Source organism: Hippopotamus amphibius, chromosome 13 (genome assembly GCF_030028045.1).
Source record: "Hippopotamus amphibius kiboko isolate mHipAmp2 chromosome 13, mHipAmp2.hap2, whole genome shotgun sequence".
Taxonomy (NCBI): Eukaryota; Metazoa; Chordata; class Mammalia; order Artiodactyla; family Hippopotamidae; genus Hippopotamus; species Hippopotamus amphibius.
Window position 1 is genome coordinate 19622194 of NC_080198.1, and position 144179 is coordinate 19766372.

Here is a 144179-nt window from a genome sequence, read left to right on the forward strand (position 1 = left end):
CTTCATCAGTCAGAGTTCAATCAGAGAAGCAGAACCACTAGGAGGATTATATAGTAAGGGATTTGTCCTTACACAATTTTGACCTTACACAATTTGCAAAGTCAGTCTCTATAAAGCTGTTGTTGTGCTTCTGATGCTAGTTTCAAGCTGGAAGAGCAGGTTATCAGGCAGACAAGAAGGTATATAAAGTAGAGGATAAAAAGGATAAACTGACACCCATGAGCTTGGGCAGGAACCCATGAGTTTGGATTGGAAACTGTGTTGATTCTTACTACCTCCACCCCTGATGAAGTGGATATCCTGCAGGAGAAGCTGGTGCCCTTCATCATGGAGTCAGACACACAATCAGCCCAGGAGACAGTGAAGCTGGAGGAAGATGCAGGGGAAGATGGAAGGTTGTAGACTGACTGCTGCCCACATCAAGGAAGTGAGCCAGCAGATAAGGAACAATACACAGAACTATAAAAGTGGCTACTCCAACCTTCCTAGGGTAAAAACAATACAGCTGCTTCTATACGGATGTCTTTCAAAGTCTCCCACAAAAATATCTTTTGTAGCCCACCCTAGTTGGAAATATACTAGGAAAGGAATTGTGCGAAACACAGTTCAGCCTAGATAAGTTGACATATCATGCACCCTGAAGTTCTGCCTGCACAGCCATAGTGCCAGCCTGAGGGCATTAACCAAGCAACCTCAGTAACATTCCTACGGTGATAAGGGCTGCAAAGAGGAAGTACGTGGTGATGTAGGCAACTACCCTAGTCACACCATGCAGTCACATCAGAGCAATTGACAACTGAGAGAGATGAGCTGGCAATGTTGAAAATTTCCCTTTCTATGGTTTTTTTTTTTAAGACCCATAAAGCCTGTGTGGAAATCCCAATTCTGCCACTTATTAGTATGAAATGAATAGATTCATAATGATTTTGCTTCTTTCCACCATTTACAATAACAAAAAATCTTGGAGTTTTTCTTAAAACATTTTTCTTAACTTCAACCAAGATTTATGAGAGAAAAGACAGCTTTTCTTTTTTTTTTTTTTCCTTGGGTCCTATGCATCTTAGAAATTTACAATTCAAAAAAAAAAAAAAAAGACCTGCTACTTTTTCCTTATTAAAAAAAACAAAGAAAATGATATTTTCCATCTAATTTGTGGACGGAGAATTTCCCCTTTTATCATCTATACCCTGTTCCTTTCCCATATTCAACCATTACTTTTTTTAGTCTCTGTCCACTAAAATTTTCTCATCTCTTCTCCAAGAAAACTCATTTTTCCCCTTAGAATTTGTACAACACTAACAATTGTGTATTCTTAGATCAGTGTGGCTTACCTATGTAGGTCCTGTGTGGTTTTAACTTTATTAAGTTCATAATTTAGGGATATACTGATATTCTTTTCCAATTAGTCTCTACAGCTCTTCAAAGAATTATTTTATCTCAGATAACATCAAATAAAACAGCTTACAATTTTTTATTTGCTTTATAGTTCTTTAAAGGATACAAAGACATCATTTGTGAATAGCTGATCAAATGTTAGAGTTTCTCTTTGAATCCAAAAGTCCTATTAAACTGAAATTCTATTTGAAGTTCAATTTATTTAAATGTCCTGCTTTAAGACTGACCCATAAGAGGTGGTCTGGAGAAAAGACTGATCAAGATAACATATTTTTATCTTTCTCTCCAGGGATAAGAAAAACCGTATTTCTCACTGATGTAGGTAGAAAACCAAATACCGTATGAAAGAAATCATGGTTGTCCATCCTACTTAGCAAAGGAGTTCTTGTAACTAAAAGAGTCAAGACATAGCCAAGAAGATAACAAAGAACTTGACAATGGGGAGACTCAGGAGGAAAATAACTACATGCAGTCAAGAAATGCCTCTCCCTGAAAGAGAGACATTTCCAGCTGTTAACATTTTAGAATACATTTTAATGACATACTGTACTGATTAAAGAGGACTTTGTTTTAAGCATTATCTTACCTCCACCAATAATACCTATTAGTTTACATAATTATTTAAAATAATTATTATGAATTTAGCAAAAGGTACCATAATGTAAGAATCCAATAAATCAATCCCTTCTCATTAATAAATAATTTTAAAGTAATTTCTAATACAAACTCAGTAAGCAACACTCTGTATGGCTGTAATCACTATCATCCAAATATTTCAAAATGTCTAGGTTTCCAGTGAGAAAGAAAGTTAGTATTTCTGTAATTTATTTTTAAAATAAACTGTACTAAATATTCTAACTATACAAAAAGTTCAATTATCTTTTAAAAAATAATGGTCCACATTTCTGGGAAAACAATATGTCTCTTTATTTCTATAATATAATTTTGAGAGGTTAAGAGGCAGTATCTGGTCTTATCGTTTGGAATTTTATAAGCCACCTTTTTCTTCTTTAGAGTGTTTTTCAGCAGATATTAGTTAAGTAAAGACCTTATAGTAGTCAAATATAAAGATGAGGCAGTTGTAAACTCCATTTGGATGTCAACTAGTCCCTTAAAGGTAAAGTTGTATATTCTAGGGTGAAATTAATTTGCAAGCTAATGAACACTACTTTTAAAACTGTATTTTCTAAGCACAGTTTATTTTTGGGTACTTCTCAATTTCTCCTTAAAATATTTTAATTTGATCAATACTAAAACCAAACAAAAAGTAAAATCACAGATTTGTATTGATACATAAGTGTTTACAACAGATTTATGTGTAATAGCTGTAAGGGGAAACCACTCAATCACCCATCAAGAGATGAACAGATAAACTGTGGTATGCCCACACAATGGAATACAATAAAAGTGCACTATTGACACAACAATGTAGATGAATCTCAAGATTATAGTGCTGAATTTAAAAATTTAGCAAAACAACCCCCCGCCCAAAAAAGACCATACTGTATGATTCCATTTAAATTTAATTCTATAAAATGCAAACTAATCTACAGAGAATAACAAAAAGAGGATTCCTGTTTGTCTGAGAGTGGGGGAGGAGAGAAGGTTGGATTACCAAGGGATGAGGAGACTTTTGGAATGATAGGGATGTTTGCTATCTTGATGACAGTTATTGTTTAATGAGTTTATACACGTCAAAACTGATCAAACCACATGCTTCAAATATGAGTTGTTTTTTGTGTTTCAACTATACCCCAATGAAGTTGAAAAATGAATCACATAAAAAACACAATTTCTAAGTCATTACTGAGAGTTTACTGTACGTTCAGGCTCTTTTCCAAGCTCTTTACATTCATTAATATTTAAACAACCCCCCCTGCCCCGCGCCCCAACAACTCCAAAGTAGATACCATAGTTATTATCTCTACTTTAAAGATAAAGTGAAACAAATAAGTTACCCACTTTGCTCTCCCCTAATTGCTCACTTTTTCTACTTTCTCACAACACAAACAGGCCACCCTGTGACAACCCTAGCTGATTTAAGTTGCTAAACCCTAATGATTGGATCCCAATTCCAAATTTTGGAAGAAAGGATATTGGATCCGCCAGCTTGAATCACCTACTTCTGATACCACCTGTTATGGCAAAGGAATAGGGTGCTGGATTCACCTCTGTGAATGATGGTGCTCATTATCTAAGACGGAAGCAATTCTAAATACACTCTGAAATAGCACTTCTAAATGTTGCCTACATTGGTGAACTCATCTTTAGAGAACTCAGGAGAGAAAAGAGGATGGAAGGATAGAGCAAGGCTATGTCTTCAGATCAACAAAACATATGGTGTTTTATTTCTCTATAACTGATATTAACTTAGCATTTGTGCCAACATTTCTGCTGATGGTTGAAAACAAACAAAATTTCAAGCTAATTCAATCTCTTCCAGTTTCAAAGAAAGTGTTTCAGGCTATATAAAATCCCCCCTTAACTTGCCACTGGATAGCAAAGCTAATACATGACAATCCTCTGTCATTGTGGGTCTTCGTTAAGAGAGAACACTTCCTGACAGCCTTTGGCGATCATCTCTTTCCCCACTATTTCTTCTCCCAAAGTCAACAACCCTTCCATTGTCACTAGCTTGGATTGTCTACTATGCAGCACTCACTAATGGCATCTCTTACTGGGATCAGCAGCCTTGTTTCTGTTTACTGGCCCTCAGCATGTCTCTCAAACTTGGAGGAAGGCTGGAATTCTCCCCAGGTGTTCTGAGAATACCCTGTATTATGGAAATGCTCTAATCGTGTTACCTAGTTTTTCCATAAGCTATTGATAGTTAGATGTCATGTTGGGTGCAAAGATTTTTCTCTAAGTCTTGAAAACTACTAAGGTAAAACTTCTAGGAAACTGGGCAAAGATCCATTCTGTCCTAGTAATCCCCAGATTACCCAGGGATCCTACTGTTCCAATGTTTCAAGAATTATCTAAAACAATAATGCACCACGTTCCTATTTAATGAACATCCAGCATCTAAACCATAGTCATACATTCCCTTCAAATTCCCTTCCTACTCACCTGTCAAAATTTAATTTGGTCGGGTAATTAGCTACTTTGAAGCAATTTTGTAGTCTTACCTAACATATGATTTATGGTTTAAATGTGATCTCAGTTCTTTGGTACTTATCATAAAAAGGACTTGCTTTCAAAACTAATGATTCTTCTATGAACTTAAAATGAAATTTGAATCTCAAAAAGGACCCATCCTTTGTTCTAGGCTCATCTGCCCCACACCAGGGGATGTTGAAATCTATCTCTGATGTCTGATTGATTGGAAGGATAGGGGTAAAGGGATCTGTAAAATTTCTTTAACTTTTCGTCTCAATGGAATAAGTGATACTGGACTTGCATGTCTTCATTTATAGCCATAAAACCTGAGAAAATAAATGCAGAAGCTATTTTTAAGCATCAGACAACAAGCAGAACAGTAGTGTACTTGTTGCAAGTAGGTAAAAACAAAAGACGAGCTACATATTTGCTCCAGCTCTTGACTTGGCAACCTTTTCCCTACCATAGTGCAAGTATTGATAGACGAGGCCAAAGTAGAGTAGCAGACTTGCAGAACAGAAGAGTTTGGGCTGCTGAAATGACCAGAATGTTCAGTGCAGGGTTCTGGAGAAGAGGGAACTGCACAAAGAAGGTAAGGTAAAGTTCAACCTAGCATTTCTGGCTAGGGGCTTGGTTGTGCATACACAGGATGAGATTTGAAGTATCTTGCAAAAGGTAGCTTCTGTGGGAGTGAGCAATGAATGCGTGTAGGAGTGTTAGAGCACACTCTGGTCCAACTTGACTAGAGATATCTCACCGAGCACCTTGGACATTTAGTTGAGCCCTGAAAAAAGACAGGCCTTGACCATAACAACCAGATCTTTTATCATGAGCTAAATGGTAAGACTAAGAAAAACCTGAAATTGACTAAACCCTAACAAAACATAAAACCAAGCCTGACAGGATCCAAAGGATACACCAGTAGTTTAATTGTTTGCTAGAACAAAATTCATTACCCTTTTAAAGAATGCAGGATTGTCCAGAATCTCCATAATGTATCATCCAAAATATTTAGTATACAATAAAAACTTATTAGACATTTGAATAAGCAATAAAGCAAGCAATAAAGTCCAAATGTTGGGGTTACCAAATGATGACTTTAAACTAGCTTAAACAATATGATCAAGAATTAAAGGAAAAGATGGTGATAATAAATGTGTTGAGTATTATTAGCAAAAAAGTACCAACTATTAGAAAGAACCAAACATAATGTAAATTCTAGAACTGAAAGTATGTTTAAAATGAAAAATATACAAGATTATACAAGATTGCTTTAGTAGTAGTAGATTAGGGGCTATAGAAGAAAGGGCTGGGTGACATCGAAAGCAGATCTACAAAGATTATTCAATCTGAAGAAGAGAGACAAGAAGCTGGGGAAAAATAAGTAGAGCTTTGGTGACCTTTGTGAAAATATTGTGGTCTAACACGTGTAACTGAAAATGCTCGAGGAAGAGAAGACAGAGAAGGGGACAGAAAAAATATTTGAAGAAATAATGGCCCCAAACATCCTAAACTTAGAGAAAAACATCAACTTGCAGAATCTAGAATCTCAGCAAAATTTAAGCAGAAAAAAATTAAAAAAAAAAAAAACACAACCCCAAAACTACATCTAAACACATCACAGACAACAAGCTGCTGAAAACCAAAGATTAAAAAAAACAAAAAAAAAGTGATCAGAGTGGCATGTTAGATATAGGGGAACAATAATAGGAAGGATGTCAAAATTAAAAGGAAGGAAAGAAGGGAGGGAAGGAGGGAGGAAGGGAGGAGGGAAGGAAACTAGCAAACAAAAATTCTATACGCAGGGTAAATATCCTTTACAAAGGAGAATGAACTCAAGACATTTTTAGATAAACAAAAGCTGAAAGAGTTTGTCACCAACACACCTGAACTTCAAGAAATGGTAAAGAAAGTTCTTTAGGCTGAAGAGGAATGAAATCAAATGAAAATTCAGGTCTACTGGAAAGAATTGAAGAAAACCAGAAACGTGGGTAAACACTCTAAAAAATATTTTTTTTCTTCTCCTAATTTATTTAAAAGACAGTTGACTATTTAAATACATACACTCACACGCACACACGCACACACACAGAACACTGCCTGGCAGATTATAACATTTGTAGATGTACAGTATACGAAAATAATAGTACAAAGGTGAGAGTGTGTTCACGTAGTTATATAGTTACTACATTTAACATGAAGTGGAACAATATGTCCATTAACTGGACAGTAGTAAGTCAAAGGAAAAATACTGTAATCCTGAGGAAACAAAAATCTTCATAACCCACTAGCAAGTGTCATTCATACGGTTATTCTTATCTTTTCTCAGTGCCGACCAAGGTCTCTGTCAGTAAAAGAAACTCTATAAGGCATAAAAATAATTTGGTCAAGGTAAACAGCTTTTTTAATGGTTTGGCATGAAACATGGATAAACCTTAATGCATTTTATATCCCTTAGTGTTATTTCTTAAACCTAAACTTTTGATGAGCTCTAGCATCTAATAAATCCTTGAATTGGTATGCCTTGTGGTGCTAGCTATCACTTTCCACTAGGAACGCCTGTGTCACAAATACAGACTTTTCTTCTTGTTTTATTTGCCTTTGCCTTTGATGCTCTGGACCAATGTTTATTTACTCCATGTGTATTTTTGTATCAAGGCCACATAATCTCAAAGAGAATTTTAAAATGTAACACATGGTGGCATGTATTGGTCATTAGAATGGCTACTGCAAACATTTTAATTAACTGTACTAAATAATATAGAGATTCCATTCTGCAGCAGAAAACATACTTTACAGGAAGAAGTATACGTCCTATACCATTTCCATTTGGACCCAATCCACTAACCTTTCAGAAAGATGTATTCTACAATACATCTCAAACCCAATAATTTAAGTTGGTGACTTCTCCACACATTGATTAATATCATATTGTGCATTACACATATAACGTCATTGTTATACAAACAATGGCAAGGGACAATATGATTGTGAAGACAATCACAAAAGACTAATATGATAGCACATAATTATTTGTTAAAGAAGGCTCTAGCTTCAGAAATGCAATTTTATTTTAACAGAAACAAGAACATGAAACATGTGATGATCTTGCAAGGATTTTTTTGGGCAAAGACAGACTTATGCTGGATAGTTTGCCCTTAAAGATTCTATCTCTGGATCAGATTTTGATTAGGAAATAGAAATACCGCTGCATGAGTCAAAATAAAAGGAATAGAATTATAAAACATGAGTATATTCAAACTATCTCCTTTTAGAAAAGAAAATCAAAAAAGAATTTAACAAGACAACCTGAGCCTGGAGACCACATTCGTGGGTCTGAGTTGTTTAGCTCATTATTTGAAATGAGCACAACAAACATAAACTGGACAGAGAATTCTTTCAAAAAGGTGTTTATTCTCCTTGGAGCTTAGTCATGACCAGTCTGACTTCTGAGGCCAGCCAGTCACTTCTGAGCTTCATTTTTTTAAAATTCATTTTTATTGGAGTAGAGTTGCTTTACAGTGTTCTGTTAATTTCTAATGTACAGCAAAGTGAATCAGCTACACATATACATATATCCCCTTTTTTTTTGGATTTCCTTCCCATTTAGGTCACCACAGGGCATTGAGTAGAGTTCCCTGAGATACACAGTAGGTTCTCATTAGTTATCTATTTTGTACATAGTATCAATAGCGTATATATGTCAATCCCAATTTCCCAATTCATCCCACTTCCTAGCCCTTTCCCTCCTTGGTGTCCCTATGTTTATTATCTATGTCTGTGTCTCTATTTCTGCTTTACAAACAAGATCATCTACACCATTTTTCTACATTCCACATTTATGGGTTAATATACGATATTTGTTTTTCTCTTTCTGATTTACTTCACTCTGTATGACCATCTCTAGGTCCGAGAAAACCATAATTCAAAAAGACACATGTGCCCCAATGTTCACTGCAGCACTATTTACAACAGCCAGGATATGGAAGCAACCTAAATGTCCATCAACAGAGGAGCAGATAAAGAAGATGTAGTACATATATACAGTGGAATATTATTCAGCCATAAAAAAAAAAAAAGCAACAAAAGTGGGTCATTTGTAGAGACACAGATGGACCTAGAGATTGAGCTTCATTTTGGACCATCTATTTCCAAGTCTGCTCTGCCTGGGACCCACTAGACTTAACTCTTTTTTACTTTCTGTCATCAATTGTGGTTTATTTTATTTATCCCAAGGCCCAGTCTACCTCAAGAGACTAAAACCCAGTCCAAATCAGACTCCATCACCCAGATAGAGAATTTTGTGACCCAAGTACATCTCTAGGTGGGTGAATGAATGATTTAAAGGTTGGCATCAGTAATGGAATACCCTTAACACCATATTCAACCCACAGGGACACTAATGATATACAACTGAATCAGGATTAAGTACTTAATGTTTATTTTTATCATCTTTGCTAATGAAGTAGATGAAAAAAATCAAATACCATGCATATTAATGTCTATAATTCTCATTTTAAATGAATGCTAATACAAAGACAGGAAAAGAATTTAAAATGAATTGTCTGATTTCAAAAAATGGTGCTCTTCAAAATGAAAAAAAAAAAAAAAAAAAAACTCCATATAGAAAATTCAAATAATGTGACCCACTCTTCAAGACAAAAGCCAATTCAAAGAGCAAAAGTGAAATGAAAAGGCAGTGAAAGTCTAAGCAGAGAAAAATGATGAAATAGAACAACAGAAAAAATTTTAACTATTAGGACATGTTTAGATATCAGTCAAGATTGGATAATATTTCCAAATTAGAAATGGATTTTACATTCATAAAAATTCCCTCTGGAAAAACTGAAAGAATTCCCTCTAAGAACAGGAACAAGACAAGGGTGTCCACTCTCACCATTATTATTCAACATAGTTTTGGAAGTTTGAGCCACAGCAATCAGAGAAGAAAAAGAAATCAAAGGAATACAAATTGGAAAAGAAGAAGTAAAATTGTCACTCTTTGCAGATGACTTGATATTATATATAGAAAACCCTAAAGACTCTATCAGAAAACTGCTAGCACTAATTGATGAGTTTAGTAAAGTAGCAGGATACAAAATTAATGCACAGAAATCTCTTGCATTCCTATACACTAACAACAGAAGAGGAGAAAGAGAAATTAAGGAAACTCTCCCATTCACCACTGCAACAAAAAGAATAAAATACCTAGGAATAAACCTGCCTAAGGAGGCAAAAGATCTGTATGCAGAAAACTTTAAGACATTGATGAAAGAAATCAAAGATGACACAAACAGATGGAGGGACATACCATGTTCCTGGATTGGAAGAATCAACATCGTGAAAATGACTGTACTACCCAAAGCAATTTACAGATTCAATGCAATCCCTATCAAATTACCAATGGCATTTTTCACAGAACTAGAGCAAGAAATCTTACGATTTGTATGGAAACGCAAAAGATCCCCAATAGCCAAAGCAATCTTGAGAAGGAAAAATGGAGTTGGTGGAATCAGGCTTCCTGACTTCAAACTATACTACAAGGCCATAGTGATCAAGACAGTATGGTACTGGCACAAAAATAGAAAGGAAGATCAATGGAATAGAATAGAGAACTCAGAAGTAAGCCCAAACACATATGAGCACCTTATCTTTGACAAAGGAGGCACGAGTATACAATGGAAAAAAGACATCCTCTTCAATAAGTGGTGCTGGGAAAATTGGACAGCAACATGTAAAAGAATGAAATTAGAACGCTTCCTAACACCATACACAAAAATAAACTCCAAATGGATTAAAGACCTATGTGTAAGGCCAGACACTATAAAACTCCTAGAGGAAAATATAGGCAGAACACTCTATGACATCCATCAAAGCAAGATCCTTTTGGACCCACCTCCTAGAATCATGGAAATAAAATCAAGAATAAACAAACGGGACCTCATGAAACTTAAAAGCTTTTGCACAGCAAAAGAAACCATAAACAAGACTAAAAGGCAACTCTCAGAATGGGAAAAAATAGTTGCCTATGAAACAACGGACAAAGGATTAACCTCCAAAATATACAAACAGCTCATGCAGCTTAATACCAAAAAAGCAAATAACCCAATCCACAAATGGGCGGAAGACCTAAATAGACATTTCTCCAAAGAAGACATACAGATGGCCAACAAACACATGAAAAGATGCTCAACATCACTCATCATCAGAGAAATGCAAGTCAAAGCCACAATGAGGTATCACCTCACACCAGTCAGAATGGCCATCATCACAAAATCTGGAAACAACAAATGTTGGAGAGGGTGTGGAGAAAAGGGAACTCTCCTGCACTGTTGGTGGGATTGTAAGTTGGTACAGCCACTATGGAAAACAATTTGGAGGTTCCTTAAAAAGCTACAAATAGAACTACCATATGATCCAGTAATCCCACTCCTGGGCATATACCCAAAGAAAAGCATAATCCCAAAAGAAACATGTACCATAATGTTTATTGCAGCACTCTTTACAATAGCCAGGACATGGAAGCAACCTAAATGCCCATCAACAAATGAATGGATACAGAAGATGTGGCATATATATACAATGGAATATTACTCAGCTATAAAAAGGGGTGAGATGGAGCTATATGTGATGAGGTGGATAGACCTAGAGTCTGTCATACAGAGTGAAGTAAGTCAGAAAGAGAAAGACAAATATTGTATGCTAACTCACATATATGGAATCTAAAAATGGTACTGATGAACTCAGTGACAAGAACAAGGACGCAGATGCAGAGAATGGACTGGAGAACTCGAGGTTTGGGAGGAGGCGGGGGGTGAAGGGGAAGCTGAGACGAAGCGAGAGAGTAGCACAGACATATATATACTACCAACTATAAAACAGATAGCCAGTGGGAAGTTGTTGTATAACAAAGGGAGTCCAACTTGAGGATGGACGATGCCTTAGAGGACTAGGACGGGGAGGGTGGGGGGGACTCGAGGGAGGGTGGGGGGGAAGTCGAAGGAGGGAGGGAATACGGGGATATGTGTATAAAAACAATGATTGAACTTGGTGTACCCCCAAAAAAATAATTAATAAATAAATAAAATTTAAAAAAAAATTCCCTCCTCAGAACTATTCTTCCAAAGGATTTTAAAGTTTGCAATTTACTTAACAAATACAAATAACTGTATGACAGTAATTGCAAAAATAAAACAAGTGGAAAATATGTACAAATCAAGAATAATCAAAGAATAAACCACAACCAAGAGTAAATCACAGCCTCCAAAGTAAGAAATGTGGACAAGGATTTGAGTTATGGGTTGCTCTGGGGACAGATAATTGGAAACTAGTTTAGTTGAACATAAATAAAATATGAAAACATAATCACAGAATCCAAGGAAAGGCTTCATCATCACACACTTAAGGTAGGGATGGATTCTCTGCCTTAGAAACTAAATGGAAGGAGAAGTTATTCAATTTGTAAACTTACAGAGGTATGAAACCACTTTGAATCTTAAAAAAATAGTTTCTGTTGAGGAATAACATGAATAATCATATGGTCTAAGACTGAAATACAACTGAAAATAAACTAGGAGGAATAACATGACCAGCAGTGCTTCGGGCTCACTCATTCTCAACACTTCATTATTTCTTCTCATCTGGACAGCATTTGCACCTTAGGCTTCTTTAGCTGCGATGATGGCTTTGTTCATTGTTTTATGATCACTGTGAATGTTTTTTACCAAACATCTTTCTGACCTCACTAATACATAAAATTTAGACATTTTGCTTTTCCAAAGGACAATGCCCAAACTATTAAGGTCACTGGATTCTAAATTTATGATGAAGGGACATAAAATGCTATAACTCGAGCAAAGAGACAACCTAAAGAAACATTGTAATTAGGTGTTTTCTATAACTTTGGGACAAGGAAAACACCATTGGTTTTTGATATGCTGGTTTTGTTTCTCCAACTATTGCTAATTTATAGATGATCATGTCACACACTAAGCAAGATACATACAACGCAGAGACAGAGGTTGAGCCCTCAGGGGTGGGAGTTGGGGGTTCTAATGTTGTCAGGAAGATAAGACATGTTTACATCAGTCTGCAATAGAGATGATTATGCCAGGAATCCCAAGTGGAATCAGAGAAGGGAATGATCATTTCTCGGTGAGCGAGATTAAGAAGCTTTGAGGTGGGGGTGGAGATGGGATTTTGAGGCAACATTCTGAAATGTTAATAACAGAAGCAGGTAAGTTCAAGGAACTTACAGCATGATATTTAGCTGTAAGTGAAAGGATAGGCACCTGCAAGGAATCTTAAAACTTTAAGCCACAGTTTGAAAATGATGTTATAGATTCTAAGCAGTCAAGGTCTTCCTTGGCTGTTTAAGGAACCTGAAATGGATCTTTTGCTCCCAGTTTTATTGTTTTTAAAAACTAAACAAACAACCCAATCAAAAAATGGGCAGAAGACCTAAATAGGCATTTCTCCAAAGAAGACACACGGATGGCCAAGAGGCACATGAAAAGCTGCTCCACATCACTAATTATTAGAGAAATGCAAATCAAAACGACAATGAGGTATCACCTCACACCGGTTAGAATGGGCACCATCAGAAAATCTACAAACAATAAATGCTGGAGAGGGTGTGGAGAACAGCCACTATGGAGAACAGCATGGAGGTTCCTTCAAAAACTGAAAATGGAATTACCATATGACCCAGCAATCCCACTCCTGGGCATATACCCAGAGAACACCATAATTCAAAAAGACGCATGCACTCCAATGTTCATTGCAGCACTATTTACAATAGCCAGGTCATGGAATATCCTAAATGTCCATCAACAAATGAATGGATAAAGAAGATGTGGTACATAGATACAATGGAATATTACTCAGCCATAAAAGGGAACAAAATTAGAACATTTGTAGAGATATGGATGGACCCAGAGACTGTCATACAGAGAGAAGTCAGAAAGAGAAAAACAAATATCGTATAGTAATGCATATATGCAGAATTTAGAAAAAGGGTACAGAGTAACCGGTTTGCAAGGCAGAAATAGAGACACAGATGTAGAGAACAAACATATGGACACCAAGAGGGGAAAGCAGGGGGTGGGGGATGCGTGTTGGGGTGGGATGAATTGGGAGATTGGGGTTGCCACATATATATTACTAATAAGGAAAAAAAATCAACGCTTTAAATATATGCAGTTTATTGTATCTCAATTATATCTCAATAAAAGTTCTTAAAAAAAACCCTACATTGATCAGTCAATTTTCATATGAAACTGGGAGCAAAGTATAGGAAGAAATGAAGTTGGGGGAAAAGGTAAAATAGATACAAGGCAATCAGGTAACAGGCAGGTTCCAGGTAAAGACACTGGAGGAGGCAAACCACTTTGGGTCAAAAAATAAAGTTGATTTTTTATGACGAAAGAAACAACATTTAGGAATGTTGGACTAGTTATTCTCATACATACCTAAGGGTTATGCTGTTAACCTGTTGAAAACAGTATTATTTTTGCCGAAGAATCTAATGACAAGTCCTCTTCGGAATGTGATTCCAAATTCTTTTTGGAATATCTGCAGACTCTCAAAAAAGAACGTGAAATGTTTTCTTGTTGCCTATAAAACATTAGAAAAACTTGCCTTTCAAAGCAGCAGCTGCAGGGTGAACTTCTAGAAAATAAACCCTGAGAGGTTCCCCTTCCTTTTCTTTTAACCCAAATAGTCTACGTATATTTTTCAATCTCTACTTTCTACATCCTTTAATATTAACCGTAAGTGATGAATGGCGGGTGTGGAAGGAAGGAGACTGGAGAAACTCCGTCCATTTGAAAAGAGTCCATTTTTTTTACCCTATTTTGCAGAGTGTCATTTTAAATAAGTGCTAGCCTGGAGAAGGTTTTTATTGTTTTGAACCACAGGCTTTATATTACCTTAAAAAAAAAAAAAAAAAAACCTCTCAGCTGCATGTTGGATGCTTCTGGCAGCAATACAAATCTAGCACCACCCAGGGAGGGAGTGTATTTGCTTCTTCGCTCACTTCTGGCAGGGCAGAGGAATGCTGGACATTGAGAGACGACAAGGGAGGCTGCCCACAGCATCGCCACGCTGCTCCCCCGTCCCACGCCTTGGGCCTCCTCCCTTGGGAACACACAGGTAAGTCCATCGAGGTGCTGATGGAAGTGGAGCATCCTAGCTCGCTGCGACCAAGCCACAGAGGAAGTCAAGTGCAATGCACTGAGGATGCTTAATGGGTCTCAACAGCTTCAGGAAGCTCAGCATGGCCTGGCTGAGGTCATAAGGTTCTCATTCCACCCAGCACATTGCTGAAAAGGTCCTTTTGTGTTTATTCGTCTTTCGAGTTTTGTCCATCACTTTGCAGCATGCTTTTCTATAGACTATTAAGAAAAAAACATTAAAACAGCCACTCTATGTTTGGGTTTCGACAATTCCGGGGCTAGCTGTTCGTCTGTTTTTCTTTCATACTCAGAAATCAGAGCTTACAGCAATCTTGACTGCTGAAAAGCGAAATATCATCGAAAGTTTGGTTTTCAATGTTGTAAAATACTGCACATGGATAAAATGTAAGACTTAACATTAGACAGGGAGCTGAAAAACTACAGAGACAAAATGTTCCTGTAATATGGCAGTCGTCTCTAAATATAAGGCTCCATGTTATAAATTTGGGTTCTTAATGAATTTTTTATATCACCAATTCTGTTTCCACTTAGATGTCAGAAACTGAGCTGGAAAAGATAAAAGTCAGAACAGCTGAGCATCTTGAAAATGACAAAAATAACATTTCTTGGTTGAAGGAAGGTAAGTCCTCTTGCTGTTGATTTTTTATCAATGTGAAAATTATGCTTTTGTTTAGAAGCAAAAAATAGTATGGGAGAAGAAAGAAAAATCCCCCAGCAGTTCAAGTGATATTAATACTTCTGATTTTCTTTCTTTCTTTTTTTTTTTTTTTTTGGCCTAAGTGGTAGTTTGAGGGTGTTTAGTATTGAAATGCTTTTTGTATTCCTTCGAATGCAGGGCACTCAGATGATTTTATAGGGAAAAGAATATACACTTTCAATTCAGATACACGTTACCTGTGAGGTTCTTGTTATGCTGGAGAACTTTCTCCTTTGTAGCCAGGAAGATGAAACAATGTGAGGACAAGAATATTTTAAATAATAATCACAGAAAGGAGTGCAGGCTGTAGGAAGTCATGTCTACAAATAGAATTGCCATTCACTGCAATTACAGAAGCCACCTTCCCAGGGGAGAGAGCTGTTGGCCACAAGCACGACGTGCGTAAGATGCCTGCTTGAAATACACACACAGATCGATTATGCCCTCCTAGGAGGAGTACAAATTTATGCACTTTCGAACATATGTATAAACTCACGATTATTTACTAGAAGGTTTGGTTTCATAATCTTTTCTTTTTATGAACATCTTTAATGTCCCTAAAAGGAAACTGACTTGGTATTTTATCTAAATAGATAAGTTGTATCTTTTACACCAGTTCCTGAATCTATTCAATTGTAAAAAGACAGGCTCTTAAGTAATTGCTATGCCTCAAAAGTGTTTTCCAAGGTCACGGGAGACTTTAATATATATGTCAAGTAAGTTCAACAACACCAATAATAATAATCATGACATCAAACACAATGACAATATGCATTAGTGATTATGCTGAATCATTACAGCAACCCTGTGAAGCACTAATCACTCCTAATATTCAGGTGAGAAAACAGAATCTCAGAGAGTTTAAGTGCCTAAAATTACAAAATTAGGAAGTGACAGAACTGGGATTTGATCCCAGACTGTGTGATTCCACAGCATATAAATTTAACTACCACCTTACACCGTGTTTCAAAGACAAGGTGTTTAAGTTACTTGTCAGGACATGATCTGTGCTCAAAAAGTTTTCCTAAAGTGCTTAAATCAACACCTCCACCTTCACACATACCCTTCCATCCACTCTTATTCTTAATCCTGCTTTACCCTCACTCTCATTTTGTAACTGTTCACTTTTTTTTTAAAAGAAGATTATCCTTCTGCCTTAGGGCCTCATAATCAAATTTAATGGCTGGAACTCATCTCTACTGAAGACTTTATTTCAGGATAAAAGGTGGTACAGACATGAAGTATTCTCAGTCATTTCCTTCCAAAAGCCACAGAGCTAAGAAATTCTCTAACTTCTTTTTCTTAAACAATCTTTTAAATCAAATCTTTTAAAAAAAAGCAATGTGGAAGTAAGAAAAAACTGAACTCAGCCCAAAGATCCCTCAGCGATTTCTCTGCGAAGACCAAACCCATGAAGACAGGAGTTCTTCACTGTTACTTATAGCGAAGTTTATCTTATTTCTTTTTGCTTCAATTGCGCCATGCTATACATGTCTCATAGAAAAATAATGACAAAATTGATAGACCAGTCAATTGTTTCCTGAAAAATTTCCTTTTTGAAAAACTGTCTCCATAAAGTACAATTTATGATTAAATTCCTATAATCCATAAAATCTAATTTCCCAGGTGACCTGTTTTATCCCACTTGGACACTTCATTTAAGCTACACTCACATTATGTTTACTGTATTTCATAAAGGGGAATTGAGCCAAATGCTGGATGACAACATCTTAATTAGGAATTATCAGGATGAGTTAGTTTTTGAACATAAATGTCTTTTTTTAATGTTAAGAAAAAGTATATATGTTGGTGGGTTTTTTTTGTTGTTGTTTGTTTGTTTTTTAAGCAAGCTGGTGCAATGTAAAGAGCAGAGGATTTAAGTCAGGCAGGTGAAGTTTTAAAATTTCAGCTCAGCTGTTCCTTAGCTGTGTGACTGTGCCATGTTGCTTAACCTCTCTGAGCTTCAGATTCCTTAGCCAAGGACTATAAATACCTACTTTGTGAAATTATGGGGAAGAGATCTCATTATTTTTGTGTCTTTTTTTCCTCTTTAAAGCATGATTTAAAATAATATAATGTTTTTTGAGGTCCTGGTTCATACTTTGAACAATCTGCACTAGTATCAGCGCTGTGTATTTTAATAGCATTGTCAACAAAAAGGACCTCTATACAGAAGCAACAAGGCAGTTTATTTGGGATCTTAGAATTGTGATTTGGGGAATCAGAGATTCTGGAGGAAACCAGAATAGTGTCTCAGCAGAGGAAAATATGTGGGGGGGGGGGTATGGAAAAAAAGAAGGAAGTTCATGCAGGCCTAGACAAGTTGTTTAGCAAAGATTTAGATTGGAGGGTAAATTTGTTCCATATATACAACTGGGTTATCAAGGACATCTCATCCCTTACTAGGGAAAGGTAGGGTTTCCTTCGTCCAGAAAAAGTCCAATTCTCAGCATTATTCTTTCCTTTTGGCAACTCAGCAACTATTCAGCAGCTTTATTTTTGAGTGTTCAGCCAAAGTTCAACATGAGCAGCAAACACGGAGGTCCTTCTTGACGCCTCAGTCATTCCTGCCATTGTTCCTCTCATAGCATTTTATATAAATTCCTTCCTTTGGGCCCTACAACCATTTGATGTGGAGTAATATTGTCCCATTTTACAGATTAAAAGACTGAGGCTCAGAGACACTAGAGCTTGCTCAAACTTGCAGAGCTGGTAAGTGGCAAACTGAATCTTGAACCCAAATCTTCCAAATTCCGTTCTTTGCCTTAAACCAATTTGTCACAATGCCTTCTCCAACAGTTATCAGTACTTGAAATTAATCAAACACCCTCCCCCTTCAAAAAGAAAAAGAAATACTGTCTCCCTCAGTATCCGCAGGGGGATTAGTTCCAGGACTTTCTGCTGATACCAAAATCCAAGGATGCTCAAGTCTCTTATTCAGAATGGCATGATATAGTCAGCCCTTTGTATCCAGTTTCAGAACTCGCAGATAGGGACGACTGACTGTAGAGACTTGAAAGTTGTTCAAGTTTTTTTCATGAATAACAAAAGTAATTGCTTCTCCCATCACAGTGTCTCTTGCCTCCCTCTGCAACTCCAGCTGAATACTGCCCACGGTTAAAATGCAGGGAATCACAGCACTGCCCGATTAGGGTTGGAGCCAGCACTCACTGGGGTAATCTACATAAACCACTGAGCACAGCACCTGACCTCAGAGTGAGCATGGGGCCAACAGGAGTTAGCACCATCACTGCCAACCTGAGTACTGATACTCTTTCTAACTTCTCATCTTCAAACATTCATCCAATTTATCCAACTTATCAACAGTAGCATCACTGAAGACAAGGCATGAGCATAACAGAGAACAATTTTTAAAAAAGAAAGAAGGAAAGAAACACAGTCCTGCACTCAAGAATTTTATCAATTTTCCCTGCTTTTCCCTGAAAGGTAAAGAAGTCCTTGTTTGCCTTCTACTTTCTCTCCTATGGACCATGGGCCTAATGGCCTCAGCAGTGCTGCCAAAGAGCTGGTTAAAGCAACATCCAGAGCTTTTATTAACAAATAGGGTAAATAGTGTTTAAGAAACACACCAATAAACCTGAAAATACACTCAGAGTAAAATAAACTGAATCCTATTTTATCTTCTATCAAACTACCAGGCAATCTTGTACCATTATTAGTCATCTTGCCTTTAAATTCTTTTTTTTAATTAAATTTATTTATTAATTTTATTTTTTATTTATTGGCTGCATTAGGTCTTCGTTGCTATGTAGAGGCTTTCAGTAGTTGTGGAGAGCAGGTGCTACTCTTTGTTGAGATGCGTGGGCTTCTCATTGCAGTGGCTTCTCTTGTGGAGCACAAGCTCTAGGTGCACAGGCTTCAGTAGCTGTGGCACATGAGCTCAATAGTTGTGGCTCACGGGCTCTAGAGCGCAGGCTCAGTAATTGCGGCGCATATGCTTAGTTGCTCCATGGCATGTGGGATCTTCCCAGACCAGGGCTCGAACCCATGTCCCCTGCATTGGCAGGCGGATTCTTAACCACTGCGCCACCAGGGAAGCCCCCTTGCCTTTAAATTCTTGACTTCTCAAATTTTAGATAGATCAAATTCCTGGGTCCCAGCTTAAGTAATTCAGGAGGATTAGGTGGAGCCCAGACATAAGTGCTTAAGAGCAATAACATGAAGTAACATGTTCAGGGACCATACTTGGAGAAACCCTGTTTCAAGACAATCAGAGAAACAAAATATGATTGTGAAATACGCACCAGGCAAGATGAACTGTATTGTGTAACTCTGGACCAAGGTGGTCTAGAAAGGCCAGTCTTGAAGGTGGTCATGATCTATTCGCACAGGTGAAGAGGGGTAATGCTGGGAGCAAATCACAGGCTGCGTGATGCCCGTTCTGGCGCTGGGGAAATGGGCATTTTGGCTAGTTACCTGTGTATGGATTCACCAGAAACAAGGGGGACAAACAAACTGAGTTCCAGCTATAGGTTAAAGAGTTGGATATGAGTTCTAAGTTGTCACGCAGGTCTGAGGTCGGGGACTAACATACGGAAGCATTATTTAAATCTGTAACTGGAGTGCAAAGTGGGATGGGGCAGGCAGAGCAAAGTTTAAGAGGGATGATGATGGCCAAGACAGCACTGCATTCAGTAGCCTTGAAGTGAGGACTACACGACCAGCATAAAAGTCATAACAAGGAGAAGAAAATAGGCCCAAACGTGAAAAACGTTATGAAGGAAAAATTGATGTAACATAGAAATTGGGGGGGAAATTACAGGTGGAATAAGATGGCATGTAATACCCCATTAAGCCAGGGAGCATTCTGGGTAAGCATTTCAGTGCTTGCTCCTCACACCATTTGATACGGTAGAGAAACATCAAAATGAAGGGATGGAAGCCTTTAAATTGTTGCCATTTGCAGTTTAAAATCACAGCATCACCAGTGTTTGAACTGCACACAATTTCTTAGAGTGTCTCCTGATTTTTCAGGAGAAACTGGATTACCATATGACATCTCAGGATCTCTAAAGGTTAAATAATAACAATTAACAACAACGATGACAAGAAAGCAACATGCAGGACAAATGAAACCAGGTTCTATGAGTCTAGTTCAGCCCAGTCTGTAACTTCTGTTCTAAGAGCTTGTTTCTCATAACACAATCAGTACAGTGTCCTAAAAACTGGTTTTCCATAAATATATCTGTACACACAAAGTCAAAACAATGGTTTGACCTAAATGATGTGAAATGAACAACATGGAAATAAAACTGTGTGTCCTTCAGAAGATTAGCTCTCTGTAATTGTTTTAGCGAAGCAGTCTCTTTATGGGTGTAATAAATTGAGGGAAGAATAAAATTATCTCAAGTTACAAGTGTGCCCTCAATATACAAAGCGCAGTCTTATAACCTTCTAATCTATATTGACTAGGTCCCATGGCTGCTAGGTTGGGTGGGGCCCCAGGGGGAAAATTCAAAAAAGAAATCAAATAGAAAGTATTTGACTTCTTTTAAATGGTGGGGGCGGGGGTGGGAGAGGGCAATGAATAAGCTTTCTCTCACTTTCCAAAAATGCCAGGAAAAAAAGAGCATGGGAGATGAGAATTCTGTAGTTACTCTGAACAAACTAGAGATCCTTTTCTATAAGCAGTCACATGGTGACTATAGTCTGTGGTGATGTGAAAATTATTATTTAGAGACATTTTAAAGGAAACTCCCCTAAACTTATTTAGTATTGATGTAGAGGAGACAGATCACCAATGAGCTGGCATCTTGAATACAGTAATTATTATTTAATCAGAATTCACAGAGACTAATAATCCAAGATAGCAGAAAACATCAAAGAGGTCCAAAAAGTCATGTTCCACAAATTTCCTTCTCAATATAATGCAAAACCTCAAATCTATAATGCAAGAATCCCATCTCATTTTTGATTAAGAGTTGTTTGCAAGTGAGACAGAGAAAGTATAAATCTTACATTTATTGACATTCATAAATTCACTGAACTTCCCTTAATTCTAAGTGAAGACAGTTCACCTCATTTGCTCAAAAAATAATTTCAGAGCATAAGCATTAAGACAATTCCAAAATACGTATCTTACACAATTCTTCAAGCATTTGATGAGGCTCCTCTTGAACTCACAGATAACATATTAGGCCAAGAAACAAAGATGTCAAAAAATGAAAATGCCACAGGTTTTGCCCTCAAGGAACTCATGTACTTAAGTACTTTATTATAATGGCTAAATATTAATCCATGCTAATTCTCTCACTCAGATAATTCTCATTTTTAAAAGGGCTACTTTTTTTTGTCTAGCTTAAAAATTAAGCCACACTAATGCCTATTTTAAATTGGTAATTTCCACCAATACTGTATTCTTGATTTCCTTTACTATGTAAACACAGGAAACAGAATCTTATTCCAGTGGTCTCCATGAACTTGTGAAAATGTACCTAATAACCAAAATACAGGTAAGGAGAAGGTAACAGTCAAAGAGAATGTTGTGCTGATTAGATGTGAAAAATACACCCTTGCAAGCCATATAAGGAAGTAAAACAAGCACAAGATAATTTTACAGGGTAATTGTTTTGAAGCTTTAAAACAAGATGATGTGATAGAGATTGGTGTGAGGAATGGTCCTTGAGAATCAGTGGTCAGAGAAGTTTGGAAGGAGAGCTATCTGAGTTGAGACTTAAGTGACTGTGCAAAAATCTGGGAAGAGCATTCCAACAGGGAAAAGAGGCTGTTTAAAGATAGCATGTGGCTCAGGATGGCTGGATGAGAAGGAAGGAAGGAGGAAGGGAAGGAAGAAAAAACGAAATTAGAGAGGAAGGGAGTAAGGAAGGGACAGGGAAGAAAAGTGCTCAAGTTGCAAATAATATAGAACTTTGCTGGCCGCAATCAGAAACTTAGATGTTTTTCCTTAATTTGAATTAGAAGCTACTGCAGATTCTAAGCAGGGGAATAAAAGGAATCATTTATAGTGGATGTGGTAAAGAGTGTATGCAGAAATAAAATGGAAGACACTGCAGTTGGCCAAGCAAAAGATGGTGAGTGGGATATGATAAAACTGTGAAGGTGAAAGAGGTAGAATAGGATGCAGGACCTATTTTGGAGGCAGAGTCAACTGTACTGGCTGGTGCCCTGGAGTGGGGCAATAGAAAGAAAGGAGTCAAGGCTGACTCCTGGCTTGAGACACTGCATAATGGTAATGCTGCATGAAGAATAAGAGAAAAACTGGCTGGAGATGGGAGAATCAGAAGATCTGGGTGGGTCAGGTTAAGTGTGACATGCCAACATCTCCATGAAGATTTATCAATTGGGCAACAGGATATATGAGATCAGTTGTCCACTTTACATAATGCTGATAGGGAAAGTTGGCTAGACATTTGGCTTTAGACCTGAAGATTGAGAAAGCATCTGCTGATGGGATAGTACAGGAAAAGAATACAATTTCAAATAGAAATATAATTTCTTTCAAGGCGGGAAAAAACATGTCATGTTCCAAGAAATGAATGAAAACAAGAAGGGCTGGAGCACCTTGACCCCAAGGAAGGCTGGCATTTGATGAGTGTGGGGAGTCTGCCCAGGAACAGAGCCTTGAACCTTTCAGAGACCTTGGTCAGTGAGCATCTTGGATTCCAATAAACTCTCTACACTGGAAATGCCTACCAGAGATATATTTTGTCTTGTAGTAAAATATATTCCACTGCATTTTATTCTCAAAAAAAAATTATGTAAAGGACTATGAAAGGATATCATACTACTTTCAAGATCTAACAATGATAAAAAGAAGCTTTAATAGTTTGTATTAGTTCTCCAGAGAATCAGAACCAATAGGAGAGACAGATAGATAGACAGGCAAAAAGTAGATGAATGGACAGATAGACAGATAGAAGATGGATGGATGGATGGAAAGAAAGAAAGAAAGAAAGAAAGAAAGAAAGAAAGAAAGAAAGAAAGAAAGAAAGAAAGAAAGAAAGAAAGAGGAAGGAAGGAAGGGAGGGAGAGAGAGAAAGAAAGAAAGAAAGAAAGAAAGAAAGAAAGAAAGAAAGAAAGAAAGAAAGAAAGAAAGAAAGAGAAAGAAAGAAAGAAAGAAAGAAAGAAAGAAAGAAAGAAAGAAAGAAAGAAAGAAAGAGAAAAAGAAAAAGAAAGAAAAAGAAAAGAAAAGAAAAGAAAGGGTTTATTATGGGGGACTGGCTTACACAATTATGGAGGCTGAATAGTCCCATGGTCTGCTGTCTGGAAGCTGGAGGCTCAGGAAAGTCAGTGGTGCAGTTGCAGGCCAAGCCTCAAGTTCTGAGTGCCAATGGTGTAAATCCTGGTCCAAGTAAGAGGTTCTGAGAACCAGGAATGCTGATGTCCAAGGGCAGGAGATGGATGTCCTTGCTCTAGTGGAGAGAGCAAATATGCCCTTCCTCTTTCTTTTTGTTCTATTTATCCCTTAACCCATTCTAGAAAGAGATTTTCTCTAATCAGACTATCAATTCAAGTGCCAATCTAGTCCTTGAAATAACTTCATGTACACTCCCAGAAATAATGTTTTACCAGCTCCCTGGGTATCCCTTAGCCCAGCCAAGCTGACACATAAAATTAATCGTCACATAGTTTTTAAGGGGAAAGCAACAGATACTTACTTCTTCTAGCTAAATTAATGAAAACAGCAATTTACTGGAAGGCTGGGAGTTGGTTCACAGTCTACAAGGAAATTCAGGTCTAGGATGGGCAGGAAGTAAACTAGCTCTGGTGATCCAGAGAGCAAGATTTAACAATACATTCAGGTCACCACTCCTCAAACATTAGCTCCACATACTTTTTCTGTCCTCTCATCCTCTTATACTTAAGACCTCAAACCTCAAGGAAGAAAGCTCAATAGATTTGGCCATGAATCCCCATCCTCACTAGGCAGGGCAGGGAACCTTGACTGACAGCACCACAAGGCTATACATAATGGGGGAGAGATGCTTCTTCAGAGGAAATTCAGTGGTCTAGCACCAGAATGGAAGGAGAACAGATGCTGTGTGGCTTCCAAGTAATGTCTACTCTAAGAGCCGGTACCCACGATCCAATTTTCAGTGCTTTGCTCCACAAGGGATAATATTTTCTTAAGAACCTGACATGTACTGTTGATGGAACGCTGAACATTTCAGGAAGGAGAGTACTTACTTTAAATGTATTGGCCTTCTACTGAAGTTCAAATGTCAGAATCATTTTGATTCTCTGATAACCCTATTCTATGTTGAGAAAGTTCAGTAAAAGATGAGATCTTCTGTGTTCTCATAGGTCAACAAATTAAATTCCCGTGGCACATCCTACAGCTGACGGTTGAAATTTCTTTCCAACTAAGCCTATAAAGTAGTAAGTTCATTTCTTATAAAATGATGATGTTGATCCCAATGGAACGGAAGGCTAGAAGATGCCATGTCAGCCTTGAGACTATGACCAGATGAATTAATCAGTGCAAAGTCCCTATGAGTTGTTAAATAGCAGATTTAAAGACTCTCTTTCAATGATGATAGGGCAGTACATCAAATCCAGAATGATCTTAGCTCACCATTATTAATTGCAATTTTATGAACTAGGAGTGAAGCCATCTGTAGAGACTGGGAACCAATCTTTCCTGTCTCAACAGGAAAAAGAAAATTGTAGCTAATTCGAAACTTCAAGAGATTTACTCCTTTCAACTGAGATTCTTCAGGAGACATTCATTTTCCTCTATGTCACAACAGCTGTTGGTATGATTCACTTAAGCAACATTAGTACAAAGAGCAATCTTACAGGGAGAGAAAAAAAGACGCTTATGTTCTATGCCTCAGGAATAAGGACATTCCATTTCTTGTAAATTCTACAAAGAGATACTTTATTTTTATATGATTATGGCCCATTTCTTTCAGCTTAGGAACAGCATTTAGAGGGAATATACTCTCTAATAAAACGCACCTGCACTAGGTGTGCACCAGACCATTAGTAAAAAAAAAAAAGGGGGGGGGAATGTGAGGAGAGCAAATGAAGACATCAGTCTAAAGGCATAAATCACTTCAAACATTTTAGCCATTATTTAAACCTGTCGAAAAGTAAATGTGCAGCAAAGACGAAAAGCAAGGGCAATGACAGTAGTTTTGCCACTGTATAACTTCAAGAAAAAAGAGAAAGGACAACTCCTAGAGGCGTAATATTAAATAAGACATCAGGCAATTTCTCCTCCTGAGCTGAATTTCCATGCCAGCATGGATTTGAAAAGAAACCACAACCTTGAAGAAGGTAAGAAAGATGCTTCATGATGTCTAATCTCAAACAACTGACAACAGGAGAGGGAAACCTGCATTTTTTAGCTCTTTCATTTGCCTATTTAATTTTCTTTATTATATTGAGAATATTCAGCACTATAGATAGGACATTTCTTCTAGAGTTACTGAAAGATACATGTTAATACTAAAACAGGGACTTCCCTGGTGGCGCAGTGGTTAAGAATCCACCTGCCAATGCAGGGGACATGGGTTGCATCCCCAGGCCGGGAAGATCGCATGTGCTGTGCAGCAGCTAAACCCCTGGGCCACAACTACTGAAGCCCACACGCTTAGGGCCCATGCTCCGCAACAAGAGAAGCCCCTGCACTGAGAAGTCCGGGCACCGTAACAAAGAGTAGCCGCCACTCCCCGAAAGTAGAGAAACTCTGCGCACAGCAACAAAGACCCAATACAGCCAATAAATAAATGAATAAAGAAATAGATAAATTTTTTAAAAATACTAAAACATCCTGAATGTAAATTTCATAAAATATGTGAAGTTTCTATAAACTCTTATGAAGAATAAAATATTCATCAAAATTATATTCTGTCTACATTCAATAAAAAAATAAAGATTCCATTCTATACATGCGTCTTAAAACTAATTTCTTAGACCAATATATGAAAACTCAGATTGAAAAGACAATTCATACTAAAAAAGAGGCATTTGCTTTACAAAATAATATACAATTAAGTAAACCAAATCAAAGAATGTTTTGATTTCCTGCAAGGCAAAGACTTACACAAATAATATATCATCATTCTTGTGCCCAAGGAACTTATAATTCAGCTGGAGAAACAAAATATCAACAACACATCCTGTTTGCCATAGGATTCAGACAAGAGCAAGCTTTTCAGCTTTATTTGAAACATTGGTTGTACAAAGTACACAACCAATTTGGATGGAAGTTTTCAGTATCAAATTTCTCAGGCACCAAACCAAGCAGGTATACCCAATTCCTTAGATAGATACAGATTTCTCTTAAGATAAAACAGAGCTTGTTGGCTTGCTTTATTTTTAATGGATGTAGCAGATATGAGCTAAAACAACTGCGCTGAAGATTCCCTTGAAAACAGAAGGACTCACTTAAAAATATTAACTTAGATTTCTTGCATATGTCTCTTAAAAGAAAAGATCTCTTTGTAAATATTCCTTAATTTATTACCCAGCCTTTTTTCATTAAAAAAAAAAAAGAGAGAGAAGGAAAACAACTGATAACCTCATTTTAAAATGAGGAAAAATTATACATGAAGAGATAGAGATACTTAATAAATAATAAGGGAGTTCACTTTTCCAAGGGAAATTCTAATGTGAATGATTTAGTTAGTGAAGAGGAAGAATTGCACTAAGGACTTTTTTAAAAAAATAACAACACAACTTGGAGGCATAGTGTAGTCATAGGTCATGAATACACTGGAGAGTCCAATATAATGTTAAACCTCTAAGTTCTCCAGGAAAACAACCATTAATTAAGAAGTCACTCTCAGGTCTCCTGATTCTAGGGCAAATTACCAAGTCTGAGTTCTAAACTCAATTCATCACTTGCTCTCTAATAGAAGAATGTGCTCTTTCATTCAGTTTTACTTAAAGACATCGGTCTCATTTTGGAGTTCCCTAGCAACTAGGAGAAATAACTTGTTCTCATCACTACACAGGTTAACAATGCTAATTAGAAACCAAATTTAATCTTGAAAAATCCTGAACAGGGAAAACTTACATGGTTAAAAATTATATATAGATATATACATATAATATACATTGTTATAGATAATACATATGTATATGGAACAAAATATTTTATTCCATCCTTCTCTCTGCCCTTCTCACAATACACTTACTACCTTTTCTTTGTAAGACAACACAGTATTTTCTTATAAGAGAATCTGACATACATAACACTCTAGGTGCTCACAGTCAGTGTATATTGATCTATCAGTGTATATATGTGATATTGCAGTGGAAGGTGGCAGTTAAGGAAATTTCACCATAAGTCAACAGATTTAATAAAGTAGAACTGTATTAGATTGTTAAGTGCTCAAGGACAAGGGTGTATCTGTCTTACTTCTATAACTGAGCATCCAGATAGCCCCTAGAACATAGCAGACGCTCCAAAATGACATAAATGAATGAATACATAAATATAATTCCAAAGATGATATGATATTCAGAAGTAAGAAAGAATACATCTAGAATTCAGAAAAATTGGGGATGTGGCTGGGCTATACATCATGAGTAGAGTTTCAACAGGCAGTAGCATTACAAACTGATGGAATATGATGGTCTAAAGTGGAGACAGAGAAGTCCAGGGTGTTCAGAGAACAGCAGTTATGTTTGGCGGGCTCAAGGGTATGTGTGTGATGGGAGGAAATAAACAATGCCTCTATCCATGGAGGGCTTTTAATATTAGGCTGCAGAGCACATACGGAAAGTTCTAGGATAAAGAGAAGCTAGCAAATATAGCTAAAGATGGCAGAAAACTCCATGCTTTAGAAAACATTTGTGATTTGAGGACCTTTATGTAAATGGATTGGAAGGGTAGACACAGAGGTAAAGAGGGACTTCCCTGGTGGTCCAATGGTTAACACTCTATGCTCCCAATGCAGGGGGCTTGGGTTCCATCCCTGGTCAGGGAACTAGGTCCCGCATGTGGCAACTAAGAGCCCACATGTCGCAACGAAGACCCAATGCAGACAGATAAATAAATAATCAAACAAAAACATTTAAAAAAAAAGAAAAACAAAAGAAAGAAATAGAAGTAAAGGGTGGAAACGGAGTGACTAGTTAGAAGCTTATTGCATCCACAGATGAGAAAGAATGACTTCTGAACTGGGCTACTGGTTGCCAGGACAATGGAAACAAAGATGTTGGCAACCAAGACAGTGCCGGCCCCAATGCACTGGCCATGGACTAGATGTTAGGGGTAAGAGAGACAGGGGCTATCAGAGATTCTAGAAAACCTCAGAGTTAAAACTGGAATGGGTGTGTGTGCACACACGCACATGTACATCTGTGTCCTTATGTAAGTAATCTATTTCAAAAAATATTAGAAAACACAAATGGCAAAAAATTACTCCAAATCTTAACACCCAGAGGTAGCCACTGTACATCTTTCCTTATATGTTTTATATGTGTACTTTGTCTCTACATACACTACTTAATAAATTTAATAATCTTATTATGCAATATATTTAATAATGTGTTTTTCTTATTCATAAATGAATGTCAGTACCTTTCCAGGTTAATAAATATAGGCTTACGGCATCATTTCAAGGGCTATACACATGGTACTCCACTACTGAAGTCATAAAATGTATGTCATTTCCTTACTTTCAGATATTTAGGTTGTTTCCAATTTTTTGCTTTGAAATCTCAAAAGAATACACTACAGTATCTATTGGGATTCCTTTTTAAACAGACTAATCAGAAGTACCTTGTGGAGTCCTCACACCTTATCTTTGGCTGTCAAGAAACAGTATACAATGTACTGCACATCAGTGCTTCATTATATGTTCATAACATTCATTCACAGGAAGAAAGTAAAGGTCAGAGAAGTCTGCAAAATGTGGTCCAAAGTCATATGGGTAACAGATGACAGCACCAGATCTCAAGCCAGGCAGGCTGACCCCAAATCCAGTGCCTTTTCACCGTGCACTCTGCTATGAAATATACTCGAGGCTAGATAACCAATAACCCCTCACCTGCACTCATTATGACAAATAATATTAAAGGAACCTGAAAAAGTATGGAAAGTCTTGTGGATAATGCGTCTTTAAATCTCTAATCCATTAAGTTGGATGCTCTAAACACCTGTCTTCAGCACAGGCATGGTGATTTAAATGGGAAACAGGACTTAGTTATGACATTAGGCAAAAATTCAGAAGCCGACTTATCTACAGATTGTAGTGATTAAATAGTTCAGAATGAATTACAACACTGTAATATTGCTGCATTCATATTTAAGAGATAAAAGTTGGAGTTCAGTTCCCATAATATCTAGTCATTTAAGACACAACAGAGTTAATCATTTTAATATCTTCCCGTTGATGTTGGCTAACTAAACAAAAAACATGGCTGATGAAGGAAGGAAGTGGAAATCTTATTTTGTTTGCTGATCTTTGTGAAACAAGCACTTGAAAATAAAACATATCACATCAAAGTGTGGGGGAAAAATAACTCCAGTAGCAGAATCCACCATGATCAGATTAAGAAACAGCAATATATTTTTGCATGGCTAATAAACAGATCAAAAACCTGCAAACCTAAGGATATTTGGATGCCAAATCTAACTTTAATTTTCAAATATCCCTATCTGGTCCTACCATCTCTCCAGCAAGAAAATTACATTACACATAGCCCTGCTTTCTCATATTCAGCAACTAGCACCCCACCGTCAACCTTAGACCTGACCTTAATTTTCCTTGTTATATTTAGAATTTTAAAAAATTTGTCCCCTTAAATCTTTAAATAGTAGGATTTAGCAAAGAATAAAAGACACCATTCTACAAAAGCTTGAAGCCAGAAACAAACACAACATATTTCAGATAGCCAGTATGGATATTTCATCTACTGTATTTTTCAATCATAAATTAAATTCAATCATACTTTGGTGATCAGAAGCCTGTTAGTTTACAATAATATTATTATTTATTTAAAATCATAAAGCTTTTTTTTTAGGTCATCAAATGACATTTGAGAAATTATTTGAATTCTTACCACGTACCCCACAAAAGGAAAACAACAACAACAACAAAATGCTTAAGGAAGAATTTTAATTTCTCACTTTACATAATGGAGAAAACTAAGTTGAATATTTTTCCACACTCCAAGAAGTTTAATGCAACTCAAAGAATTCTGATTACACAAATACACGTACTGCTCCACAAGGCACCCAGACATACGCAATGAAAAGCATTCTTATTTCCATCTAACCAACTGAAACTACAGTGATTATATGAAATTGGCATTAGTAATAAGAAAAACTAAATGAATAACTTGGGGGTTAAACAGAAGTAGAGTCTTATTACAGCCCTCTAGTGGCTCAAATATCTAAACTGTTAATTTTCACTAAGACATCTAGTCTCTGTGGTCTGAAGCAATTTTCTTACCGCCTCTATCTAAACTTTGCCTAGCGTATTCAAGTAAACAGGTAGGCTCTTTGGTTCTTTTGCTTAGTTTCTTTAAGGACTCATTTTACAATAACCAATTACCCAGAGCCAGACAAAATAATCTGTACAATTATTAAAAATGTCCAATATTAAATTCAACAAGGAGAGAACTGTGTTTAAATACAAATTTAGTTTGTTGTCTTTTTTAAAGTAAGCAGAGATCAGAGAGAAATAGGTTTGTATCATTTCGGATTTTCATAAGGAATAATATATACACTGATTAGTCAATCAAAAATCATTGGCAAAACCATGATATACTGGGGGTGGGGGGTGGGGAGGAAGGTACTGGATCAAAGCCTGGCAATAGGCTAGACCAGAGAGGCAGATCACAGTGTACTTATTAACTATGTGAAAGAAGTTACTCAAAGGGCAATGGAAAATATTAAATGGCCTTAAACACAGAGAGACCATTATTAGATTTGCCTTTTTTAAAGACCACTCTGGTAGCAATGTGGATGGGAGAGGCGGAAAGCAGGTAGAAGAGCTTTGCAGGAGCAGAAGTAGAAATTTTTAAAATGACAATATGAATGAGAAGAGAAATTCTGAGAATTCCTTGAAAATTACAGCTGTCAGGACTTCCTGGTAACCTGGTTCTGGGAATGAAGGAGACAGACATCAAGGACAGTATCCAAGTTGCTGGGTCAATTACCAAGCTCTTTGCTTAAACACAGGAAACTGTAGTGTATACTTCACTTGGTGTGAGTTACATAACTAAATGGTTTTTTTTTAAATTATCTTATTCAGAGAAGTATGTCGACCAATGTCAAGGTATTTAGAAGTGTTGGGGTCTAGAAATTGGAGTTGAGTGTGGACTGCGGAAATTACAACAGAGTCCATCACATTTTCTGGTAGGCTCTGGATGCAGAAGTTAATAGGGAGGAAGCAGCATGTTTAGAGTTCTTTCAGTCTCTGAGTCATGGGAGACAAGAAGCTGAAGATCTGGAGAGGAAAAAGAAGCATGGGGTTTAAATGAAGCTTCATGGCCTCTTATGTTTTAAATCACAAGTCATTTGGGGGCTTATAGGGAAAGAAATCTAAGGTTAGTAATAGGTATAAACAACTCCTTCATTTTCTCTTGACCTTATTACAAAGTGAAAAAAAATATCTTGATAAACAAGGCTTTCACCCTTTCCCATCAGTAAAAATGCTGCTACTTAGAATGAATTATAAGATGTAAAACAGATCTAGAATTCTGTTGATGCCTTCAACAAGTGAACTCAGACATCAGACACAGTCTTTTTTTTATTAATTAATTGATTAATTAATTTTATTGGCTGTGTTGGGTCTTTTTTGCTGTGCGTGGGCTTTCTTTTAGTTGCGGTGAATGGGGGCTACTCTTCGTTGTGGTGCACGGGCTCCTCATTGCCGTGGCTTCTCTTGTTGTGGAGCACGAGCTCTAGGTGCATGGGCTTCAGTAGTTGCAGCACATGGGCTTAATAGTTGTGGCTCACGGACTCTAAAGCGTAGGCTGAATAGTTGTTGCTCCGGGGCATGTGGGATCTTCCCAGACCAGGGATCGAACCCCTGTCCCCTGCATTGGCAGGCGGATTCTTAACCACTGCACCACCTAGGAAGCCCCCAGACACAGTCTTAAATCAGGTACACGGAGACTGTGAGGTTTGCAAATCAAGGCTGTTTCTATTTTTACACATAGTTTAGCTTTGTTTCCATGAGGATAAAAGAATATAATGAACAGGTATGGGAAGCAAAGAGAAAATAAATGGGGGGCATGTCTTTTTATCAAGCTATACTTAGTTTCATTAAGTAAGGCCTATATCACAACAACAAAAAAGCAACAATTTTGCCTCAGATATTCAACATGAATCAAAAGATATGGATCAAAAATACAGCACCTTTGAGACTTCCCTGGTGGCGCAGTGGATAGGACTCCATGCTCCCAATGCAGGGCGCCTAGGTTCAATTCCCGGTCAGGGAACTATATCCGACATGCATACCACAACTAAAGAGCCCAGTGAGCTGCAACGGGAAAAAAAAAAAAAAAAAAAAAAAAAAAAAAAGAGCCTTCGAACCACAACTAAGGAGCCTGCCTGCTGCAACTAACACCCGGTGCAACCAAAATAAATCACTATTTTTAAAAATATTAAAAAAAAATACAGCCCTTTAAAATATTTCAATTGCAGTATTTGTACCATTGGGAATGATGCCATCAAGAGCCAAGTGTTTGGAACCACACTGACATGTATTTAAAATCTGGTTCTACTCCCAACTAAATGGTGATCTTAGTCAAATCACTTAATATCACTGAGCTTGCGTTTCCAAAGCTATAAGTCAAAAATAATAAAGGCTATTGCAGAAGACACAGTGGCTGGCCTAACCAATATCCGTTTTGCCCTTATTCTTAAAGAACCTCAATTTTGTTTAGAAACCCACCTATTTCAACATAGCCATGCATTTCCCGGGAGGCTGGCTCCAGCAACAGTCCCAGGAGTGAAATGAATTCTGATTGGTTTAACCCAATCATGACTGTCCCAGTGCCCTTGTCAGTAACTGCTGCAGACAACAGTTTGTGACATAATTCAGGACAATGAGACATGAATCTGCTGGAGACTTCTGGTATAGGTTTTTGTTTTGCTTTATTTTTTTTTATTTTTTTTATTTTTTCTAGTTGCAGCGAGCGGGGGCTACTCTTCCTTGCTATGCGCAGGCTTCTCATTGCGTGGCTCTAGCCGTGCGGACTTCAGGCTTCGGTAGTTGTGGCACGCAGGCTCAGTTATTGTGGCTCACAGACTCTAGAGAACAGGCTCAGCAGTTGTGGCGCACGGGCTCAGCTGCTCCGCGGCATGTGGAATCTTCCCGGATCAGGGATCGAACTGCAGTCTCCTGCATTGGCGGGCAGATTCTTAACCACTGCACCACCAGGGAAGTCCTGTTTTGCTTTATTTTCTGTAAGGAAAGGTGAGCTGGTTGCTTAGTTTATTTGCTTATTTATTTATTCATTTTCATTTAGGTTTTAGGTTTTGGGGGATCCTAAGAAAGTTTACAAGAAACGTTCTTTCCGCTTTTGGATGCTGTCAAGTCTTTATGTGATGCCTGAAAGTGGGAAACCACCTTATTGTCATAAATGGAAGTCAGACTAATAATAAAGTCACACATCTGACCTAAATTAACACAGGGGGAGAAAAGCAAACAAAAATCTGTGTTCTTCTAAGTGGTGTTGAGCCATTGATTTAAGCAACCCTTGAGCCAACCTACATCTGAAATTGACATGTGAGAAATAAATTACCTAATTTTTATTAGGCAAGTTTGAGTCAGAATTTTCTGTTATTTGCAGCTGAAGGCTATTTTGCAGAATGAATAACAATGAATGAAAAGTACTGATCACCCAGTAATAACTACTGTTACTACTTTAACCTTTTTTTTCCGCAGCTATTCTTTAGGTCTCTTTCTCCTTTTTCCTGACCCTCTGAAACCATCAGGGAAGGTGTGGTTTCTTATTCCTTTCCAGTGTATATTCCCCTACATGCCTACAACAGTATTTGTCAACAGTAAATGCTTACAAATATTGTCAAAATGAAATAGAATTGAACTGAAGCATTTTCACACATTGTACTGTAAGGTCTATTAATGAACTAGAGTGGACATTAGCAAAAGAGAGTATGTTTTGTAAAAAACAGTATGAGAAAAATCAATGTATTTCCTATTCTAAAGAATGATATATTTTTCATTCTAAAGAGAAATATAAATTTCCATGAACCAAGTTTTAAATGCTAGAGCAATACTATTTTGAACAAGTGACATTTCTAAAGCACTGAGAAAAAGAAACTCAGATGAGAAAACTTAAAACATGACAATGTCTTTGTAAAACCAAGCTGTGCTCTTAATAAAAATTGATAAATATTAAAAATCCATTCAACTGTTGCCCAAAGTACCATGCTTGATCTTATATTCCTGAGAGATAGCTTGTGCTTTTTATGTTTTTATGCTCCCTCTTTCATCAGATAACGCCACTCTTTTTTTTTTTTTTTCTGGCTCCAAGAGTCTCTTTAGGCCTCAATGTGTAACACAAAAATAAAGTGACGAAATAGAAAACAGCACAGTTAATTTTACCAATTAGCAAACATAAGCAAGCTCATAAGAAGGCCCTTTTTTCCCCCCTCTCTTTTCAGTAAGAGTCAGATATTCATTCATCTTTTTTTCTTTCTTAAGACTGTCTGGATGAATGTTAATATCCTTAAAAAAAAATCCTGTTACTTCTAGTGAAGTCTAGTTGGTGTTGAAAAGAGAAAATGGGAAGAAAAGGATCAGGCCTACCCAAAAAAACCTTATCTAGGGACAAATCCCAAGCTAACACCATTTTATATCACTGTAACATCCAACTAAAGCAGAAGTACTTTGTTTTCACTAACCTCTAACTAAACTTTAGAATTCCCTTCAATCACAAATAAAGGCAACATCACAATAGTAGTATTGGCAACAACTGTGATTATGTGAACAACAGAAATCCTGGATATTTTCACATCACCTTACAATTGTTACTAATATTTCAAAATGTTTATTTTTATCCCATCATTAGTTATTCAGTTTCTGGATCTTACTGAATTTATTTGATAAAGATGTACATATATTACTGTATCAACAATTTTTAAATATTTTGATAACTATATGTAATTGGTTTCCCTGTAATGCTATGGATTTTATTTTATGCATTTAAAACATGATTCTGAGAAGTGATTTATAGCCTTCACCAGGCTGCCATGGCTAAAAAAAAAAAAAAGTTAACGACCCCTGAACTGAGGAAATGCAAATGAACAGAACACTTCCAGAAATCTAAAAAGTAAGGGGAGTGGGGAGAGTCAGCTAAGACTGAACCTCTGCCCCTCCCATCGTGCAATATGCTACTTACTTCTTCTTAAACAACAAAAATCAAAGTCGACTGCACTTCCCACAAACAGCTTTTACTTCTTTCAAAAAGATAAATCCGTAATTTTCAGAAATGAATTGTGCATATGTTTCTCCTGTTAGATTATTTTGAAACAAAAACATTCTAAGCTTATTTTGGAAAAGTTGATTATATTGGACTTATACCCACCAGGGTAATTCTACCTTCAAAGGAAATCTTTGAACAAAACTTTTGTTTTTTAATTACAATTCCAGTGTGTAACCATGGAAAAAGTTTTTTTATCTACAAATTATAGATAGGCAGATAACACACATATCTCTATATAGAGATATATGTAACATGTACATCATCAAATATGTAGTTTTAAACATTTGTGCATCATTGAAGAGAACATTTCATAAGCTAAAATACTGGAGATGAATTTTTATTTTGTCAGATTTTAAGGTGGTTTAAAAGTGCTATTGCTCAAAGAGAAGAAAATTCATCCTAATACAAGATATTCCTGTATAAAAAAACATAAAAATACACAACAGCTATGAAAGACTCCTACATAAAAAAGAAATCACAAGTTTATGAACTTTCTTTCCTCAACGTCTCTGCAATTAAAGGAACCAGACCAGCATAGCTTGAATTCCATCTTTGCAACTGCTGCCAGATTCACCCTTATTATTGTTAACAGTGATTAACAGCAAAGTAAGAGTAATTGTATTTACAAGGTGTCAGGGACACTGGTTGTAGCTAACAAAGGAAGTAAGGTAGGCACAGTAACTACACTCAGAGACTCTGGTCTAGTAAGGCAGATACTATATAAAGCACATAATCGGTTAAATACAATTGTTAATTTTATGAAGGAAAATCATAGAGTGTGTTATCTCACTTAATTTTTACAACTCTACAAGATAGGTATTATTATCTTCATTTCATGAAAACAAGCTTAAATTTGGAGACATGGAGTAACTTCTTGCCTCATGTCATAAGGGGGCCACAGAGATGCAGGTGTAACAGGGAGAGGTTGAAACATACGCATTTAACTGAAGAGTAACAGCTGTATATTACAGTAATGTTTAGCTTCTTGAGGGAAGAGACTGATTATTTATTCAGCTTTAAAACCATCATGTCTTGTATATGATAGGCAAAACTTAACAACTGAATGACAATAAAAATAAATCACTGGACAGAATTTAAGTAAGAGGTAAAGAAGGAGAGAACACAAAGTATTACATTCCTACATTCTGCCAGGAAGCCAAAAACAAGATCTGTAGACTACACATTTTGGAAGAAGGTTAAGTTCACCTTTGGTTAAAAAAAAGGTACTATTCTGGTGAGTGATGTTTATAATGGAGGATGCTATTCATGCATGGGGATGGGGTACACAGGAAATCTCTGTGCCTCCCTCTTGATTTTGCTGTAAAATTAAAACTGCTCTAAAAAATTGTCTTTAAAATCTTTTCAATGATAAAAAATGCATAAATAAATAGACAAGGGAAATATGTATTATTTAATATCTGTTGAGCATCTACTATATGGGTAACAAATACAATGATCTTGAACTCTTTGGTTCTAATCAGCTCGAACTCTTTGGTTCTAACTGGCTGTCTAGGAGGGCTGTGCTGAGGAGGATTCTGAGTGGGGTAAAGGTAGCAGCGCTGTACTAAGTACCAGAGGGGAGAATGACGGGATGTTTGCCAAAGATGTGCCATTCTCACCTACTGATGCTGCGACACTGTGCTAAGGATATTGTCCCCTCTCAGAAGAATCTCAGGGGGTAGTGGGAGATAAGGTCAAAGAAAGAGAAAAAGCATAGGACACTGTGACACGCGCAGGAATAGATCTATGTTCAAGATTCTAGGTCAGTCCAGAGAAGGCAGATAGGAGTTCTGCTCGGGGTTACCAGTACCTTGATTTATTAGTTATAATAATAACAGTGTAATATATTGCAAGCTTACAATTTGTCCAGCACCATACTTATTACTTACATACCTTAATTCACCAAATTCTCTCAAAATTCATACAAGATAGCTGCTATTACTATCTGCAAAAAAACTGAGAAACAGTAGAGAAAACTGAGCTCTAGATAATACAATTAACTTGCCCAACATCAATACATGGTAGGTGGGGAAGCAGAGTGCAAATCTCAGATGGTCCAGAGTCCAAGACATTACCCATTACAATATGTGGAAAATACTTTTTTTTTGCACTGGGTGTGTTTCCTCCAGAGATAAGTAAAATTACTTTAAGAATATTCTTTTCCGTAGTAAGAAGCAAGTCATTTGGAACCACAGTGCTTTAAGTTTAAACCACGTAACACTGTCAATGAAACCTCAGAAACATGGATCAGTTATCAGCTATACCAATCCATTTAATCTTGATGTCTGTTGCTCTTCAGACATCTTGTTTTTGCTTTTGTTTTCAGATAGGTTAAGAGAGTTTTGCAAGAAATATACGAAGAGTCAAATACCAATTTTGATAGTTTACCATTTGGAATCGGGTTAACCTCACTCTATAAAATTGTAGGGCAGGATTATGGAAATAAATCACAGGGATTAACAAGTACAAATATCCTGGCCTTGTCACTTTCCCTGCTGGTTAATGTTCATTAAGTCTGTCTAACGAGATAAAAACTATAAATGAAGCACAACATGACTCTAGCTTTCATGGGACTTTAACTAGAACGAGGTAACAGTTTTAAGAGTCAGACTCATGAAAACCAGTCTAACTGTGCCTTAAATTCAAGTTTTATTCAGGATTTTAAAAAGCCACTAGCCAGTATCACTGCCACCCAAAGACATGTAAAGCCCTTTTGTATACGGGTAGCAAGACTACAGATGAGGGATTAGAAGCAGAGTTAATAATCTTGTAATAATTGTGTAAGATTATTAACAGCACGTATATTAACTACTTGATTTCTGACATTTTACACATTCTTTTAAAAAGATATTATTTACTCACCACCCAGACTGAACAGATGTTAACATTTGGACATCTTTGCCTCAGAACCTTTCTCTTTTTTCTTTTGAAAAATAAGTACCACCTACTCTTTTTTCTCTCTCACTCTATATGAAATCAGGATTTTAACTTGAATCCCCCTGGAGATTCAGACACCCAAACCACAACTTTTATTATGATCATAGCTATGAAAGGTTTAACCCAAGCATCAATCTCTTTAACCCATGCAAACACCACAGAGGTGGGTGAAACAATCATGCCCATTGTACAGAAGAGGTAACCAGCACTAGGAGAGACTGAGACTTGCTAGTTAGTAAGTGACACATGTGTTATTTGAACTGAGCTCTGCCTGTCTTCAAGGTCCCTATTCTTTACATGTGTCTATAGTCCCCAGGAATAGTAATGATATCCATAAGTCTCAACAGCAACTGTTCTGTCCCAGCTTCTGCCAAATGCAGGCCTCTTTATACTGTAGTTATTGACCATTTACTATGTGCCAAGCACAGTGCATTAAAAACACAGGCCAACCAAAAAAGAATTAATCAGAGCACTGCTGATTTTACAAGGTTTCTGCAAATCTATTCCAGTGTCTTTCTTCCTAATGAAGCTCGGATTCATTGGCATCTCCTGCCACAGGACCACTTATACTCCCAACCATCTAGTGCTACTCTCTGTGCCAAGAGAAATGGAGTCTACTGCTTGATTATTAATAGCCCCAAAAGCCATTGGTGGAGAGAATTCTACTGAGGTCCCCAAGCCATGAGCCTCAAAAGCTTAAACGATCAGGATATATTCAACTGCTTCTTACATCCCTTGCTTCATTCTGTCTTGCTATCAGAATCAGTCTTGTCAATAGGCCTGTCCTGAACACTCAATTGTTATAAGACCCATCTTCTAATTCCCCCCTTTCCCTATTTTGTATTGGTGAGACAATGTTGGCAGATTCATTAATCTTTCACATATTTACTCATTTCCATTTCCCAGCCACTATTCTAGGCACTGTGGAAGAAACAAACAAAATAGTCATGATGTTTGTATTTTAGTGGAGAATGGTGGTCAATAAGCAAACAAGTATATGGTATTTCTGGTGATAAAAGGGCTAAGGAGTAGAAGCAGGTAGAGTATAAACAGGGTAGTCAAGGATGGTCTCTCTGATTAGCTAACACCCCAGCAGGGACCAGAATGAAATGATGGCAAGAGCCACGTTTGTATCTGGAGGGAAAGAATTTCCATCATGGTGAATAGTAAGTACAAAATCTCTAAGTCAAAAGAATTCCCAACGTGTTCAAAGTCAGTGAAGTATGATGAGCCACGCTGAGTGCTAAGAGCTAAGGTCAGAGAGGATCGGAGGTCAGATCATAGTAACCTTTAAATTTTAGCTCAAAATGAATGAGTAATCATTAGCATGTATAAGTAACATGATATGACTTACAAAATTTTGGTTGTCAGGACAGGATATGTGGGCATTTCAGAATTTGATGGGGGAATGTAACAGATTCCATGGGGTTGGACACATGTCCTTGAATGGTGTGCCTGTTCAAGAGGGCTTCCATGCAAGCTGGGATTTACCATGTTGGTACACAGGGTGTTAAAGTAGATCAAGGGGCCACACATTGTAAAATCAGTCAACATACTTTACAAAACTGAAGATTCCACAAGCGTAGCTCAGATATGATGAACCAGAATTTCTGTGGCCAGGACACAAGAATCTGCATTTCAAACAAGGTACCCTAGTGACTTACATGTGCGTGAATTATGGAAAGCTACTGGGGTCAGGGAAAGCCTGGCAGAGAATATGATTCTTGAACTGAGTTCCCAAAACAAGAGAGAGTTAACTTGTGGGGGTGGGGCAGAGAGCAATGGTGGTGAGGATCCCTCACGGAGAGGAAACATTATGAATAAATACCTAGAGACATATAATATAATCTGACATTTAAATTCCCACATGCAATTTGACATGACCAGAGCAACTTTTTTTCAGCTTTCATTCTGTGCCAGGCATATATGTGATCTCATTTTATGTCCCCAATCACCATGAAAGGGACTTTAAGGAAAGTGAGAACCAGAGAAACTAAGTGGCCTATTCAAGATTATTCAGTTAGTAAATGGTAAAGGCAGACTTGAGGCAAGTAAGGTCTAATTCTGAAGCATGTGATCTTGGCCATTAGACTGGAGAGAATCAAATAACAAACTATGAAAGATAACAGAACTGATCAGGAGGTCTTTCAATGCCTTTGTATAAGCCAAAGTGTTGGGATGTTGACACAAAATCCATGGGGGGGGGGGTGCCTTGAAGAAATTTATGCAAGAGAATGATGTGATCAGATGTGAGTTTTGGCATGTGACTTCCGGCAGCAGGAACACAGGCAAGAAGTAGTGATGGCTGGAATCAAGTTAATGGCAAAGATAATGCCTTCACTTAGCTGCTCTAAAAAAGCAGAGCTTGAGGCAAGGGTAAAGTGCTGATGGCTTATCTAAGAGATGCACACCTATGGTGGTGAAGGTAAAGAAATAAGGCAAGTCTAACAGGATGAATAATGATCACCCAAAGATATCAGATCCTAATTCGTGGAACCTGTAAATGTTACTCTGTAAGGAAAAAGGATATTTGCAGATGTGATCAAGTGAAGGATATTGACCAGTAGAGATTACCTTGGATTACCTGAGTGGGCCCTAAACTCAATCATAAGTGTGTTTATAAGAGACAGGCAGAGGGAGATGTGACACACACAGAAGAGGAGGTGATGCAACCACGGAGACAGAGATGGGAGTGAAGCAGTCACAAGTTAAGGGATACAGTCAGTCACCAGAAGTTGAAAGAGGCAACAAATGCATGCTCCCTTAGAGCCTCCATAGGGAGGAAAACCCTGCTGACCAAACTCTGTTCCAGTGAAACTGATTTCAGACTTCTGGCTTCAAGAGCTAGGAGAGATTAAATTGCTGTGGTTTTAAACCACCAAGGTTTTAATTTGTTACAGCAGCCCTAAGAAACTAATCCAGTAAGCAAGGAAAAAAAGGATGCAAAGCAATGTGATATAATGTATTACGATGCCTTACTCTGCCGGTCACCACTTCACAAAGAACCACATCATGACATAACAGGTGAGTTGGCATGCAGCCCAAGAGATTTCTGGAGAAGGTACATAAGGAGAAACAATACTCGAGAGCAGTGCATGAAAGGGCAAAGGGTGAGGAATTTATCTACCTGTATGCATTGTCCAGCCCCTTGGCAACTATTTGGAAAACCCCATTCCACACCCCATGTAAATGCAGAAACAGAAGACCTGCTTAATATAAATAGGACTCAGCATGTGGTGCAACAGACCCATGCAAATCTCAGCCTTCAAATCTGATTCTGTCTGAATTGGGAGCTCACCAGGTGGTGCCAGTAAAGGTGATGGTGGGGTGACACATTTGGCAAGAAGAACACTGTCAAGGGAACCTGAGAAGGTGTACAAAATCCACATGTGATAAGGGGTATAAAGATGAAATTATATATTTGGGGACGTGTTGGAGATAAAGTCAAGAGGACTCTCTAACTAGTTAGCTGCACTGAATTGTAGTTAATCAAATGAGCATTGGCATCAAATATATCTGGTTTCAAATCTTAGTTCTACTACCTACTCAAATTATCTACCACCTACTCAAATTATTAAGGATAATTTGATCTTTCAAACTCTCAGTTTCTTCCCATCTGTAAAATGGAAAGAATAATATGCACTTGCAAGATTGTAATGGAGCAATATGTGTAAAGCATTTATCACAGTGTTTTACACACAGTACTTGGTAAATTAAAAACTGGAGTGATACTTATTGTGGTCATTATTGCATGGAGTGAGTGAGGCAGAGGAAAGAATGTGGGAGGACATTTAGGAGTCTGGCTTGGGCAACTGAGGATATTAGGGAGGAGAGAAAGCTTGACAAGGTAGAAAATGAGAAGCTGACAGGCAGCTATGTATAGATAGAGCTTTCTGGAGCAGCTTCTCTGTTTTGCTTGACCACCCAGACTGCTAAGAAGAGGGGAAAGGAACTATTCATAGAGTCCCAGCTATATGCCAGGCACTCTCTCACTACTTTACATGTGTTATTTCACTTGTCTTCATGACAACCCTTTGATTTAGGGTGTTTTTCTATGCTTTACAAAAGAGAAATCTGAGGTATGGGGAACATAAGTTATTTTACCCCAGCCACTCATTTATAAATAGGTAGAGACAGAGATGTCAACCTAAATTCCTCTGATGCCAAAACTGGTGTTCTCAACACCTCCCCATGGCCCATGATATTCTCCAGACATGCCAAGTATACTTAGAAAACATATTCCCAAGCGAAGTATATTTTTTCTTGAATTTCATATACATGTAGCATATAAAGGCATTCATATCTTAAAAACAATATTGCAACTGACAATATCAAGTATTAACAACACAGAGCAACTAGCATTCTCATACGCGGCTGATGGATGTACAAAGTGGAACCGTTTCAGGAAAACTGCTAAGCTGTACTTACCTAAAACTAAAAATATGCCCATTCTACAACGCAGCAATTCTACTCCTGGGTTTATAACCAATAGAACTGAGTGTTTATGTCCACCGAAATAATGTACAAGAGTGTTCAAAGCAGCTTTATTTAAAACAACCAGTCACTGGTAACAGCCTCCAAGTCCTCTGACAATAAAATGGGTAAATAAATTCTGGTGTAGTCCTGCAATGGGACACTACACATCAGTAAAAAGAATGAACTGCTGGTTCACGTAAAAATATGAATGAATGTGTTAACAAACACGATGGTGAGCAAATAAAGTTAGGTATAGAAGAACATACATCAAATAATCCCATTTATAGGTAGAACAGGCAAAAGTAATCTACGGTGATAGAAGTCAGGACAGTAGTTACTCTGGGGGCAAAGGTGCTAACTGGGAGTGGGGCACATGGGAGCTGTCTAAGGTGCTGAAAGTGTTCTTTAGCTTGATGGACAGTTGTTACACAATGTACTTAAAAACCTAAAACAATCTGTACACTTAAGATTTGTGTACTTTAGTCTATATAAGTTATACCTCAATAAAAATTTAAAACATTAAGGAGGCCAATGAAACTAACCAGCAGATCCTCAATCATCAACCTCTGATCAAAACCAATTCTACATTAATCAGATCTGTCTCATCCTTTCATCCCCTACACCTGGCACTTAGCGGAACTCAACAAGCATTTATGTACCAAATAAGCACATGCCTAGGGTGTTAGGAAAGTTTCCACCCACTATTAAGTACATGCCTCTCTGTTCCTCAGGTAAACCACAGACTGTGGTGGCATCGGGCTCTGGAGCTCAGGAGGTGGTGGGACCCAATCCCCACACCTGGCCATACTTTCATTAGAAGAAGTAAACCATAAAACCAAGCAGCAGCTTTGCAGTATGACACAGCAGTATTGCTTGCATTAGGCCAATTTTCCACTTATGACAGCAGTAATAGCACTAAAAGCCAATAAAAGCGGTCTGTTCATTCAGAGATTGGCTTTTATGGCGTATTCTAAATATTATCAAGTGAATCAAGAGCCGTCATTACAGTGTCTAAAAAGCCTTCATACCTTGTAAGCAAACAGTGTGACTCTGACAAATAATCATTAGCGTGCCTGCGTGAGGCCAGGACTGACGGAAAAAAGTCAAATAACTGATATTTCCGTTTACATAAGTCATTACGGTAATTTTGGTTAGTTTCAGAATAAACAAAATGGATTTCATATGTAAAATGATATACTACTGCTTTCAACAATTCCAGTATTTTTAAAAACCTTATTTCCAGGCAGCTGAAGATATGGGCTACTCAAGTTGTTGAAGCCTTCTCGGGTCTTATGAGGACAGAAGGAAAGTTCGCTAAGACTGCTGAGGGCTCAGTCAATCACACAAGCGCAGCCGATATTTCTTACGTCTCATTTAAAGGAAACCTCATTATTTCTGATTCCACTAAATTTCAGATTTGGTGATTATTCATGCATGCTATGCTCAAAATAACTTGCTTGTGAGGAGTTTCTTAAGAAAAAATAAATAAGTCCAGTAAAAATCAGCTATGCTTGGCTTGTCAATGTGAGGACTTTCTGGATTACAGCTGAGGACGTAAACTTTCCAGAGGGTAATTTGACAAAATTCCAATCCTCCAGATCAGGGGTTGGTGAACTTTTTCTGTAATGGGCCAGTCGATATTTTGGAATTTGCAGGCCATATAGTCTATGTCACAGCTATGCAACTCTGCCATTATAGTGTGACCGTGTTCCGATCAAACTTTATTAAAAAAAGAAAAGGCTGCATTTGACCCTTGGTCCATAGTTTACCAGCCTCTGCACGAGTCTGTAAGATACCTGTCACAGGACTAAACCTGCTTTATTCACCATAGTATCCCCAAATGGGTGTCAAGAACAGAGCACAAATTAGATATTTGGTAAATATTTACTAAATGCATATTGAAAGAATCATAAGCCTTAAAATTCCATATAATTCATTGGCCAGCCACCTCTAGACATTACTCTAAGAAACAATCAGAGGTGAGTACAAATATTTTGCTCTGAGTACTTGTCACAACATTTGTTTACAATAACAAGAGAACAGAAGTAACACAAATAACCAATAATGGGAGTGGATGGAAAAATATGTATATTAATAAGATGGAATGTTAATTATGCATTAAAAATGATGATATGTAATACTGGAAGAACAATATAACATTTTAAAAATTATATGTGTGTGTGTGTCTATAGACATACATACATACATATCTTATGCTAGACACTGCTCCAAGTACTGCACAAATATAAACTTATTCAATCCTTGTAACAACCCTATGAGGTAAGTATTATTATTATTATCCCTGATCGACAGATGGGGGATACTGAGGTATGGGAGACTGGGTAAGCAACTTGCCCAAGGTCACAGAATTAATCAATGGCAAGGCCAGGGTTTAAACGCAGGCTGTACCATTCCAGGGCCTGTACCATTCCAGGGCCTGTATTTCTTAATCATCATCAATACTATTTGGAAACACAATATATAAAATAGGTAATAATTTTTAAATATCAACTTTCTTTGTAAGTTAAAATTTCTAACATTGATATAATTATAAGATCAGTTAGAATGATGAGGAGGCGTTTCCGATAACTATAGGAATTTTTGTTTGGAAGTTATGAGTGACAGCTGCAGACATATCACCCTGAAGACGCAGCTTATTTTTGCAGTTTGCTTTGGAAGACAAAGTACTGAGAATCTTCCTTCTTACAGACAGTAATAGATTTTATTCTCCCTTTTTATATAGCTTATATTGCAAAACTGGCAAACGTCTTGAACGAAACAAATCTAGAACTTATAGGAGGAATAGTAAAAAATAATTGGGTTTTAAAGTTAAATCACTAGCAACATCTAATAATGTTTATAACATTCCTTAATGCATATTCAATTTGAATGTTCCCAAGTTCTTTACTCCATTTAACAATAATTATTTCCAGAAAATATTTTGCAAATGCATCTTATAACACCAAGTTGCTGAACAATGTCATTGAAAAATTATGTATCAGTGCTCATTTCTATCGGATATTCACTCTATTTTTCAAGAGTTAAGTTTATTTTGTTGAATATGAGGGCTCTAAACCTTGTTTCATTTTCATCAATCATAATTTATCTGCAATCAAAAGCACCAAAATATTATAACCTGAATTACCTAATTGAACTCTCTGAGATTAAAATAATCAGCTCTCTCTCTTACTACACACACACACCACATGCAGCTATTTCTTCATTTTAATTATAATATTTATACCAACCTCTTGCTCTGAAAAGGCCAATAAATTTTGGTATCAAAAAGCAAATTCTGGACCTCTGTATATCTGACTACCAAACAACTCTAAAATAGCTACCCTTTAAAAAACTATGATCAATTTGTAACACCTGCCACTGCCACAATACACAGAGAATGGCAATATATGTAGTGCCACATATTTCTGAGGCTTGCCTTTTTCCCCTCTGACACTAGCAAAATGCTCTTATAACCAAAAATAAGACACCTCACTTCTTTTTAAAATAAGATCCTCAGAACACAGACTTTACACAAGGATTGACTTTTTCCCAATTAGATGATATTATTGTATTATCTGGAGTTTACTGTTTTAGGGAGATTTTTCTGGAGCCTCTCCCAGGTGATGGCAATCATCCTAAAATACTCCTGGGGAGAAACAATTCTGTGATCTCATCCTGAAGCTTTTAAGACTTCCCTTCGGATTAAAGGTCTTAGTATCTCATTTTTAAGAAGAAAAAAAGAGGTGATGCGTACTATATAAACACATATTTTCTTGAGAGTAACCTCCAGAGAAATTGTGGAGTCGAGTAAGTTTTAATGAACCCAGTGGGCTTAGCACACTTGTTATTCTACCTCTGGGACAAGCATTCACATGTGCATGAGACCGCATGCATACCTTTCATGTCTCCCTGATCACTGGAGTAAATCTTATATTTGGCAGTCCTCTCAGGATCTTATTCATCTTCCTTTTACACACAACCTTTCTCAGACAAAACCCAGGTCTCTGGCTGGATTTCCTTTGGCAAAAGGTAGTCAGGAGTGTGAGAAAGAATCTGCGAAGCTAGAATGAGGACGGAGGATATTATGTGACCCGGATGGAGGCCTTCATGGCACCAATTAGAAGGCACGTGGCCAGGAAGGGCTCTTTGGAGAGTTACTACAGAATGTTACCTGATGGCTGTTTCTTTAGTTATTTATTTCAGTGATCTCCTCTGATCTCTTTCCCATTTCCTTTCCTTCCCAAAATCTTGCCGAAAGAAAATTCTAACCCAGTGACTCAAGAAACATTCATTTGTGCTTTTCACTGAGAACTTGAGGAAAGCAAGGAAGAATTTAGAGGAAGGATAATCGGGTTTTGGTATTTCAGCATTGTTACATATTCTATCTAAACTCATAATGTGCCGAACAGTTTTTTACAAAGTTGAACATAAATTGCTGGTAATACAATCCAGCAATTCCACCTCTAGGTATTTACCCAAGAGAAGTGAAGACCTATGCCCACAGAAAGGCCTGCACGTGAGTGTTCAGAGAAACTTTCTTCATATTAGCTCCAAACAGGAAACATCCAAGTGTCCATCAGAACAGAACAGATAAATGAATTGTGGTTTATTCATACAATGGCCTACACATTTCAGCATTACAAATGAATGAAATCAACAAAGTGGATGAATCTCAGAAACATTATGCTGAGCAAAAGAAAACAGACACAAAAAAGTACACACTGTATGGCTCCACTTACATGAAATTCAGGAAAAGCAAATTTAACCTAGAGGGACAGAAAACAGATCAGTGGTTCCCTGGGGCTGGCTGGTGAGGGGCATGGTCACTGCAAAGGGGGAGAATGGAGCTTTTGGGGGAGATGGAAATGTTCTGCATCTTGATCATGGTGGTGTTTTCATTTGCCAAGATCTCGCCATACACTTAGAAGAGGTACACTGTATTATATGTAAATTATACTTCAGTAAACTTGACCAAAATAAATGTGCTGAGCAACCCTTGGCATGTGATGGGGACTGTCATTATTCCTTTAAAAAATGTGACTGAACCATCACAATTTTCACCACTGGCATTCAGGGCTAGCATGGCACTGTTTTGTGCCTTTTGATAGGATTTTCACTGCAACACAGGCTTGGCAAGTGTGAGTCAAGAGGCTGAGATTCAAGGGTCACCCTTGCCCTCAACTCTCTCTGTGAGGTCTCCTTGAATGAGTCGGTTACTTACACAGGTCTCAGTTTTCCCAGCTGTAATATGAAGGTAACGGACCAGGCCAGAATTTGCAAAATGGTGGCCTATGGGTAACATGGTCAAATTTCCAAGTCCTGTGCACTGTAATTCTTGCAGTGTAATTCTTTTTAAATATTTGAATTAACTACCAATATTGAAAAATCAGACATGTTTCATAGAAATTTCAGATTTCTGGCTTCTTTGAAAAGCAAATATCTGATGATATTTAACCTGCATCTCAAATTGCACTGATTAGCTGAAACTGATTAAACACAACCCCATTTATCCAGGCATACTACTCTCCAGTTGGCCTTGCTTTCTCCCAGGCCCTTTTCAGTTTACATACCTGCCTGGCCCCAGTCATGTCGAGTTTGGAAATCCTAGATTAGATTAATGATGAATAACTGGGATACTCAAGATGTGAACAACTTTTCAGCTCTGAGAAATTACCTATGATCGAATTTTTGGAATAAAATTTTAATGTATTAAAAATCTGTCCTGCAAAACCACTCACTCAGGTATATACAAAGAGAAAACATTCACAAGCTGTGAAATTCCACATAGCCTTTTGTCAACACTGGAGTAGGACTAAGGAAGCAGCCACACATGTACTAGAGACTGTTTCAGTAATTAAAATAGCCCAGGACCTACACTATGATAATTGGCTGCTGATCTACCAGTGAATGACACACTCAGCCCTGAAACAGACCCTGCATTTTTATGGGATTGCTCTGAGTTTTCCTTTTTGCTTGTTTATCATTTGGGGTTCAAGATTATACATTCTTTATAAAATTATATTGGAAACTGTTCTTATTTATTTTTCCTGTTTTAAATATTTTATAAAGTGCTGGAATTAGTTGTACCTTAGAAATTTGAAAGGACTCATCTGTGAAATCAACTGATAGTTGAGACTTCAACCACACTTTTTCCAAAGTTCTTAGTCTATTCTGCTTGTCCAAATTTTAAAATAATCTAAAATTTCTTATTTATTAGCATAGCTGTGTGGTTTGCATTACTGTTTTTCTTAGAACTTTGTGTTCGCAGTGTCTTTCCTTCCCTGGAGGAAAAATAAACTTTCAGATTTATTTATCTTTGTGTTCTCATCCAATGCTTACCTCTGCTTCAACCTGTTTCCCCTTTCTTCTCTCTTAGGATCATTTTCTTTTTAAATTTTCTTGAGTTGAATACTTGTTTCAGTAACTGTCACTTAAGAATAGTAATTTTCCTTAAGTTTATATTTGACTCATGCTGTAAAGCTTGGATATTTAGTATCACTGCCTTTGTTTTCTAAACACAGTATGATTGTGTTTTGATTTCTTCATTGTCCTAATAACAATTTGGAGAATAATATTTAAACTTCCAATGGGCTAGGCATATCTTTTTAAAATTGTTGTCATTAATTTCTAATTTTATATTACCGTAATAAAATATGACCTGCACATTTTTTGCTTTGGGGACTGTAATGGTATTTTCTTATGACCTAGCATGTGATAAGATACTAACTTTTAACTTTTGTAAATACTGAATGTGGATATTTCAAATAAATATTCCACAAATGTTTAAAAATAATATGTATTTTCTGCTATACTTCCACACTGTAAGTTTTATTATTCCAATCTTCATTTTTTTATTTATGCATAAATATATGCATTTTTAAAATCTTTGGCAGATCGATAAAAGTATATTAAGAACTCCCACTATAACAGTATTTTTCTCAATTTCTCTTTATGTTTGACCTTTGTAATACACAGGGAGCTGACGTCTTCTGGTTCAAAAGAGAGCACCATGTTTTAATCACTTCCATTGTAAATTATTAATAGTGGGCATACATGACATGTGCTTCAGAAAAAAACAATTCTCATATATTGAGAGTTTATAAATCTCTCTAAATATTTGGTAATAATAGTTTAAGTTCTTTTGTAAATGAGAGAAAAATATTTCTGAAGCAAATAATCATACATAAACTGGATATTTCATTAAGATACCTCTCTAAAGGAGTTATGAGAATCAACAGCTATTTTTATTTCTTTAACCAGCTATAAAGGAGAGGGGGACAGATACTGAGAATTTAATGGTTCAAAAAAGACTGCTCAGAAATTAGAACCAAAGCTCAAGCTCCCAAGTCTGCTTTTCAGAAGGTGAACTAATCTTTTCAATAGATTAGTACTCATGTCAGAGCTCCACTTTTACTTAATAGAACTTGTTTCTAAAAAACAACTTAGCTTTCACCTGGTGAGAATCTGTACCATAAATTGCCTTCTATGTAGCTTCCATGAAAATACTGTTCTTTAAGAAATTTGTATTAGAGAGTAGAGTCCACAATCCTATAAATTTAGGCTACATTACTTTAGAACATGATAGAAATAACTTCACAATGCTAAGATGTATCCACCAGCTCTTAGTTTTCCTTCTACCCTTGATAAAAATGAAGCTTCCCTGACTATCTAAGAAGAGGTTATTAAGTATAAAATTATTGTATAACTGAACAGGGAAAACTGATAAATTAAGATTGACACTCTTCTCTATTCACTCCACCACCTCCCCCGACTAGTCAGCAATTTGGGGGAGTGACCCAGCTTAATTCATTGACACAATATTGTTTAGAAGGAGCTGGAATTGGTCATTCATGAAAGCTTAGATAAGGAAAACAGTGAGAGGTAAATGTCAGTGTGCATCTAAGCATGTCAACAAAAGCTCCAATAATTGTGTCCCACTGCCTCTTATGAAGATGGGTACGTGGTATTAATGTTCCTAAATGTCTATCGTAATGGTTTTTGACATATTCATATACCATCTGTACTGGTATTTACTAATTTGCTCTAAAACTGATTCACGTTTCTAAGTTAAATAAGTATATTTTAAAAGAAAACTATATATCTCCATGATACATAAAACAGCAAAGCAGTTAAAATTGCCATAAAATGTTTACATGAAATTATAGTTTAAACAAAATGACATTCAACTTCATAAATTAAAAATTTGACATTAGATATAAACAATTAAATAGAAGTATTAAAAGACTGAATCAATTTGTTAAAAAAGCAGGGCTAAAAACTAAGTTCCTGGATGAAAAGAACAGATATAGAATGTTGCTTGTAATAAAGGGACAATCTATTTAAGGCTATTTGAAGACAAAAAAATTAAACAAACCAAATAATATAAACGACTTCCGTTCAATAAAATTTTGTTCAAAAGACAAAGAGATCTCACATTCTCTTTTTATTCTACACATGCCTCCTCATTGGAAAGGTTGAAGGGACATTACAGAAAATGTCCCTTATCCACTTAATATCGCCATTCAGTTTGGGACAAATATTAATGAAGCATATTGACCATGTCTTTCAAGTGTGTCCTCATAATGTGTAAATATCTTCATAGAGAAATTCAGACGAGTTTAAAATAAGGCTCTTCAGAGAACAGAAAAACCTTTTGATATTTGTGGATTAATTAATGGATAAATGAATTAAAGGAATCTCTCTCAGATCTCTTGGGGTACTGTCTCTGATGCCAGATTAAAAAAAATACTAATGCTATCATTTATTAGACCCCTATTAGATACAAGGCACTGTGTTTAAACACACCTCATTTAAATCTCACAATAACTGAGGAGATAAGTACCATTATTATCCCCACTATATACCAAAGTATAGTGAGTTCAAGATTTGCCTAAGGCCATGCAACACTGTGAAGATTACTTCAACTCCAGAGCTATGCTCTTAACTACTGCTCTCAGTTGAATCACATTTCAAGGCTACAATTGCTCCTGAATCTTCCCAAGCCTCCTGAACCAAGGAATGGAACTACTGTTACTACCTCCACTCTTAATAGCTCAACCCCACCCCAAAGTCACATGATGGTTGGAACGTTCATTCATGAATTGTGTATTAGCGTGTATAGATATGGTACTGAGGTGAGAAGGCATGAGCCTGGGCTAGGGATGTTGTTCATCAAAGCCCCAAACTCACTGGTCCCTGAAAAATAAATCCACTCTAAGAAGATTAAACAAAAGCAGATTTCTAAGAATGTAAAGATGATGAAGTCCTATGCTGTGTGCAATTACCAAAATAAACTCAACTAAGGAGACAACTAGTAGCTCCCTGACAATACCAAGGCCTTTTAGAGATCAAGGGAAATCAAGAGAGGCCCAAGTTTTTCTCATTTTTCCAGAGGCAACCTGTACATTTAAAAAAATTAAGAAATACCAAGACTATTTTGTAAAAATCTACACTATATTTTAAATGTTTATATTTTAAATGATTTCCAAAGTAACCCTTCATGCAAAAAGATAAAAGGCAAAATGACGATGCTAGCCACAAGGTAATTACAGAATTTTAAAAGTAATAATAATTCACAATGAACTTACTGCTTCCAGATATGAAGGTATAAGAGGATCTGAATCATCCTTCCAGCTGGTATTAACAATTAGAAAACTGGACAAAATGTAGGAAATAACCATTATAGATACTGGATGACAGAAACTGCATGACTAAGACAAAAAGGAAACAAATTGAACCCTACCATCACCCAGATCTTCTGCTTGGGGGCAATTTCTGGACTGCAGGGGAACCCAAATGGAACCAGGCAATGTCACTTAGTTGAGCAATTAGAGGATAAAGATTGGGGAACTCAAAGAGGATAGAATTTGTAGGGTAGAGAGCCCAAGAGAAGAAAGATGTGTGGGGAAATATTTGAGAAATTTGCATAGGAGTCCCTTGAGGTATATGTGCAGGGGGAAACCCCATGCAGTTAGGCATGACAAACTTTCTGGGAAAGAACAATTACCATAGATCTGAAAACAAAACACTTTCCAGAGATTACTTTGGGCTGAGAATTACTTAAATTCTTACCAGCCAAAGTGCAAAAATCTCTGTGAATATGTGGACATTCAGGAGAGTTCCAGAAGGGTCACAACTTACAGACGGGCTAAATTAACCCTGGAGTAAATATTACCATATGACCACACTAAAAGAACTTAAAAATAAAACTTAGAAGAATTACGCTGATCACAATTAATTTAATTGCTACTAGAATAAATCTAACACACTGAGAGAAATATACAAATATTCAGTACTCAATAACATTCAAATTACATCTAGCATAAAATAAAAATTACTAGACATGTGAAGAAGCAGGGAAATATGATTCATAACCTGAAGGAAAAACATGTAGATAGAACCATACATGACATATAGGATGGAATTTGCAGTCGAAGGTGTTAAAACAGTTATTATAAATCTGCTTCATATGCTCAAAGATATAAGGAAAAACACAAATGTAATAATGAGAGAGCTAAATTACCAAGAAATAAGCCAAATGAAATTTCCAGAGATGAAAAACACAATACCTAAAGTTTCCCTGAAGTAATTAACAGCAGCTTGGACAATGGAGACAAAAGGAGCAGTGAATCTGAAGATATAGCAACAGAAACTATCCAAAGCAAAGCACAGAGGAAAAAATACTGCAAAAGAAAAGAGAGCTTATTGACTTAAACAACAGTATTAAACACTTTAACATAAGTATAATTGAAGTGACAAAGGAAAGGAGAGAAATAAGTAGAAAAATTATTTGAAGAAATAATGACTAAATAATGACTAAAGATTTTCCAAATTTCATAAAAACAAAGCTACAGATCCAAGAATCTTGAATAACCCAAGGTACTTAAATTCCACGCAGATTTTTTTTCCTCATCACAGCTTATTTTATCATATGACGAGTCTTAACAATGCATAATTTTCCATTTTGCTTTGGCTCCCAGGAACCTCCATTAAATTCTACTCTAATTCCCAGTGTTTATTTTCACTTTAAAGTTACTGGTACAACTATCCATTCCCATGCTTTCCTCATGTGGCTCTTGCTTTTCATCCTTATTTGATGGTTCTACTGAAGGTAGAAGTTGTTGAAAGTAAAGAAAGCCCATTCAATACTATTTTACATAAACGTTCACTCACTGAACTCCTCTATGTACCAAAGACTGTGGTGAAGACTTCACATACAATATCTCATTAATCCTCAGTGGCATTATTTCTTTATTATTCAAATGAAGAAAGTTGGCCTTTGAGAGGTTAGATGCTTTCCAAGGTCAAAAGGTTCAAACTTATGTTTGTCTGACCCCAATGCCCATGCTCTTAACTATTATCTTATCCAGACTCTGCACATTCTGGGTGTTTGAGTATAACAATCACAAAACATTAGGAGTGATGGTAGGGTCATTATCAAGAGAAGAGGATTCAAACCTACATTAACAATCAGGAAAGAAAAAGAAGCAAAGAAAAGTCACAATCATCTGAGACGATTGCATCTGAGATGCTGAAAGGCCACTGCTGCAGGAACAAGTCACATTGCTGAGGTTTCAGATCTAGCATATGTGGCTCCCACATGTCTTTTGTTGAAGCACAGATGTTAAAGTATGATGAAGACAAGCCAACAAAGCACTCAGGAGAAAGCTACACTGTACTGACTCCCTTCATTTAAAAACAATAGTCACGCTTTTCTTCCTAAGTGGTGCAGTGGGTAAGAATCCACCTGCCAATGCAGGGGACATGGGTTCGAGCACTGCTCCAGGAAGATCCCACATGCCATGGAGCAACTAAGCCCATGCGCCACAACTATTGAGCCTGTGCTCTAGAGCCCATGAGCCACAACTACTGAGTCCATGTGCTGCAATTACTGAAGCCCATGTGCCTAGAACCCATGCTCCGCAACAAGAAAGGCCACCGCAATGAGAAGCCCGCGCACCACAACGAAGAGTAGCCCCTGCTCGCCGCAACTAGAGAAAGCCCGTGTGCAGCAACAAAGACCCAACACAGCCAATTAAATAAATAAATAAATAAATAAATTTATCAAAAAAAAAAAAAACAATAGTCATGCTTTTGATTTTAAGAACTAGGATTTACTCTCTTGAATGATTCAAAGCTACGACCACCCAAGGTCTTTGAGTGAATTTCAAGCAGTGCAAAAGAGAACTAAATTTAAATATAAATTTAAATTTTCTTCTCACAGACATCTGATTTTTGTGCTTTTATTCCAAGTTAGTGGAAATGAACTCTAAACACAACTCTGAAGTACTTATATTCTTACCGTTTGAGCAATTCCTCCTAAAAGGTCTGTTTGGTGCTAAAGGGAATTTTTCAAGAGATTTGGGGTCCATAAGTTCCAAAAATTTAATGACCTTGAGAAAATCACTTTTCTTCTCTGGACTCAGTTAATCTATCAAATGGGAGCATATCAGTCAAGGTCCCAGCAGGAAAAAGATGACACATCTCTAACTTGGAGGACAGTTTTCTAAAGGGACTCCTTTCAAGAGTGGGAGATGTCAGGGAAACCAACGTGTAAGGAAGTACCCTGGAGCTAGAAACAATGGGAAAGTAAATCATTACCACCTCTACATCTGCAAGCAAAATGAGAAGAAGCAGTTATTGGAGAACAGCTGTACAGAGACAGATAGAAGCTGTAACCACTCATGGAGGGATGCAGCCCCCTGTCAACCTGAAAGGAAGAAGTTTGAAGAATAAATCAAATACCCAGACTTTTTCCTCCTCCCACCTCCTAATCTCATGATAGGGACCCAATGCCATTGCTTTAACAAAATTAGGAGAAAGGCAAGGAGCTATTATGAGTTCGCTTGAGTGCCCCCTAAAGACACGCTGAGGTTTTAGTCCTCAGCATCTCTGAATGTGACCTTATCTGGAGATAGGAACATGTAGATGTAATCAGTGAAGATGAGGTCATACTGCAGTAAGGTGGGTCTCTAAATCCAATATTATTGTCCTTATAAGAAGATAGTCATGTGTAGACAAAGAGACACACACACAGGGAGAATGCCATGTGATGACAAAGACAGACATTAGAGTCACACAGCTGCCAGCCAAGGAATCCCAAATATTGCAAATTACTAGGAAGAGGCAAGGAAGGATCCCCTTACAGACTTCAGAGGGAACAGGGCTTTGCCAATACCTTGATTTTGGAGTTCCAGCCTCCAGGGAGACAATCAATTTCTATTATTTTGTGCCACCTAGTTTGTGGTCCTTTGTTATGACAGCCACAAGACACTAATATGGGAGCCCACTGATGCAGTCCATACACTTCAGACTTTCAGGGTCCAGAAATGGTTGGAAAAAAGTAGAAAGTGAATCTGCAAGAGCAAATTAGATACTTTTACATCTAGCACAAACGTAATCTAGAAAGCCCTGGTCAGCACTTATTTCTAAGATGCCCACGAATAGAGCAGATACGTCCCTGCCCTTCAAGTGCTTCCATCCTACTTTTAACACAACCTAGAGCTGAGTGCAAGACTTGATTACTTTCTTTAGACTGAAAAAAAGCCAGTTTTCTTGACAAATAATGTGAAATGAGAATTCTTACTCTTTCTTGAAGGTTTCTAGCATTGACTATGAATAGAGTATACACTGGGAAATGTCTAGGGCTGAGGCTATAGACCTGGACAAAGGGACACATGATAAAGGACATTGTCTTCTATCCTGAGACATTTGGAATATAAATTGAGAATTATTGGGAGAAACTGGATAATTTAAAGTAGGGCCTGACCTGATAGGTACATTATTTTGATCTATTTAGTTAGTACTAACTTGAAGACTTTTCTTTATTATATCTCTTGTACCCTTCTTTACTGTTTTTAGTTGTTTCTCAATTTTACACTTAAATTTTAATTTTAAAAATAACAGGTTCACTGTTGGAATATGGTCAAAAATTTTTAAAGAAAAACAATCAACTACAGCTTTCATCCACTGTCAGCTTTTTTAATGTGCTTCTTTCCAGTTTTATATTTCGGTGGGTAAATAACATTTTATTGTAAGGCTCTATGTCCCTATCGACAGCTATTTATATAATTTTAAAGTTTTCATTATTCAAAACATGCTGCAATGCACACTCATACATAAAGCTTTGACTGTAGTTTCTTTTCACTTTTTATGAATTTCCAGTAGTGTGAGAGCTAGGTTAGAGCATATCAATACTTTAAAAGATTGTGCCAATCAGAACTCTCCATCTGCAACTGACAGAAATTCAGATCATACTAACTTAAAAATGAGACTCTACTAGTTCTTAAGAACGGACAGTCTAGGGATTGATCTAGAGTTATGGCTGCATCCAGAGTTTATGAGCATCTGTGCGTGTGTATATATGTGTGTTCTCAAATGAAGTTCTTTTCAAATAAATGTACCGCAATTATTTTCTCCATATATGACTTGCCTTTTTAATCGCTTAATGGTGTCTATCAAAGAGCCGATATTTTCAGTTTCGATAAGCCCAATTTATTGATATTTTACGGTCTGTGCTTTCGAGTTCTTAGGAAATCTATCCTAACGTTCAAGTTGCAAAGACTTTCTCCTATGATGTATTCTGGAAAATATTTTTTGTATTTACATTTAGATCTATGATCCATTTCAAGTTAATTTATTGTGTATGATATGAGATGAAAGTTGGGATTTATTTGTTTCTATGAATATCCAGAGGTATTACTATCAATTAGTTGAAAGGACTATTTTTCTCATTGAATCACCCTTTGTCAAAAATCTATTGTTTTGTAGATTTTAGTGTACAGGTCATAGACATATGTCCTTAAGTTTATTCCTCAGTACTTTATGGTTTTTGATGCTACTGTAAGTGGTATTTTCTTCAAATTCAATTTCCAACTCTGTGTCTCTTTCTCCCCTCCTTCCTTCTCTCTCTTTCTCCCCTCCTTCCTTCTCTCTCTCTCTCTCCCTAATTCACTACCTCCCACGTTCCATCCATGTCTCCGATTCCTTTTTCCTCTTAGCCATATTCTCTCTTGCCACAAACAGGTTCTCTCCAGTAGGGAAAATAGCCCCTGGCATTCCTAAACCTAATTCCTTAAAGCTCAAGATCCCAAAGGAAAAGATTCTTCCCGACTCCATCAAGAAATTCCCCAAGAAGTCTATCTGTGAATTGCCCGAGCGACCAAATGCAACAGGTTTTAAGAGATTAGGAAGAGTTTGCCAAGGAAACCGCTTTCCAATACTGAGTGTGTAGGGGTGGGGTGAAGAGGGGTATTAGGAAGAAAAAAAGCATAGTTAACCAAGTCCTCTACAATAATCATAACATACATTATCAAGTTCCTTCTAGAAAAGTTGTGCTGGTTTACCCTTCCATAAACACTGTACAAATATTCTCTTTCTCTTTCCTTTTTCATAGTCTATGCTCTAATGTTGATTTTTAATCATCATATCTCTGAATTTTATAATACAGACCAGATATTCTCCCCACTTCTGGCCGTGTCCTTCTCTCATTTGCTTAGTCACAAAGTCTGGCTTTTCCTTGGGCTTCACAGTGGGAACAAATTTTAATCCATCTCCCAAGGAACTGAAAGCATCTTCTAAATTTCTAGTCTCCATCCACAGAAGTTCTTTTAAGTTTCTAGTTGCCTATCTACTTTGAATTGCTGTATTAGTGTGTTAAAACATGTTTAGAAGCTCTCAACTTGTAAGTAAATGATTAATAGGGGAATTTCTCACAATCAGACTAAACTAGAAGACCAGTAATATCATTTGACCCTTTCCATTGCTTTCCCCTACTTCTGGAAAAGGAGGGATATATCTCACAAATTTAGGCCCTATTGAATCATGTAATTTTTTTTTAAGAACTTTTGTTGAGATACAGTTAACATACAATAAACTGCATATATTTAGAGTGTACAATTTGGTATCCCAATCCCCCAATTCATTCCCCCCAACCCTCCCCACTTTCCCCTCTTGGTGTCCATATGTTTGTTCTCTACATCTGTGTCTATGTTTCTGCCTTGCAAATTGGTTGATTTGTACCATTTTTCTATATTCTGCATATATGTGTTAATATACGATATTTTTTTTTCTCTTTCTGACTCACTCCACTCTGTATGACAGTCTCTAGGTTCATCCATGTCTCTACAAATGTCCCAGTTTCATTGTTTTTTACAGCTGAGTAATAGTCCATTGTATATATGTACCACATCTTTTTTATCCATTCATCTGTTGATAGACATTTAGGTTGCTTCCATGTCCTGGATATTGTAAATAGTGCTGCAATGAACACTGAGGTGCATGTGCCTTTCTGAACTATGATGTTCTCTGGGTACATGCCCAGCAGTGGGATTGCTGGGTCATATGGTAATTCTATTTTTAGTTTTGCAAGGAACCGCCATACTGTTCTCCATAGTGGCTGTATCAATTTACATTCCCACCAACAGTGCAAGAGCATTCCCTTTTCGCCACACCCTCTCCAGCATTTACTGTTTGTAGATTTTCTGATGATGCCCATTCTAACCGGTGTGAGGTGATACCTCACTGTAGTTTTAATTTGCATTTCTCTAATAATTAGTGATGTTGAGCAGCTTTTCATGTGCCTCTTGGCCAATCGTATGAATCATGCATTATTTATTTTACTGATGGAATAGAAAATGGCATCGATCTTCCAATGTTATATTAATTTCATTAAAGTCACTAGGATTCCAACACTTAGAAGAACTAACTGAACAATGGGGTCCTGAGATCCTCAAAGAGTGAGTATACTACCCTAAATTAGAATTGGGATTACAGCTATTAATAGTTACAGTTTACAGTCAGCATCCTATTTTAAAGAAATCTTAGAGATTAGTTTATACACTGGATCATTACAGGGAGGGTAGATAAGAAGGCCAAACCATGTCTCTCAAATGATGAGAAACTTTCTAATGACTCAGAGAACCTGTAACAGAGATACATGTTATCTTGATTCCCAGAAAGTGGCTTTATTCTTATCAGCAGCAAACAGTTTATAATATAATTGTCCTAACATTGCCATCTGAATTACAAGGATTCATCTCGAAGAGTTATGCCTTACCATAGGGAATCAAATAGATAACATTTTTTGACCTTGTTGGTTCTTGCCCCATCTCCTAGAACCCTGAATTCTCATTACTATTTACACTACAAAAAAAGAATTACAAGTGGTAATATTACCTGTAAATTGGTTCAATTCTAATGGGGAGAAATGGGGGTAGATCCTGATTTTAAATCACATATTTAAAATTTTTACTAATTCTCCATGTAAATAGGGTTTTTTTGTTGCTGTTGTTGTTGGGTTTTTTTTTTCCCACAAAATGTTCAGGATCCACAATTTACACATAACCAGAGTTAAAGCATTTTCCAAAGCGACAGAGGCTTCTATCATTTGGTGTGTGTTTTTTTTTCTCAATCCCCAGTGTTCAGAGGGTACCTAAGGCAAGCTGAGGAATAGGCCTGCTTATTTACTCCTGAATCACAGAACCCACACACCTGTCCCATATCTGCTTATTATGAACCAAATGTCAAGAACAGTTTACATTCATCTATGGCCCTTTCATTTGTGTGCCTGGTGATGCCCATAAAATCACAGAGTATTTTTCACAGTTTTATTTTATAAAAAAAAAATGTATCAGTCATTAGTACAATCTACTTTTTATCCTGCAGTTTGCTAATATTTTTTAATTTCATTTACTTTTCTTGTAATGACATATCTCAAAAATAACTTCCTTGATACCAAAGATGCAACATGGTTTAAGAGCCTCACTAGTCTACTGTTTTGTTAATTGAACTATTTATCTTCAATGCATCCATTACATTCATCTGCACATCTTTCTTCTTCAAGCCGCTTGCCCATTCATTCCAAAAATTATTACAGTCCTCTCTCAGTATCCACAGGGGATTGGTTTCACGGCCTCACAGTTACCAAAATCTGCCGATGCTAACGTCCCTTATATAAAACGGCTTAGTATTTGCATGCAATCTACGTACATCCTGCCATATACTTTAAATCATGTCTAGGTTTAATACAATATAAATGGTATATAAATAGCTGTAAATACAGTGTAAATTCTACGTAATTCAAGTTGTGGTTTTGAAACTTTCTGGAATTTCTTTTTCCGAATATTTCTGACTCATGGCTGTTTGAAGAAGATGCGAAACTCACAAATACACAGGGCTGACTGTATTATAAAACTATAGGAAGCAAGCTAAATGCCGTATTACTGGTCAAACGCAGAGGAATATTATAAAATCATTAAAGAAAATGGTGAAGTAGAAAAAGGGAAAAATAAAGACCCCCGTATATAATAAGGTCTCGTTTTTAAAATAAAAATGGGAAGTGCTATATATGCATAAACCATGTATAGAAAAACACAAAAAACTGCCCACAGTTTAACTACTATGGGGCCGGAAGTGATTGGACCTCTTCATTGAGGTAGAGTGATTGACTAATGATAGGACTTCCAATTTTCATTTTGAAATCTCAAGAAAAAGACTACATTTTTCTACCACTGTGATAAATTTAAGTAATGAACTTCTTGGTAATTACTGATTTCCTAGAAGAAAATTGCTTTCCACATTTTGGTTCTTAAGTGCAACTACCTCTGCCACCTCACCACTGGGGAAAATAGACTTGTATTTACTATTCCAAAGCCTTCTAAATGAAAATTAATTTTCTCCAATGTTTAGTGGAAGGAAAGCCCCAAAAGAGTTTATTTTTATTTTATACCTTTTGTATCTAACATGGATTATATTATTTCAAATCATACTCACACCTGTTTATAATAATGTAAAACTCATATAAAACAAAATAATAATTGAGAATAATTGCACAGATTGAATAAAAATAAGCAATTTTAGAATGTTTGGACTTGAGCTTTTTTAAAAAAGATTCTTTTAAGTAGTCTTAAAATATGACTTTAATTTATCCATTAAATCCAAGAGAATTCAAAAACAGGCATTACAGCTGTTAAAATCATGCAATTGACACTAATGTTTTATCATTACTATTTAGCATACAGTTTTTTTTTTGTAATTGGAACTAGGTTTCGTTATGTTCAATTACCAAAAAAACTTAATGTTCTAAAAAGAATATTAAAAATATAAACATACCTACTAAATTCCTGCTATTTGAATCAAACTATACAGATTCATAATTAATCTTACCTCTCTTTTTATTAACCCTTTTCTTTAATTCCACTGAATTAGCTCAGTTTTACCAATGAGCAAAATAGAAAAGCTTCTGGATTGTTTTGTTTTCAGATGTGATTGTACATTTTAATATATTTAAATATTTTCATCTTGTGGAACAGAATGTTTTCTTTTAGGTTTATTTGATGCGAGAATTTCAAATTTCTCTATGGTGGGTTATAGCATAGTCTTGTTGGATGTTTTATGGTACCTCACTTTTCTGCTGTTTATTTTTTCTCCTTAGTACATACACCCATCTAAAATAATTTTCCTTTTACTTATTTAATTTTTTTATGGTCGGTTTCATGAACCAGAATATTAATGCCATGAAGATTTCTGTTTGTTTTGTTTACTGTTGTATCTGTAGAATCTAGAATAGTTTTGGGCACATAATAGGTGTTCAAAGACAGTGCAGTGCCTGCATGACCAAACTAGTTAGAGCCAAACACGCATCTCCTATAAATGGGGTACATGTTCCCCAGTCTACCAGGCATGTCCCATTCCTATCACCTGGCCTACTTTATTGATTTATGTTCTTTGCCTGGCTTTCCTTAACTTTTGAGATTGTAACCCTTGGATTATACTTCTAACCTATTACTCTCTACTCTACCAAAGTGAACTACTTAGTTCAATAATCCATTTGCCAGCTATTACTATAATAGTTTATACCCTCAGTCAAGACTTGTCCCCTCCTCTGCTACCCATTTAAAAAAAGGTCATACATTAATGCAAATGAAGTAGCACCTGTGAAAGGTTTATGGACCACCGGTACATGCCACCATACTCCAGTGGAAAATTACAGCATATACTCTACACCCAAGTGATATGTTGGATAAGAATTACACCCAGACTGTGTGTAGCTCCATTTCAAAAGTGATTTCAAGTTTTGCAAAAATCTTCTATTTTGTTCTATTACACCAAGAAAGAGGTTTGGGCATTGATCAATTACACATGACTCATAAATTTATTGAAATGTTTCAAATCTGTATGAAGCTGAAATTAAACAGATTTAAAGGTAGCATAGAACCAAAAGACTTAAGAACAGAGTAGATGTCTTCCTTCCTTCTGCTCACCCATGCAGAATGCTGTTTTGAAGAAACTGCTTAAGGAACTATAATCAGGTGTAGTGTCTCAGTCAGATACTACCATAACAATACTATGTAACAAACTATCCCACATATTAGTGACAAATGCCAATGAGCATTTATTTCTTTTTTTTAAAGAACTTTCATTGAGATATGATTGACATACAATAAACTGCATATATTTAGTGTACAATTTGACTTTTTTTTTCTTACTAGTAATGTATATATGGCAATCCCAATCTCCAAATTCATCCCACCAACCCCCCACCCCCAATTCTCCCCTTGGAATCCATATGTTTGTTCTCTATATCTGTGTCTCTATTTCTCCCTTGCAAATTGGTTGATCTGTACCATTTTTCTAGATTCCACATATATGCGTTAATATACAATATTTGTTTTTCTCTTTCTGACTTACTTCACTCTGTATGACAGTCTCTAGGTCCATCCATGTCTCTACAAATGTCCCAGTTTCGTTGCTTTTTATGGTCGAGTAATATTCCATTGTATATATGTACATCTTCTTTATCCATTCATCTGTTGATGGACATTTAGGTTACTTCCATGTCCTGGCTATTGTATATAATGCTGCAGTGAACATTTAGGTGCATGTGTCTTTCTGAACTATGGTGTTCTCTGGGTATATGCCCAGTAGTGGGATTGCTGGGTCATATGGTAATTCTATTTTTAGTTTTTGAAGGAACCTCCATACCGTTCTCCATAGCGGCCGTATCAATTTACATTCCCACCAACAGTGCAAGAGGGTTCCCTTTTCTCCACACCCTCTCCAGCATTTACTGTTTGTAGATTTTCTGATGATGCCCATTCTAACTGGTGTGAGGTGATACCTCATTGTAGTTCTGATTTGCATTTCTCTAATAATTAGTGATGTTGAGCAGCTTTTCATATGCCTCTTGGCCATCTGTATATCTTCTTTGGAGAAATGCCTATTTAGGTCTTCTGCCCATTTTTTGATTGGGCTGTTTTGTTTTTTTGATATTGAGCTACATGAACTGTTTATATATTTCAGAGATTAATCCTTTGTTGATTTATTTGCAAATATTTTCTTCCATTCTGTGGGTTGTTTTTTCATCTTGTTTATAGTTTCCTTTGCTATGCAAAAGCTTTTAAGTTTCATTAGGTCCCACTTATTTTTGTTTTCATTTCTGTTACTCTAGGAGGTGGGTCAAAAAAGATCTTGCTGTGATGTATGTCAGAATGTTCTTCCTATGTTTTCTTCTAGGAGTTTTATAGTGCCTGGCCTTACATTTAGGTCTTTAATCCATTTTGAGTTTTTTTTTGTGTATGGTGTTAGGAAGTGTTCTAATTTCATTCTTTTACATGTAGCTGTCCGAACATTCATTTCTTGCTTGTATATCTATGTGTCAGCTACAGTTTGGCCAGTTTAGGCTGGGTACAGTAGGGCTTATCTCAAAGCTGTAGGCTGGGTCCAGTTTTGCACCACATGCCTCTCATCTTTCTTGGACCAGCAAACTTTTAGGCATGTTATTCTCAATGCAAACGGCAGGAACCCACATTTGCAAGCACACTGCTCACATCCCATTCCTTATCTTTGCCAAGTCAAGTCACAGTACTAAACTCGCCAAAAAGAAGTAGGATGTACACTCCACCACCCATCAGAGCCAGAGCAAGTTCCTGCAGGTAAAACGCTATTTTAGGGGAGTGGAAATTTTCGACCAATAAGTCAATCTAATATACACCCATTATTATATTAAAGTAGAGACATGGTGTATCTATAACCTGAGACCTCAGGATATACAGTCAAATAAAATTTCAGATGGTGCCCTTATTACGGCAAAGATGAATTACCAACAAAGAATATGAAGGCTGAAGACTGTGGTAAATGACTTTACCTTCTGGACATTAAGTTCTAAGAACTCAGATGTTAGAACTGAAACTACGAAGGGCTGGTATCTCAAAATCCTGAGACAGCAATAACCACAGAACCTGAGGAGTCACTCTGTCTCCAAAGATGTGGGCAGAAACCACCTTTCTGCAATTTCTCTTATGGAATTACAATTAACCACAGGCTTGTTGTGGAATAAGGCTCCACTGGGTATTAGAAGTTCGGCTTAATGAATACAATTCAACAGCATACAGCACACTCTGTAGGTCTCTCTGGAAAGGCATTTAAATGGTGATTTCACAAAATATTACTTTTAACCAAGCCACATAGGGATGTGTCATTATTTTATAGTTTATCTTTCTCTAAACAGATAAAATTTTATCGAAGATCACTTTTTCAGCCAAACATCCTATGTAGTTTTGGTGAATCCTTATTATTTGACAATCTGCCCATTGAACCTGGCTTCCCCTGAAAAGAACTGTGTGCTGAAGAGGAAATACATATGTTTATGTCTATAAACCCAAAGGGAACACAGTATTTTCTTGGTCCCACATGGCAAGATGCTTCCAGGACAAACAAAGGATTGCCAGTGGAAACTCTGGATATTAGTATTTGAAGTGTTGTGGGGAAGCTGGAAATTTTTGTGAAATAAAAACATACAGTAACTTGAAATTACACACATTCACAGAATAAACCTTGCCAAACTGGCTGCTCTGAGACTATTTTTTCCATCCAAATAGTTTAATGGTTTTTCTTTTAAGTATTAGTTGAAAATATTTACCTACAAGCTCAAAGGAATGTCCTAGAATTGACTGAATTCCGTTGGAAAACATTCTGAGTTTCTAAAAAATTATGCCTTATGAAGAAAAATACAGATATGCTTTCTTGTCAATAACGATTAAATTTGAAACATAGGGTGTGGTATCTTCTCAGTTACCTATATAATGTCATTGACAACAATAAAGCTACAAGTAACTTATAAATTATGTACTAATTACGTATAAATACAACAAGAGAGATTTAGGGCATTAGCTATATGAGATGAGAAGAATTAAGGGGTCCAAGAAGTTGTGAGAAAATGATGAAACTCCAAATCCCTCAAAATATTTATTGAACAGAGAAGAAAAACTAGCAACAGCCTGAAAAAGAAATCCCTTGGCTTACACCACTAAATAGAAAGGGGAACACAACCTGACCATTCCTTTGTTTAAAGACAATATTTTAATAAACAACTCGAAGGCAGAAGTTCTCTCTTGATTTTCAACCGAAATAGCTCAACATCAGCTGGACTAGCGGATCTAATTATGTGCTTAAACTTAGGCCACTTGGTGTACTGCTCACTTTTTTGCCAGGAAACTCCCTCGCCCCCTCAAGAATGTTTTTTATTAGCGTTAGCAAATAAAGGAATTTTAGTTCTTTATTTTATGACCACTGGCATCGGCAGTCATAATTTGAAATAACTACCGTATCTTAGCAACCCTAATCTTAACAAAATATATACAGCAAGGAGCAAACAGGCTTTCGTGCACACAAGTGTCTCATCATCATCCACAAAAGGCAAAGGGGGAAATCAACAGAGGATGACTCTCACTGTGCTGGTACTTTGGACTTGGCAGCTCTACCATAACCAAAAACACTACATTTCTTTCCATCTTCACAGCAGGGGCACCTACAATGCTATATCTCAGGCAAAAATTCACTTAAGACCTAAAGGGGCAGTCATGAAAGAGGTAGGGGAAAAGGATGATTCATCCAAAAAGAAAGATATGAAGGGAAATTTTGAAATTTAATTCTTTTCTGTTCCCTTTTCTCCTGGGACTTGGGGAGAAACCATGTATCACAACAATGGTGGCATCTCCTCAGCTGTATCCAAACCAGTGCTCATACTTGCACAGCATTAGTTCCTTCCCTTAGACACTAAAGCCTGAGGTAGCTCCAAATTATGACTAAAAATAAGCAAGAAGGCATTCAATAAATACTGAGTGAATTAATGAATGAATCCATTTCTGGCCTCTCAAACTCGTTAGGAAATAGTAAAGACACAAAGCTCTTGAAATCACTTCAAACTCCTGCAGAGATCACTTAAAGTGTCTCTGATGTAGAATTAAATCCTTGTTCAATGTCATCCAAAAAAACATGCAACCCTCTGAAGTCAACTCGAGGCTATGCAATTTAAAGGAGAGATCTGGGACTTTGTGATTGGATGGACTTGAGTGTGGACCTCCACACCATCATTTCCTAGCTCTGTGAATTTACAATATTACATATTTAACGTCTCTGAGTTTCAGGTTCTTCTTCAGCCAAATGGGATAAAACTCCATTTGGGGGTGGGGGTGGGGATGGGGGATGGCTGTGAAGTTACCACTTAGAATAATACATGTAAAGCTTCCTAGCTCCTCACCTCTTAAGGTGACTGATTTACCATCAACAAAGTTGACTACCTTTCATTCTCTTGGTATCCTTTCCTCTGAGTCATACAGACCACCATCAGCAAACTTATCACATTGGCAGCCTACTCAATGCAATCCTGCTTGATGCTGACCAGGTTTATCACCACTCCTCAGAATATGCAGGTGTTTAGTTCTGTAGCTTGTTACATCTAGTCCATCTCCAGCTACAAACTGACAGCTTGGTTAAGCCTTGATTATCTCTTACCTGAACTACTGACTTCATGAACTCAAACATTGCTCTTCTAACCTAACCTTGTTTCTTTCAATCTGCTGCCAGTATTCCCTTTCTAAAATTGACCATATATTTGCTGCTTCAAATTCTCTTTTCTATGATATATGGGGCCTCCAAATTCTGAGTTATGCCTATTTCTTAAGTCTCATTTCCTAGAATTACTTCCATACTCCAGTGAAACCAGTCTGCTTCTAACACTGCTTCAGATTCAACACTTTGGCAATTGTTGTGCCCTCAACATAAAATGTCTTTTTACTTTTTTTGGCCAGTTGGCAATTCTTCAGAACCCATCTCAAGCATTATCTCCCCAGTGAAGACACTTCTTGAATTTCTTTAGAAGGTTGATAAGATTCTACATAGTAACATGTCTGTACAATATACTGTCTTCATAGCACTTAATTACAGTGCATTGCAATCATTCACTTCCTTGGGTATCTTTCCCATTAGATCATGAGGCAAAGTGTCCTGAGGTCAGAGGGATGGTTTAGCATTCCCAAGGCCTGGCACAGTGCCCGCGTGCAGTAGATGGTTAGTAAATGTAAGCCTGTGTCCTCTAGCACTCTCCTCCCTACCCTTCAAATAATACAAAGATGGGTTAAATTGGCTTGTTTGGACTTTTATTTTGATCACGTTAACTGAAAATTCTACTTTATTTGTTAATGTCATGTCTAACCTAATCTAAAAGAGCAGTAAGCATCTCTTTATCACAGAAAATAGGTGGAGACTTACACTTAAGAAAAAAAAAATGGTGATGTTATTTTTGTGCTTGATGAACTTCCAGTTTCTGTTTTCTTGATGACCGTAATCCTGTTTTGTATGTTTGTAACCTTGAATCTTTCTCAAGGCCCTAACTTACTCTGCCTCCTGCTTCCCTCATCCACACCTCTCTCACTTTATACTTCCTTGACAAAAACCCATAGCATGTATATAATAGGAACAAAACCAATGATAATGATGACAGGACTGAAAAGATTTACCTTTTGCTATTAAAGAGTCATAAAATTCTGAGTCTTAAAAGAGATATAATGTTACACATCAAAATTCTAATACAATGGAGTTGCTGCTTGGGCCTGTGGTTCCAAAGTTGGTACAGTACCTAAGATAAAAGTTCTATATACTTAAAGTCTGCTAAGAAAATTCTTAACTCATTCATATAATAGATAATATACATTACATAATAAAGAATACACATGAAGTGCTCAAGAGCATATTGCAATATCTGAAGTTAAATGTTTCTGTAATACAACTTTCCTGGTGGCCTTAAAAAATTACTTCACTAATTCTCCCCATCATCATGAAAGTCACCCTCAACTTTCCAGACCTAATCTACTTCCATCCTTGTAAGAAATACTGCCTACACCCTACTGCTAAAATGGTACAACATTTCGCCTTATGCATGCTGAAGGATATCTCAAAATGGAAGTTCGACTATAGAGGGAATATTATCATTATGCCTGAAAAAGGAGGGAAATGACAAAAAGTTACGAGGAAAGAGAAAATCAATTAAACAGGGAGGGAATAAATTCATTCAAGCAGTATGTATTAAACTCCTACCATTTGCTTGATTCCATATCTGGTACCAGGGAAAATACATTGTTAAAAAATAATCTACCTTTCATGGCAGCCAGGGAGATAGACAGACATCAATTATTATGATATGACCTGAGCCTTCCATTGTTCGAGAATATTCTGTTCAGGACCTATAATCATAAATTTTTGAACAGAGAATCATGTCTAAACATAATATTGTGTGTTACTCTTCTGTGAGGAGAAAAGAGATTTACAATTTTTAAGATGGTAAGGCTATTGTAAGGATAACAAAAAGTTAAAGTTCTACTGGTTTTGCTCTAAAACTTCCTCTACCCCATTTATAAGCTACTTTCTAAACAGTACACAAAGCCTTGCTCTTATGGTGAAGACTGCCAGATAAAATATAGGATGCCTAGTTAAATTTTAATTTCAGGTAAATGATGCATAATTTTTTAGTATTAAGTATGTTCCACATATTGCATGGGACCTACCTCTCCTAAAACTTATGCATCACTTACCAGAAATGCAAATTTCGCTGAGCATCCTGTATTTTTATTTGGTATTTTTACATTTCATATGGCAACCCTATTTATAGGGGTGCCCCTTCAATCATTAGACTCCCCACTTTGAGTTCACTCTATGTGGTTTTAACAAATGCAAAGGATCACACAGTGACTGAGATACAAAGCAGCCTACTCAGCCTTGTGTTTACCACAACATTGTTTTTCAAGCCTGTAGACTTGGACAGCTAAGTTCCCAGCTCACTTTCCTAAACTACTTCTGGTTTATCACACAAGTCACAAAATGTGACCTTTATCCTCCTCTTCTCCTGAAGAAAACAGAAATTTTCTAAAGGGGTAAAAATATCCAAAATTAAAAATGACTATGAACTATTCCAGAATCTTGAGGCTGTCAATACTTTATGCTTTTAAATAGTTGCCATGGTTCACCCCAGAAGCTTCTGCATATTTCCGTGGTTTTTTTCATGGTGTGTAGTGAACTTTGATATCTTTGGGGAATAAAAGAACTCTCTATCTGTCTATCTACACATATATATTTAACAATGCAAGTTATTGTTATATAAATGTAGGCTGTTGTCAATTTCAGTTCCCTGCCATATCAAAAGAACAAAGCAGGCAGGAACAGCAAGAGGATGATCTAATGTGCCTACGCTAATAACAAAGCCAGTGTCCTAAATTGGCAATGGCAGCCCTCTTCTGCAGAGATTGTTTTTAACACCATCAGTAGACATTTTAAAAAATTGGATGGTGACAGGAAGAGTACATTTTAAATTGTCAACCTTCATGATGTCCTTTTGAAGAATAGCAATTACATAACTCAGGGAGCTTTATTTTGCATTTGAAAAAATATATATCTAAAGGAGTCTGCAGGGTTATGCAAGACTCCATATTCTGAATTCTTTGTAGAAATTAAAGTCCCTTATTTTTTCCTAAAATCTCGTATCCTTTTTTAATCCACTTCCTAGTTAAGGTGGGAATCAATATTAAGTAAGCAGGGCAGAATTAAAACTGTTTTTTGATCTAAATCACTGACAAATTCATTTAAAATGACTGTCGACCATATGCCTTTCTTAAGCATATTTAAAAGTCCAGTTTGTAATTTTCCAAGGGTCACACAGTTTTTTTCCATTTCTTTGGCATTAAAAAGTTTGCTTATAATATTCTAATATTTTGTTAAAGTTTTAAGTTGTTGCCTCTTAGGCGATAAAAGAGGAAAATGCTATGCAGAAGTAATTTTTTATCACCCAAAAGTCATTTGGTCTTTTTCTTCTAATTCTCATCTTTTTTTGAAATAATTTTAGGAAAAAAAAAACTCTAAAAAATGCAGATCTAATGCCAAGAGAAATGCATTGCAAGTACTCTAAATAGTTAATGTATTTTCTAAATGAATGATTTAAAATAGCTATTAAAGGAGAGGAAATGAGCTTAGGTTTCTAGTAATGACTTCTCCTCTTCAAAATGAAATCTGTAAATCCCTGATTGCAATTCCAAATCCCCAAAGGACCAGCAGTTCTGGGACCAGGGCTCACTGGCTTTATGTCTAATAGCACCAGATAAGTAGCATGATTTTTATATAAGTAATTTGGGAGAATATGCAGAATTTATAGTCCTAGAGACAATTTATGAATGAATTTCCTTTTTAAAGTACATTATTCTAAAAATCAACTTTTCCACCCAAATTGTAAGCAGAGCACATAGGAATGTGAGAGGCATGGATATATACGTACAGAGACTTATGTATATATATTTATATATGCATGCACACACATGCACAAAATATAAGTACCATTTTATTCATAAGAGCATAATGATTCAGCCTGTGATTGTTAATAAAAATGCATTTCTAACCATCAAATTTGAGTCTATTATTCTAAGTTAATTGCATTTGCCCTAAAGAGACTTACAGCTGGCTGTCAGCCTGTTTGTGTCAGTTTCATTTTATTCATCAGTCAATCTTGTCTCCTCTTCTTTTTTACATCCCATATATTGATCAAATAGATTTGTTAGCATCCTTCTGCAGCTTTCACAGCATGAAAAAAATAAAAAATAACCTCGATATTATCATCAGATACATTTGATGACTTCATTTGTTTGCGTGGTATCTTCGCTGCTATTTCAGTAGCAAATAAATGCCCTTTGGACAGGCCCATAAGGTTGCCATTAAATACAACAGATGTAACTCACTCAAGGTGGCGCTGAGAAAAAGTTAAATGGGAGAAAGTCTACACGGCAGTGGTCAGCAGTACCTCCGCTTTTCAGTTGGAATAGAGGATACTCATCATGGTAAACATTAGTTCTTTACTGGAGTGTATTACGGAGTAAAAAGCATCTTGTTAAAATTCATCATGAGAAGAGAATGTACTATTAGGTGGTGAAGTGGATTAAAGAAACAAATGGGCACCATGTTCCCACTGGAGCCAAAGAAAACCAGTGGGGGAAGCAGAAGAGCAGAGAGGTTAGGGTAGAAAAGTAGTTAAGGTGAAAATCTGCGAAGAATTAGAATCTTCCTTATGTGAGTCAAGTTGCTTAGAGGGGGATTAAAAGGCATCACAGGGTGAGGAGATAATTAGCAGATCAGAAGCAAAGCAGTTTAAAAGGTGACCCCTTACCTCCTCTGTTACTCAGTCTAAGAAACTATAGACAATTATTACAGTATTTTCTCCAGGGATGTGTGATACAGTTTCTCCACATATCCTCCAAGACACAGAGCTCTCTCAGCATTGTCATTGCATTGCCTGAGTTCAGTGCTTTTTATGGAAATTCCTTTACATCATACCAGCCTTGTCTTTCAACCTTGCTTTAGATCAGTGATTCTCAAATGGGGTGATTTCATGCCCCCCAGAGGACGCTGGGAATACCTGCAGACGCTGGGGGAAGGTGTTACTAACATCTGGTGACCAGAGGCCAGCCACGCTGCTACACACCCCACAATGCACAAGACACCCCCACAACAAAGAACTACCCAGCCCCACATGACAACAGCCCCGAATTTAAGAAACCCAGCTTTAGATGGCTGACAGAAATACACTTAAAGCTAGAAAACAAAAACTACATCACAGTTCAGCAGCAGTGCGGTGAGGAGGGTTTCAGCAACTCTGAGAGGCAGAGAGCAGTCCGGCGACTGCACACAGAATTTCACACTCGCCTATTAAATAATACAATTCATTACCTAGACCCCAGGAACAGTGGAGCAAAATACAACCCCAATTTTGAGGAGAACAAAGAAAAATGAAAATCATTGCTTGATAGAAGACATTTCAAAGACCTCCAAGACAAACCAACTGAAAAATCCCCAATAAAAAGACTCAGCAAGAAAATTGTGTCACAGCCCCTAATCCTCAACAGACCTTAACAAGATGTTCATGAGCCAAAGACTCATGTCTGCAGAAGACAAAAGACAGAGGAAACAATATAGTCGAGAGAAGGATTATCGTTAAGAGGCAGGAGAAAGATAAAACAGATTCCTCCACCTTACAATTAGAACTCCTATAAAGAATAACCAGAAATGCGCTCAAAACCATGTCACGGTAACTGCTACGTCTTTCTGCTCTTGGGAAATTAATATTTAGGTTAGACCCGGGGCAATATTTTTAAAACCTTTTTTTGATGAGTGCTTTTACCCCACCTGACTAGACACCCCTCCCTGGCACAGATGGCCAAGACATTTGCTTTTTTAAATACTCCATATTTCCACAGCCACCCACCAGACAAAAATTAGATTACCAATGCTTGTGTAAACTTTCCAAGCTCTGACACAATAAGATTCCAGGAAATGTACATGCACGGCTAAAAGCAGCATTATACATAATGCACTGTAATTCCAACAGACAAGTTGCTATCTTCGATAGATATACACATTTTCCATGCCAAACACATGAACGTCAATACATTTTTCTCAAGTTAAAATGGAAACCATTTAACAGATATAATGGGCACAATGAATTTCATTTTGCATTACTAATGCAGCAGAGGAGGAGGGAAGCTTTGGCAAGGAATGCAGTAAGACCAAGAAAAACAGGAAACAACTTAGAAGCTATCATGGCTGTGCAAGCTATTGCCCCAAAGCGTAGTCATGGAACCCAAGGGCCACTGAGACTTTATATTCTCAAAACTCTAATTTCACATAAACAAATTTTCGACTTATGGGAAAAAAATTAAAAATGGACAAAAGAATGGTTGTGTTTTTTGCAAAAAGGTCAAGGGAACATCACCATCTTTTTTTCCCACAGTTGCTGAAGAGATGGTTTCATGACCAATTTGATTTTAGGGGAGATAAATTGGAGGCAGATGAATTAAATGATGTGTCGTGTGAAAAGGAATTACGAAGATAACCCAGGAGTCCAAATCCCCAGCCTCTGCTTTTACCATTGGAAAAATGTGTCCCTCAAGACTCCTTTTCATCACTGTTAAAAAAAAAAAACCACATCAAAAACAGCAATTACTTCATTGGCCCTTACCTTTACCTTAAGTCTTTCTGGCACCTAAAATAGTTTATCTCAGTCATTGCACACTAAAGAATTATTTGGTGCTATCTAATAGATTTAGACAGTAAACTCTGAAGCCCTAGACAAATGTTATTATGCAATTTAGAATAAAGGTTTTGAGCACAGGCTTATTGCAATCAGGCAGACCTCACTTCCAAGCTCATCTCGCCTACTCAGTGAGATGGACAAACTGAGTGACTATGAGCAAATTCCATTATCAGAGTTTCAGTTTTTGCATCTGTAAAATGGGTGTATAACAGTCCTTATATGAATGGTTTTGGGAAAGGATTAAATGGGGCCATGTGTGTAAAACATTAGGCAAATTAATAGCAGTAAAATCTAACAGCAGCAGGGACACTTCCTGGGTTCAAATCCCTGCTTCCACAGCTTCCTGGCTCTGTGAACTTGGATAAATCTCAGTTTCCTCATCTCTAAAATAAGGATAATAATAATAATATCTCAAAAGATTGTTATGAGAATGAAAATGACGTAATAAAAATAATGCACTTAACAATTCCTAACCTAAAGCACATTACATTTTAACGATAATCATCCTTTCCATCATATTTACAAAGGGGATTTAACATCTGTAGTATTAGGCTCCAAAATAATTGACGAAAGTATCTCAAAATGTAAATGCATATATAGAGATAAGCTTGGAAAGAAACCTATCGGAGGAAGAGCATAATATTTTCTTTATTATGTTTATCATGAGTTCCAACAAGGATCTGTCTTTATTTTTGCCATGAGAAAATAAAAACACATCTCAACACAGTGAAGTTTTAACAGTGGAAATACAACAATATTCAGAAAGCTCAGACCTAGCAATTCTTCAAAAATGCTCCCGCTTCCAGAAACTGATGACTTTTTTGGCTCATGTGCCATTCGTAGTATTTCACCTCATTACAGAAGTCAGTGTCACCACTGTCAGTCCCACGGCTGAAAACGATGTGACAGCAAATTGGTTACGAGGTGTAAAAAATGGTGGACACAAAAATGAAGACTATCTTTGACTGTGAAAGGTCAAGATGAGTTAGTAAGCTATTAACTTGCCTCATTTTTCAACTGATGAATCAACTTTTATGAGAAACATACAGTTTTTTCAAACTGCTTATTAAGATCCTAATTCTGTCATCTTAAAGGCCTATATTACTCAAAATTTTAGAACACCACTTAATATCTTAATTGTTAAATTACAGTTTTGTGACCTGAAATATGAAAATAATTCGAACTTTTAGCTTGTTTTTGTCTTCCCATGCATAATAAACTTTTCAAAATGAGGGGCTTCTAAGGTGCACCATGTTTAGCCAGATAAAAAATAAACCAGATTGCTATGATAGTCAGCAATCGAGAGAGAAACAAATTAAGTACTTATAATTAAAGCCTGAGGAATGAAAGAATTCACACTTTCTTAGAGCTATTATTTCAGACAGTCTGGTGTCAGAATTAAAAGCCAACCAGTGCATCTGTTTATATTGCCAAGGATTTTCACAGTAAGAAGGGCTAGGAAACACATATTTTTTAATTAGGGTCCAAATCCCAAAGAACACCAAAAAAAATTGTATGTCAAAAATAAATGTTCTTGTGATTTGTATTGTCCAATGTCTAAACAAAGACAAAAAATTATGTTTCTTACTTCTCCTTCATAAACACAAGTGAGAGGAAAAGAAAAAAAAAGAAAAGAAAAAAGAAGTAATTCTGTTGCTTTGGCCACAGACTCCTTTTTCTTTTCTTTTTTTTTTTTTTTTTGTTATCCTGCTTGCTTCAGGCTTAGCTATTGCCTCTCTTTCTGAGGATGAAATAATATAGGAAAAGCCGATTAAGGAAGGCTTCATTCACACAGAAGGTTCACCAAGATGGCTCAGTTACCAAGCCTTAAAAGCTGAATTACAATGGCCACCTAAAATGACCATTCTATACTTTAAAGTACATCTCTGATTGGAAAAAAATGAGTTAACTCTTTGCTTATTTTGAGCTTTGAATTAAAGGAAAGTCCTTTTTAAAATTCACACTGATGGATCAAACGTTGTAGTACGCAAATCTACCATTAGCTTATTTTTACTTCTCACCAGCAAAATTAGAGGTATTTTCTGCAATTTCAAAGATCACTCTTTTAGTCAGTTGAAAAAAATATATAAAGAGTAGTATTCTGTACACAAAAGTGAATAGACTTCTTTCCCTCATCTATTTATTCAACAGATATTTATTGCTCATCTACTATTTGCCATACGCTGGGCTCATTGCTGGGAAATACTGAGCTAAACAAGACATCACTGCATATAGCATATAATCATGACACAGGGTGTTACAATCTCTAATTGTGGAATTATAGGGTTCTGGGAGGCGCTTACCAGTAGAAGAGGACCAGGATGGACTTGAGACATGATCAGCCCTTATATCTTTTATTTGACAGTGGAGGAAACTAAGATCTAAAAAGATTGAGTTCCATAATCCCAGAGTTCTTTAGTGGAAAAAAGAAAAATCACAGGACTAGAATTCATGTCTCCAAATTCAAATCTCAAATTCCCTATATAGCAACATACTTCTCCACAGAACATAATTTTCCCCAAAACAATAATGCCAAGTCATGAATATCAAGATAGTCAACTAAAAGTTGGAAATGTGCTTTGAGACCAAAGAGTCAACATTCTTCCTAATTGTATGGCATTCCGGATGGTGGAGAAAGAGGGCTCAGTGGTCAGACCCAACTGGATCCTAATTTTGAATCGACCGTATCTAACCAGCTAATGACCTTGGGCAAGAATGAAGCTCTGAAAATCATCTGGACTTTTAAAAAATCTCCCAAGTCAGGATCACAGCATCTACATGAAAGGGGTAAATTTCATGAAAGACTTGAATTGAGCAGAAACTAAATACATATGAATTTTTGTCCTCTCTTCTCACTAACATAAATTGAATAGAACTGATTGAAAGACCAGGTCAGCAGAAACCATATCTTAGTTTTTTTTTATTTCTTACCAGGCATTTTAGCGTAAGATCCAGCCTTCAATTTTAATCCATTTTTGTAGGTCATTTTTGGCATACCTCCACGTAATTCGACATTTCTACTATATGAACATTTTGAGAGTTAGAAAGCAGAGACTAAACAATTGAATTTAGAAAATATTATCAGCATACATCCTCTAAATAGAGATGGGAAGGAAACAGAGTCAGAAGAAATATTTAAAATTAATAAAACCTCCTGTACAGTGTTGTGGGCCTCTTTCCATTATAGAGCACAGAAACTCAACTAGCATAGGTAAAGGGAATTTGTACATTCATGTGTCTAGGATGTCCAGGAGTAGATGAGCTCCAGAAGTAAGTGAGTCCAGGGACCCAAATGATGAATTCAGTGCCTTGTCTTCACTTTCTTTTCTTGCTGTTTGGCTCCCTGTTCTGGCTTTATCCTCAGGCGCTTTACACAAGGCAGGAAACATGGCTTATGTCAGTCACAAGCCTACATTATCTTTCTACCTCACAAAGGAGGAGAGAACCCTCACTTCCAGAAGGCTAATCTCAAGCCTCAGGGAGCAAGCTGATTGGTACTATCTGATTCTTAAAGCCATCCCACAACAAACCACTATGGCTGGGAAAGAGAGGATGCGGGTTACCATGTCTCTGTGCATGGAGCGGGGATGGACAAGAACATTTCACTCAAGCTACAAGGAATAGGTACTCCAATGGAAAGTGGGGTTCTCTTTCCTGAAGAAGGGAGTAAAAGATCTTGGGAAAGCAAAAAATGTCTACCTATGCAAATAATTATTTTTAATTTCTCTTCTTTTAGGATCATCCAGCTCAATTCAAAGTTCTCTGGAAGACTCTGGTAGGTGCATTTTATTTCTTTGTAATAGCTTCCTATACTGGAATATGATAAGGGAAGGACTCCATCTCTGTCCACATCCACAGTACAGTGGCCACAGCACTGGCATACACATCATCACACATCTGCATTATTCAAGGCACACCGCAATCAGTTTTTACCTTGAAGGTGATTATAGCCTATCCGTGCATACATGTTAGGTCACAAAAGTTTAAAAGTCATGTACTCACTTATACAATATATGGATTCGGAGTCTACACTATTTAGGACCCTATGTTTAGCTTTGAGGGATGATAAAAACCTCAGTCTCTATCCTCAAAGGATTGAGGAATCTCTCAAAGATACCACCTTAAGCTGGAATTAGCAAAGAGGACTCCATGTATAATTAACATGTGAGCTGAGTGTGGAGGGATAAGAAGTTTCACTGTGAGGCATATACAAAGAGGCCAAGACAGAAAAGCTGAAATGCGCTTTCTCATTTAGTTGAAAGATGACACAGAGGAATGGGGAATAAATAGCAAGGTAGCTTTTAAGCATTCAGCAATGAAAGTCTGCTTGAATATGTCATGTTGCTCCTATAGCAGGCAATACTACAACAGTTCTCTAGGAAGAGGCAGGGCTAAATGAGCAAGACATATTAATGAGGGGGAAAAATCCAGTGTGACATTAACAAATAGAGTATGGCCCATTTACATTAAATAAAAATCAGACATGCGTATGTTCATTAATATAGGGAAAGGTGTAGAAAAGAGTGATCCCAAACTGGAAATAGGAACCACCTCCGTAAAGCCACCTCCGTAAGAAAGAAGCAAGCAGCTGGGGTGAGGTGGGAATTTTCCTTTTCTTCTTCCATATCTCTCAAGCTCTTTTTTTTTTTTCACAACGAAACTGTATCTACATGTTGCTTGCTTAATAAATATTGTCTACATAAAAGGAAGTTTTTGATCAAGATAACACTGGCTGGGTAAGGAGTGTGTGAACTTTTAAAAATTAATTTTCTTGTTATTTTTGGTTGTCAGTGGGGTAGGTAGCTAATACCCTGAGCTACATATGAGGAAGAATAACATTTTGCAGGTGGGATTATCTTCAAGCCAATAAACAAATAGGCAGATAGAACTCGTTGGAGGTCATTACATAGATAAATACATATATTGTGTATGTGTATGTACATATATAAATTAAACAAATATATAGCCTAAATACATATATTTTATATCGAAGGCTATGCCAAATACATGTAAGTGAATAATAAGAGTTATGGAGAGAGAAGAAAGACTAGTTCTTTTCTGAGTATGAGGGATTTTAAGATATCAAAGAAATGCCTTTAGGGATGTTTGCTTGGAACGTGTCTTAAAGACAACACATCTGGATATGGAGGTCACAACAAGCAGAGTCTGATATCAGGTTAGAAGTAGCAGTCATCTACAGGAAGAAGGGAAGTAATGAATGAGGTCAAAATGTCATCAGGGAATAAATGAGGTCAGCAAGGGAAAGAGTGAAGACAGCCTAAGGCAAAGCTTTGAGAAGGACCAAATGTAAAATAGATAGCTAGCGGGAAGCTGCTGCATAACACAGGGAGATCAACTGGATGACTGGTGATGACTTAGAGGGCTGGGATAGGGAGGGTGACAGGGAGGCTCAAGAGGGAGGGCACATGGGGATATCTGTATAAATATAGCTGATTCACCTTGTTGTACAGCAGAAACTGACACAACAGTGTAAAGCAATTATACTACAATAAAGAGCTTAAAATTAAATTAAATTAAAAATTAACAAAATAATAATAATAAAAAAGAGAGGCTAGAGACGATGCACTGGCTCCTTCATTCACAGCTGATTGTTTTCAAGGACCCTGAGCCCAATGCTGTAGGTTCTGAGGACAGAATAGAGTGGTGGGGAACATGGCACGGTGCCCTGCCCACAGGGACGCACAGCCACTGGAATGCCAACACTCACTAACATTAACTGAGCGCTTAGTGACTTTGCTACGGCACTGAAGTAGCACATAACCTTAAAACAACGTTATTATTACCTCCTCTCCATGGATGAAGAAATGAGGCTTAGTGAGGTGGGCCATTTGTCGTAAGTCATACAGCTATGAAGTGGCAGGGACTTGATTTGTACGCCAAGTTTATCTACCACCACGACCCATAAACATGTGTAACGCTGCAAAGTGGCCAACCAAGGGATCATGGAAGATACATCAGAGCAGGAAAACACAAAAACAAAAAACCAAAAACCCCACATCATTCTATGCTAAAGAAGACAGGGACAGAGTCGTGGGCCTGACAAGCCATGTTATCAAGGAGGAGGGCATCTGATGAACGATCACTGATTTGATGATTAGAAAGTCACATACTCATTCGTTTATTCACTCAGCCAATACGTATTAAGCAGCCAGCATGTATTGCCACATGGGCTTTGAAAGATCAGTTTTAGTTGCGTGGGGATGGAAGCCAATTGTGAAGGATTAAGGAATGAGCAGATAGTAAAATCGTCTGTGTTGAGGACTCCTCTGAGGAACTGGGTGATGGAAAAATTAGCTTAAGTAGGATTTTCAGGCTACGGTGCACCTAAGCAAGCATGCTGAGGCAGGACGGAGTCAGTAGACAGAGTGAAAATACAGGGACAGGGGATGCCGGTGAGTAAAGACGCCTCCCGAGGATGGAGAAAGAGGAGGAGATGCAGACTCCTGAGGCAAAAGGTCCTCTTGAAAAGGAGGAGGGTCCCTTTTTCCTCTGATGGGGATAGAAGAAAATATACAGGAACAGAGAAATGCTGCTGCTGAATGCAATCACAGGAAACCGTACCAATCAGATTTTATGTGCACACTTGTAGACAGTGGTTCTCAACCCTGGCTGCACATTAGAATCGTCTCGGCAGTTGCTACAAACTGTGATGCTTAGACTGAACTCTAGACCAATTAAATCATCAAAATGTGAGGTTTCTCCAGGCTGAGGATATCCAAGGCTGTAAAGCAGACTTGGCAAGGTGTGACTAGGTGGGAAGAAGGGGAGGTTACATGGGATGACAACTCGAGTCAAATCTGAAAAACGAGGACCCAGCAAAGAAATGGATTTGCCTAAAATAAAGGAAGGAAGGAAGAAGTGGGGAAGAAAATAGAAACACTAGTATGTGGGCAGATCCCAAAAGATCCTTATACATTTCCCAACTGCTGCAAAGTAGATACATGTGCATCCCATTACTCAGGACCATACACTGGACTAAGCACAGGTCTTATCAGGACTACTCTCGTTTCTATTCCCAACCTGCATCGGAGTCCCTGGCATACAGTAGATACTCAACCAACATTAGTTGAATGAATAACTTAATAAAAAAACAAATGTAACACTCAGGTAGCAGCCCAGCCCTTTCTTCAAGTGTCTAGAATCCTTAAGAAAAGCGGAATTGTCTCACACGCAATCCCAAGTCACTCACTGCAAATACCTCCCACGTCTCAGATCTACACGGGGCCTCAGCTGGTTTCAGCGATATGACTTCAACCTCTTTATTCTTAATGCCATCAACAATAGGTTATGTGTGGAACAGATTTTTACTAATGTTTGAGAAAACAATGGGGAAGAGGACTTTATCAGCAAAACACCAGCCAGCAAGCGACTTAAAATTAGCTATTAGACAGCCATATTGTTAACGATGTCACTTGGCCATTCTCATAGGCCATTATTCCATGCTGAATCCTTGCCTCCTGCCATCTTGCTGCACTCCTGTTTCCTTCAAGCTTCGCCAGTACCACCCAAACCACATACTTCACCTTTTCTTATGTACAGCAGTTTCACTATGTCCATCCCCTACACCATGGCTTGGGGGGTACTCACTTTTAGTATCTAAACTTTCCCAGAAATTCTTTTGCCAGAGCAAAGGTTAGATCCTATAGGCTCCATCCTTTCTAGGGCCCCAAACTTTCCCAGCCAACTATGATGTTAAGTGGCCGTTTTTTTCCTTCCTTCCATACAAAAGAATGAACCACCCTGAGAAGACAAATGGAAAATCTTCAACCCAGTAATAAATGAGGTCCCGTGATAACATTCGTTATCGGAAATCCACAAAACATGCATACACGTTACTGTTGAGAATAATCCTTACCTTCCTTACTGGGGAGTCTCAAAATCAATGTCTTTGTCTATGAATGTCATCACCATATCCAGTCACATGAGCAGTGATGTGAGTACAGCGGGCACTCAACACAGACGCACTAATCATGAGGATAAAGGGTAAAGATGAGATACTCTCTGAGATTTTATACCTTATAATAATAGTGGTAATAATAGCTACTTTCTATGTCCAAAGCTGTTTAAAAGCATTAACATTTCACATGGCCACACATCCTCAGAAAGCAGATCAATATTTATTCTTCCAAGTGTGTCAAGTATACAGTTGGGGCACCTCGAGGTGAAAGCGTCACCCTGCCAGTGTCAGCCTCAGAACTTGGAAATCACATCCCCCAGTTCATTATGTCAGAATAATAACGTGACCCTGGCCAGTTGAATGTATTCATTAATGGCTGGGGGGGAGCCGGGCGGAAGGAGCAGACAATAAGGCTTTGGCAACTCGCAGGGCTACATAACCGGCAAAGAAACACTATTATTTGGGGTTGCATCAGTTCTGGAAGGGAAAGAGGTACGTGTACACACACACACACACACACACACACACACACACACACACACCCTGACACACACATACACACACACCCTGACACACACACCCTGACACACACCAGGCCTGTTTAGTCCTTTCCAATGAGAGTTTATTTTGGTAACTCCTGGTCCAAGTAATTTTATTGCCACTGATTGGAAGGGGTGGGAGATAGTAGTAAGAACTTCCTTCTGGGGTCTCTCCTCTCTCCCCTTAGTGTGTGTTTTGCTGATTAAGCAAATCAACCTTAATTAGGAACTAACTAGAAAGGAACTCTGCAAGGTTTCCTTAAGCAGCCTCAAAAGGACCACAGCCCATTCTCAGAACCCATTAAGAGGTAATCAACCAGCGTAACTAACAAGTCACTCAGACCAGACTTTTGGAATTTGGCTCTTTTGTTCTGTCAGTTTGAAGAGTGCTGCACGAGCGCTGCACGAGTGATGCAATTTAGAAGGGAGCTCTTTCAGAGCTTTCACTCAGGAAGGCATCGGGAGCTCTGGGGGTAGAGCTTAGCTCAGAAAAAGGGAAAGAAGGCAAGTTTGCATTGACAGCTTGATCCCAGAGAGAGGCAGCAGGGCTGCTTGTCTGGCGGGTCCTCTGGGTGTGGATGAAGCAGGGGCAGGAGCCTTCGTCTTAAGTGAACATGTGCCTCCAATATTAAAAGAACAATTACCTTCCTGGCACTGCTCGCTGTTTGCTACTGCTGTTTCCTTCAATAAAACCTCTTTTCACTTGCCAATGGGAGCCTGTCAGGGAATAATATTTTTCAGGCATGATACACATGCTAAAATGCCCTTGTGAGTTTTTAATACATTTACAGTTGATAACAATAAGGCTGTTTTGTCAGGAAAGGTTAAAAAAAAAAAGTGTTACAAATGCAGAGCAATGGCAAGACAGGATGGACCAGTGCTGCTGTGCTTTGTGGCCACTGGTCCCTCCTAAGTGTCAATCCAGCCACCAGAGAGCAGGGAAAAGTAGCAAAATGTGATCAGGGTGCGGTCTTTTTATTCACACTGAAGTTCACCGTTTTAATAAAGACCTTCATTTGTTCAGATCCTCTTCTCCCACCTGGGAGGAGGATGATAACTCAAACCAGATGAGATCGGCCTGCAACATCTTTATATTTGAATCTATATTTGGCCCTTGGATTCAGGAGCTTTCTAGATATAAAATGCCCCTATTATACACACTGGCACTGTTGACCACTAAATTATTTTATACACTCACTTTCCTTGACTATCTCCGGGTTTTCCTTCTACCCTCTGACTATTCCTCCTCACTCTTCTTTGTTGACTCCCCTTCTAACATGTGTAACAGAATGCTGATAATTGAATTTTTTCCATACAAAGTTTCACTTTTTTTTTTTTTTAACAAAAGAACATGTGCATTCTTCCTACTCTTCCTCAGATTCAGCTGAATGACTCATCTTCTCTAGGAAGACCTCTTCAGATGGAGACTGAGCTGGGTGCCCCCACCAGTATCCCTATAACCTCTGTGAGAGCATTTGTTACATGGAATTCTCAGTCTCCTTAGTGTAGTCTGCTCTTTGACCGGAAGTGACTTGAAAACTGACTTATGAGTTTCTCCTCACCTGGTTAGTATAGCCTCTGCCACACAGCAGACACTTAATACCATTTACTGATTGATTTAAGGAATTTCGAGGTATAATCCAGCTATACACCTCAGTCACTAAAGAAAACCGAAATACAAGTGAAACTTCAGTGCTATCAAAGAAGAAATGAGTCATGAAAAAAAAAATAATGGGAGGAATATACATTTACCTTTATAAAAGAATAAAACTTTTTTTTTCAATTTTCAACATTTAACACTATACCTTTTAAAAAGTAAACAATATTGAGTGTTATTCCAGGTTCCAATAAATTGACTTTAGAAATTTTTTTCTTTCCTTCATGTATTCATATACTATAACTTGAAGAGAAAAGACAACTTAGAACAAGCCTACCAGAGATTCTTCTCCAAAAACTTGGATGCTATGTTTAAATAAAAAAAAAAAAAAAAAGAGAGAGGCCATCTCTGAATTTCCATTAGTGAAAAATTTTTTTGGCAGCCTAATATCAGTTACAAGACATACAGTTCCTTCTGAGATGTAAGAAAAATACTTATGCTAAAGATGGGTGACTTTTCAAATTAAACTGTGATTAGAAGATTTTTTAAATCAAAGTTTTTCCATTCATTCACTGTGAAAATAATATAGTGTTACATTTTCTTCAGTATTTTTGCACTATTGCCTATTTTACATCATATTATAAACAGTCACCTTTAAAAAAGGGTCTTAAGTGTATTGAAAAACAAGGAGATTATGTCAAAAAATGATGTATTTGTCTTTTCTAAAAAGTTTACTAAAATAAATTCTACAGCAAAAAAAAAGGCTGTCTTTATAACAAAACTTCTAAAACTTAAGGGTAGTAAAGACTACTATTAACACCTTATTCAGTTCCAATTATTAAACTATTTCACACTAAATCGTAATTGTGGTGACCATTTCAAACTGTATCATTAAAATTTCTCCTTTGTATTTAACTTATATTGCATATTCTATTACCATTATAATAACACTATATTATCAATATTACTTATTATATGTACTATGAATGTTTATTATTTGCCTATTAAGTCTACTTTATCATAGGCAGGGCACCATGATAACTAAAAGCTCATCTTCTTTTCTGGAACCAGACTTCCTGAGTATAAATCCCAACTCTGCCATTTACTGTCTGCAATTACAATTCATAACTTATATTACCTATCTGTGCCTCAGCCTCCTCGTATGTAAAATGTGGGTAGCAATAGTGCTTAGCCCATAAGGTTGTGGTGAGGATTATATAAGCTTATAATATGAAAAGTCTTAGAACATTGTCTGGCACATCAAAAGCCTCTAGAAATATTTAGCTATTATTACTTACCGAGAGAGTACTATATGTTCCACTTTACTAAATTTCTTATTTCTGTTTTCCGCCCTGCATCCTACTTTAATGTGTCTTCTAGCCTCACCCACCTACTGAAAGTCTTCTAGCAAACTGTCACCAAATTACCAAACTCAGTGGTTTGTTTCCCATCCTGAAGTATCTTTGCCTTCTTTGCAATATTTGGTCCTTTCAATCACACCTTTTCTGGAAATGTTCTCATCTCTTGGGCAAGAAAGGGCACAGAAAAATTCACAGAGACTGATATTATAGTGGCCCAGGAAAAAACAGTGTAAGGAAAAGGTGTAACTGGTTTACAGGTTAATGAGATGAAAAGCAGTCAAATAAGAAGAGCTAGAATCCTGGATTCCAGTTTACTTTCCTTACAGTTCATCCTCCATATTGGAATCTCTAAGACAAATATATGATCTTGTTTTATATCTGCTTAAAATGTTTATTTCAGGCACTTAAATAGGAGTTAAGGGAACGTGGATATAGTTTGTATGCTGAGGTGGTGCAGCGAGGGGTCAGGAATCTGTGTTAAGTTCGTATACTTTCTTGGGGTCCATTCCCCATAAATCAAGAACCACTGCCCCAATGTCTAAAGTCTAAAATCCACAGATAAACATAAAAAACTCAACCTTAACTCTCACAGTGCTGCTTCTCTCCTTTCCCTCCTCCCCACTTGCTCTTGCCATGCTCTGCTAAATACTGGTTTTCACACTTCCGTGTTTTACAAACTTTTTCTTCTTCTTTGAATATCAATGGCCACCTGGCAATTGAATACTAATTTTCTGAGATCCAGTGAAAATGTCATCTCTTTTTAGACATCTATCTGCATTACACCAAGCATGATTAGAAATTCCTGAATTTCACGCCCAGAGAACTATGTACATACCCCTATTATCCATGCTGTTGATGCTATTTACCGTATGCTATTGATGTCATCTGAGTGCCTATCACCCCACTGAAGGGTAAACTCAGAAGATAGGGACCAAGTCTTATTCACCTTTGTGTATCAACTAGCAGTAAGCATATTGCTAAGTACTATATAAAGAATCCATAAATGTTCCCCAGATGAATGAGTGAATTACTGATTGTTGTCTTGCCTCAAATTCATCTATTAGGTGGATATTGCATGATATTTTCTGAGGGATCTTTCTTTTAATCAAGTATGAATACCATATTTCTGAATTCAGGAATAAGGTGCTACATTTCACACTCCTTACATTGTTTTAAATCATGCAAGCATTATATCAAAAAAACAACTTGATAGTTGGTGATGAAAAAAAGATTTGATACTGATAGCATGATTTTTAAGTCCTAGGAGGGCAACACTCTTTCCATTACTAATATTTGTCTAAAAGGGACATTTTGAAGTTATTTCAATAAAAGTACCACCATATATCTTGAGCTGAACACAGCAGTGCTGCAGTAAAAGCCAGCTCGAGAGGGAGACACTGAGGCAGAAGCAAATGACTTATTTTTAAAAGACATACATCTAAAGTACTTTTTTCTTTCTATAATAAATATATTTTCCTCCCATTGTTTCATCTCCATGGATTACAGAAACACCAAACTTCTTTTGATCCACAAGAGAAACAAAGTTTTCTTACAAACATGTATAAGGAAGTCAGAATCAGGCATGCTTCTGGCATCTTGCCTTTTTACAGAGAACAGGATTTTGAAGCAGGAAGAACACAAACGGTACACTCTGACTCCTGACACACCACTGCTCTCTTCAACTAGAATAATAAAAATTTGCAAATGAACAAAAGAGTGGGAGGTAGATATCTGATTTACAATGTTTTTGAGATAAAGAACACTATAAAAAAAGATCCACGTGAATCACAAAGCATTGTTAACTGAGTCGTGACATTTCTATTCTAGCGACGACTTGAACGGCAGAACTGCATACGGGTGCCTTGTGCCACTTTCAAAGTGGGAGGAAGACATATAATTATAATTCTTACAGTGACGAGAACTCAAGCAAATCTGGGGAGAAGTTTACTGAAAAACATATTGACACATCAGTATTATAAATTACTTTCTCTTATTCACCTCCCCCCCCCACCAAATTCTTTTGTTGGCTGGCTCATCAAAGCACAAAAGGTAGTTCATGAAAAGACAGACCTGCCTTGAAAATTCTTTTCTTACATTGAAAACTATCTACCATATATTTATTCTGTAACTTGCTCAACATGTGAGATATATGAGAGAAATATATTTTCGAAACAGTTTTAACCTCCATTGTCTTGAGTGCACGTATCAACTCTGTCACGTCACTTATCGAAAATCCTCATGGAAACCTTGCATTTAGTCAAAACTAATGAATCTGTTTTAACATCCTTTGCAAAAGGCAAAGAAGATATAATATTATGTTTTCACTTAACATACATTTTCATCCATCTCCTTTCTTTGTTGGATGGTTAAGGGGGGGGAAATATTGCAAAAATTACAGTGATGTTATCACCCACAGTGTTTTAATAGAGAACAGAACTGGAAATGGCATTTTGCTGAGTGAACCTCTAAATGAATGGAAAAAAAAAAAACCACAGAGGGATGAATTTTCTCCTGGTGTCTATCTCCATTGAAGTCTCAGAGGGAAGACTCCCAAGTGTTGAAGGAAGCTCTCTAACTGACCCCATTACTGCCTTGGGCACTGGCGAAGGCAAAGGGGCAGTTGTAAAGTCAGAGCCTGAGTGAGCGCTGCGGAAATTATAGTGTTGTGCTAAATGCATCCTCTGCAGGGTGCTTTCCTATCTTCAGAGAACCCTCATTAAGCGCTGCCAATGAGAAAACTAAGTGTTTTTCTTCATAAAAAGTGCCACCTTTTATGAAACATCTGGAGCCCATCCAAAGGGCTTCCAGAATAGATGGGAGCACGTAATAAAGCAAAACACCTCAACCATCGAGGCTTCAACACCAGCTTGAGGGACAGAGCCATTTCTGCACACGTACCAGGGTTATTCATCCACCATCACAACGTGCTTGTGAGACTGAGGAAGAACGCAGGGTGTCTGGTCCGTGTAGAATTCAATGGGAGGACACTGAATCACTAAGCAAAAAGCCCCCTACAAACTTAGAAGAAAACATATTTTGGCTTTTTCTTGCAGTTTACTAATCCCATTTCATCCACACTCAATATTTTCCCTCTGCTTGTTAGTGATAAAGATACACGTGAGGATTTGGCTTTTACACAAACCTGGTGTTTTCTACAATGTCTGCTGTGATAAGGAATAAAGGTTAAGATATATGGGGAAATATATAAAGACTAGAGATATTGCACTTTTGTACATATCCAACACAGAGAGCACATCAGCTTAGTCAAGAAAGAAAGAAAACCACAAGGACTGGGGCGGGGGAAGAAGTTACAAAAGTCAGATTGACCAAAGGGTAGCAAAGAAAGAGCACAGTAAAAGAGAGTCAAAGATTGGGTCCCAAAAAGTGATAAGAGTAAATTCGCCTCTAAGAAGAAGGAAAAACAAAACAAAACAAACAAACAAAAAACCACACCAAAAGAACCCAAAGAAGCCTAACATCATTTGCTCGTTTGTATGTGAATTAAACTGACTGGATGCAACCACGTTGACCTGGTTCTGTCCTAGGATGCTGTTAAAATTGGGTACTATGTTGGGAAAAGAAAGATCTTAGAGTTAAATTCTGGTGATGAACCTAGGACAGGGCACCAGCCTTTAAGTCTCATTCTGCCAGTACGAGAATTTAATAGATTTCTCATTTTCTAGGAGAAGGGAATTTCAGTCTTTCCTAATTGAGGCACTGCAACTAGTTTCCTTGAAATCTAGAAAAGTTAACTTTTGCTCAGAAAGGAAGAGAGTTTCATTTCTAATTCTAACTCAAACATCTTCTTAAACATGTGTGTGCCCAAAGTATTGGATGCAAGTGATTATTATCAGTGCTCGACACTCACCTCAGCTGATTTTAAGGAATCTGTGCAGAGATGCATGCTAACAAGAGAGAGGATTTCAGAGTCAGAACAAACTGGGTTTGTGTCTTGGCTGTGTGTCCTTGGACAAGCTGCTTCATCTCCCTGAATTTCAGTTGTCCTCTGGCTCATAACAGGTACACAAAAAGTTTGAGAACCGCTCTCCTAGGTATTATAAAACAAGATGTAGGTGGGCTCATGCCGCCATTACCACAATTACCAGCTAGACTCAACAAGCTGATCACCTGTAAAGGTATTCCTTTCCGAGCAACCTTGACAAGAGCAAATGTATTTTCTTTAAAACATCAGCAGTATCTTCTGATGACTTACAGAGCTCTCCTAGAGAAAGAAAGCATCCTCGTTTCAATCTGCCACAATTACTGAATTGGAATCACCTTGTATGTTTATACCTGTTTGTGTATCACTAAGGGACAACTTCAAACAAAGTATGGCTGGCTCATTTCAGGTTTAAATATTCCATTAGGTAAGTGGTAAGGAAGTTCATGTAACCCAGGAGGCCCTATGGTTCCACCTTAAGTATTATTCCTTTAGAGTTTCTGTTGCCGTTTTCAACCTTTTGAGCTCTTGAGAATGTATCTGGCATTCAATTAAAGTGAGATTAATCCAAAGCAGATGTAGCAGTAGTAAAGAATTGCTTTGTGGAAAGCCTACCCATCCAAAGTACTAAATTATAAGCACACGGACAAAAACAAATCCATATATATCAATTATTTAAAATGCTTTTAAATGTATAGTTTTATATAACTCACTTGACAAAAATACAAATGCCAATGCGCTCTTAACAAGGAGTTAAAATGACTAGTTTTATCTTTATGGCAGAAAAGCATTTCAGATGCTGAGGACCTAGAATCTCAAAGAGTCTTCATCTCCAGTGACCAAAAACAACTCAAATCCTACCCAAACCTCCAACTCTCCAAGGCTATGACTATTCTGCTACTTCAGTTCTTAGATTTCCGAAGAAAGGGACCAGCAGTGCTTCTCTGTCCTATAAACTTAGGGGAGAGTATGTGGACCATTAAAGCACCTGCAGCAATCTAGAGCATGAAGGGTGGATGCGATCATGGTCAACATTATCGTTACTTTCTAAGTGAGACAGAGTCAGAGCACTTACCTGCTAGACGCAGAGAATTTCAGCCAGGCTCAGGGGTTCTTTTTCTATGACAACCTAATTGATAGAGGCTCTTAAAGAGAATCAGGAGATTAATCTACCCAACTGATGGGATGAGGACCAACACTCATGATCTAATTTCATAATGCCCTGTAAATACGAAGACCTCCTTAACAATGATAGCCTGACACAATCATATGCATCAGAGTCCCAGGGAGTGGGACTAGAGCCAAACTGCCTTATCTTCCATCATACATGGTCCTTACTGCCCCTTCATTTGAACCTTGGCCTCATTGGGGATTTCTGACCAACCATTAGTCATTAAGAGGAATTTCATTGGTACAAAAATCAGGTTACAGATGGCAGAGATGGGATACCTATGAGCAATCTATCTGTTGACATGTTTGCCTCCTATAAATAGACCACAAAGACCCCAAAGGCACAACCACACCACATTCATCTTTGTATCTCCTGCATCTTTGTTAAGAGGACGGGCCTAGCTGCCAAATGCCTAAATTCAAATTTCTTACTCCAATCTTTGCTAGTTTAGGGACACACCAATGAATAAAGCACAGTCTCCTTCCGCTCTAGACTGCATTTTCCTCGCTAGGAAAACTGTACTTATAATAACCTCCTCCTTGGGTTACTGTGAGGATTAAAGGAGAATTCATTTAAAGCACTTAGCCAAAGCTTCTCACCATGTGGAGCGAATGTTAGCTATTATTATTTTCATTATTCTAGCAGGTGCTAAGCGAATGAATGGATGGATGAGCTGGTGTGTGGAAGATGAAACTGACATCTATGGTTTATCCAACATCTGAAATTCTATAACTGGACTCTGTTTCCAAAGAACTGACTATCTGAAATTTTATCTGAAAATATTTCACCAATCCTGGCTATTATTGTACCTGTTTTGGATGCAATATAATATAGGGGATAGAGCAGGAGACTAGAGGCCAGGAAACCAAAATTTAAACATTTCATTGCCTACCACTTAGTAAGCAGACACCTCTACATTCATTCAGCTTTCATGTCAAGTGCTCTGCTAAGGTCAGTAATACCAAGGCATGGACCTCTTTTCTCAAAGTTGGGGAAGACACACTCATAACGCAATGTCTTGGAAGCACAGAGAGGACCTTTTCACAAGTCAAGGAAGGCTTCAGAGAAGGCGAAATGCCCGTGAGGATGGGAAACGGGTTTCATTAATCCCCACATTCCCCGTCTGGCAGGATTTCTAAGCACAGGAGCAGATGACAGTTGTTAAATAAAGTACCATTTCCCCTGAGCTTGAGGGATGAAGAGGAGTTGAGTAAGGTGGAGAAGGAAGAAGGGAACTCTAAGCAGAGAATGGTACTTGTAAAGGGCATTCACAAAATTGGGAGACACAAATGTCTGTGTATGTGGGGAGGGTGCTGTTGGGAGGAAAGGAAGTGCAGATAAAGCGAGACAGTGGCTCTGAAAACGCTGTGAGAACTGAAAGCACCTTCTATAGCTGTGTTACTACTGTGCTGATCGGTGCCCTCAGTCTGGCCGTTTAGGTATCCCATACGGTTCTGAGATGGGTTCCTCCTTCAGACCTTCACTAGCTCCAGGGTCTTCTCCAAAATGCCTGAATTCTCTCTTCCATGTTCCTTGATGGAAATATTTTAGAGAATCACTAAAGAATAAAGACATACAATACTTGCCTTCATCATTCCTTTCATTAACCAAAGGAAATACGTAAACTAATATTTTCCAAAGGATAAAATTATTGATGTGTACACAGTGACCACCCCAGACACTAATGTGTCTACTTCACTACCTTGGTTTCTAATCCACACCACTGCATTGGTACTTTAGAGGATACAGTTCCCATTTTTAATTGGTCATTTTGAAAAGGAATTTTTTTTTTTCCAATGAAGAAATCTATTTTTTTTAGCTTTTACAAAGGCCTTTTGTGTCGAAATGCTCATTTAAAGAAAACTTGAAAGATTCTGAAACATTTGGAAAACTCCTGCTCGTTATGGGCATTTGGAAAGTTCAGAAAATACTTTTGTGCGTGGAGGTTTTATCTGAGAATCTTTCTTATGTATAATTTCCAGGTAACTGCCCTAATGAAGAATAAAAATCAATACCGCAAAAGTTGCCTTGTAATTATACCCAGACACCGTCTGATAAGGAGACCAAACAGTTCTACACACTTCCTGGTTTCTGGCTCTGTCACCTCACATCAGAGTTGGTTTTGAATGACGACATTCACCTCAATGCTTTCACTGTAATTTCAATTTTGTAACCACTGATCTGTCCTCAGGACAACTGTCATTCTTTCCTTGTCTCAGCGTCTCAAAATGTGAGTTCCTAACTTTGCTTTTCCTTTCTCAGGAAGTGAAAATATAACTGTAAATAATCTTTTGAAAAGGTTTTGTTAGTTTTCTGTAGATTAGTATGTTTTCTTCTGATAATGTATTATGAGAATACCTTAGTATACTTTCATACAGAAAAGACAAACTGAGGATAAAATTGTCAAGGCCTCATCTTCCCTCAAAATTAAAAAAAATATTGCACCACTGTTTTTCGACACTTAGCTTTGGGCAAGAATGATTTGGGGACAACCTCAGAACAATTCCTTCTTATATGGTCTAGTTTTCTTGTCTGGGTGCTTGAAAAATACCCTATTTAAAATACTCTGCAGGATTGTTGGTCTCTTCTTACTAAATTTTAGACACTGAGGTACACACAAATTGTTTCTGCTCAAGACATATATATCAACATTATCTTTAAACAAAGCTTATATTTAAATTGTTTTGGTCTCTTCTTTAGGAAACTATAGCTCTTAGGTGAAATATACATGCTCTGACCTCTGTATCTAACACCATTTTTATCATCATAAGTTCAATCCTTTGTCCTTTACTTTTAAACTATGGGAAAGTTGTTCATATTTACTCTCTATGACTACTGACATTTCTGTAGCATCAATTCTGTTTTACTGCCCCTAATGCAGATTTTAATTCTGCCATTATAATTTTGACCTCTTTGGAATCTCTTAATACACTGTGTCCCTTTGGATCTATCCTGCAGGCTTTTTGCCTCCATGTGTTTGCTCCTTAAGATTTTCTTCTCTTTTCTTCACAGAGTTCTTCAGGCAATCTAATGAGAATCTCAACCAATTTTTGAAAAGTTTCTGTTTATTTTAACAAATCATATCTGGATTGGTTAGAGTGACAAAGAATCATAGCTCTCTGGTCAGATCAAAAAGCACACCTCTTCAAAGGAGAGGGCAGCCCAATTTATAAAAAACATTCATTTCTGGATCAGGCTTGTGATGGGGGTGGAGCGGGGGGCAGAGGCAGAGGTTGTTCATTTCCCTCTCAGCTGAGCTAGCCAAAGTGCCAGACTGACTGGATTCTTCACTTCAGTTCTAATGAGTTGATATGTTGTGTTAATTCTTCCCAGAACAATCAAACCCAAATTTTGTGGACGTGAGCATTTTTCTTTTTCTCTATTGTCAGAGGTGTTTGAGAAGGAAGCTAGGAGAAGTTGTATCAAGGATTGCTCTAAAGACAATATTTTAAACTTGGAAGCAGTGCCTATAATGACTATGTGGCCTGTGGAAATAATTTTTTAAAACCTATCATGATTAATACATGGAATAAATGGATACTGCTTTGAAGGAGACTTTTTTCTTGAAATGATCTCAACACTTCATAGAATTGTCCTGTTATTTTTAAGACCTGAAAGTGTAACGTGACTTTGTGCTAGCTTAAGTATTCTAAAATAGATTCAGAAAAGTCTACCTTCACATGCTGGAATACTGAATATTTTATGCTTGGACAAGGAGCAATCCGTAGGTCTTTCGCCAAGCACCGTCAATGCACTTGAGTATGGGGTACCAAAAGCGCTGGAGAATTTTTTTTTCTATTTATTGTTATAGCTCAAATCCTTGTGTCTCTGGTAGGCTTTAAGTGACATAAATATGCATTTCCATCTGCACGTCCTTGTCAGGAATAGTTCTGCTGGGAGGTGTTATGCCACCCAAGTACTTCCAGAATAGAGTCTGTTAATCCTGTTACCACTATAGAAACTCAGAGGAAAAGTCTACTCAGGCCACTACTGCAGCTGCTGTGGCTGTCAGTGTTCCAGCGACCACACCCTCAGTACCAAAAGGAAGCCTAAGAAAATGGATTTTCCTTCAGGTAGAGAAGGATGCAGAGGGCTGACCTCAGTCTATTACTGAGACCAGCGATCTCCAAAGTTTTTCTTGTAAACCTTTATTGTAAAAAAGGAGGGAAAAGAGCAAGCCCACCTTAGGTATGCACATACATGCACACTCACACACACACGTGCACACGCAATGGATATATAAGCTGCCGTATTAACTGCTATATACATTACAAAATATACCAAAATAGCTAATTATATGATAATTTTCTTTAAACAAATGTATATAGCTGCTCTAACCCACATTGGGTAGACTTGTACCTCCTCTAGGTATATTTATGGAGGGAGATCATTGAGCTAAATTTCTACCAGATGGGCCACCAGGAAAACAGATCGTAAACCCCAGTTAGGCTGCTGATAGATGCCATAATACACTGGGCAAACACAATGGGCCAAAGGAGCTGTAAATGAGCGTGTGCTTTGCTTCTCCACTTACTCCCTCCTGTTACCTCTTGCCCTTCCTCCTAGTGTGGCTTGACTTCTAGCCTGTAGGGCTCTCTGTGTAGAACGCACATCCCTATCCTACATTTATACAGGCATGTCATGGATGGGAAGGAACAAGTCAAGACCTACAAGCCAACAGGGATCCTGCAAAATCTGTCAACAGACATGTCACCTCAGAGCTCTCAGGACACAAAGGCAAGAACCAGCTAAATAAAACAAATCCAACTGTCAATCATCCAATAGTTTTCAACAAAACTATATGGATCTATAAACACTAAATGAATGTCTTTCACTGTCTAATGCCATATAATGCAGGAGAGCTCAGAATTACCCATGAATCTAGCTGTGGAACAAAAATTCTTCAGAAAGGCAGTGAATATGAAAAAAACCTCGCACTTCTCATGATAGTGAAAGACTGTCTTTTCAGATATAGAAAACCAAAGACTTGGCTCAAAGTTCTGTTTGAATTGATAAAAATAAATTATTTTATTGATAAAACCTACAGTCAGCCAGAAAAGAGTATGCAAACTTCCCCCAATTACTAGGTATGGGTATAAATTGACATGATCCTTTTGGAAGGCAGTTAGTAAATTATATGGAGAACTTTAAAAATTTGGCCACTAATTCAATTAAGTCCTTCCTTATGAATTCAAACTGCATACATGAATAGATATATGAAAAGATCCATGAAAATAGTGTTTAAGAATATTTATAACAGCAAAAATTGACAACAATTTACATTTTTATTGAATGGTGGAATTGTTAAATAATTTATATGTCATGCAAGAGATGTTATTTGAGTTCTTATTTATTAAGTGCCTATTATGTCCCAGGCATCCTTCTAGGTGACTGCAATTAATTAACACAGACAAAGCTTTCATAAAGGTGATATTTTAGTCAAGGGCAGAAGAGACGTATACTCCATAATCAAGTAAACAAATACATAAACAAAACATCTTCAGAATAATGGAAAGCACTACGAAGACAATGCAAGAGTGATGCAACAGAATGTAACAGAAACGGCTGGTGGTGAGGACTTGGGATTAGTTTATATAAGGATTTCTCAACTTCAGCACTATTCACATTGGAAACCATATTCTTTGTGTAGTTTTTCTTGGGGGCAGGGGGTGGGGTGGGGAGGATTCCTGTGCATCTCAGGATGTTCAGCAGCATCCCTGGCCACTACTCACTATAAGCACTCATCCCGATCATGACAGTAAAATAGTCTTCAACCATTGCCAAATGTCCCCTCGGTGGCAAAATCTGCCCCAATTGAGAACCACTGCTTTAGGTTAGTGCAAGGGAAGGTTTCTTTGAGGAGGTAACATTTGGGCTGAGATGTAGGTTTTTAAATAATCTTTAGGATATAGCAAAACATTCATGATATAATTGTAACATATATAATACAACATATTCAGTAAAATCCCAATATGGATTTTCTTTTTAAACCTCTATCTAGACAGATGATATAACATGATGGCTAGGAGCACAGACCTGTAGCTAGGCTGCCTTAGTTACAATCCCAACTCCATCACCTTTTAGTTGGCTGACCTTGGATAAGTTACTTTACATTGCTGTGCTCTTGGGTCCTCATCCAAAACAATGAGGATGATACTAGCAGTACTTAACACACAAGGTTTCTGGGAGTAGTAAATGAGTTAATATTTGCAAAGTTCCTAAGAGAGTGAGTGACACATCCTGGAAGCACTATATACAATATATATATGTACTGCATATATAATAATATATTAAAATTAGATGAATATATATTTTAATTTTAACACATATTATATATAAATCTTACATATCTATATATAATATAGATATAGATGCTATATATATATCCGATATTTCCATTGTCTTTTTGTGAAAAAAAGAATATGTTAATAATGGTAGCATTACAGGGAACTTTATTTTCTTTGTCTTTTTGTATTCTTCACAGTTTTATAGATACAAATGCAAATGTTGCTTTCATACCAAAATAAAAATCAATATGTATTTTAGCATAAAAGAGAGAATTTTTAGACTTTCACCAGGATCAACCGGCATAGTGAGAGTGGGAGAGGAAGACCAATGGAAGACATGCTCAGATAAACCTGTCCCAGGGAAAATGAGTCAATTGTCAACTGAAAGCTGAGACACCCCACGTTCAATCTGTCAGTCAGTTCATCAGTCATCTGAAATGTACTTAACGCTTGCTTTCTGCCAGACACTGTGCTGGGTGCAGAAAAATCAAAGATGAATGGAGGGCACTTTTCCTCAAGGAGCACACAATAGAAAAGGGAGGAGAAATACATCTACAATTAACCACAGTACAATAAACGGAAGTGCAGGCTACAATAAGGATACCAACCTAGGTCTCTGGGGGCTCCCAAAGGTAACAATTTCAGTTGGAATGGGGGGTACTGCAGGAAGCTTCACCTACGAGATGACACTTGCATCAGTCGTTGAGGGGTAACTTTTGAAAATGCAATCATTTGTAAGAATTCTGGTTTGGAGCAAACACATAGCGTGCTTCCTAATCAAACACCAGCGAGATCACTTAGCCTAGAGAGAGGAAAATCAGAAAGGACAAAGGAGTTATTCTTCAGAAAAGTGTCTTGATCTCACATCAGAGTGCCTGGTTTCATACAGCAATTTGTGAAAGTTTGACTGTCATAGGAATTAGAAGGCATAAGTTCAAGTACTAGCTCTGCCCCTTACCAGCCGGGTAATCTTGGGCAAACCATTAAAATCTCTGACCCTCCATCTACTTCCTCATTCATATAATAGTGATAATAATACTTTGCAATACTGTTGTGAGCATCAAATGAGATAATGCAAGTAAGAGACTCTCGGTGACATTCAAATAGTTGGGATGATAAATGGTGATGGTTTTAACATAATAGAGACAATTGTGAATAATTATAATTTAATTTTTAACATTTATATTTAAACACTAAGAAAAGAAATCAACTGTATATATACCACAGCAATTATACATGAGTTTATAGCCTGATTGGCTTCATTTATTTTTTTCAGAGCTCTAAACCTATTACTAATCTCAGTGCATCAAGCTATAAAAACTGCTAACCAATTTTTTTCCTAAGATAACATAATCTTTATTTCTTGAGACACTTTATACTAACATTAAACTGAAGGTAACTGCATAAAAATGAAATGGAGACTCATAATTGCAAACTGTTTTCATGTCTAAAGAAGATTCAACCACTTCCTAGCACTGAATTGCACCTTGTTACAGTTTAGGATCGAGCTATAAAAGTATATCACTTAGCCTGTGTCTGCATACTGGTGCAAAGTATAGTGGCAAACAGAAAACGGAGGTAATTATCTAGAAACATTAGGCCAAAAATTCCACTTCGGCCCCAGAAGACTGGAGTTGCTTTGTAGGTATCAGGGAAGCCTGAGGAGGGGGGCCGTGTTCAACTTTCTCTTAGGACTTTCTTCCCCATGAATCCTTTTCACCTTGAACACTCACTGCTATTATATCTGGAGAAATAATATTCTTTTGCTTTCTCTCTCTTTTAAAAACAAAGATTTACTAAGGCTGATTGAAAAGGCTTAAAATGTCCTCTTGTCATGGCCCTTGATAAACATTTCATCCAACATTTTTGAGGCAGAGTTTCATTTGAAGCGCAGCAGAAGACAAATCAAAACATGATACGTAAAACCGCTGCTTTAATCTGAATGTCTTAAAAAACAAACAAACAAACAAAAACCAAAACCGAAAACAAAGACCTGAATGTCTTTAAAGGACATCTAACCAGAGCTGGCATTTGAAAAATTAAAGAAAAAGAAGGTCCGATATACTTAGCTCATTTATCCTGCCCCCATCAAAAAACAGACTTAATGAACCCAAGAGTTTTTGTCCAATCCAACAGGGTATAACAACAGAACACTCCATGAATTACTTACTACCATTCATTTTAAAAAGTGAGAGTATTTTAGGGAGCCTTCAACCCTCACCTTGAGAAAATTACCCCACTCAGCTTCCAAAAAAGAAAATGTGGTTTTTGTTTTTTTTTTCAAATACACCTTCGTTAAGTATCAGTTACCTTCTATTATGCTTTTGTGACTACTAGGGAATCCTTATCTTCCTCATTTTGTTCTGTCTTTACCCACAGTATCAGATCTCAAATTTAATTCAATATAAGAAAAACAGTGCTCTATACACCAAAAAAATGATTTTAGCTCTTTCTAATAATTTTCACCATGTGTGATCATGTTGTATGCCTTTCTCTATTTTGTGTATTGTGTCATTACCTACCAAGCTGTGGAGAAGACAGTCCATATATTCTAACAATAACAACAAAATATCATTTCTGACATTTGTGTGAACTTTATAAACTTTACATACAAAGGAAAAAACTTTGTTTTTTTTCACCTCTACAGTGTCAGCTTATTAATTGTGCTCATTTGTTAATAGTTTGGTAGCTTACACTTTGAAATGTCACTTGTCTGTTTTGATCTGATTTCAACCACGATAACCACAGTACCAAATTCTAAGTGAGAGTATAATTTAAATCCAAAGGAAAATATAAATCACCATTACAGCCTTAAAATGGTTCAAACATTTGAAATACACACTCACCTTAAACATTTTGGTCTAGAATTAAAATTAAAATCCCCCTGCCTTAAAATCTTATCTAATAATTTTCGTAGAGGCTTCTGGAGTTTATCGCTCATAAGAAAAACTTAGGAACAAGCAATTGTCAACAGGCAATTTGTCAGTAGAAGAAGAGAATGGGAAAGAAAGAGCTACTGACATTTTGTGTGTATGCATGAGGTGCGTCTGCTTTGTTTTGTTTTGCTTTTTTATGAGTAATATTACCAGAAGACTATTGCTCATGACATCATTTGGGTTACAGTGTGTAAGATGTCTTAGGAGAGTTGTTATTACAGTTGAGATCAATGATTACTGAAATACAGGCCGACCTTGTTTTATTGTGCTTTGCTGTATAGTGCTTTATAGAGACTCTTTTTTTTTTATTTTACAAATTGAAGGTTTGTGGCAACCGTACATCAAACAAGTCTATTTCTTCCAACAGCATTTTCTTACTTGGTGTCTCTGTGCCACATTTTGATAATTCTCACAATATTTCAAACTTTTTTCTTATTACTATATTTGTTATGGTGATCTGTGATCAGTGATCTTTGATGTTACTACAGCAAAAAGATTACAACTCACTGATGGTTAGCGTTTTTCAGCAATGAAGTAATTTTAAATAAGGTATGTACCTTGTGTTTTTAAACATAATGCTGTTGGACACTTAATAGACTACAGTATAGTGTAAACATAACTTTTATACGCACTGGGAAAGCAAAACATTCGTGTGACTTGCTTTACTGCTGTATTTGCTTTACTGTGGTCACCTGCAACAGAACCAACAAAACTCCGAGGTATGCCTTGGAGTCCAGATTTGAGGGCACAGAAGATTAAACCTGAGTGGTAGTTTTGCAAGTGAAAAAACAGATGATTCTGAGATATTAAGAAGGAAGGATAAATAAGAACTGGTACCTCACTGGATGGAGGGATGGGCCAAATCAAAGAATATTCTTAAGCTCACGAAACTGGCAAAATGACAGTACTATGAAAAGAAAATGAACGGTGAATTCTTCAGGTATATCCAGAATTACCAACTTTGGGAAAGAGAAGGAGGGGCTGAGTAGAAAGAGACACAATAATTGTCTAAGTATTTGGCCAGTAATTCAAACAAAATATCTAATAGTCAGCTGCAAGTGTGAGACTGCAATTTGTGATGACTGTGGGTCTTTTGAGGACCAAGACTACTTGTTCTTAGTGTTTGAAATCCCAAACACCTAGTACAGCTAGGCACACAGTTTATGTGGCTGGCTGGCTAACTGCATAGAGATTTGGGGGTCAACTGCACAAAGAAAGTAAGTCATGCGTGTGAACAAAATACAAACTTTAAGACCAAGGAACAAAGAAAGGAACTAAGAGGACAAAGTCTGAGGAATAAATATACTGAAGGAATGGGATGCAAAAAAGAAACCAATAATAGAAATAGGAAAGGTCAGTCAAAGAAGTAAACCCAGAGAGAGAAAGGGGAAGGGAAGGGAGGGGGAAAACAAGAAACGGATCAGAGGGGCCGGGGAGAAGAGATGCTACTTATTGATAACTTGAATTCATATATATATATATATAGAGAGAGAGAGAGAGAGAGACTTAGAAGATGCACTGATGCAAAAATTCTAAAGTCACTTTTAGTGAGCAAAAATGAAAATCATTAAAATGTTTCCTTAATAAAGTAAATAAATTAATAGCTCCTGTCTCACTGATTCACCCATTGCATGTGCGTACTCGATATATGCTAATTGAATTAAAGTAATAACATTTGCTCAATGGTAATAAAAAATGAACTGTCTGTCTTCTGTTACTTAAGTTTACACCCGTTGCTTTTGCAATTACTTCTAGCCCAAACAGAAATTTTCTATTTCCCTGACTTTCACTATACTTTTTTCCCCCAAGAAATACAGTTGAACTTCTAATTTTTGTCCTAATTTGGGTGATTTTTTCCTGTTGAAAAAAAAATATTTTCTCTAAGTTAATGTCAAGAACTATGTATAATATCCCAAATATAGTTTCACAAGTTCCTTATTTAATTCCAAAATAGTCTTCTCTGCAGAAGATGTGATACCACTTTTTATGTGTTTCTCTTTTAAGCTTATGCTACTTTGTAGTACTTTCGGTACAAATTCAAATAACACCGCAAAAGGAGTCTGGGGAAATGATTGTTAGCATTCCATCTATAAAAGATGGAAGATGTCAGTAACATTCACCCAAAAACTGTGACTCATTTCAGATGTCAGAATTCTGGGTTGAACAGACTGGGTTCTGAAATGTGTGTTTGTCAGATGATTTTCTAATGAGTAACAGATAGTTCCCAGTGGGGAACAAAAAAAAAAAATAAAAATATAAACAGAGATATAGAATTAAAATAACTTTATGAATGGCAGTTTAACTTCTCCATAAAATTCTCTCAGTACAAGCCCAGTGTCTCCAAATGGTTGCTTAATGTAGCACACCACTTAGATTCAAAATGCTATACTTAAAAGTGTCGAGAAATTAAAAAGAGAATCATATACCACTTGGCTGTATACTGTATTCTCCGCATGTTCTTATATTCCAGTAACCTCTATCCAACTTTTTTTTTGTTACTGAATTACTTTGTGCAAAAGCAATTTACATTACATGCAACCTGACTACGTGTGATAATTTAAACTGATTGTTAATTAATTCTGTAAGTAAATAGCTTCTATAATCTCTACACTCATCAAGGTTTCATTCCCTATTAGCTCTTCCTGAGCTGCTCTTTAATGTACAGGATGGAGCAGCTGTAACTCAACAGGCAGGATTCCCTAAGTGTGCAAGACGGTAGTCCTGCTTTGCAAAGACTGTTTAGAGGGAGGTAAGTCTGTACAGTGACGTTATTTGCAAGGCTTGATCTCGGGTAGGTGACACATCATGGGATTTAGAGTAAAGAGGGTTTTGCTGATGTGCAGTCCCAACAGTGAGGAAGCACAGACACAAGCTAAGAACAAATCAGAGAAAATGTTGCATAATATAAAGAGACAGGGATAAGAGCAAAGCCTTTGAAATCCAAACAGCCTGGATTCAAACCCCAGCTCCAGCATTCACTAACAAAGAAGGCTAAGGCAACTTATCTAAATAAACTAAGCCTTAGTTACACTCACTCATCTGTTAACTTGGGGTATCAACTCATACATTTCCCATCTGTTCTGGGAGGCTGACAAGAACTACCTTCTAGAGTCTTTGTGATGCTTAAATAAGGTACATAGTGGTAACACAGAACTTGACATAAAATGTATGCAACTGTGTGTGTGTGTGTGTGTGTGTGTGTGTGTGTAAACCAATGGTTTGGTACTCAAAATGGGTGATTTTGCCCCATTTTTGTTTGTCACATCCTAGGGCAATTGGTGTTGCTGGCATCAAGTAGGTAGAGGACAGGGATGCTGCTACACATTCTACAATTCCCCGTGACAAAGAATTACCTGGCCCAAAACATCAGTACTTCTTGAAGTACTGGAAGCATAATTTGAAAGACTATTTGTCATTATAGGTGGTTAGCTTGACACTCTGAGATCCAAGCGAGAAAAATAAACTGTTATTTTCATCACCATCCCCACCATCTCATGAATTCTGGGAACCTCTCTTGGGTTAAAGGAACCCAAGAGTTTTCCAATCTGTGGGGCTAATTCTATCTATTCAATACTACATTAACTGCTATCAACAATAGATGTTTTTCTGAACCTCTATTTCCGCCAATCCCTTTTAAGGTCAACCAAACTGCAACCAAGACATTTAAAGTTAGTAGCATAAGAGGTAGGGAATAAAAATTTAAAAACTACTGAAATCCAAGGCCATTTGGAAGCTCAGAAAGAAACAAAAATGGCCTAGTGTGTCTGCAATACTGTCAGCCCTGTGCCAGTTAGGAACCTCTGGAGAGCAACTATCTCATGATTAGCTTTTGAAAATCACTGATGTACATATCAGTGGGCTCTCTTCTCCTTTCTCTGCTCTCAAAAGCAAAAGGCCCCTGTGGCAGTGGTTCCCAAACTTGTCTGCATGTTGGAATCACTCAGTGAGCTTCAAAAATTCCTCAGGGACTGTGATCTAATCTGTTGATGGGGAAGAGGGGTTGCCTGAGCTTTAAAAAATTTCCAAATTTTTAGAAGATTTCCTACATGATTCTACTCTGTAGACAGGTCTAGGAACCCCTGTCCTAGGAGGCAGGATCAAGTAGAGAGTTCCATCTGCCCCAAATTAAGTTGCAGCTTCTGAAAGGACAATAATGGACTTGGCAAGAATATATTTCTTGCACTGAGCTGCCTAAGCATGGTAAAATTAAACCCAGTTGCCAACAGTTTTATTGATTTCAGTCACTCAGTGAGCATTACCGAATCAGGCATTGGGCTAGCGATGGAGAAGGCAATTCTCCAGAAAGCATCTTCACTATCTCCCAATACAGCTGCCAAATCACCAGGACTGATGCTTGTTTAGGTCTGAAGAAGTCCCTGGGAATCAGCCTGGATGCATGTTTGAGAATACCTTCCGTTAATACTTCTCTCCATCCCAGGGTAATTTAATTGGTATAGGTAAGCTCTACATTAACTGTACCACCACCCCGTCTGGTTCTCTCTCTAACATGATTTCATGGTATGCCTCTCTTTTATACACTCCTCAATATCGTTTTGTATTGCTAATTTGTTTGATGTTTCTGAAAGCCAGGGACCATGCCTGTCTTAGTCAGCACTGAATCCTCAGTTTGCAGCCCAGTGCTTATTATGTAACAGACCCTCAATTATTATGCAGGAATCAGTAAGTGAATATGGGAGTCCTAAAATACACACAGCACCCAGGTCTTCTCAGCCTTCTCTGTACCTCTCCAAACCACAATCTCAGTCAAGGACTTTGCTAGAGGTTCCCTGCCAGGTGGTTACATGGAAATAAAAGCCTGTTCCCAAGAAGCACACGCCCAAAGTCACAAAGACTTATCACCTTCACAGATACCTAACAAACAACAAGGCAGAGAAGAGACTGGCAACGTAAGAGTCTTTAAGGGCAGACGTAGAAATGAGCTTAGGCTGGTGCTGTGTGATGGCTTTTCTTATACAGGGTAGGAAACTGAGGTTTGTAGAGACAAAGAAATAAAACAACTTGATTGAGAGCATATAAATTACTGAACAGTACTGTCCAGCACTTAAGACTCTTCTACTACTTCTGAGATCCATAGAGCATGAGGACAATAAGCTGACCACATTCTATGAGATTTTTGTTAATCCTAGTGAATGAATGCCTTGTTTCTCCCCACCTATCACTACAAAAACCACTGTGGAAATAAGTGTTACAAATTACTGTGATAGATGAAACCTGCAATGTGGGTAAATTTTTATAATTATTGCACCTATATTCTTACATGTATTTCCATTAAAAATAATCCTGTTCAATAACGCTCCATGCTTCTAAATAAGATTTTAATCTTATAAAAGCCTGGAATGGGAATTTTTCTGCAAACGTCCATTCTTGGATTGCGTGGTCATGTCAACTATAGCGGGTTTGTGTATGTGTGTTTTCTTTTTTCATCTAGATACGCAACTCACAAACGAAAAGCAGGCAGATGAGAAAGCCATTAATGCTATCGTTATAAATTCAGTATCTGAATTCAATATCACAGATGGACCAGCCAAGGAAACCCCCAGTGAGAAAAAACTGTCAGAATCCAGCATATCACTGTCCTCCCTTGAAGAATGCCAAACGAAATTTTCCTACCTCCAAACTGATCCTTCAGTTCATCCGAGAGACACTGATGGTATGTTTCTCACAATCAACCCATCTCTAAATAAAGCTCCCCAACCCCCCAGCCCCTGGAAAATCATCACATATGTTGTTAGGAAAAAAAAAGTCTTTATGAATATTAAACAGGAAGCCTTCAATGTGAAAACTCTGGTGAATGACACATGTCAAGGTCACCTTGCAATCATGAGGTGCTTGGCAGGTTGTTTGCTCTCAAAGCTGGGAGTCTGAGGCAAAGTGTTTTAAATAAGTGGAGTGAGGTATAATCATTCTTGCTATGGAGCTGTGAAGTAGACTAAAAAAATGGCTAATTTCTTTTCTCTTCTTAGATCTGGGACTATTCAACCCACGACTCTAGGCTGAGAGGAGAAGAAGACAGGGTAGAATAGCACTGAAAAGCTAGAAAAGTATAAATATAGACTGCACAAAATATAAGGATGCTTACAGCAGCAGCCTGTGGAAAAGAGTTGCTTCCTCTAGGTAACATCACCCCTTAGGCATTTGAATCAGTGCAAAGCCACACCAAACCATATATATGACATAAGAGGCATGTTTCATTTGCAAAACCAGTTTCAAATTGATTTGATGCTAAGTATCAGCACAGTCAAGTTCAAAGTCATGAACTCCACACCGAGACATATGGAATTTTACTTAGGTTAACCTTGCAGTGACCTTTACAGAGACATAAACCATTCAAGAGTTTTGTAATGTTCCATATTGATGTTCACATTTAAAGAAAGCTTGAAGTTTCTCAAAGGAAAACATAATAAGGTATAGTTTCTGATTTATACTTAAATTCATATTTACTTTTTCAAAATAAGACAAAAAATGAAATGAACTTTGTATAACAGGAACTTTGAAATCATATCAGTTTAATTCCTGGCTCTGAAATTTATTCACTGTATAAAACTGGATAAGTTTTTTACCATCTCTGAATCTCAGATTCTCATTTATATATTGGAGCTAGTAACACACCATAGAGTGTTGTGAAGATCAAATAAAATAACATGGTTAAAACGTCCAGTACAGAACCTGCCACATAATAGATGTTCAATTTGGGGTTTTATTATGATTATGATTTGAAAAAGTAAAGGGAGAGATTTCTAACACGTTATGTATGATCTCGTGAAAATGCTCTCATAGATGCTTCAGACCACAAGCTACAGACACAATTGCCTGCAGTTGCCAGGAGATAATGCAAATAATGAAGTAAACTGGAGGCAGACGATAGGGATTAGTGAGGACTGCGGCAAGGTGAAGAGCACTGCCTCTACTCAGCTCCAGCTAATTGTTGCCAGAAGGAAAAAGAAGTTCAGAGTTGCCAGATCTACAGTGTTATATGAAATCTCCCAATTTTTAAGTGTTGGCAATAGTTCTATTTCTTTTACGAAGACCCAGACACTCCCAACAATACACAGCTTTCAGCTCACTTTGGCCTGTAGACCTCCAGGTTACCACCATGAATCTAAGATGATGTCCAAGTTTCTGGTTTTGTTAGAGCTTGCTGCTGATCAAGAAAACAGGCAATACAGGAGAGTTTCTGCATTTTGACAGTAGAGAATTTTATCAGATCATGTCAGGGCTGCATGGATTTTACTTGTAATGAATCTTGGTTGTAATGATCCCTGAATTAGTCATTCCCACTACATGTAACCACACAGAACAACAGAGTGCCCCTCCAGAACCATTCTGATCTTGGCAGAATGAGAAGGGCCAATGCAGGTAACATGATACCTGAACCCCTGACTTCTCAGGGAAGACCAAAATGACTACTCCACTAAAATGGCAACCCATACCCAGGAGCCTTATGTAGGAAAAGAACCAACTACTCTTTCTTCAAAAGAGCAAAGGAGATTCATAAAGACCATTGAATCAGATTATTTTGTTAATGCCTGGACTGAGGATACTGTGACCCAGGAAGTGCCAGTATTAAGCTGACAATACAGGTTAACAGTTCATCTTCATTTCCCACAGTGTAAAGAAAAAAAAAAAAAAATCCCCCACTGAGGTAAGAGCTTTTGGTACGTGGTTAAAAGAAAGAGTAAAACACCCAGGCTACAGCCCACAAATAGTGCTAGGAACCTCTCATTATCCTAGATGGCAAACACCAAGAAAATAAAGAGTTAAATCAGAATCACTCCATTTTGGGAAAATTCTGATAGTAATTAATTTAAGGATGCAGAAATTGAGAGCTGGGGTCATTGTTCGCACTGAGATAAATACAGAAATATCTTTCAGGAACAGCAGGGGAAACAGAAGGGAAAAGAGAAGATTGCATCCACTTTTATGTAGTTTGTGGTTAATTTATTTTCAAATATATAAATGAGTGCATAGGAATGGATGCTTAATTGCTAATATCTATTATTTATATACATTGCCCCACTTAAAACAGGATAGAGAAGCCTCACACATGCAGATTTTGTAAAACGTGTTACATCCATTAGCACAGTTCATGGTGTGTGCTCTGATGGGAATTTAAAAGGATCTTTACTGCACATCACACACTATGTGCTGCGACGTTATTATTAAATTGTGGTTCATCCTGCGTGGTCCCTTTCCTGAAGAAAATGGAAAAAGTCCAGAACACTATCTGTATCTCTGCTTCTGTGTTCTGATTGCAAAAGCATCCCCATGGATGATAAAACCAGGGATACACATGATATAAGAAAACAGCTTCCTTAAAAAGAATCCTGAGAATATACCTAATTGATGTATAATTTTGAATTTGAGATGTCTCATCCAGGTGGAAGAGGAAACTCATAAATACAAGATACCTCAAAAGAATAGTCTTAATTACACCATGGACTACTGAATAAAATGATTACATTTTCTACACTGTAAATCTCATACAGTTAAATGCACTAGTGTCACCTTATAAAATGTTTCAATTTGATAATTATTTCAGTTCATTTGCTCAGAAAAAAACATAAGCACAAATTTACTAAGTATCACCCAAATCTAGTCATTCTAGTTCTAAAGAAGTGACTTGAATGTTAGTTGTGCTTGTCTGAACTTAAATAGATCTTGACATATTTAAGTATCTATTAAAATTGATAACATCAGGGATGATACCCCAGCTAGAGAAAGGCAGTCACACTTTATTTATTCCCATTCGGCAATACAGACATTTTTTAAAAGAACTTAATGTCGGGGGAGTGGGAAGCAATTTTTATACTTTGGACCAAAAACTTTTAGTAATCAATTGGAGCCACTGTGTCATGAGTCTTGTTACGATGCCAGATTCTCTCAGCAATACCATGTTAACCACTAACATATCAGAATACTGGGACTGGACCAGGCTCATCTTGTCTTTTTTTTCTTACTTTGTTTTGTGGCGAGAGAAAGGGAGATTGCCGTTTATCTGAGGTCACTTCTGGAAGAGCCATGTTCTTGCCACTTTCGAAACTAATTCCCAAAAATGCAGGAAGTATGTTTCTGGAGTTGGGGGATGTGACAAGAACCAGAGAGGTAAGCTACAGCTACCTCTTTTTCCTCCCTCCTCCTGGTCCCGGGCATCATGGCGGCAAGAACATCGAAAGCTGGGAAAACAAAGGCAGGGATTACAGGACCATGAATGTGAGGCTGACCTCAGGTGCAGTAGTGGAAACTCCTTTGCAGTGTTACCTTTTCCACTATAATTACACATGATCCTCTCTAATGAGGCAGATTCTTCCTCTCTTTCTTGCCCCCCTTTTCGTTCTTTTTTAAATTAACATGATGTACAATATTGTGTTAGTTTCAGGTATACACCAAAGTGATTCAGTATTTTTGTAGATTATATTCCACTATAGGTTTTTACAAGATCATGGGTATAATTCCCTGTGCTCTACAGTATACTCTTGTTGCTTATCTATTTTATACATTGTTGTTTGTATTTGTGAAGCCCATACCTCTAATCTGCGCCCCCCATCTCCCATTTGGTAATCACACTAAGAAGATGTGGTACACATATACAATGGAATATTACTCATCCATTAAAAAAAATGAAATACTGCTAACCTGCAGCAACGTGGATGATCCTAGAGAATATCATGCTTAGCGAAGTAAGTCAGACAAGCACTATATGATAGAATTCATATGTGGAATCTAAAAATAATGCAGATGAATGCATATACAAAACAGAAACAGATTCTCCCTCTTTTAAGTAGCCAACATCCAGCTGTTACATTTAGTACCTTCAGAGGCTGCAGCAGTCCTTCCAGGTGGTAAGGGTGTCACTTAGCACATTCAGCCTCCACATCCTTCATGTACCCTAGGGGTGTAAAGAGGAAATGAAAGCAACCTAAGAGACTGTTTTTGTCATGGCTTCTTGCTCAAAGACAAATACCACTTTCGGCAGGTCTTGATCTGTCTTAAACCTCCTTTCATTTAGATTTAAGGAAGGAAGAAGTGGAAAATAAGATAGGTACCCTGACAACAGCAACCTCAGCCTATGCCACAATGCCAGGTAGTCCAACAAAAGGAATTTAATGCATAGGGAATGTGCTATAAAGCTATGAGGAGAAGTGAAAAGCTAAGGGAGGAAATGAGCAACAACAGGAAAGTTCTGCCACCTCCTCCCTCGGTCCCTCCAGGTCACTAGGACATCACTAGCCCTGGCAATAGCTCATGGGCCGCGAGTAACTGACCACTAGTAGACAGACCACTAGTAAGTAGCATGAGCAGACGCCACGGAGAGAAGGGCTTTTGAAAAAAGATAAAACCAAAGGGAAGATACAAAGCAGAGAGGAGGGAGGAGAGATACCCCCAGGCTTTCCTTTCTCCCATCCGCCCATTTCCCATCGCTGCCTCCCACTGGCTGGAGCTAACCAGAAGCCACATGGAAGAACCGGCAAAACAGACCTTACCAGTCCTGGGAATACAGAGCAGGGTGAGAGGGGAAATGGGGAGGGGGGGGACAGGTCACCAGTAGGCCTAGAGCATCCAGTGCCCGCCTCGAGCACGACGCAAGAAAGTGTGTGTGTTATGAAGGGCAGGTCGGCTTCGGAGCTGAGGGCTCTGGAGGAGACAGTCTGGGTCCACACCACAGCCCCACCGTTTCCTATATTTCTTAAGTTCTCTGAGCTGCTGTTCCCTCATCTATAAAGCAAGACCAGTAGCAGGACTCAATTGAGGGTTATCTCAAGACCCACGTGATATACATATAAAGTGTACAGGACTGCAGATTTGCTTTATGTGAACCAGTTGACACATCCAAAAATGGGAAAGAGAGCACAGATTTTGGATCTAGAGTTAGCTTAATTCCTTGCTTCACCACTGTACAGGTGAAAGATTTAGGACAGTCAGTGACAATCCCTAAGCCTTAGCCCTTAGATCTAAAATGTGAGGACCACGTTGTTTCTCTCTTACTGTTCACTTGTTCATTCATTCAACAAGAGATAAGCCATTCTTGTAACTGAGGTTTCAGTAGGAGGAGAAACCAATTAATAAACTAATTAGTTTAATATACTGTGGTCAGTGCTATGAAGAAAAAATAAAGCAGTGTGCTATGAGAGTTTCTTCAAGGATGAGATTTACAGGGAAGGTGTTTTAAGCTAAAAACCCAAAAGTTGAGTAGGAGTTAGGTAAAGTTGTGAGGAGACAGAGTGCAACACAGGCCAAAGACAGAGCATGTGCAAAGGCCCTGAGCGAGGAGCATCCCAGGAACTGAAATTTAAGCAGCGTGGCTGGAGTGCAGGGAGTAAGGAGGACAGGAGAACTGGAAGGTAGAGAAGCAGGCAGGAACCTGATCACACAGAAGCCTGCAGGCTACGGCAAGGATTTAGGACTTGACTCTAAAGGGAGAATGAGATGTTCTAATTTATGATTTAAATATCACAGGGGCTGATGAGTTTGAGGTGGGTGCCCGTGGAAGCAGTGTCAGGACAGGAGGCTGTTGCTGTTGACCTGATGATGGCTGATGGTGGCTGCAGCTAGGACGGTGGATAGAGGCTGATGGTTTCAAATAGGAATTTGAGAGAGACTCAGCAGAACTCAGGAAAGAATTGGCTGGGGAGGGTATGATGAGGAAAAGGAACGTGACAAGAACGAGCCCTAGCTTTGTGCCAATTCATCTGTGTGTTCGGGAGCCATTCACAAGAGAAAACTGGGGAAGAGACAGATTTGCAGGATGTGGGAAAGAGGGACAGCCATGATGCAATGCGGCCTTGGTAAGTGTAAGATGGTCTGAACACAGTGCAGAAGAGATGGGACGCAGGCAGCTGGATGCAGGGCACAATGTTTTGGATGGGCCGAGAGGAGTACTGATCATAGGCTATAACTTTGAACATCAAGTTTATTAAAGTCCCAAGGAATACTGCAGGCAAAGGAAAATATACTCATTCAGGAGAATGGAAAGTCCAACTCTCTTTTCAAACACTTGTGTGAATTTTCCTCTGAAAGGCTTATATTACTTTTGTGCAAACAAAAACTGGCCATATGCAAAACAGTTTTGCCTGCTCGTGTAGAATTATTTAATATGTCTTTTAGGAACAGTGTGGAACACACTTGAAAGGGGGGAAAATCTGTTTTCAATTCATTAATGTTGCCGTGTTTTTCTGGGCAAGAGGCTCTGCCTTTTATAACCAAATAAAAAGGACTGACTTATAAACAGAAAAAAAAATGGGCTCTATTCTCAAGTGCAAAATAGAAAGGTGGAAGGAAACAAATGCCAACTTGAGCAAAGAATTAGGCCAACATATATATATTTTTTATAAATAAAATCTATAGCATACATCAGAAGCAGAGACCTCCAGAATCTGCCAAGTTGAGGAGACGTTGGCAAGAGGATTTGAACCAAACGGTTATACGCCCATAGGAAATTATAAGGCGATTTTACAAACAGGTTTTCACACTCTGATAGGAAACACCAGCTCCCATCCCCACAGGACACCCTGCACCCAACCTGACTTACTTCCAAGCCAAATTTTCAGTCTCGCACCTACAAAGGACAGGATCTAGCGGAAAAATCATTTTTATATGGCCATGGACCTGAGTAAGTCTCCGAGTCTCTAATCTAAAAGATCAGGGAGCGTTTCCTTGGAATATTTTCTCCTGAGAACTTCTTTGCCAGGGGCTGCTAGAGCAGCAGTCTTGGCATTGAAAAAAAAAATGTGATGAGGTTTTATGCCTGAGCTCTTTGACCACCAACACACCCTCTTCAGAAATGCATACGCAAAACAGAGTCTATGCATGGCACTCACACACTCCTAAATTTTTGTGGGTGATTTATGGTGACTTACGAGATACGGGTGAGTTGGCCACATGCTAGAAGCTGGCTCTGAGTGAACAAAAATACACTCAGTCTGGCAAAGAGATGAGCACACACACCATAGACGTATTATGGAATAGGCCACCTAAACTAAATACTGAGTAATGGCCACAGCACCTGCAACAATATATGGTAATTAAAGTGGTCATAAAAGTCACAGTGTGGTCTTACTGGGAAGAAAGAAATGGAGAGTGACGGGGGTGGGGTGGGGAAGGAACCAAAGGATCAAGGAAGATTTCTGTTTATCTATATGCAGAACTCACATTAGACCTTTATATATGTTTTTAAAAGAAAAGAGAATAGTTTTCTTTAAAATATTTGTTCCCTTTCAGAGCACGTTTCCAGGTTCTCCCTTCTCTTAAACACTAAGAAGTATATGAATAATAAAAAAGTTTTCTGGAAAACACTGTTAGAAGTCAATGGATGGGGCTCTGAGAAGCTGAGACGAAGGGAGAGAGTAGCATAGACATATATATACTACCAATTGTACAATAGATAGCCAGTGGGAAGTTGCTGTATAACAAAGGGAGTTCAACTCGAGGATGGATGATGCCTTAGAGGACTGGGACGGGGAGGGTGGGGGGCAGTGGAGGGAGGGAGGGAATACGGGGATATGTGTATAAAAACAGATGATTGAACTTGGTGTAACCCCCCAAAAATAATAAATAAATAAATAAAATTTAAAAAAAAAAAGAAGTCAATGGATGGGGCTCTAAGAACACCTAGATCGTTCTGGCAGATGATGCAGAGAGCAAAATCTCTTCTGCAGGCTTGTACAGTCACAGTCAACTGATGTCTGAAAACCAAAGATTATTAACATTCTTAATGGAAGAAAAATAGATTACAAAAGTCTAATGTTAATTGATTGATAAGCCCATCAGGAGGGGGGAGTTTTTCTCCAATTCATGCTACAATTTACGTTCAACAGTCTTCAGGATACCGATTTTAATTAATTAGATGATATATCTGATGAACACCTACCTACCCTTTTTCAAAACCCTCACATGTTTCTGAGACTTTCTGAACTAAAAAAAAAGAAAGGAGGAAGGAAGGAAGGGAGGAAAGGAGGAAGGGAGGGAGGGAGGAAAGGAGGAAGGGAGGAAAGAAAGAAAAAAGTTATAATTTTAACAAGAGAACTGCTACATCTTCTAACTTATGTTTCCCTTTATGGAAACAAAAAATACAATAATCTATAACCCATCACAGCTGTTTGGCTAGAATTACCAATTACCTTCAATGCCTTAGAGATACTTTTCACATGTTTACAAGTCTGTATAGTAAGTTTTTAAACCAATTTTCTTAAAGAGGATTGATATGATTTATACCCTTTTAGGTGTATATGATGACATATTTCATTTAGCTTGATGAAAATCAAGGCTTTACATAACTGGAGGGAAAAGGAGACAGGAATTAAAAATAAAATACAACCCCAAACAACTATGATTATTTTAAAAGTCATTTATGTTAGCTTTTGAAATGTGCTTTTCTCTCGCATTTGAATCTGGGTGTGGCAGATTTACTGGAATCCACATCAAACAAATAAGAAAGCCTTGTGACGAGAAGCCAGAAATGTGTATGGTCTCTCCTTGTCCCCAGATCTAATTGCCCTTGAAAGCTCCCTGCACTTGGGGAGGGCTTGCTATTTTTCAGACAATTGCGAGGTTTCCAGATAGGTAGCTAATTGTGCGGCTTCCCAGCACCTCTGCAGGCAATGTAAATAGAGGAGTTTAAAAAGTGACAGCACTTTAAATAACTAGATTATGTGGAGTCAATAGGAAATGCTCAGGAAGTTAATAAAGCGATTACTTAAGTAGAGTGAGTACTGGATGGGGGTGGGGGAGCTTGAGAGAATAAGAGTATACATCGCCCCTAATACGGATAAATAATTAAGAGTTGGCTATAAAGTTATCAAGCACACCACTGCACATGCCTGCCCTTCCTACATGCCTCCAGATGGGCCACTTGTAATTGTCTCTCTTTTTCTGTCCACAGAGGACTGCGCCTCCCTCATCCTCACCTGTCTGTTCTGCCAGTTTTTGGATTGTCTCCTGATGCTCCCGGACACGTGTGAAACTGTGTGTATCAATCTGTGCTGCCCCTCTCACAGGTACCACCACACCTCAGATGAAAGCCACTCTCGGAACGACTGCAACTGCAACTGTGACATAGACTGCAGCCTTTTCGAATCTTGCCACGAGAGCAGTGAGTGTCTAGAGCTGGCCATGGAGATTTCAGAAATCTGCTACCGCTAGCATGACACAGGAACCACATTCAGGCAGACCTTCTGGCCCCCAGGCGAAACTCCATTACAATGAGACTGTGATTTCCATGTGCTGAAATGAAAGGACTGGACACATTTCTTGGATGCTCTAGACCATTTTATTCTGCACCTATCTGGGAAAGCTAGTATTGTCAACTCAATGGTCTTATTCCAAATTTCCCAACCGCATGGCTCGCTGAAAAGTCAGATCTCGATCACATGTGATGAACAAATCTTAAATACCTCTTAAATGCCATAGGTACAAGATGTTTCTTGACTGTAAAAAAGCATGTGAAACCATTCTGCGTTATTGCACTCACTGGCTTGCATCATGGATTCAACTTCAGTCACAAATTCAGAACAAATTAGCGCATTCTTTTAGAACTGACATACATTAGCTTGTCTTTCTAATGGACTCATGCATAAACATTATGCATTGTTGGTTATTATTAATAATGCATTATATAACATCATTTTGTAATTAAAAATTTATTTATACAGTCTCTTAAAATTCACTTATATGTACAGTTTAGGTAGGAAAGGGAATTAAATGATTTAGAAACTGTGTTCCTGTAATTACAACAGATGTCTCTAAGACATATCCAGTGAATTTTGAATATGATGTACTTCGAAAGAGTACTGTAATTCTAGACCATATTATTATATGTCTATGACTATGTCATAACAGGTTATGCATATTCTTAATTTGCTACAGAAAGGCTTTTCTGTATTCTAATGAGCAGAAATGGGAATTATGTGCAAGTTTCAAGAAAATGACCCCAGATCATCAATTCTTCATTTTCCTCATTTCTGTTCGTCAGGTACAATAAGCAACAGGATATTAAAACAGAACCAGTTCATTTTACTAAATGATCAGTTGTGTAGGCACCCAAAAGAAATACATGTGCAAGTACATATTCAGGACTGCGTTTCTTAATACAGCATGTGCTTCAGAAACCATATTTTTCTCTGATAACTCATGTGATTCATAGTTATGTTGGGCACTTCCTCACAGTTACAAAAAAATTGTTTAAAGATGTGACATAAACTTAGAAAGTGACTTTCAACTTCAACAAATTATAACAATGTGTAGGGGCTGAAGTTACTTTGGAATTTTCTTTACTTTTTGTAGGCATGACATTGCTCATAAACGTGTGCTTCAATATTCCCATGGAGATGTCTCTGCAATCATCGAATATAAAACAGCACACTACGTCAATAACCAAACAAGCAACACAAAAGTGAAATGGAGAGTCAAGGGAATTTTTTATGATCTAGGCAAACAACAAATTCCAAAATACCTGTCTTTGCCTGACTTAGGTAATTTTGGACAATAGCTACATTTGTTTTGTTTCTGTAGTCAACTAGCACATTTTTCTACTCTGAAATAACTTCCTGAAAACACTGAAAGCTCTCAATCTTCTGAAAATATTTTTAAGCTGCCTATAAAAAGGCACTGAACTGCTTTTGTCTTGTTCCGGATAGCACAGCGCATGCGCGGTTATGCAGGCTTCACCCCTGTTTGACTATTATGGTATCCACAAAGCACCGAGCACGAGACTGTCCACACTCATGAAACACTTCACTATCAAAGGTTTTCAGAAGCTCAGAGACGACGCTACACTCTAGGCACAGAACTTGCAGATCTTTAGGCGGGAAAAAATGTAAACTTTTAAGAAGAGGACCTAGAGCTGTTCTTACTGAACATTTTCATCTTTTTCGTAAGAGAAAATAAAGGCCCCCAAGAACTGACTTATCCAAGTCCATACAGTGATTTAATGGTGGTGTTGTGAACTCGAACTCGTGGTCTCATTTTCTAAGACACTGCACAATCCCAGGATTCTCTGCTTCTTAGTCCAGCTCTACACAGTGGTACAGCTGTTCCGATTGTTCACATATTAAAATACTACCAGACTGGCTCATAAACAGTTGCTACCATGAGCCTCCTTAGGGTTTCCCCCATACCCCCAGGCACCTGGCCCCTCTCCAAGCACCCACCTACCTCCCCCTGGTCCAGCCACTCAAGGAAGAACACCTGGACCGGTAGGGGGTTTCTGGGATCCTGTCCCAATCATACGGTACCTCGTGTCATTGATCAGGCCATGTCATATTGGTGTTAAATATTTTGACCGTCATCCCCTTATTCTTTCTTGTCTACATACCCTCCAATTGGGCAAAGATGATCCATTTCAAATGTGAATTAAATGCTTGTCAGTTAGAGATGTAAGAATTGTCAGGTCTTATTTATACTGTGGTCAGAATACTACAAGATCTTTCTGTGACCTCTCTTTCCACGGTTTGTTAACTTATTCCTCACTTTCAGAATTCACCGCGCCCTAACAGAAAGGGTCGGTTATACAAAGTGTGAAATTTCTTTTCTTTATCACCAATAATAAAACATCATCCTTTTTGCAAACATGAATGGCTCTTTCAATTGAATTCTTACACAATAAAACATACACAGCTGGGAAAATGCAATTGCAGATGAAAAAGGAATGTGGTTATTGATTAAACACAAATTTCAAAATCTAAGAAGGCTCAGATTTTTTTTTTATGCAGTGATGAAGGCTTGTGATCACAAGTAAAGATAATGTTGTTCTTTAAGGTGGGCTTTTAAGGGAAAAGAATATTCTGATTTAAGGATGCACACTAGATAAGAGAGATCTGAGAACATGCAACATTTATAGGGATTCCAGAACAGAGATTTGTTTTCCCACAGCAATATAACCAGATAAATACATTGTCTTTGCTTTGCTCAATGGAGTTTTATAAAACCATTGCTTCTCTAAAAGCCTACAAAATATGGAAAGGCATGAAAAAATGAAGTTACATTTAACTTGCTAATGAAATTTTCCCACTACATAAGCTGATAGGCCTGCAAAATTAATTATCAATGTTGGACAATCAAAGTTAATAAAGCAAAAGCTGCTTCATTTTTTCCCAAAGAAGTAAGACAACATAGTCAGGGAACCTTTTTAAATAGGAAACATCACATGAAGGCATATCAGCATTTTTTCAAGGATAAATGTGTAGGTGGAAATATCTGAAGGACAGAATTCATTATCCAATGCCTCCGAATTTCTCCCTTTACAAAATGGAGCAAAAGAAATAGACTTGCCAGATAAGAGAGATGATGCCCACTTAACTTTAAATTTCCAATAAATAATAAATAATACGTTAGTATAAGCATGTCCCAAATATCGCATGTGACATACTTATGCTATGAAATGATGCCACGTTTACCTGAAATTCAAATTTAACTGGTCGTCCATTTCTATTTGCAAAGTCTAGCAGCCCTAGTTCAACAGACACCACATTTTGAGAGGGAATCTAGGGAAGTGATGATCCTTCAGCTCCCTCCCTGCCTCCAAGAGAGGAAGGGTTGTAAGCCAGTACATTCATTGGACCACATCTTATAAGATGGTATAATTTAGGTCAGGGAACCTGGTTTAAAGACCAGATCCAAAGCAGGACACTCTCGTTTTCCCTCCCATCTAAGGCTCCTGTCTTAAACTAAGCTGGTCATGTCACATCTCTGTTGGCAACTGAGGAAGCACCTTAGCCAAGGGCTATCCTGAATCAAGAAGCAGTAAGCAGAGGTCTTCACATAAGCCTGCACATTGAAACCATATTTTCTGATTCAGTCTTGGCTAGAAAGACCTGCCTTGATTAGTGCTTGCATCGCTAGAAGGGAGTCTGTTCCCTGTCAAGCTATTTTCCTTTTCGTATAGCTCCCTCTGCCAAAATTCAATAGGGGAAAAGGGGTGAGTGGCAGGATGAGATAGAGGCATTTCTGAAACCTGGGTTGCAATACCATCCACTGGCACCTGAACTTCACCATGCACTCTTAGTATACTGTTAGGAGGAGACCAGAGAGCATGAAAGTGTTCCCTTTACTACATTATTCTTATTTATTTTACAGATGAGAAAAATATCAAAGAGAAAATATTTGGGGAGGGGGGAAGGGTGGGGGAGGGATAGATTGGGAGTTTGGGATTGACATGCACACACTGCTATATTTAAAACAGATAACCAGCAAGGACCTACTGTTAAAAATAAATAAGTAAATAAATAAAATATTTTTAAAAAGAAAAGAAACTATTTGATTAAGTGCTTTAGAGAATTATCGCAACTCTCTAAACAGCCCTATGACACAGGTTCTACTAGCACCCCCATTTTCCTAGTGGAGCGACCTAAAGAAATTAAGTAACTTGCCCAAGGGCCACACCGAATAAGCAATTGTCACAAGACTTGAACCCAGGTCTGTTCACTCCAAAGTCTATGCTTTGAATCCTGAGCCTAAAAGCTGTACATAAGAAAAATGATCAAAATGACGTTCAAGTATTCACTTCTAAAGCAAAAGCAATCAGAAAAATAAGACACTATTCAAAGAAATCCATTCGCTGATAGTAAATGTTTTCCAAGCTGTTATCCTGTGCAATGATGAGGATTTGGAACATCTTCAATATGCTTTTAAGATGTGTACCCATAAGTAATAAATGCAAAGTGAACGTATTGCAATTTAATCTTCATGTCAGTAGCTCTGCCCCATTCATCTCTGGTTATGGAGGCTTACATTTTAGTGCTCCATTTTAGCAAAGCAACTTTGATCTCTGCCTCCAGAGTCCATCCTGTACACAGCACCCAGGCCCAGTCCCTCATCAGCATTCCACGAGAGCATGAATTGCTTTTAATCAGTCAACAACACTATGGTCAACCAAATGCATTCCGATACTGAGAACTTTTATCTCAAAAGCTATGCAGAAACCAAGGTCACGGTAACCTCTTTTATGGTTTATTGTTCCTCAAATGTACTTAGAGTGAGTTTCCAAAGCCACAACTTATTTTGTGGATTCAGAGCTTTCACTAGGTTCAGCCCTCTCCCACATCCTCTTTATTTCCTCTTTCAGCACTTTCTGCCTAAGGGTCTTCATTGAACATCAAGTTCCCAGAAATATTATAAAAAATAAGAATATCAAACAAGATTCTCCCAGCAGCTCAGCTACTCATCATTTGTCATTGAGGCTCTTTGGAAAGCTGCGTGAACATTTCAAATCACGGCCGAACAGCTTTGAGATGTGAGGGGCAGGTCCCCGCCATGGAGGAGGGAGGCAAGAAGGTAGGATTGTGCCAGTGTTGTCACTCTGCCATTGTTGCAATCAAGTAACAGTTGATGTGGCCAAGGCAGCAAACCACCTGGCTCAGGGGGTGAATTTGGGGCACTGCCCCCAGGAAGTAAGACAGAGATAGGGTTCTAAATGCTGTAGAAGGGCCTCAACAGATCCAAAGACCATATGAAGTTACTTCCTAGCTCATTTTTTTGATGATTCTCATTCTAGACAATAATATACATAAACTCATAGTCTTAACCTACTAGTAACATTTTTACAATAATGTATTAGCCAGGAATTAGGAATAATTTTGAGGAAAAAAGTGTTTGTGTAGCACCAAAAATCATCCTGCATGCTATCAATGGTACGTGTCATATACTGGGCCACAGTAGGTTCTGTGAAAGCAAGAATGAGAGAAATCAGGTGACCGGTTGGGAGATCATAGCCCAACTCCAGGTAAGACTTAGTAAAGGCCTGAACTAATGGGATGGTTGGGAGGTGAGTGACTGGGAAGGAGGAAGAGGCAAGGTTCATATCTAGAAAGGACCTTGGATGTTAGTTTGCAATGTACTTAGGAGCAAATGAAAAGCCAGTGAGGAATGGAAGGGCATTACATGATTAAAGTGGTGTAGGAGGAAGACGGGCCATGACACAGTGTACAGGACAAATTAAAACAAGGACAGACTGGAGACTGACAAAGGAGCCATTGCAGTGAGGCATGGGGTGCTGAAGGCCTGAAATAGGATGCTGACAGGAAAAACAGGAGGGAAGAGATGGATGGGAAAGAAATTAGAAAAGGACCATTAGTTCTTTCTCAAACTCTTCTTATTTTAAGACTCAAATATTCCCTACTGTCTATCACGTCTATGAGTCATGAAGCCATTATTTTCATTAGGGAAGGAACGGGTTGGGGAGGGGAGAGTTTTATTCCAAGTGGAAAGTCAAGGTATATTTTTAGCTACATTAAGCCAGCCTTCTGCTGCTCTGCACACTGATGTAATTCCAACATAAAACATAATCTATAATATTCCAGGGGAACAAATCCAATTCTTGGTCATATAAATTTTCATATAAGTCCATCACAATTCATTCCCAAAACATCTCATTCTCTTTGAAAGCTGGAGCTGCAGCTAGTGATCAAAAAGAGTAGTTTAATATTGCTCTGGAATTTCCAGAAATGCTAAATCTAACCTGCCGACGGCACAGGACCAATCCCCCAAACTTTAAATCAGAGGTAAAGCGTTTGATGTTTTAAAAGATATATTCCTCAAAGTTTATCACAGTGTATTAAAGTCAAATGTGAGTTATTACTTACCAAATCTGGAGCTGATGTCTCCTCTTGATTACCCTAGGTAGGCAAGAATAAGTATCTTCCAACCAACATATTTTTTACCTTTTCATCTGCCTCTTGCTATTTACAATAGAGTGAAAAATAATAGCCAAGGAGTGACTTTTCAGGGTTGGACGAAGTGCAAATCCCATCTGACTAGAGCCTAAATTGTATTCCAGGCCCCTGGCAAGTTCTGCTGCATGGGGAAGGATAATGGAAACTGACTTCTCAACAGCTGGATTGGTCCTGTAGGAATAATCAGTGAAAACTCATCTGATGAACTTTGAGCACATTTGCATTGGCTTAGAACCCAGTGTATATATTATTGGTCATGCTTGAAATTTACTTCTCTCTGCCCTTGCTGGGGCTTTCTGCATGAGGGAGACAGCTACGCCATGATCAGGATGCCCTGTGAAAGCCAGAGAGAGTAGCAATTTTATAACTAATACCACTAATGCGGAAAAAAAAAAAAATCCCTGTCACCACTTCTGGTATTATCTGCTGTCAACATAGCAACTATGAGTAATTCAAGATTCCTTCTATGGGATAAGGGAGTTGGGAGGATGCAGGACGTCCCTTGGTTTAAAGCGATCTTAGATCCTTTACTATATGTGGGGTCAGAATATTACCTAGGCACTCAATTAAAGGCGCATCCCAAAGGTTCACCATCCAAGGGTCCTCCCTTCTGGTGTCAGAATGTTTGAGCTGTCAGGGCCCTCCTGCTCCAGAATGCCCCATTATAACACAAGTATCTTCTATTACACGGCTTCAAGCAGCCATGTAATAATAGATAAGAAAGTTGAGGTCTAAAGATAGACGTGGGCACCAGTCTTGTCTCCACTGTTTACTAGCTAAATGCATTCAGTTAGTAACTAAACCTCTCTGAGTCTCACAGCAATAAAATGTGGCTATTAACACCTACCCCATGGGTCACTATGAGGCAAAGAAGAGATAATTCAGCAAAATCTTTAGTGTAAATTTAGTACTTATAGTACAGTCATTAAAATTTTCAACGCTAATCATTATTAGTAGCACTACCCAGCTCATTTGTTCCCATGAGAGATGTTTATGCTTTACTTCTGTAATACCCCACATTACACCAATTTTTTGAGATCTAGCCATATGCCATCTTTTTCATTATTCCCTGGTTACTTGTCCAGGAAATGAGCACACTATCTAATTCCCATACCTCTTTATTTTTCCTTCTCGTATGCTATGGTACCCTTTTCTCCCAAGACTAGGATAACACTCATTATAGTAGGTAATTTTTTTTTTAATTTTTATTTATTTATTTTTTATTTTTTGGGGGGTACACCAGGTTCAATCATCTGTTTTTATACACATATCCCCGTATTCCCTCCCTTCCTTGACTCCCCCCCACCTCGAATCCCCCCCACCCTCCCTGCCCCAGTCCTCTAAGGCATCTTCCATCCTCGAGTTGGAATCCCTTTGTTATACAACAACTTCCCACTGACTATTTTACAGTTGGTAGTATATATATGTCTGTGCTACTCTCTCGCTTCGTCTCAGTTTCCCCTTCACCCCCCGCCCCCTCCCATACCTCCAGTTCTCCAGTCCATTCTCTGTATCTGCATCCTTGTTCTTGTCACTGAGTTCATCAGTACCATTTTTAGATTCCGTATATGTGAGTTAGCATACAATATTTGTCCTTCTCTTTCTGACTTACTTCACTATGTATGACAGATTGTAGTTCTATCCACCTCATGACATATAGCTCCATCTCATCCCTTTTTATAGCTGAGTAATATTCCATTGTATATATATGCCACATCTTCTGTATCCATTCATTTGTTGATGGGCATTTAGGTTGCTTCCATGTCCTGGCTATTGTAAAGAGTGCTGCAATAAACATTATGGTACACGTTTCTTTTGGGATTATGGTTTTCTTTGGGTATATGCCCAGTAGTGGGATGACTGGATCATATGGTAGTTCTATTTGTAGTTTTTTAAGGAACCTCCAAATTGTTTTCCATAGTGGCTGTACCAATATAGTAGGTAATTTTAAGAAACACTTATTATGTGCCAAGCACTGTACGAATGGCCTTTCATGTATTATCTCACTGAATCTTCTCAGCAACATCTGAGGAATTTTACTGACAAGGAAAGTGACGCTTGCAGTATTTAACTATCTCATGCCAAGTGAACACAGTGGCAGAATGGAGATTTGAACTTAGGAGTCTGTCTGAATCCAAAGCCCATGTTGTTAGCCACTTAAGCTATAAGACAACCATGGCTGAAGTCTAGGTTGGCCAATTTTATAAGGCAGGGAGTGGGAGTGTCTGCCCTCCTTTTTAATCTGGTGAGAGGGACTTCAATGTCACCACTCAGAGAGCATGATATGTTCCCCTTGTTTTATGGAGAAGTGGCAGATGGCATCGACTCCCACCCAGGAGATCAGAGGGGTGATCTGCTTTGTCAACAGAGTGAGAGAGAGTGGCCTGCACCCTGAGAAAGCTCCCACATGTGAGTGTGGGCAAGGAGCTGTGAGGGTGCCTCTGATGGACTACATATGGGTGTGGTGCCTGGGAGAGAGTTGGTCCAAGAGCTGCCTCACACCCTGTGTCACAGGGCCACCCAAAGTGTCCATGAGACTTTAGCAGAAAGGAAGTTAGGTGTATAGCACCAAGACCTGGGGGAATAGGGCTCACTTTCCCAAGTGGGACTGTGAACTGCAGGTGGGAGAACACTCTCCATGACAGGGTCTCTGAAGAACCCACAAAGTCACCATTCACGAAATTGGCATCTTACACATATGCCAATTTCAGAAAGATAATGTCATCTTATAAGGATATCAACCAAATTAGTTGTTTTCTACCCCCCTAAGCATCCTTCTCTCCCCTCAATCTGTTCAACCTCGGTAGAATCAGAAACCAGAGAGAGTAAGCGAGTCGAGAAGGAAAACTGGCAGCTGGAGAAAGAGAAAAGACCCATATACCTCTCCTCCAGCAGCCAGTCCACATGGAAGTCACCAACCAGAGCAGGAGAAGACATTGACCAAATAAAAATCAGAACTATGGTTATTACTGCTCAAACTGAGTTATGAACTGAGCTTGTGTTTACGACTTAAAGGCTGTCTACTGCTGAAGAGTAAACAGAATATGAGTCATGGGGCCTCCCTAAGTTCACATCCAAGGGCCAGGGAAGGACTCTGCTTGCTGAATAAATATAAGGATGGTAAGAGACAAACATAAAGTTGCTTTTATGACTATACTCCATGAGTACTACCTGTTTAACATACTGTTAACAGTTATTTCTCATCACCCCATGGGATAAAGTCACAACATGGAATCTTCTTGGGCACTCTCCTCTGCGTTGATCATGTCATATTTCAGCCAAGAAAGGTCCAAGCGGTTCGGTTTCTGATCCTCTGCATAGCTACCCTCCCGCTCGCTACTGCCAATCAAACCTCTTCCAACTCTTACAAAAATGTTAGTTTTTTTCAAAATAAAACTATTATTATTTTTCAAAATAAAAATTTCATCAGTACACATGAGGAAAACATTATCAGGATTTTATTTTCTCTTCCAATGGATGAATACATGATCATACAATGTAGGGGAAGCTACTTTTAATAAATCCTCTGGTTATTAGAGCCTATGATGCTTTGGGTAATATGCGTGATGAGGAAAGGACCCTTCTGTGTTTCAGGTGGGAGTATTGAGGTGATGATGGAGTGAAGGGGTCTTGCAGGTCATACTGCAAGTTCCTGGCAGCAGAGGGTCAAGACTAAGGCATCACCTGTTTTAATGTCCATGGAAGAGTTTAAAATAGAAGTTAGATGACTTTAGGTGATATGTTCTGGATCTGTCTCACTGGATCCTTCTATTCACCATGAAAAGGAGTTTCCAAAACTATCAGAGACAACCCAAGGGTTAGTCATGCTCTCTGTTGTCCTGTAAAGCTTATACAATGTCCAGATATTCTCTGCAAGGTTTTCAAGGCTTTGCCCAGAGCTTGGTGGGAAACTTCAATCACTGAAGAGCTCTGCCCTGAAGCTGCTACTGTCCCACAACTGAAGGAAAAAAAGGCAGAATGGACACTCATAGCTATAGCTGAGCACCTGTACAAAAGCTTCAGGTGAACATTCTAGCACACAGAAGAGGTGTTCTGAGCCTTTTTATTACGATGCCTGAGGTTAGATGTGTGCCCTGGATGAAATTTTAACATAGCCCTTCCTTTTGTGGGAAAATCCAAATAAGGCTTTCTTTGGAATGGAGGCAAATACATGTTTTGTGGGGCTTGGTGCGTAAAACTTGGGAGAATCTTTTTAAGACTTGAGACTGCAAACATATCTCAATTTGGCAATTTTATAAAAACACAGTCACGTGTTGAAAGGGACTCTGCACAAGAGAGGACCCTAGAAGCATATGTTTCATTAGCTTCAAGATAAAAAATTGTTTCTGTTTGAGAGCCAAGAGAACAAGTGCTTTTGCAATCTGTAATGGAGGTCTAGACATCAACAGGACAAGCAACTCTGCACCTAATGGGAAAGGGCCTGAGCAGGGGATTAGTATACGCCAGCATTCTCTTTGGGTGCAGACAGTTCTTTCTTACAGGAAAAGGGCAAAGCAAACGGCCCGTCACGCTTCAGATAAGCACACAATGCATGAGTCTCATCTGACAACTTGAGAAGTAAAATACAGTGTGCCAAGCAGTACCCTGGGCTCTATTTCAGGATTCTTCCCAAGGATTCCCCATAAAGGTGACATAAACGTACATAGTTATTCCAGCAAGGGCTTACAACTAAATTATTCAGTGAGAGCTGAGACTCCAAATTTCAGTTCTGACTTACCCTACTGTTTTCATTTCTTCTTTTACATCTTTAATTTATGGTTGTCGAAAAATCTAATTAGTTATTAATCCTTAGGAATTATGTTCTCTAAGCATGATAAGAAACCAAAAAGGACTAAAGAGAGGGAGAAAGAAGAAGAGGTAACTGTGAAAAACTCATTCACAATGAATGTCTAGGGAGGTGGGGGCTTGGCCTCAATTACCCTAAAAATGAAAAAGTCAGACCCTTCTTTAGTCAAGCAACAGTATTCCAGCATTTCCCTGAGGTTGTCTGTAAGCACAGGAGTTTCAAGCAGATACTTTGTGGAAAAACCATTCTAAGATCAAGGGGTATAATATCACTCCTTCTTGGAGACTCATAGGGCATATTAAAGGCTCTAAGAAGTCCTGCAGTAAAAAATAACCTACACATATGTGTTAACTCAGCATTTCCCAAACGTATATTAGTCAAAGAATCATGTCTATTAATAAGGGCAAATAGATTTAAGACATTGGTTGAAGCCTTTATTTAATATTTTTAAAAGCATCATGGATGCACTTCATGGGGTATTATAATTCTTTTAGATAGCTGCACAAGACAGTTCTTCAGAGAAAATCAAATGACCCACCCCATCTTTGTAACCACACTGCTTCAAACAGGAATCTGTACCAACATGGAACATCCATCTGCTTTAGCTCACAGAACTGAGATTTGGGATTCTTTTCAACATGACATCCAAAAGAAGATTTTGATTCTGCCACGGGGAAGTAGTGACACACTCTCTCTTCTTATCTTTCTCTTTGTTTCACGGTATGTGACGTGCTCTCTCCTTCTCTGTCTCACCATCCCTCTAAATAGATACCTATGCTCTTATTATTTTTCTTTTCTTTACCTGCTCTCTGTTTGAGAACTGGGAAAATACTCCTTTATTTATTGATGCAATTCATAAGAACAGAATAAAATAGAATCACAACATAGGGGGCCCTGATTCACATTACACCATGTATGTGATGACTAGCTTATTTCAGGAAGGGTCTACCTTTTTGTCAGAATTCTGGCACCCCAGGGGACTCTGGGTATCTGCTGGCTTTCAGAGAAAGCTGCTCCCCAAATAATAAAGAACCTGTAACTTCCATATTAACTATTAGTTAACTCAGAGATTCAGCTGCACACTTCATGATTCCTCTCTTTGAGAAAGAAATGTCTTGACCTCTGAGAAAAGTCCCTGCTCCTGGGGCATCAGATTTTTCTTTAACTCCATTCCAGGGTAAGTCATTTTACACAAGCCCTTGACAATAGTGAAGTGGGTGCGACATTTATTCCGGGGCTATTTTATTCTTCATAGTTTGTGAAAACTTTGTAAAAGGACCAGACAAATAAATCCATAATGTACATTCATAATCATCTCTTTAGGCAAGGTTCTTAAATCTCCTATGCCTCAGTTTCCTCACTAGAACAGGGAGATCAAACTCAGACCTCGCAAAGAAGATAAAGTGAAAAAGTACATTATATGTCTTTAGTACAGTGGTTGACAAAGCAAGTATTCAATAAAGAATATTGAAATCCAAAGGTCTGAGGGGGATTCAAATGCCTACTTTTCCTAAATTGTTATAGTAAGAAGGACTTTTTATGTTCAAATTTCAGTTTTGATTAACTCTCCTGTTGGAGTCTTTTTCTTTTGCGTCGTTAATATACAGTCACCAAAAAATCTAATTAGTCATTAATCCTTTGAAATCATGAGCCATAAGCATGATAACGAGGCAAAAGAGGCTACAGAAAAGGAGAAAGACGAATCGTTAACTATTAAATGTTCATTCATAATGAACTTGTATGTAGGTGGAAGCAAAGCCACAGTTGCCCTAAATTAGCGAGAAATTTACATCACTAAGAACGATGCTGCAGTCTCCATTACTTGGAACTATTAGATTTATGTTTGAGTAAAACTGAGCTAAATTGGGCTCAAGTCACATTTGGGGGGGCCTCCCTATAAATTAGCCCGTGAAATCACTGAGACTGAGGTGAAATTTCCAAAAGCTTCGTCTTCTCTGGGAAAATGAACAGACCAACAATTCCTGGGCGTTAGCTCCACCCAATTCCAATCTGTTACTTTTACGTCCAACGTCAAAGGCAAGCTCTCCTCATTCCAACTGTACCCTGAACACTCTCCCCCATAAAATACGGTTTAAAGGCCAGCTGCAGTGTGGAGCCTTTTCTCGGAGCCTACAGTTTCAAACAAACGACTGGGCAGAAGCCAGGATCTATATGGGCTCACGAAGACTGTAAAACATTTGGTGCGGAGTGGAAAAAGACGCCTGAGAGCTCTGCCAGGCGTTTTCAGCTTTCTTGCACCTGTGCCAAGTGTTTTTCAGCTCTCCTACCCCTTTCTTTGGAAGGGGGGGCTGGTGGATGGGGCGGGGGTTGGGGAGATAAGCAAGCTTTCTGAGGGCATATGCCATGGGAATTGAAAAACTTGTTACCACCACTGGACCCTTGTTTCCTGCTTGGTCCCTTCTCTGAAGGCAAAATGAGGACCCCTAGCCAATCTTAGCACTGGAATTCTGAGCATTTGAGCCTACTTGACATTTATTTCATCCTATCATACATCACCGTGGACTCGAGAGACCGCTTCCTCCCCAGCCCCCTCCCTGAAATCTCTTTCTTGAGCTCCCAGTTGAATCACCCCTGCCCATCACGGACACCAAATTGCCAATTATTTCAAGGAAATAATTTACACATTAAGACAGTTTGTAATATGCAAAAATGTGTGTGGAAGAAAGTATATGTTTCTTAAAGGAAGAACACCCAAAATGTTTTCGGATGAAAGTGTGAAAATGTCTAAACATAGATGACATGATACAGATCATGAGAAAGTCAATTTGAAATTATCCTGAAACGTTGTGATAATGTTTTCAAAAGAAGGAGAATTCAGGGGAAGGGAGGTGCTTCTCGGACCCTGCACAGTAGCGTTGAGGATAAAAACTTTCACAATGATGTACTGATTCCCATGCATTTTTCCAGTTAATTCAATGACCCTATGAATTATTTTCCCCATTTACAGTTAAGGAAACAGAGGGTTAAGAAGATTAAGTCACCCGTCACACTCCTAGGAAGCAGGGCTTGGACTTGATCCCCGGTCTCTTTATCTCTGAGCTCTCACTGTTAGGCAGGCCACGTTCCTCAGCAAAAGAAGCCCTTTCAGCTCATCGAGTTGTTGATGCAAAAGAAAATCACACATAGAGATTCATTCCTTTGGCTTAAACTTGGATCTCTGTTAAGATGTAAGTGTTCTCTCAAGACAAAATACACAGCTTCATCAGCCACTTTAACTTATCAGGAGGGAAAAAATTAGATCCTTTTCTCTGGGCATGTTTTACTAGATAGAGAGGGCAGACACACTACTGGGCTCCTGTAGATGGGAAAAGAGAAAGAAAGAGGGCAGCTGCTGGTGGGAAGACAGTGAAAAGAAGTCCCTTAAAAATGGAATGGGAACTAAAACTTGTCACTTCCTTGCTCCTCCAATGATCTCCCATTGTTGCCTAATTAATTCCAAGCTCCCCACCATGACTTACACCATTACCCTTGCACAAAGCTTCCAGCCTTAGCAGAACAACAGTTTCCCCAACTTAAGGCCCTTCTTTCTACCTCAGGCTATTTGCACGTGCTGTTCCTTCATCGGACTAGCTTCAATTAACCCTTCAGGTCACAGATTTTTACTCTTGCTCTCTGAAACCTCAATTTAAATTTAGCAGGCCTTTGTTTCACCATCCCTTAGCACTTCTCTTTTCTTTCATGCCACTTACTTAAATTTGTAACTCTATAGTAAGAGAAGGAAGAACATGTCTTTTACGTACCACTATACACCCTGTAACTAGTATATTCCCTGGTACACAGCTGGCACGGATTTAATATTTTGTGGAAGAATGAATGGATACAAGGTAGCACAATCTACCTTGATACTCCCTGATTGTTCAGTGAGGAATAGCACAGCTGAAAGTTCAGCCAAGGACTTGAACATGTGCTTGATTGGACACTGATGCAATTAAAGATGCTTGCCTACATAGGTATATAAAAGGTATATAAAAAAAGACTCTCGCTTTGTAAAAAGGTTTCAGGTCTTAGATATGCTAATATGTATATGGGTGTTATATGTACTGTATGTACATTGTATATATATTACATATACATATATATTAGTAACTATCAACATGATTATTTTATTATTATAATTTTGTTATTATTGTTATTACTAGAGTAGCTCCCCTTGGCCCAAAAACTTGCTATGTGGTAGGTACTGGCCTAAGCAATTTATATGTATTAGGTTGGCCAAAAAGTTCATTCAGGTTTTTCCATAACATCTTCCGAAAAACCCAAATGAGCTTTTTGGCCAACCCAATATTATTTAGTTCAAGCTTCATAAAAAAAACCATTAAAAGGTATTAACACCTTCGTTTTACATATGAAGAATTAGGACTTAGAAAAATTAAAGGACATCTGACCAAGATTCTTTAAGAACTAAGATTAAAAGCTAAATTTATTCAGTCACTTATCTTCAAGGACAACTGACATCCAGTTCATAATTCCATCACTCAAAAACTCAAAAAATAAAAAGATCAAAATTCCCTTCTCTTTATCCATTTTTCTCTTTACACACACACACACACACACACACACACACACACACACACCCCAAGCTTAACTAAAACAACAAAAACCCATCCCATGACAAGAGAAAAAGAAAAGAAACACAGCAGGAAAACAAAGGCCACAGGATAGTTGAAACTGTGCTTGAACAACTTGCTACCACATCCATCCATCTGCTCAACAAGTACATCTTCCTTATGAGTTGAACTTTTCCCGAAAGACTTCCAGACGTAGCAAGCCTGACATTATAATCCAAGACCACACATAGAAGTTTACTGGCTCCATTCAGCTATAACAGGAGGTATCCTAACATCCAGTAGGCAGTTAAGTAAACTCTAAGTTTTCTTCCAACCCTAAGACACAGTCATTCTCATCAACAAGTAACCTGCTTAGAAGCAAAGCTTGGGGCTTGTCGATAAAGATCCTAGTGATACTGGCCTTCAGCAAATAAGACTCTCAGTAAAATGAGATATTGGATGTCATTAGGGGTACATCTGATATGGTGTTTTGGCAGGTCAATGGAGACATGGTGGTGGCCAAGGGAAGCTGAGTGGACAAGATGCTGGCCTGCCTCTGTCCTGCAGCCACTGTAACTCAGGTATTGTGGCCCCACCTATGACTTCATTGAGACTCATCTAACATTCATTCAACACACACCAAAAATACATTTATTGAGCACTGTGCTCTAGGCAACGTTTAAGTGCCTACAAATTTCACTTCTAAAAAGAAGAGCTCTGGGGGGTTCAGAAGGAAGGAGGAGAAAGAACAAGGAAAATATACAGAGAGCACGCACAAGACAAACCCTCTCAGCAGCCTTTCCAGCCTTGACATTCTAAGCTACACACTCAGTTAACCTCTTGTGTCTCAATTTCCCCATCTTTAAAATCGGGACAGTTACCCTGCCTCAGGCTTCATGAGATGGTTGTGCTGTATGATATTAGAGAAAAAAAACATAAGATGAACCTGTTCTATCCATTATAAAGGTCCTATTATTGCTCCATGAGCAACACAAAAATCCTTTTTCCTCATGAGGCATCTAGTCATCTCTCATAAACCAAACAGGGGAAAATTCTAAGTGCTTCCCTGTGGTATTTTCCGAGCTGGAAACGCCCTACAAACGCTGGCTTCCCAGTACCACATTCCAGTGGCAAAACATTCGGCCCTTCTCAATTTAACGAAGCTTCTTGCAGCGACTGGTCCGCTAACTGGCAGAGGTGCATTAGTGGGAGATTTATGCTAATATCTCAGCAGTAGAAATCATGAGCCTCACTATATTCTCATTCAGTCCAAGACAAGTAGCCAGGGTATGTCCTTTAACAGGATTTCCAGGAAGGATACTGCATCTTAAGAAATGCTGATTTGCTGGCATTTATATATTCCAGGAAGAGGGCTGTCTTAAGTGTAGCAGGGCCTCGAGCAGAGAATTATTTTAATGCCCCCTGCCTCCCTCCCCACATCTCCAGCATAAGAGAGGAGCAGAGAATATCCATTGGCTACAGAAATGCTGGCTTTGGAGAAGAGGCTGGAACCGACCTGAAGCGCCCTCATAAGACAATAAGACAAGCGTCCTGGAGAATGGGGTGCTATCCACCCCCAGCAACGGCTCCTTGATGGCCCTGCCAGCATGTGTAACGGCCAACTGGTTCCTCTTGCTAACTATAACGCTCAGCATATGGGGCAGGAGTGTTTATAGATATATACATACACCATACATTTTTCACAGCAAGTACATATAGAGACCATCCAACTGTATATTTTGCAGACATACAAACACGCACATATATTGTCCATATGTTCAAACAATTTTTAAGCTATATCATGAACAAATAAAGATCTCTTTACACAAAAAGTTGCTAAAGGTACCACAGTGAACACTTCAGAGCATGTATTTTGAAGATGAAAAAAGTGGACCTGAACTGCAGCTTGACCTTTTCCAGGTATGTGACCTCTTCTATAAAATGGGAATGATACTGGAATCTTCCCCATAGGATAACTGTAAGGCCTACTCAGGATGATGTATGTAAAAAGACTTAGCACAGCATCCAGTGTAAGGTAAATTCTCAACAAATGTTGGCAGTATTACTTCTAGATACCAAGCCAGGCTGTGCTCACCAAAATTCTTTCAGAATCAAGAGAAGTCAAAACAAAAGGCAAGACACGATACAACGCCCATCGAGGGCCTTCAACAACTTGATGTCCCTTGTCTGTTTCTCACCGTATCCCAGGCACGCACCTGTCATTATACTCACCCTACGGCAGCTCTCTTCCTACACTAGCCTATGACCGTCTTGAAATCAGGAACCATGTGTTTTTCATCTTTGTTTTCTCAGCCTCTGGATCGGAGACCAGTTCATGGTAGGTGCTCAATAAATACTGATTGAACAAACTCTTATTCACAGATGACACATCCTATGCAGACAGATCTGCAACTGGGAAGTGTCAGATTCAGCCTATCAGGGAGATGTACAAATGTAAATTATCGCAGTAAAAGCTGATATGATCTCTTAAACAAAGAAGTACAGATAAAGCAAAGGAATGTTTTTTAAAAAAGGCTCTATTTTTCTTTAGATATTTTCTTTCACGGAGAATATATGAATGTACATATTTTCTCTCATCTTCTCAGATAACGCCAATGGACAAGCAGATGTTTGATAAAGGCCGGCATCATTTTTCTTACACATACCACCCCGTTAATGCATAACCTAAAATTTCAGCCTTAGATCTTAAAGCAAAGATCATATAGACTCTTTTTAAAAATCTATGTGAAGAACTCCTCCAGATATTATATTTTGTATCTTAGTGAATTTGGTGAATTCCAAATTCTTACCTGAAGTGTGAATCCCTAACGCATGGAGATATTATGTGTATGATAAATTTAAGTCTTGGAGCATGGACAGAAATATCTCTGGATGAAATGTGCTCTTGAATGGCAAACAATAAAAAACTAAGCGTAATGGTTATGTGGAAAGGTGGTGGTGGCCCAGTGTAAAGAGCAACGATGAATGGTCAGGAAGGACATCCCACCTTCCCACTAGCTTTCTCTTAGCGAGTCACAGGACCCAAGTTTTTACCATCATCAATATATATATACTACCAAGTGTTAAATAGTCAGTGGGAAGTTGTTGTATAACAAAGGGAGCCCAACTCAAGGATGGAAGATGCCTTAGAGGACTGGGGCGGGGAGGGTGGGGGGGACTCGAGGGGGAGGGAGTCAAGGAAGGGAGGGAATATGGGGATATGTGTATAAAAACAGATGATTGAACCTGGTGTACCCCCAAAAAAATAAATTTAAAAAATAAAATAAAAAAAAATAAAAAATAAAAAAAAAAAGAGAGTTTTACTCTAACAGTTCCCTGTTATAATGCAACAGTCCTGAGAAGCCGATCAAATGAAGTCATTCTAAGCCATTATCACCTCATCAGGAATTTATTATCCAGTCATTTGGCAGAGTTTCTGGAGGAGACTGCAGAGGGAATGGGGTAAGAGAAAGGATAAATCCAAATCCTTGGATGATATCTATGAAGTCTCAACACAGATCATCATCATTATTTTTTTTTTAGCACAGTAGATTTCTGGACGGAGCTCAACTTCCTTAAGATAGACACTATGAATTGTCTACCCAGATCTATTCTCCAAAAAAATCCTCTAATTTTAGTCATGTACCTCCTGTCTCTCACACAGCTCATGTAATTCATGGGACACAGGTGAAGCTTCAGGAGTAGAGGCTGATGAGAATAAACCAATTTGATTGGTCGGAGGATGGCCAGGTGACCTAAGCTGATGCAATCTGATTGAAAGGAAGGACTCAACATATTAGGCCAAGGGGAGAGGTGTCCTTTGTCATTTTCATTTGGCATAAACAAGGAACTAAGGCATCTTGGTTGCTACTGACAGCCAACTGATGGCCATGATGAAATCAATGCCATATCTATATTCATATCATTGGCAGAGAAGAGAGGAAAAGAACTAAGGTCTCTAATATTGTTAAACCACTATGACAATTAAAAAGCAAACCTGTTCATCTGTAGAATTTCTGTTAAGTGTGATAAATTTCCTTATACTTAAGCCAATTAAATACCCGCTTTTGTGATATAAAAGAAAAACTACTGCAGTAAGTGTCCATATTGATTTTAAGATGTAGTTCAATTTGAAACATTAAAATGGAAAGGTGGGGGCAGTACTTATTAGAATTTGGGAAATAAGTTATAAGACAAAAATAGGTTGGAATTGGCTTGGTTCATGATTCTGAAATTAGAATGTCCACTTAGGATTTATGATCTATAATTAGAAGTGGTTCCAGGCCAGTGACTACCCCTTCATCGATAGCAGCCTAAAAAAATCTTAGACCTTGTTGGTATTAATTGAGTGGATAATTGAAAGGACAGAAGATTAACCTTTTCTACATTTTTCATTTGTAGGCATATGAATGCAATAAAACTAGATTCTATAAGAAAAATAGACTATTGAGAAGAGTTGAAAAGAAAATTTTTAGATATTATGAAGTACCTCTAACTCACATAATTATTCTTCTTATAATTAATGGCTATTTACCTAAATCCAAAGTTAATAAATATCTGACCACTTTCAGGATTCCCTGTCTCCACGATCATATCTTGCGCAGTGCCTCTCCTCTATATGGCTTCAATGTTTATTCTATTTTGGCTCAACTCTGAGCCTGAGTTTCAGATACAACCACTTCATAAAGCAACTAACACTTTTCTTTCTCTATTCAGCCACTTAAGCTCTTTAAAACATACTTAAAAAGAGATCAAAACATGAAGTACTTTTATCATTTAGATTTTTTCAAAAAGATATAACAGTAGTTTCCTAGCATAAACAATTTCTATTCTCACCGGGCTCAAAACCACCTTATTAAACACTTGAGTGTAGGGGTGCTTGGTTTAAGCCTGAGAACAAGTGCAAACCAATACGATCATCCAAAAATAGGAAAATCAGTCAAAAAAGAGCACCTTATTCAGTACCCAGTTAAGATGTAAGAAATTAAACTGGACAGCATACCTCCCAAATAACTAAAGGGAGGGTATAATTTAGGAGACCCCATATTGAGTCATTCTCTTGGGAAGTTTGTTTTTGTTTTGTACTTTTTGCCTTTTTTTTTTTAAATCAGCCATTCTGATTGCCAGCCATTCTGCATTTCCCAGATACAGAAATGTGAAACTTGATAACATGTTATGATACAACTAGGTCATCCCTCTATAAATTTAAATGCATAAAATTACTTTTATACTGAAAAGTAGGAAAATATCACCTCCAGGAGAAAATTTTATGAGTATTAGGGAGGAAAATGCTAATTAGTATACCTGTCATTATAAATAAACTTTTTATTATCAAATCAGAGAACAAAATTAAACAGAGATACAGTTTTTAACCTGGCTAATGTGATTAACAAGATAGTGAAAACAAAGTAGGCAAAATTTTTAAGAAATATCAAGTTTGGTCATTTTGCTGGACGATCACTGCAAGTAATCAACCATTCAGAGAAAAGTGTTTTTAAAAGTTTTTGCAAGAATCATCCAGTGTGAACATACACACATTCTATTATTTGTTAAAAGCACATATAACAGTAGTGGTGGGGGGAGGGGTGTCAAGACCTAAGCAGGTGACTTACGAGTTACGACAGATACTTGCTTTCCTGGTTAAAGGGGATTTTGCTTCTTACTGCTGTGAAAAATGGGGGCAAATTTTACACCATTTCTTGGAATATGCAAAAGCCATTTTTAAAAATGGATTTTGAAAAACCACGGCAAAGAGTAGGCATTCGATAAATGTTTTTAAGGATTAAACTGAATTGATCAAGGCAGCACTACACAGCCCAGGTGACAAAGAGAACAGAGGTTATTTGAAAGGTAATTCACGCTGAAAAATAAATGGGTGAAGAAACAGTAGCTTGTATTACAATCTATTAAACTCCCAATGCATTAATACAATAAGGTCATAATATCTCTATCAGTATAAATTTAGGCCTCTTATATTTATCCTGGAAGAAGAATGCAGTAGGCTGCTGGTGGTTAAGTATGAAAGCAGTAATTCATATGTATTCCTAATCCCTGCATAGCACTGGATCATCTTATGGGGATGGTTTTAACATCCTAGGTAGGAAAGGACCAATATGAGATTAATATATAAAGATGCTATGAGGCAAATTTAACTAAGGTAGAACATTCTTAGAGAATACAATGTCTACTAAAGAAAAAAATAATTCAGTTGTAAATCTCACATTTGACCTGATGTTTATTAAACAAATAACTATTATGGAAAATATATCTCCCTAATACTGTTCCCATTTTAAGTCAAGAACTCAGATTTTGTGCCCAGCTAAAATCCTGAATTTCCCAGGCTCCCATCTGGTTGTAATGGGCCATGAGAAATAATTCTGTTCAATGAGCTTTTAAGGAAAATATGGTTATCTTTAAAAGGAACAAGTCTTACAGGTACTGCCTTTGCCCTAAGCCCTTCATTGTGTTTAAGCCACTCTTTTTTGAGTTTTCTTTCTTGCAGCCAAAAGCCATCCCTAACCCAAAGAAAGGTCTGACATCTTACAAGCAATTCATTATTATGAAATAGGATGTCTCTTCAAATTACATGAAAAGAAACCAGCACGTATAAGCAAATTAGTGTAATAAACTTTTTACCCCTTTAAACAACACGAAAAAGCTGGCAATAGCAGTATCTTAATGCCACACAATTTCCAAGGACTTGAAAATGAGACTCTGTTTTCTCTTTCTTGTGGATGCAAGTGGGACCATCAACTCTTTATAGCCTGATGCAGAGAACTCCTCTGCCTAAAATGGACTGTCAACTAAAAAAAAAGAAAGACTACAACTTGGGGGTGGGAGGTAGTCTGTTTGGGTTCCAATAACCAACCAGCCTGTAAGGAATTTAAAAGTATTTTACCTGGCCTGTGGTTACTTATTGAATAAAGGTTAAATACGTTAAAAACAAAACTTAATTGAACAAAGCTTAATAGAAAGTCTTCTATAATGGGGAGCGTATGTCTAATGGATTAGCTCAGCTGTCTAGATTAAATCACTGTCATTTAGATAGTATCTCCTTGTCAGGTTACTTTCCAGAGACAAAATGACCAAGTCACGGCTTACTTTTCAAATCACTTATCAGCACAAACTAAATCACTTCCAACACAGCCTTAAAATACAGAAACCTGCAACTTGAAGCTTCTTCAACTTAATTCTGTATCTCTCTTTGTCTAACCTGACAGGTGTCTTCCTGAAGCCACCGTTGGGGGTTAGAGGATTTGTTCATTTCAAATATCCACTAATTCTTGTTTTGATTTTCTGGGATAATGATTATAATGTTCTTTGAAAAGAGTAAAGAAGGTTTAAAGGACAATGGAACAAATTTTTAAACACACCACATGAGGTTATAGGAAAAGAATATAAACACCCCTCAGGCTTTTTTTTTTTTTCTTTAAATGAAGATCATTTATATGTGAGTAAAAACTTGGGAGTAAAACTCTTCCAAAAGACTGTGCCTTTTACCCTACACCAGTGTCCATTTTTTTGGTGCTTTTTCAAAATTATTTCAGCCAAAAATACTACTTGGATTTTCCATTTTCCACAGTGCACATTTTGAAAATGTATTTTTATTTATAGCATTATACATAAAACCTACAAACGCTCTGAACAGTATGGGTTTGATATGTCTGAAGGTTTTTTTTTTAAACTTATATTCACAATATCTTCCAGGAGAAATATATGGCAATGAAGTTAAACTTCAGCTAACCTTCTAGACATAACTCTTAGGTACTCCTAGATTTACTAGTGATCAATTCTCCACACTTGTGAAAAACCTAGAATAGTCTTTGACACTTTGATATACAAATTCCACTTTTAAAATTACGATGTTCATAGAGTTGCCTGAAAGAATAGACTTCTTCAGTTGTGAGAAGTAGAGAACAGAGAAAAGGTAACAAGGGAATTTTTTTAACATGTGTTTTCTGGACAGCAGGCAAGCAAGCAGTTATTTCTGGAACTCTTTCATTGCATTAAAATATCACAGAGCCAAATTCTGCCCTCAAATGATTTTTCTTAAACTTACTTGAGTCCATATGTTTCTAGAAGCTGAATTTGCTTCATTGCATTTCAAGGTCTAATCTTGCTATTATTACACAGACAGAATCTCCATGAAATTGAATTTTTGTTTGTGTAAGAACAGTGCATTTGAATATTTCCTGAAGCAAAATGTGGCCAAAGACTGTGAGGAATTAGGGTCAGTAGAGAATACATTGCAAATCATCAAAACATCTCTGAACTGACTAATTTTTCTTACAAGATATCTCCTTTTGCTTGGAAAATACCAGGAATACGTCTGAGAACACAGAAAGGAATATATCTAGGAATTTTCATTTATACATATCTCTAAAAAAATTAACAACGTCCCTTACAACTTCCTTTAAAAAGGTTTTTATCTCCATTTAGCTAGTGAATAAAATACAAATTTCTATGTAAAGCATCATCAATACAAAACAAGAAAAAGGAAAATCTAGACTGCAAGTGATTCTGCTTAAAACTGTTCTTTTTCATAGTCTGGTTGCCAATTTAATACCATATGGCCATTAATTGTGCAGTATAAAGTAAAATATTATGTGCTTTTCTGTATAATTAATGAATCTTAAATTCAAGATTTTAAAAGAGGCAAAAAATTATTCCACCAGATTCCAGACATTCAGGAACCTCTCTATATAATATCACAAATCTTCTTTTAAAGTTTCTGAACATTTGTCATTTTCCTGTAAAGCTATATTCATCTTCATACCAAAAGTACCTGTTTCATTTTTCAGATAATGGGGGGGGGGGGGGGGAACCTCTTCTACATCTGCACAAAATATGCCTATCCTCATTAGATCCATTTTTTCAATTAAATTCAAGTTTCTCTGTCCAAAAGGCATAAATCTGGGTATTGATTTAACTATAAACTCATGAAACTCCCAGTAGTCTTCTAAAACCATTTTACTTGGATGAGCATATAAGCTTTTAAAATATCAAGTTATTCCAGTATTTAATACACATAACTGCTTCCAGAGGGCTAAAGGCAATAAGGCACAGCTGCCCATTCCATTTGAAGAACAGCTAGACTGCTAGGCAGTGTCTCGCTACTTTCTGTTCTTTTTTTTTTTTTTTTTTAAGCGTTTGCTTCTATTTTATTCAGCATGAGTTTGATACCTTCTGAACATGAACCATATCACCAGCAGCCAAAATCAATAACCTATCTAATCAAGGCCCTATAAACTAACAACAGACCCTCGGTGCGCTGTTCCTATAAAATGTAGTTCATTCTAAGTCTTTCCTTCCAAACCAGTCTAACTCTAAATTTATTATCCTCTCCTGACAAGGTCAGAGCATTGTCCTACGTAGACTTCTAGAAAGACCCTTTTGGGGAGCAAATCAATTACCTCTTGAAAAGAAGAAAGAAAGAAAGAAAGAAAGAAAGAAAGAAAGAAAGAAAGAAAGAAAGAAAGAAAGAGAGAGAGAGAGAGAGAGAGAGAAGAAAGAAAGAGAGAGAGAGAGAAAGAGAGAGAGAGAGAGAGAGAGAGAGAGAGGGAGGGAGGGAGGGAGGAAGGGAGGGAGGAAGGAGGAAAGAACCTCTCTAAACTCTCCTTGAAATCTTTTTATTTTGCCTCAATTTTCTTTTCAGAGCAAGGAATCTTCGCCATGAAGCTTTCATGCAGCAAGCAGCTACTTCTTTTCAAATAAAAATCATGTGTAAATATTTCACAGGCATGTCTCTACTGTAAATTACACAATATGAAAAGGAGATGTTAAAGAAATATTTCCCTAAATCAAACCAAATAAGAATACAAACATTTTCCTAAATCCATGAAGTTTTGAAGTCTAAGCCACAAACTCTCCTTGTATAAAACATCATATGTTTTTTTGATATCCTGTAAGCTGTGGTTGAATAGCCTTCATTCAATGACTTCACAGTGTATCTGATACTCATGTTTATTTTAAGCTTCTTCAAATGATATTTTCCATCTTAAAAAGTGAGAAGGATTTCTGCCTTGAAAGATTATTCATAGGTAGCAATATAAGCAAAACCAAAAGTTTATCCAAATTTTCTTTTCTCCCCCAGATCTGTGACATTAAACACATGTGTGCAAAAAACCCTTTTCACAACAGCAATTTTCCTTTTATATTTTAGTGATTTAATGACTCTTTCTCCCCAGCTAGATACTGAGCTCTTTCTGGACAGGGACCTGATATCTCTACATTCTTGCTATAAAGTTTCTATTACTAGAGCAAGTTTAGCATAGTTAGCGATAAACACACAGCTATTGAACTGGATAGAAACTCGCAAACACAAAAAAAACCAGCTGGAAAACTTGAATCAAGTATTAGCAAGGCCACTGGTGTGAGTTCCACAAGCAATCCATTGTCTCTTGGCAAAATACAATCCACAACCCCCTTTAGAATAGCGCAAGAAATTAAAATTCACTGTAAATATAATAAACAAGAAATGTGCTAATAAACTGATGGACAAGCAGAAATGATACTATCTATGCAGAACACTCTTAAGTAAGCCTAATGTTAGAAAAGAGGGCCATAAATAAGTACTGATATGGAAACATTAATGCTGAGGTTGGCGTCCACCGCTAAGTCTAACAGCGTTCTTATCTGTACTCATTGATCTTACCAGCTTGTGTTCTTTTAGGATCTACTGATGGCCCCATATTTCAAAGAGCTAATCTCTTCTGCTGCTTTTGTTTACTGGCTTTGCATCCATTCTCGGCTTTAGCGCCAAGGCATGCTTTCATTGAAAATTCACCATGGTCCAATTTATAAGCATATGACTCCTCCTGATGGTATAAGCTCTATGTGCTGTTTTTCCTTGAAAGATGCCACTTCTGACCCACATTCCATAGGTTCTGAGTTGTTTTGCCAACAGGCGTGGTGGATGGTCCTTATCTACTACCACTTTCTCCCTTAATTCCCTTGGGGTCAAGTACACACTCATTCAAGACAGCAGCTAGAGGAAGGAAGGTGATCTGTGGCTGGGAAAAACTGAAGTTCACTAGCCTGTATGGTGATTGAACCTGTGCCCTTGAACTTTTTAAGCCTGGTAACTAATGCTCTAACCAAGATACCCAAAGATGGAATAGGGAAGCATGAGGAGAATACTCTTTGCCCTTAGTTCAGAATATGTGAGTTACTCATGGAGCGTAGCTTTGAGCACAGAAACAACACTTTATTTTTCACTACTTAAAACTGCTTCTGTAAGGGTGGTATTGTTCCCCGGGAGGGCGGCTCTCCAAGATTCAAGACGATCGTCTTTTTCACATTCAGAGGGAGTTCAAAATCAATAGCTTTAGCCACTCTCATTACAAGCTGTGCAAGTGATCCTTCGAATTCAGTGATAAGATGACATTAGCACCACCTGCAATGACCACAGACTTCTTCCAGTATGAAGTCTATCACTGCAGCCATCTCCAGCATGGCCCATTACCATGAAAGATTTAGCAGCTAGAGTGTCATAATGCAGTCAGTGCTGATGTTCATCTGGTTCTGTGATGCCCATTTGTTCCTCTGATGCTCTTTACGATGGCAAGAAAGCTGATGCATTTCGTTGACCAAATATCCAAGAGATACAGATCTCCTAGCAGAAGAAAATAAAGAGTTTCCGAAGAGGAAGTTGAAGGGAGTATACTATCCATATTTTTCTCAGCTCGATCTCTCTCTCAGTCACCATGTTCTTATAGGCATCTTATTAGATTTATAATGTTCAAAATATAGTGTATCGCTTGCCATGTCCAAAGACTGAAAATATACACTCAACTGCATTTTGGAAAATCCTGCATTAAGGCATGGTCTTTATTTTCAGGTATAATAACATGTCACAAGATTACCTATTAGACAATGCTAGAATTCTGCTCAAGTGTTATTTAAATGCCAAAATCAACAACTATATATTCCATACCTGTTATTCTATAGCAAATAACAAGCCACTTATGTTTCCACCAATATGCTTATTTAATATTGTTACCTAACTACAGTTTCATATGCAAGGATATAGAACTGTACTCTCCAATATGGCAGCCAATAGCCCCATGTAACTACAGAGCACTTTAAATGTGGTGGTTCCAAACTGAGATATGCTGTAAGTACAAAATACACAACAGATGTCAAAGACAAAATAAAAAAGATGTTTATATCGATGACATGTGAACTTGGTAATATTTTGGATATACTGGGTTAAATAAAATACATTATCAAAAATAATTTTACCAGCATTTTTTTTTACCTTTTTAATTTAACTACTAGAAAACTTTAGACTACACATATAGTTCACATTTGAGGCTCACCCTGTATTTCTGTTGGACAGGGCTTATATAGAAGATAAGGTGAGTTCAAAGATCAACTAAAGCAAGTAATATCCATAAAATACAATAATTTCTAGCCTTACTTATTTCCAGTATTCTCTTTCCCTGGAGGAAAAGGAAGAGAAAATCTGTTAAGACATTTATTGTACAAACTTTGGACCTTAATGATCTAGAATTTACCAAAGTTTCGCCCTAGGTGAATATTCAGTGTTGAAGATTCAAAAAGAAAATTGCCACCTCTTAAACTGCCACAGCTGATTTTGACAAGCTTGGAATAGAAGGAAACTTCCTTAACACAATAAAGGGCATCTATGAAAAACTTACAATGAATATCATACTTGATTGTGAACGAAGGAAGGAAGGAAGCGCTCTAAGACTGGGAACAAGGTACAAATGTCTTCTCATCACTTCTTTTCAATGTTGTACTAGAAG

At 37.7% G+C, this 144179-nt stretch overlaps 1 protein-coding gene across 2 annotated transcripts; it reads left to right on the forward strand.

The window, feature by feature from the left end:
• Window positions 1-15221: 15221 nt before the first annotated feature.
• MDFIC2 (MyoD family inhibitor domain containing 2) lies at window positions 15222-115510 on the forward strand. 2 transcript variants are annotated; one of them, XM_057704427.1, is made up of 4 exons: window positions 15222-15309; window positions 78342-78380; window positions 105804-106025; window positions 115251-115510. In XM_057704427.1, the coding sequence occupies exons 1-4, from the start codon at window positions 15222-15224 to the stop codon at window positions 115508-115510; spliced, it is 609 nt and encodes a 202-aa protein (XP_057560410.1). The 2 variants fall into 2 exon arrangements, with proteins under 2 accessions (XP_057560410.1, XP_057560411.1); XM_057704428.1 differs by lacking the exon at window positions 78342-78380.
• The last annotated feature ends 28669 nt before the right edge of the window (window positions 115511-144179 follow it).

Coding starts and splice junctions, on each gene's coding strand:
- MDFIC2 (XM_057704427.1), top strand. CDS start 15,222: ATGTCAGAAACTGAGCTGGAAAAGATAAAAGTCAGAACAGCTGAGCAT. Junction 15,310..78,341: donor CATTTCTTGGTTGAAGGAAG/GTAAGTCCTCTT, acceptor CTCTTCTTTTAG/GATCATCCAGCTCAATTCAA. Junction 78,381..105,803: donor AAGTTCTCTGGAAGACTCTG/GTAGGTGCATTT, acceptor TTTTTCATCTAG/ATACGCAACTCACAAACGAA.